This window comes from Pseudoliparis swirei, chromosome 4 (assembly GCF_029220125.1).
Source record: "Pseudoliparis swirei isolate HS2019 ecotype Mariana Trench chromosome 4, NWPU_hadal_v1, whole genome shotgun sequence".
NCBI classification, from domain to species: domain Eukaryota; kingdom Metazoa; phylum Chordata; class Actinopteri; order Perciformes; family Liparidae; genus Pseudoliparis; species Pseudoliparis swirei.
Window position 1 is genome coordinate 29,623,298 of NC_079391.1, and position 109,260 is coordinate 29,732,557.

General features: G+C 44.2%; 1 protein-coding gene across 1 annotated transcript; it reads left to right on the forward strand.

The window, feature by feature from the left end:
* The first annotated feature begins 29,280 nt into the window (after window positions 1-29,280).
* On the forward strand, window positions 29,281-83,436 carry mpped2a (metallophosphoesterase domain containing 2a). Its single transcript, XM_056413526.1, has 7 exons — window positions 29,281-29,660; window positions 31,975-32,235; window positions 49,372-49,553; window positions 53,840-54,065; window positions 81,099-81,214; window positions 82,839-82,952; window positions 83,185-83,436. Exons 2-7 carry the CDS (start codon window positions 32,123-32,125, stop codon window positions 83,301-83,303), a joined length of 870 nt encoding a protein of 289 aa, XP_056269501.1. The 5' UTR covers window positions 29,281-29,660; window positions 31,975-32,122; the 3' UTR covers window positions 83,304-83,436.
* The last annotated feature ends 25,824 nt before the right edge of the window (window positions 83,437-109,260 follow it).

Genomic DNA, 109,260 nt, shown 5'->3' on the forward strand with positions numbered 1-109,260 from the left:
GTGTATTCGCGATCCATCTGCTGATAATTTGATAATGATCATGTTTTGTTGTTTAAACTTGAAGAAAATCAAAATGTATCTCCATAAGGGCGACTGTGGGTCGGTGGTTAGCAGGTCTGTTGTCATGTCTCGTCGGTTGTGTTAAGTTTTAGGTTTAAGTCCTGTTTTTCATGTCCGCTTTTATTTTGTAGTAACTGTCCTCTCTCATTTCAGAAACTTTATTTCCTGCCCCGGTGTTTCCTCGTTAGTGTGATTGTCTGCTCCACCCCTGATTGTGTCCACCTGTTCCCCATTTCCTCGTGTATTTTAAGCCGGTGTCTACCTGTGTCTTGTGTCAGATCGTCTTGTCTCTTGTTTGTAGTCTTTTGTCCTGGTTTACTTTTCCAGCATAGTTGTGATTTTGTTTTGTACTTTGTTCAAGTCTTTTTCCAGCATAGCTGTGATTTTCTGTTTTTATAAATTCTTTTGATTGCCCTGAACTTTGGAGTCGTGCTTTTGGGTCCTGTTTTTGAGTCGTGACATCTGTGTATCAATCAGAGGGTTGGCGGTTCAATCCCCACCCTAGTTGATGCGTCTTTTAGCAAGGCAACCCCAAACTGCTCCCTGTAGCTTGTATGAAATGTAAACGTGTCTTTGACTATCTTAAAAAGTATCTTATAATATTCATTTGTCGTGAATGAAGTTTAATTTGATTCACCGTGGGGTCACCGTCGTCCATCCATCAGAACATTTTAAATAACGCCAACCGAGTCAACGAAGAAGATGAGATAAAGTTAAACTGTCTGAAGGTAAAACATTTGGCTGGAGGACCGGAAAGTGGTGAATTTAAACTAAACCATGTTGCAACTCACCTGTTTAATGTTCTGTGCGCTGACGTCTCGGGCCGTTGCTCGATGAGGCAATAAGTGATTACGCTTGATGAAATATTAATTGACATTTTCATTTGGAGGCATCAGTTGGCGGCCGAGTAAACAGCATATCGCTAAAAATGATTCCGCCTGTTCAACCGCTTAGCCTCACCAAATCTATACTGGCACACACACAAACACACACACACACACACACACACACACACACTTTTAATTGACTTTGCTGTGATTTAATTACCTTCGGTAACAACCTGTCTCAGTTTGAATTTACACCGCCCACCTTCCCATCCCAACTTAACCCCATTATATTCCCCACTTCAAAACACACCAGTACACGTACACCAGTACACATGCACGTGCACACACACACACACACAAACACACACACACAAACACTAGGGAACCTACCTAGGGAAGAGCTCGGATCATACAAGGTACATCTACCTATACACGCACATGCACACACAAACGCACTTGTCCAAAACACACACACCTACACACAGATGGCCACTAACATGCGGGGATCGAAGCAGACAGGGACGACAGGTAGAAGCACAGCAGCCAATCAGAACCAAGCAAGAGTCGATGACCTTGCTGAGCTGCAGCTGATTGGTGGTGTCAGAGCTGTCAGTCATGTCACGAACCCATTGACAAGAGACAGACAAAGGAGTGTGTGTGTGTGCGTGTGTGTGTGTGTTGTGAGGGGAGGTGGATTGATTTATTGAAAAAGAAAAGGAACTGAGATGTACAGAAAAGAACGACGAGTGAAACCAACAATGTGATGAAAGATACATAACGCTGTTGGATTCTTTTCATTATATTCCTCATCGCCACATGTGTTTTGTCTCAATCGCCTCATCACACACACACACACACACACACACATGCACACACGCATACAAGCGGAAAACAAGAGTGTATCTCTCAGGCCAAACGGATCACAATGTAAGCAGGCAATTATTAGTGTGCGTGTCTTTATTCTGCCTGCCATCAGAGAGATTATGGGAATAATCGGCTTAATGAGCTCCGAACTAAAGATGGGATTCACATTCCCCGGGGGGGCGAGGCAATTGTAGGAAGGCCACAGACTACACATGGGTCCAACAGCCCCGCTGCTCCCCTACCATTTACTGCAATACCAATCTAGCTCTCTTTGTTGTGTGTGTGTGTGTGTGTGTGTGTGTGTGTGTGTGTGTGTGTGTGTGTGTGTGTGTGTGTGTGAGATAGGGAGAGAGAAGCATGTAGTTGGTCCTTGGAGCTGATATCCACTGTGACCAAAGAATTCCTGTGGATTCTACGCGTCATAACGGACAAGATTTGTGAATGTGACTATTTTAGGAGTGATGTTAAAGCGTGCATGTTTTGAGATGTGTGTCTGGAATATTCTATTCCTATTCAAAGAGAGAATGGTTTGGGATAAACTGTCAGTTTTTTATTTAATTTTGCAGGAATTGATGCAGAAATTTCCGTTTCTCCAAAAATGATTTTCTCCCACGTGAGACATAAACTGCATTCAATTTAACACGGCTGCAAACTCACAATCTATAAAAGTAGAATAAGATAACAAATCTTGACATTATAACGCTTAAAATTGACATGACATTTTCGCAGAAGCAATCAATGCTTTATCTTTGATTCACAGGAGACGGGGCAAGCGCGTCCTGGACAGACGCAAGTCGGCAGGTGTCTCAAAAAAAACATTGACGTCTGCAATTTAAATCCATAACCGTGGTGCGCTGCTTAAGTCGGCGACATCTGCGGTTACTTTTTTCGCCTCCAGTCTCCCCTTTGTGTTTCCTCCAGACAAACACAGAGCGTCCGTCCGTCTAACCCAGACATGGGCAAACTACGGCCCGCGGGCCACATCCGGCCCGTTAGGCTTTTTAATCCGGCCCGCCGAACTTGTCCAAATCGCAATTTTGTTTACTTCCGGTGTGCGTTGGCGCGGAAAGAACTCGTCACACGAAACCCTTCACCGTGATTTGTCAATCCGTTTGCCTGTCAACATTTTTCGAAAAAAACAACCAATGAGCACAAAGGACCCGCCCACCAAACTGGTGAACAGTGATTTTGGCGAGCAGCGCGGAGCCTGGAGGGGCTGCAGAGCCACGAGGAGGAACACGCAGCCAGAAGAGGTCCACTTGGACCGGGTAAGAGTCTTCACTAAATGTTACGTGTCACGGTGTCCGTCACGGTGTCCGTAACTTGTGCGCGCTGCTGACTAGTCTTGTATTTTACAGAGAGGATTCACAAGCGCCTGCAGCTCCACCTGCCCGGCCAGCAGAGAGGTCTCGTGACACGATGACATGATGTTATTATAGTGAAGCCATATTGTAAATAGTCTGTGTCAATAGTTGTGTTCTGTTTTCTATTTCTCAACATGTATATAATGTAGAATTTTTTTTTTTAATGTACAATACATATTTATTTAAAAAAAAAAATTAATGGTCATGTTTTATTTGCACACACCCCATGAAACTTTATCTGCAATATGAAGTAATTTCTCAGTCCCATCTTTACCATTTTGGTGAATGTGTGACAGACCACATCATTTTTACTCAAAACGGTCATACAAAATGTGGTTTTCTTTATTTAATTCAATTCAATTCAGTTTATTTGTGGAGCCCAATTTCACAAATTACAAATTGGTCTTGGAGTGCTTTACAATCTGTACATATAGACATCCCTGACCTTTGACCTCACATCGGATCAGGAAAAACTCCAAAATAACCCTTCAGGGGGGAAAAGGGAAGAACCCTCAAGGAGAGAACAGAGGAGGATCCCTCTCCAGGATGGACAGGTGCAAGTACATGTATCTAGCATTGTATTCAGATATTTCACTGCTTTTGTGAACCTATGACCTTTGGTACACCAATTTCAAACATCAAAACAGTTTGTCTACATGAGTAAAGGTGTGTTTTCAGAAGAGATATGAAGAATTTTTAAAAATCGAACTTCAATTGTCAGCTTTAGGGTCATATTTTCTCGAGTAAAGCGCTGTCAGTCTGTTTGTGACGGGGTTCATACACATGCTGACCAGATGACGCCGCACATCGCCCTCACTTTAAAGACCACTTTCTGGTTTCTGCTGCAGGCAGGATATTTAATACAGTCTATCTCTCAGGACAATCTGTCCATTATTTTGCGGGGTTTAAAACAATTAAAAATTATTGAGTTTGAGTATTTCGTTGGGTAATACTTTGTTTTGAATGTTGAAAGTGATTCCATTGATCTCTTTCCAGTAAATGTTGATTACTTTAACTTTGCACCTTAAATTGAAATGTATGAAAAACAGACGCAATCTCCAGGTTTAATAAATTACATTGCGTGTCCAAATGCTCCTGGCCCGGCCCCTCTGTCACATTTTAGAACCCAATGTGGCCCGCGAGTCAAAAAGTTTGCCCACCCCTGGTCTAACCCGTCTAACCAGTGTTCTCCCAACACCACCACCACCACCACAGAAGAAGAAAAACACCTACTTCCTCTGCCGCAAAGGGTTTGCAAATTCAGCTATTCAGATCCCAGAGCACGGATGAACATGAGCGCTGCTGGCCGGTGGGGTCTCCACCTTTGCTGACGGAGCTGTCAGGAGCTCAGCGGCTCCACCGGGGCACAGCGCTCCGCAGTCCATTGACATGTTATCACTGCAACAAGGATTACAGTGGACCATTTATTTTCTTTGATAGCGTGACAGCCTTGTGACATTTTCACATCGGAGCCGAACAAGCACTGAAACCTGAGTGTCTCATGGGTACAATATAAAAAAATAAGAAATAAGACTTGCCAGTTATGAGACTGGAAGAGTTGAGAGTTGCCCCTTTACTCTGTTGTCAGCTTAGAAGCTTTTTGGCGGAGCTTTGTCCACCTAAAAGGTGGAGGAAATGCCTGGGTGAAGTTTATGTTAATGAGGCAGGTTGAAGGTAAGTAAAAAAACATGTAATATTTACAGCACTTTTACTGTGAAATAACGTCGAGATCAGACTAAACATCACAGATTTATTCATGGATAAGAATGCAAAAAGGTCTTTTCAACCAATCTTTTAAATAAATCACTTGATCTTAACCCTGAACTTCATATAAAAACAGAGAAATTATTCCTTGTGCAAGTTAATTTTGTTTTAGAATACTTGATTTTAAGTTCCTGAACACATCTTAGGTCTTCCCATACAGACTGGAGGAAACAGATACATCAGGAGTATCGTGGAGTTAAAGAGCATGTGGAGACTATAATTCTATTTTTAGTCTGATTGGAAGCATATGAACCCGGTGAGGGCTGGTCTTGAAAAAGAGGTGTGAGAATATTTAAATAGTGAGACTCTTACAGCCATGAGGTCATCATCTGGAACAGAGAGGGAGAGTAAAAACGTACGTAAAAAACTAACCCCAACATTAATGTTATTATTTCCACGAGTGGATTAAGTCTCTGGTCATGTGAGTTTGTATGTGTCTGTGTGTGTGTGTGTGTGTGTGTGTCTGTGTGTGTCTGTGTATGTGTGTCGGTGTAAGTGTCTGTGTGTGCCTGTGTCTGTGTGTGCACGTGTCTGTGTGTGAGAGTGTGTGTGTGTCTGTGTCTGTTTGTGTCTGTGTGTTTGCAAGTGTCTGTGTGTGAGAGTGTCTGTGCGTGTCTGTGAGTGTGAGTGTGTGCGTCTGTGTGTAAGTGTGTGTGTGTGACTGTGTGTGTGCAAGTGTCTGTGTGTGTCTGTGTCTGTGTGTGTGTTTATTTTCGTGCTCAGCTATGACTGTATATGCTTCAGATTTCTCGTGGTTGCAGTGATTCACAGATTTGTAAAACACGTTTTATTGACGGTTTGGTGCCGTCATCGACCGCTGAGTCCTGCGGTGCAGCTGGGGGTCAACAGCTGCTTCAGGTTGGACGGATGTTTCGGGATTATGAGTTGTTATTTTATAGGGAAGAACATAACAATACGTATTTTCATACAGTCACTTTCTTTGTCAATTTTCCAGTTGTATGTCTTGGTACACATGATGTTCAGGTACAGTAACGCACAACGAACAACAAACATCAAATGCTGCTCAATCCAAGAAAACAGAGGTGAAATAAGATTAATAATGAATAGATTGCATAAAAAATAATTAAATACAAATAATACTAATAAAATGAATAATACTAATAAAATAAATAAATAAATAAAATAAATAAATAATTTAAATAATAATTGTCCACACCTGAGTGCAGTATTTATGTGCTATGCATGCGTTTCAGAGAGGATTGTGTATGTGTGTGTGTGTGCACAGAGAGAGTTAACGAGAGCAGTTCAACCAGAGGGCCGAGCAACACAGTAATAATTATCATTGTGGTAATAATGCTGCGACAGGACCCCATTGTTTAGCTTCTGGAGGCTTCATGAATATGTGATTCGCTCCATGTGATAGATGATATGTGGCTTTTTGATCTTATTATATAAAATCATTGCTTTTACTCCGTTACGTTTTGACGGATTCATCGAGCGACTTTATTCGTCATCTATTTGTATGCATTCGTGATCAGTCGAGAGGAGGCAGGTGGTCAGCTGGCCATGCAAAGCTATAGCTGGTCCCGTGTGCTCCACAAACAGCACAGCAGGTGAGGATGAAAGCGCTGACGCTGGAGTTTTTAGACACAGCATGTGCACGTTAAAGCTAATGCCTCCTAAAGAGTGCTATCAGCAGCTAATAGTTACAGGATAATTAACATACTGGTCGGTTGTGTTAAAGTGCTTAATGTGCTAAAAAGTTTAATAACATTTACACACAAAAATACTATTACGACTACACCTGCTTTCTGTACTAATGTAAATATTAAAATGTAGCAGTGTGCATCTGGAAAAGTAAAGACCAAATTATGCACACACAAAGAAGACAAATTGCATTTATTTTATGTGGACACTTCCTCTTTTGCAAAAAAAACTTTACAATTCTGAATATTTGAATAATACACAAATTGAATAACTCTTCAAACATTATACAATAACGTATTTTGATGAAAGTGCTTCACATGAAAGAGTCTAACATAAGAAATGTGCAGAGAAGATGCATGCACATATATAATACATGTCTACAATCAAGAGGTCTGTCTAATGACAAATACAAGTGGACAATAAGAAGGTTTTAAGCTTATATAATAATAGTAACATCCTCATAGTGAGGTTCCTGGCCACAGATGCAGATCAACAGCATTATGTACTGAGACGTTCATGATCTAGACTAACTAATCACCTGTTTTGTCATGGGTCAAAGGTCAGAGGGACTCCAGTGGAGCTCACTCCAATAGTCGTCTCTTTACATTACACTGATGTGTCCCGGTGATGTCACCTGACCCTCTGACCTGCTCACTGTTTTAGAGCTCTAATTAGCCATTGACCTCGTCTCCTTCCACGTCACCCCCTTACACCCAGCATGACCCCGCCGACCCCGGTGGTGAGGTCACATGCCTGTTGACATCAGTGATCATCACTCTTCCCTCTTTCACTCATTGCACGTCTCTGATTGGTGGACGTCGTCGATACAGTATTTGGGTTTTTTTCTCCTGCGTTGCATGCGACCACATCAGCGTCTCACAAACGTGACTCCAGAAAGACATAGATATGAGGGGGGGGGGGGGGGGACCACATTACTCCCTTGTGTCCAACTTTAACATGTCCACAGTGTACAGTATGAAGGAGCTGGAGAAAAAAGATATAAATTAATATGCAATTTAATATGATGTGACATACATTAGTTCTTCTGTTTTAATTTCTTTGTATAAATTCCCCTATTTATTTACTTTTATATTTAATTTTACCTATGCATTTAGTTGTGTCTGTATTTTGTTCTCCTTTGCATTTCACCCCCCCCCCCCCCTCTTTTATTTCCCCTAACTTATTTATTTATGCAAATTACAAGGCTGTGATTCAGGCTGTGGTTTTTTTTTTTTTTTAGTTTAACAATAATGTATTACAATTGCATATATTTGAATAGTGCAAAGTCTTTGGCAATTGGACTCCATCCTGAATTAGGATAAGCAAGGGGTCGTGATGCTGACATCTGCCCCCCTGTCTGTGGGGGGAAGGAGGGTCTCATCGGAGTTTATCTGAAATGACAACTGACAGCAGCGGAGAGGAGAACATATTTTAAAGGTTTGCCAACAACACTGTGATTGGCTTACAGAACTGCGCCGCCTCCGATTGGTTCATTCATCGTACACGCCCCCAATCCGCTGATGGAGTAGCTGCAATACTGTAAAAGACTGCTTATGAATGAACAAGAGTGTGAAGAGTCTCTTCCTTACGGTCTGATATGTGAGGGCAACTTGATATTCAAATGAGTATGTAAAGATTTAACCACTGATTGTAAATACATTGAATCGCTATTGCGATTGAGAAAATAAGGATAATTTTAATTAGTATGAAAAATGGAATTTCATTTCATGAAAATCTTTCAGGTTACAAGGATTTTTTGTGTGTGCTTTTGGTGCAGACAGCAAACTTTTAAAATGATAAACATCAGGATTGGTATTTGGAAACTATCTCTGGTATAATTTGGGGAAAAAAAGTCAAAAGATATGAACAAGAAGAAGAGGGTAGATTTTAAGAGAAAGGAATTTCTCATGCCGAACAAAAACAAAAAGTTTTTCTCTCAATGATGCCATTACTTCAAACTTTTAAAAGTTATTTTAGCTCTCTTTGTGGCACTCGGTAAAAGAATCCCTTCCCTCTCGTGGCCTCGACTCTTTCTCACAAGTTAATTACATTTTTTATATAGTATCAGATTTTTCAGTTCATCCTGAAACAACAATAATCGCGCAAACACGCAAGCAAAATAACATTTCAGGCCCGATGGGCTGGCGAGTGATGAACATTGTTTTCCCAGAGTCTAGGAAAAGGAAGTAAGCTTAAGCCCACCACGCCCTGCCCCCCCCCCCTCTCCCCCTCCCAGCCAGCGAGATATATAACTTGACAAAGGCGAGTCTGTTTCCAGCTTCGTACTCTTTCAGATAGAAAGATGGAGGCAGACTGACAATGAGCTGTGTGTATGTAAGAGGATAGTCTGGTATTCAGGGAGAGGAGATGGACAGATGGGTCTTCCATCCACACCCTGACATTACAGACACAACGACGGAGGGGAAACGTTGCATTCAGAGGGAATAACTCTATTTTTTGTGACGTACAAGTTTCTCTGTCAAGAGTTTTTATGGACGTAGGATGTAGTGGGAGGTAATAATGTCAACCTAAAAAGGTGCGTAAAGTCATTTGAAAGGAAACTCCCATTCAGCATATTTTGAGAGTATCCTAAATCAATCAGCTTCATATTTTTCCTGATTATCCCACTTGACAGATTTTTGTATTTTTTTCTGTATTTTTTGTCTTTGCTTTGCGAAGTTGTCTACGTTTTTGTTCTTTTTTTTAAGTGAAATGATTGTTTATTATTTCAGAAATGTTAAATATGAAAGATAAGCACTTAGATTAGATAGTAGAGTAGTATATTTTAATCATTTAATCTTTGGTCTTTTCTGAAACCAAAATATACTTTAATAAATATGTTTCATATCAGTTTTGTATCACGCTTGACTAAACGCACAATGACAAGCGATTTAGTAAATCATATTTGATTTAGGTGACCAAAGGTTTATGGTTCGTGTTGAAATAGTAAAGTAAAAACTAATATAACAACCACAATAACCAGAAGTGCCATTCTCAGACTTTCTTACACGACGTTGCATCACGAGCCTCACGATATTAAACATGCAGGCCACTTAAAATGAGCAGGTTTAAGGGGTCGGGGCTGCTGATCAGGATTCCTGTAGACCAGCACCTCGATGGGACTGAATACCCCCTGGAGAATGTTATGCTGCTACCATGTTTATGAGACCTCCTTGATTATTCAGATTCATATTCAAGGTTATACATACGACTGATCATGGAGGCCCAGAATCCGTCATGCTGGAAACATTCACAGGAACAAGGGCATTTAATCTTTGGTGTATAGTTCCCACTGAAAACCGCTCACACACATATAATAAAATAAAAAATAAACCTAAAGTAAGTGGGCTCTTGATCCGACACATCCCATACGGACTTTTTGTCAAGTAGAATTTAAACGTTGTATTCACATGTTACGTTTTAAGTGGACAGAAAGACTCTAATGACTGTGAGGGTTTTAAGTGATACTATTAGCGAGACACTATTACAGAAACTCATTTGTTCAAGTGAAATCACCACACGCAGCGGGTGATAAACACATTGAGGAGACATTACAGCAGCCAATCACAGCAAAGCGTCACGTACAGTGTGTGCAGTGCTTTACTTTACTGCTCATAGTGGGGGTCTCAACGACCTGAAACGTCCCGTTGGAGAAGAAGAAGAAGAAGAAGTAGAAGAAGAAGAAGAAGAACAAGAACATGAAGGAGAAGAAGAAGAACAAGAAAAAGAAGGAGAAGAACAAGAACAAGAAGAAGTAGAAGAAGAAGGAGAAGAACAAGAACAAGAACAAGAAGAAGAAGAAGAAGAACAAGAAGAAGAACAAGAACAAGAACAAAAATAACAAAAAGAAGAAGAAGAAGAAGCATATCAGCAGTTGGCTTTTTTAAACTCTCTCATCCAATTTTCCAATTTTCACAAAGTCCCTGTATTTTCATCCACCAATTTCTGACATTTTCTACAGGCAGAAATCACAAATCTTTTTCACTAATTCAAATCATTTCGTTCAGGTTATTCTAAAGTTGTATAGTCAGCTTCTATGTCGTTCTTGGCGGCAGTGTCGTCATTTAAATGATCCTCACTGCAGACAAAAACGATGAAAAAGCTGAAACTGTTCAGCACTGATTCTGATACGTTCAGTCAGTTGCTGGTCAGTAGTTATTTGATAGTTAGGATTGTTTCAGTGGCTTTATGGGTCTTTTTTAATAAGCTTTTATCTGGGAAGTTTTGCAATGCGGCTCCAAGTCACCAGTGGGTGGAGCTCCATCCTTCAGAGGGCCAGTCCGCGTTGGATCGGCGCTCCCACACGTGGAAACTATTCAAAGACGTGAGCCGGGAGGCTTGCCGGTGCATCGCAGACACATTCCTCCGATCCAGCATGAGAAATATCTGAACGTCGGGGAGTTACAGCCAATGGGAGCGCAAGACACGGGATGAGGGGGGTACGCGGGGAGGGGTGTCGCCTCGGGGCTTAAAAGCGACTGATGCCTTCAGTGACAATCGTGATTCTGGATGGTTAATGTGGTCTGAGCTTTTGGTTACAAGTGTTATCAGAAGAAAGGCGCATGGTTGTCGGTTAATTTTTTTTTTTTTAAAGATGCTTTTCTGGTGGTGAGAAGATTTATTCAAATGTTTCTGCAAAAGTAGAAGTAGATAACTTGGGCACAAGACAAACCCGCTGCTCCCCACCACGGATGTACCCTGTGACCTGAAGCCCGAATAGGGCGGCAAAGTTTGGGAACCATAGACCACATGTGAGTCTGTGTGTGTGTGTGTGTGTGTGTGTGTGTGTGTGTGTGTGTGTGTGTGTGTGTGTGTGTGTGTGTGTGTGTGTGTGTGTGTGAGGGGAGGTGAGACGGGTGCTGAGTTACACTGTCAGGGTCACCTCTGCAGCCCCTTGTGAGAACCCCCCTCACAATACGCCACCTTGAGGTAACAATGACTCCATTGTTCATCCACACAATGCTGTCTGAAGGACAGGGTTAAAGGGGCGGAGGGGAGAGGAGGGGTGACGGTACCAAGGGGACAGTGGAGGCGGGGGGAGGAAGGGAGGGAGGGGGGGGGGGCTCCTCAGCACCTGGTAACAGTGTATGTATGGGAGGTGGAAGTGGAGGGGGGGGGGGCGTTGGGTGGTCACAGTCCATCGGTCAGCAATGGATGTGTTTAGCCTGCAAGGCGAACATGCAGCACTGATGTCGGGCAGGACCACTGACCGGAGGCGAGCTGTGGTCCGAGAGCCAGCAGGGGTCCTCGGGAGGGCGTCGTGAGAGCCACAGCAGGTAGGTTTAAAGGAAATCCGGGGGGACAAACCCCCACCCGCCGCCCCGCCCCCAGTCCTCGATACAGTTGTGGTTTGCGAAACAGGACCCCAGGGTTCATTTCATCATTTGTTGGCTTTTCATTTGTTGGCTTTTTTTTCTGGCCATTTGGTTTCGGTTACTTACGGGATAAATCTGTCTCTTCAGCTGCCGAATGCCAGTGCCATGCCAATGCGTGTCAGTTTTGGAGAGCTTTTTGCTGAAAATGATGCCATGAGAGCTGAAACTGTAACTCTCCGTAGAGCAGAGAGGAGTTCAGGCGAGAATCGGTTCGTCGCTATGGGCGACGACGCTTCTCACTCCGTTTTCATACTGTCATTTTACACATTGTTATTACAAAGAAATATATTGATAGTATCTTCAAGACGTCGATTGTGGTCTTTTCTTAAATCCGACAATTCAGATGTAGATTGAGAGGCAGTTCAAACCCTCCTTCTCCATAGCCTTCATTTGACGGAGGGGTACATACCATAAAGGTCTAAAGATGCAAACATGTTATGCGACACAAACACACACACACACACACACTTATGCATACAAACTCCCTGCCGCTACTCTACACTCAGGGCCACAAAACAAATCTATCCCATTACTGCTTGGAAATAATGGGCCCATTTTTCTCCCACCGAAGGATCTTGATGAATAGTGTATAAACCCGTCGCGGGCACATAATCCTTGGGGGGGGGGGCACACTACCATGGAAGATGCTCAAACACATTTCAGCCTTTTATCCTCCCTGATAAAGCTCTCCCACTTATACAAACATGCAGTGTGGTCGACAAACACACACACACACACATGCAGTGCAGCGAACACAAGACATGAGAGTGCTTAAAAGCCCTGTCTAAACATAGACCCAAGGCCAACAGTGAGTGCTGTGGTCCTGAATGGAGCTCCACCGTCGCTGCACTCTGCCGCCCGCATTGGCAGCGGCATTTTAATAGCATGTGTGTTATATATTTATATATATTTTGTTTTTTTTTTTTTTTTTTTATTTTACTTGTATACTTCTATATCTTGTTTCTTTCTTATATTTTGTTTTTTTTTTTTTTTTTGTGTTGTGCTACTGCTGTCACGACAAATTTCCTTGGGGAATAATAATAATAATATATCATCTCTATATCTATAAGCCACAATGGCTGGTGTGTGTGTGGAGGGGGGGGGGGGGGGGGTGGGCGTGACACACTTCCTTTGAGATAATGGCTGAATATGCCTTGAATTCAACTTATAATTGTGTAAGTTCAAAGAAAATCATAAATTCCATCATGCTTGTATTGCTCCGCTTGGATGTGAGGATTACTGCAGGTGTCAGTGCCTCTCTCCTCGACTTGTCTGTGGTGTTGGAGGAAAAAAAAGGGAAAAAAAGAAACCCTTTGTTATGCTCCGCAGTATAAATCATTTACAGGCTTTGCATACATTTGTTTAATCTCCTTCATGGGGGCAGGGCAGTCTATCTGATTCACTGCGCGCCAGGGAAGAGGAGTTCATGTCGAATGTGTGTGCCAAGCAGGCAGGAAACCCCAAAACCTGAACACAGTTAGTTACAGTTTCACATGCGCAACATGTGGGAGGAAACACAGCCACATGCCATCCCAGTGCATCTACTGTACATCTAGGAAATACAGTGAGCCCCCCCCCCTCCCTAAGGATTTCATACTGCATAAATATCTTCTAATTTAATTCAAATGTAAGATCATCCTTAAAAAGAACTTGGACTATGTCACAGAGTTTTTTTGCCTACATGGATTTGTTCACCCTGTAAATGAAAAACCTCTGTTTTTTTAATGAATTTACAGGAATAAAATACTAAATGAATCCGCCCCTTTTACCGGGACATTTCTTTTGACATTGTGCATTAATTCACGGCAGGGTTTATGTTTAATTTGGACTGTTAGTAAAAGTTAAGTGGGAGAATAATGAGTATGACAAACGGATGATGGGTTGAACAGACACGGGACTTTCACACAGGAGACCGCCGTTTGTGTCGCGTGCGAAGCCAAAAGTAACTTTGCCGCGTGTTACGTAATGTTACGTATGAAAGTCGAGCTGCGGTTGTAATTCATTTATGGAAGTTTACGTTGCCGCAGCTGTTAAAGTTGGTACGTTATTATTTTAAAAACAAACCAAAACGTCATTTCTCACCGAACCAATTATTTCTACATTCTTATAAGAAAGCTGAGATGCATTACTAGCAACAACAAATGTATAAAGTGTGCACGGTGATGGCGTGTTAGCCCTTTACTTATGTTACTGTCTTTGTGTGTTTACAGGTGAGAAAAGTACACAAGCGCCATATATATTAATGTTATGTTCGATTGCATTGGCGGTGCTATATTTTGATAGTTATTAAGTCTGTAGGAGCTAAAGAGAAGACAGTTAATTAAGGCTAGCGCCGTTTAGCTAGCGGATGCTAATCGCGCGCTAGCATTTTAGCACTATTGTAGCATCAGTAACCTGGCTTGAGAATTATATTGTTCCATGAAAGATTAGATAGTTACATGTTGTGTCCCGTGACAGATATAAACAGGAGTGTGTGATGATGTATAGTTTTAGGTTGTCTGTTGACAATTAATGTAATTCTTGTCTTAAACAAGCAAGTTCGACCAGCGTAACACAGACAGTGACGCAGCTATTAATGTGAGACTGTCTTGGTGTGTTTACAGAGCACAATAAAAACATCTGGAATGCTGAATGGACAGTGTCGTCCTTCAGTGTGTAACACTTACCTTCCATCTTTTTTTCTTCTGTTGAACCAGATTTATAATAGTTTATATTTTTTATTCATGCAAATCTAAAAGATTGAAAAAACTAAACATCGTCTTTTTGGGGGGGGGGGGGGGGGGGAATAATCATCTGTTCCTTCGTGAACTCTGGCTGGCCGACACAACCCTCCCCACCAACTGATCTCCTCCGTTCCGTCCAAGTGAGTTTTATTTGAATGGAGGGCTTATTCCCAGTACAAACCACTACGGCTGCTGTCACAGTGTCCTTGCAGTTGTTTCCATTATGCACCGTCCATGAAGGGGTGACATCATCGCTCCAGTCTGTCCCTCCTCCGTCCTTCAGCTTAGAGAAAGATCCGTTCGTAAATTCATTTGTCACACAATAACTGACTTGTGCTATATTGTGCTTTGATAGCGTGAAATCAAATCAAATTGTAAGAGCGTGTCAAGAGAGGGAGCTGACTCTTCCTGGCTTAGAGTCTGGATGGTCACTATGGTGTAGATACTGTGCATATAGGGGGCCGATTCCTTCACTTCTCGGGACATTATTATTTGCTTCGAAACTGATTCTGAGATTCTATAAATCATATATTCTCATACATAGCTCACATGATCAATTTCTATGCAGGTTGTGATACACACATACACGCACACACACACACACACACTTGTCCTCAGTGCAGTGACAAGGCTTCTCCAGGACAGTAAATCACTGAGAGGCGGAGCGCAGCGACAGAAGATAAAACATGCAGCGGCGGGCAGACTCTCTGCTCTGAGCCCTGCACACCTCCGCCAGCTCTCTCCCTCTGCTCCAGAAGACACTCTGACAGTGTGTAGACTCATGAAAACACCATCCACTCCATCCAGAGACTCACAGGGGGAGGGAGGGATGGGATGGGGGGGGGGGGAGCAGACAGTTTCATCCGCACATTAATCACCCCGAGCAAACAGGAGCATGTGGACAGAAGAAAAGGTTTATGTACAGTATATGACCTGGTGGAAAATATAACGCACACACCACTTTTTTTATAGAGGGGCGAAGTCTCGCCGTGTCCGGTGTCCCCCATGGGACCTTTTATTCAGAAAAGATATGTACGGTAGCCACTGATTAAGATGAATATTTGTTCATGTTTGAATTGTGCAAAATAAAATTGCTGTTGTGTTCATTTTTGGGTGTGCATTTACAGTTTTTCTCGATTGATTACACACAAAAACTGGAACTTATAACACAATGACCACAACCTGTAACTCATGTGCCAACTCCCTAAACCAATTCTGCTAAACTATAAGCACAAGTATCTGCTTTAGACACAGATTTCAATTGTTAGCCACACTTTCTTCAAAACACTAAACACCATCCTCTCTACTTTGCACACGTCATCAATGCCAAAACCTCCTTGTGTTCAGACAGAACACACTGCTGTTATAACCCTAACCCTGTTCAATTTGCTATTCAATTGGCAAAACTTCCATTTCCATGGCTGTTGTGCAATTTGGAATCAAACAATATAAGGGCCACAGGTGACCTCCTGATTTGAAGAAGAATGGATGAAAACATGAAAGGTAGAGGAGACTAGAGAGGCAGAGGAGTCTTTTAGTTGTCCTTTTTTATTTACACTTTTCTTTCTTTTTTTGTTGACTGTCGTGGTCTATTTTCTATTGTTTGTTCTGTGAAAAAAATTGAAAAAAGAAAGAAACATTTTTGTTGTATTGTTTTATATTTTGAGTTAAAACATTATACATTTACAATATTTTACAACAGGAGAAAGCGTACAGTACCACTGGACATGAAAAGGCATGCTTCTGATAAGGCCTTCATACTGGTGTTTTCCCATTTCATCGTGTTTTCCATTGAGCACATCAGTGTTCAATCGATGCTCAGAATGTCGACTCATATTATGGGCTGTGTTTGTCATTTGAAAACAAAATACCCTTTTGAGGTGACATAACACTGTTTTGAAAGCAAAGTTGCATTTTGCAGGAGATATAAAGGGTTTTGTATTTTGTGTGAGTGGTTTTGGGATTTGTGTTTAGAGTTTTGAGAAAACGAGGCATGCTTTCAAAAAATTTGTTTAAGCAATCGAGAAAAACTGTATTAGAAATTGATAAACATCATATGTGTCATTCATGGCACACTTAAAATGGGAATATTTATTTATTATTTTATGAATTCTCGACATTGACTTATCGTACATATTTATTCCCTAAATAAGGTCCAAAGTAAGACTTGTCTGGTCAGTAAGACATATTGGTCAAAGCCAGGTTCAAAGTTCTTGTTTTATTTTGTTGACATATCAGAGTCAGAGTATTTCACAGAAGGAATCTCTTTTTATCATTCCATAAATCATAAAAACAAAGAAAAATAGCCATATCAGATCTATTTTCACCAGTGTTTCTGGAATATTATATAGAAAGCAGGCTTGTGAAGACAATATGTAGAAGCCCTCATGCAAACATCTTCGGTATATAGATAATGAGGCATTTTCTAATGTTAACTTTTAGTGGAATTCAGGAGAAAACTACACACGCAAATAGAAAAAGTAGTTTTCTTTCCACACGTCTGAAAGAAGATATCTCTAAATTGACCATGAAAAATAATGTTTTTGCCTGACCAAAAAACATTTTGCGGTGAGGAAAGAGAAGATCATGGTTCGGGTTAAATAAAAGAACAACTTCTTACGCAGCAGACATCCTTATAATAACGTTGACCTTTGGACTTTTGGGTGATAGTTTGCCGGCCTCAAGGTTATTACTGTTTAAACTGTAAATGTGTGCGTCCGCCACAGAAAAAGGATCTTAATAGATTTTCCATTTGCTTCTGCGGTCCCATTTGAACACATTGTGTTCCTGCGCTGTTAGGACCGTTGACTTTTTCTCGTGTTTCTGTGAGATCAGGCTGGAAAATAAATGATTTTTTTTCTACCTCTGCTTTATGTTAATATGCCTTATCCAAAGCTGACATTTTGCCTTGCTGTATATAGTTAAAAAAAGCACAGGTGTTACTAACAACATTAACAAGTGTCCCCGTAAACCATGACCATCTGACAGTGAGCCAAACATGAGCAACACCAGAACCTTGAAACTGAAGCACCGAAATGGAATTCAGCCATCGTTCTTTTTTCTTTCTTTTTCTCACACATCTGGGCTCTTCCTGCTGAGGCATGACAGGAATCAAAGTGTTCTCTTGGCACATCATGCTGTTGGCAGCGTCCCGTGATTTAAATGTCTTTGGGTCCCACTCGGATATAAAAATCTATTTATCTGAGAACAGTAATTCGGGTGAGGGACCTCAACCCTTAAAGCTAATAAAAAGACGTGGAAGTGATATATTGGTATGCCTTTTATATTTTTATATCTTTGTTTTTCAATGTGAATGCAAAACACACACACAGAATAAGTGTGCTAAATGTGGCTATTAAATTGCGACGAGACATGCACGTTCTCTCTGGTGAAGAAAATATGTAAATCATGTAAATATATGTAAATTATGTCAAACTTGGCATTTCCGTAGCGCAATCTCTCCTTCAGTCTCCTTCCTCTCTGCTTCAACTGACACACATGCCATCATAATATACAGAGTATATATCTGCGATTAACTTAATATCAGCAGATAATAAATCCACTAACATTGGAGTTGTGTGCTTTGAATGCAATTGTGAATTACAATGAACAGAGTTCACTCAATTTCCAGCGGCCATGTGCGTCTGTTGGTTTTTAGTGCCTCCCACAAAATGGTATTCATATTTTTTTCATTTTCTTCTCCATTTTACAGGAAGGAGAGTTTAGATAATAGACATTGAAATGAGTCGCACAGCAACAATCAAATGGGTTTCGAGGCAGTTGTGAGGGGAAATGAGAGCCGCAGCGTGAGACTGCGACGCTCGGCTTTTCAATCAGACTCGCTTCGTATCTCACCTGTTCAAGTATAATTGTACTGCACAAACACACATAACACACACACACTCACATGTAACACACACAGAATGTGAGATTACACAGTGAAGTCTACATCTCTACTTCTCTCTCACACACACAAATCACTTGCCAGGATCATTGTGCACGTCCTCGGTGGGGAAGCCCATCAACTTTCACAGCAGGTAGCAGAGCAATGAAACACACACACACACACACACACACACACTGCGGAAACATTTACTAGAGAGGTAGAAGGTTAGTCCAACATGGAGGCCACACTGATGCGAAGCACATGTGGCGGGCTCTTGATACATATGCACAATGCACAAAGAAATAATGCATTGTATTTCATTTATCACCCACAAAATACAATAAATATTTGTCCTTATGTAAGTAATCAATTGGGGAAGTTTCCTGGTGATATCTATTAGTTACCCCTGCTGTTTTCTCAACCACACCAAAATGTTCCAGTTTCCTTCCTATCTATATTCTGAAGAACATTTCATTCAGATTTCCTCCGATAGCAGACACCGGATGGACACTTTGCTTCCCTGAGAGATAAATACTCACAACAGACTTGTATCTCTCTCACGTGATGTTCAGTTTCTTCTGAGGGTAACACATTCAGATAGTGGCTTTGTATCCCCCTGAAGCATAGAATGTGAAATGTGCCGCCTTCCTGAAAACCGTAGATGCAGCCAACCTCCTCGCCCAGCTCGTCAAACTACGAGGCTCCACCACGGTCGGAAACACAAGGTTAACATTGTGAATACAAAATATAAAAAATACACTTAATTAGTCTCATGCTGTCCCATGTCAAAGTGTCGTTGAGCCACTGAACCTCAAGTTGCTGTTCCTACATGGGTTAAACGTATAGAGCTCGGTCAGATGTGATGTACTTGCATCCACTAAAATACATATTATGTATTATTATGTATGTGTTATATGTATGTTCAGTTTAACCGCTTTCTTCTAGCGGTGTCGAATTCAGAGAGTGACTTTCAATCAGATTCAGTTTATTTTGTATAGCCCAGAATCACAAATTACAAATTTGGACCACGATCCATGTCTATTCCAGAGAGGAGGGGCATCAGAAGGGCCATGGCAGGAGGCAGGGCCAATGAGGTGGGAGGCAGGAAGCATGGCAAAGGAGGCGAGAGGCCGAACCCATGAGGCTGGACGCACAAGGAAAGAGGCGGGGCCAATGAGGCAGGAAGCACGGCCAAGGAGGCGGGGCCAAGGAGGCGAGAGGCCGAGCCCATGAGGCAGGAAGCACAAGGAAAGAGGCGGGGCCAATGAGGCAGGAAGCACGGCAAAGGAGGCGGGGCCAATGAGGCGGGAGGCCGAGCCCATGAGGCAGGAAGCACAAGGAAAGAGGCGGGGCCAATGAGGCAGGAAGCACGGCCAAGGAGGCGGGGCCAAGGAGGCGAGAGACCGAGCCCATGAGGCAGGACGCACAAGGAAAGAGGCGGGGCCAATGAGGCAGGAAGCACGGCCAAGGAGGCGGGGCCAAGGAGGCGAGAGGCCGAGCCCATGAGGCAAGAAGCACAAGGAAAGAGGCGCGGCCAATGAGGCAGGAAGCACGGCAAAGGAGGCGGGGCCAATGAGGCGGGAGGCCGAGCCCATGAGGCAGGAAGCATGGCAAAGGAGGCGGGGACATGGAGGCGAGAGGCCGGGCCAATGATGCAGGAAGCGTGGCAAAGGAGGCGGGGCCAATGAGGCGGGAGGCCGAGCCTATGAGGCAGGAAGCATGGCAAAGGAGGCGGGGCCAATGAGGCGGGAGGCCGAGCCCATGAGGCAGGAAGCATGGCAAAGGAGGCGGGGACATGGAGGCGAGAGGCCGGGCCAATGATGCAGGAAGCGTGGCAAAGGAGGCGGGGCCAATGAGGCGGGAGGCCGAGCCTATGAGGCAGGAAGCATGGCAAAGGAGGCGGGGCCAATGAGGCGGGAGGCCGAGCCTATGAGGCAGGAAGCATGGCAAAGGAGGCGGGGACAAGGAGGTGCGGCCAATGAGGCGGGAGGTCAGGCTTTGTATCCAGCAGTAGCTATAAATGGACGTGTCGTGTTAATTGGAACTACTTTTCTGAGGAAATGTTGCTTCTGTGCACCATTTTTTCCTGAAAAGACGACTGATGTCTGTATCAGATGTCGAGGGTGGTGCGAGTGTTAACGACAAAAAAACCATTGCCTCTCACAGTGGTGTATAGTAACGAAGTAGAAGTACTTCGTTACTTTACTTAAGTAGTTTTTCCGGGTATCTGTACTTTATTTTACTACTTATATTTCTATTTACTTTTACTTTTACTTCACTACATTTTGCAATGAAAACTTGTACTTTTACTCCGATACATTTCCCCTGAAACAGTATCGTTACTCGTTACTACGGAAAAAAATAATCATGAGAAACATCGGGGACTGTGGTGGAACACACCGCAGCGCACCTGAACGCAGCACGAACACCAGGTTGGGGATCAGTGGTCCTTGCCGCGTGTTTTCTCTTCCCAGTGATGCCCAGGATGCGAGCGAGCGAGCGGCTACAGATACGACTCATTTCATGTGGAAGCAGCAATGGAAGCTACTCGAACAACCACGGGGACCAAGATCAACGTCCGTGGCCATATTTGGGCGAACTCTTTTCTTTTGTCGGAGTGAAAGTTTCTTCCTACCGGAGATATGGCCTTCAACAACTCACCAACCTCAGGAAACACATTGAGGTAAATTAAGATTAATCCCATGAGCCGCAACGTTAATGTTTAGTCATCATAAACCTGTTAAGATATCTAGCAGTGGATTGTAGTCAATTATATCTTTGGCAGGAGAGGGGGAAGACAGGTGTCTGATTGTCCTACGCATGTTGTATGTTAGGCTAACGTTCGCTAGCTATCGTCAATTAAAGAGACAATTATCGTGAGTGGAGCAGACGGATCTCTAGCGAGTTAATGAGCTGAAGAAGTGTTGACAGTTGAGAATTTGTTGCTTTGAGTCGTCTTAGCTATAATATAATGCTAATCATTACAGCATTATTATAGTTATTTGTATTAATATTATAAGAGTGACGGTCCAGTAATGCCGACGATATTGATTTGGGACTGTTGTTGTGTTTAACTACAGAGATACAAGTACATATTCACAAATCAACTCTGGATGCACGGACAGTGCATTAAACTAAATGTATAAACCTCAAATTAAAACAAACTATTTTGGACAAAACTGTTGGTTGGGGTCATGACATGTTAGGAAGTGTTATTAATTCTATCATGACTATAATACTCTCACTTTATTTCAGGAATGGACTACATCAAGCAGCACATGGAAGAACCCTCCCTGCAGCTAGGTGATGCCACCAGGTCCAGTTCATTTGATGAAGAGGACTTCTTCTTCGTCATCTCAAGCGCATGACAGCAGCAAACAGCTGGATGGAGACGTGGATCACATTGACTTGCTGAAATGCTTCCCAACTGTGTGCTGCTGTCTGTGAAGCTAGACACACTCTACCTGCACCACCAGGGCCTGTGAAGCTAGACACACTCTACCTGCACCAGGGCCTGTGAAGCTAGACACACTCTACCTGCACCAGGGCCTGTGAAGCTAGACACACTCTACCTGCACCAGGGCCTGTGAAGCTAGACACACTCTACCTGCACCATCAGGGTCTGTGAAGCTAGACACACTCTACCTGCACCAGGGCCTGTGAAGCTAGACACACTCTACCTGCACCATCAGGGCCTGTGAAGCTAGACACACTCTACCTGCATCAGGGCCTGTGAAGCTAGACACACTCTACCTGCACCAGGGCCTGTGAAGGTAGACACACTCTACCTGCACCGTCAGGGCCTGTGAAGCTAGACACACTCTACCTGCACCATCAGGGCCTGTGAAGCTAGACACACTCTACCTGCACCATGTGAACGTCTCTTCAGCATCGCAGCACTCGTCTTCAGCCCCAGAAGAGCGACACTGAAATCTGTCCATTTTGAAAATCAACTTCTTTTGAAGATGAACAATACATTTTTCACTTTAAAGTGATGATTCTGGTTGTTACTTTTGGTGCTGCTTTTTTCTGTGTTAATCGTGTTTTTATATTTTAGTAATTTCATAGTATTCATATATTGCTAAGTTCATCCGAGCTCATACTCCTTGTTCATGGCGGCCACAGCACCCAAACAAATAAACTTCATAATTCTCAAAATTCTGACCCTTTGTTTTTTTTATTAACAGCATTTACTTTTACTTTTACTTTCAATACTTAAGTACATTTAATATCAGAAAATTACTTTTGATACTTAAGTACAAAAAAAATCAGATACTTTAATACTTTTACTCAAGTAGTATTCTCATAGGTGACTTTTACTTTTACTTGAGTAATTTTCCAGTCAAGTATCTTTACTTTTACTCAAGTATGACTTTTGGGTACTTTATACACCACTGGCCTCTCAATGAGACTGTGGATGAATGTTGTAGTAGATAAAATCACCTTTTTTTCACCACAGTGCACTAAACTTACTTGCCTCAGTTTCATTGTTCCCTTCTTTGTGTGACACGTACGTGTGCACCGTAGATAAGCTTCAGGCATTCTCACACTGAAATGTTTTAAAAAGCAGTCTCCATAGCATGCTCGTTACTTCCCTGCAACATTTCCCTTTTGTTGGACGTGAAAATTACAGTTATTTGTCGGTGGATCCGTGAGCGTTGATTTCTAAGTGTGCGTAACTGTAAAGGAAAGTATCGAGTTTCTCATACATAGGAAGAATAGTGAAAGAGGAACCATGGGAGAGTGATTTCTGACACAGCGCTCCTCTCGTAATACATCCACGCTCTAGACGAGACCGCGGTCTTTAGCGATCTGAAGGCCGCGTTACATTCATCTCTGGGGAAAAACAGTACAAAGTAAGAGACGCACAGTGCATGCCTTCACTCTGATTTGACGTTGTTTCAGGGTTTCTTCATATTGTATTTTGCCTTTTCTCTTCCTAGTGTCTCCTCAGTCTCTGCTCTCTTGTTGGGTTCATTGTCTTTTATCCAACGCCTTTGAGTTCGACCTTTAATGTCTGACCGGCTGACCTGCTTTGATCCTGTCGTTTTCCTCCCTTCCTCCTTCACTTCCTCCCTGGCCGACTATCAGAAACAAGCGAAATTGTGAACCAAGCACACACACACACACACACACACGCTCGTGTAATAAAAAACTGAATAAGCTGTATCGTTACAAGGAAAAAAATATTGTGCACAATGAATGACTGTTGACATAAAGCTGTATGAATATTCTGGAAATGTTTCAATTCAGTTCAGGCAAGAATTTGTTTAGCATCATCTCCCCAGTTAGGTTGGATGTGTGGACACTACAATATGAGTTTTACAAGTTCCTCTAAATTAGGTATGTAGCTGTGTCCCAATTCCATAGAACTCACTAAAATAGAAGTAAGACAGCAATAAAAGTCACAGTGCAGTGTAATAAATTAGTATATACTCATTTAATGAAAGGCGGCGGCAAACAGAAAAGTCTGCAGTCTAGATTTAAAAGGAGTTTTCTGGGAGTTTGTTCCAGATATATATAGAGTGCATAAAAAACTGGACGTGCATGTTCACATTTCACTCTGGTGACAGACAGCGGACCTGAGAGTTCTGGATGGTTCGTAATGTCGCAGAAGATCAGAAACATATTCAGTGTTTTATCAAACCAGCAGAAGATTTTTTTTAATACATTATGTGACCTCAGAACTGGAGTGATGGGATCCACTTCCTGTCGTTTTCTCATTCAGCTGCAGCTGTTACAGCGGTGGAGCCTACGGAGGATAAATGCTGATCAAAATCTGCTGAGATACTTGATATATTCTTGAGGCGATAGTAGTAGGCTGACGTTGTCGAGATATGAGAATCGCTGTGTTTTTGTTATCTTAGAATTAGCCCTTCACATCTGCCCTTCGTTTCTACAGTAGTACGGAGAAACCAAACACTGGCTCTAGAGAGAGCCTTTTTGCTTCTTCTTCTTTTTTAACGCTACATGAAGGCAACTGTAGGTTCTCTCTGGCAAAACTCGGTTGCAATCTAACCACTAGAGTTCACTACATCCGACACACTGCTACTGTAATCAACAACTCTATATTACCGTCAAAGGAATAAAAAATGAAGCTAAATGTGTTTTGTTTTTATCTTATTTTTTAAAATCTAATACTTTTTTGTTTTGCTTTGAAAAATTGCCCGCAATTTTTTCCTAATAGTTTGTATTTATTTTTTGCATTGCACTTTTGGAAACCAGTGTCCATCCAAAAAAAACAAAGATATCAAAGTCAATTTAGTCCGCAACTCTTAAAACCATGTGTGTGGTATGGCAATGGGAAAAGGCAATTTACAGTGCATACGTATAGCTTCTCGGCACCCCTGCGATCAGTGGATTAATTGCGGCTGTGGGTGTTTCAGGTCGTCACCTGAAACGAGCGAGAGCCACTTCGCCGGAGGACCGAGTGCAGAACGCCGATGTCCTCTTCTGAACTTCAGCTAATCAATTAACGGGATTTAATACACAGGCACCACACGTGGACACCCGCATGGCTCAGTGTTCTCCCAATTTATACTGTATCGACCGTTCCACACACATGCAGAGAGGGAGAGAGAGAGAGAGAAAGAGAGAGAGGAAGAAGAAATCTGAAGGATTCTTGAATGATTGTGGGTAGTAAATCTGGATCTCGAGGCAAAAATGAAATGATTGTTTTATTTTTTTACAGTCACACATTGCTGCGGTTTAGAGGGTCTGTAAAGAAAGAGAGACTGACTCAGAGAGTCCTCTCTCCTGTGAGCCTTCGCCTACCCTTTGGCATAGAAAGTGAGCCTGCATATTACTCAGTCTATCACAACACAGCCGGAGAATGGGAGGAGAATTAATACACTTGGCTTTCATGCCAGCGTGCTCTCTCTCTCTCTCTCTCTCCGCCTTTTTTACTCTCCTGCTCTGGCTCTCTTCTCTTCAAGCGCCACTGGGCAAAAGCACTTTGTGTGCTAATAAAATTAACTTGTGCATTGCTTTAATTTGAGTGTGTTTTTCTTCTTCGTCTTCTTCAGCCGATAACAACCACGCTTTAAAAAGGAAAAGGAAAAAAAAAAAAAAAAAAAAGAAGAAGCATAAAAATCCTTGAATCTTGAGATTGTTTAAAATGTTCTGTTCATTTGTAAACGCACGGCTGCGTGGTGCCGGCGGCAGCTCGGTCTTCAGAGTGTTGCCAAGGCTCAGGGGGAAACATTTATGTCTGTGTGCATCTCAATGACACAAAAAAATTATATATATACATATATGTATATATATATAAATAATCTGTATCCAGCCTGCCATTCCCTCAGCATCCATCTATCTGCCTCCCATAAATCTGAATGACATTAACATTTTTTTTTTTTTTAAGTCCCGTGTGTGGATGGGCCTCTCAGACAGACAGGCCCCTCCATTTTATTTATCCACATGGCGAGCAGGGTAGACAGGCACCACCACAGACAGGCATAAATCTGTGCAGTTTAGAGCCGTTGAACCTCCTCAGCCAGCAGGTTAAGTGAATATCACCCTATGCCTCCTGAAAAAAGCTCACACTCCTATTTCCCATTCCTATTAAATATGTGTTTCATTTCTGCCTCTTTTTTTTTACCCTCTTTTATCGAAAGGTCATAAAATATATAGTGTTTTTTTTCTTTTTTTTCTTTTTTTAAACGCTCTCTGCATAACATTTACATTCTCTATTGTATAAATGTGATCGCCGCGACACGGGGGCTGAATAAAACATTCATGGCAAAAGCCATTTCTTCTGTGACATTTGGTCTCCTATCTATCATCAGTTTTCTATATGCAGCCGGGAGAACAAACGCCGGTCAAATGTTTAAATGTGGCCTCTCCACATAAAATTCAAATGCCCGCTTTCACATTAACACCTGCCGGCTAGTAGATGGAAAATGCATTTTGTGTGTGTGTGTGTGTGCAGATAAGAGAAAAAGTCAAATGGAAATGACTCGCAGGGCTGTTGTGGCAGTGGGGAGCGCGCTGATGGGCCCGGGAAATTGAAGCATGTCAGTACAATTAGAAAAAAGCCATCTCTGCTTTCAATTGGCATACATGTAAATGTGGCAGGGCCGCTCAGACGAGTCCATTATGGACCGTCCCACGCAGCCTTTTCTCATCAGAAATCCCATCAGTATATTAAAAAGGTATAGCCTTGGCACTGACAAATTAATTATTTTTGACTGACCCCCCCTGACTGATTTGAATGGTTGCTGAACTCGGTGATGGGCAGCAATTCAATATTATCATTCATCTTCAGCAGATAAAAAGTGAAAATGATTTATTGGAATAAAATGATCTTTTCAAAATGTTTGATATGAACAATGATAATGTTTGAAAACTATTTTATTAAACTTTATATGTTGAGAATGGGGCCTAGATGTTCGGCCACAGAGTCTTCTGAACAAAGCGCCAGTGTTATTATTTTATTCCAGTTATATTCTATGTAGTAAGTTTAACTCTAAAAACTCTATCTGGCATTATTTGAGGAGGTTTTGTGCATAATAGTCGACCCTTATGGTGAGATATTTCACTTTGTGACACCTCACAAGGGGTCAATTAAGTCATTGTGATTCATAATTTGGGAAACATGTCTCAAAATGTGTGCCAATCCATCTTGTAGATTTTGAGATATTTCCCTGGATAAGTGAAGATGGAGGCACTGAAATGAAAAGTCAGCGATTCGGCAAATTTTTCACGATTCATCATCTAAGAAATTTCACAGCGGTTCATCCAAAACGATGTCAAGACATTTAACTAAACCCAAAAATGTCAATGGAGCTCGAGAGAAAGGAATCAATACGTCCTGTCCGCTTCATCCTCTGGGGACGATGACTTTCTGTACAACAGGTCATGAGATCCATCAGGTTGCCGTTAAGATATTCCAGTGTGAGAACCCACCGACAGACTGACATTACATCATCATCGTGGATACAAGTCAAGGCTGACTTTTATTAAATGCAACCTCAATAGTACAGTGTGGTTTCCACAACAAGTCTCAAGTCAATAAGGTCAAAAGGTCGGACGACTAGCTAACAAGTAACCCTTTTAGCTCAGTCTAACAAGTTCCTTTGTGCTTTGAAGACAGCAAACCTCTTTTTGAATTGAACCGCTGTTGTTATTCGGGTTTGATTTATTTATTCAGCAAAAATGTATTACATTTCAACACATGTGAGACACAATCTTTCTCCCAGACTTCCTGTATACTTTAGTGAATTGACAATCAAGGAGTTAACCCCTTATAGGCTGTTTTTACACCCAAGTTGCAGCTTTTCTTTCCCCAGTTTGGAAACTGTGCTGCCCCATTTCAGGTTGCGTGAAGGACTCCCACAGGTACTCATTAGTATTGTTTACTTGTGAACTCAAAGGGGCCGTGTTGTCTTCTTATCATAGATTTTTACAACATCTTCTACACTCTGGCAACGTTTTCCCACATGACTGATCTTATGAAGAAATATCTCAGATCAACAATTGCACGGAATGAATGTATAGCGTTTTCAGTATGGAAACCTGTCTAGTTAGTTCAAGTTCGAATAAAGAGTAAGTCTGTGGCGCTCAGATGCCTTGATTATTTCAATAAGTCCAATTGAAAAAAAATGCATCTGTTGTATCCGGATCCCGTCATTAGTGTCCATCATGACCAAGACAATCGATTAGTTTCAGCATGCGTGCTGGTTTATAAACGGGGGCAGTGTATGTCGAGTTCAAGGTGCAGCAGCCGCAATATTAAATACTGCATATGATTTCATGGGAGAAGATCAATAACCTTCTTATTATGCCATGTCATGAAGCCTCACAGCCTGAAGTAAACATACCATGATACAACCTTTCTTACGGCCAAGAGAAGACACGCAAATATGAAAGACGTTGAGTTCAAAGAGTCAATTTAGGATGTTCAAGGTCTTGTTTGGGGTTTGAAACCTGATTTTGAGAACTTAAAATTAAAATGTACCTATTTTTTATACAAAGAGAAGGTGCAAATAAGAGTTGTTGAAGATGTTTTAACTGATTTGTCATCACTTTTTTAAAATTATGACACTGGTTTGTACATTGTGACTTCAATAGTCAATTGCAATCAAATCACTTAATAATGCTTTATAGATTCGTTATAAGCCACAAACAAGAAAGCCTTTAATTACCAGGTTGTAGAAGAAAAAAATACTCATTCTATTGTAGCAAATGTTTATTAATCAACCCTTATTATGCTTTTATAATGCCAAAACACGTCTATGTTATTAATTAAGTAAACTATTAATTAATCGAATGAGAAAATACTTTACAAGTGGATAATACATAATCATTATGGCGTTATTAACCAATTTATATTTTGGGCATGACCTTCAAAAAAATATTTCTTAGCCATTTATAAAACCAGAAAACATTCGAATAAGGTATCACCTTTTAAATTGTAGCAATTAGCATATTTTTAAATATTTTTATATGTAATTATGGAAATATGTGTAATGTGTAATTAAGGATTTTCGCCTAATTTAGTCACAAGCCTCTGCTGCCTGTTAAGCGCAACTTAGTAGCAATATCATTTCCGACAGCAAGTGAATGCAGCATGGAGGAAGCGCGGGACTGCGCGACTGCTGCCCGACTTCCCTCCCCTTCCTCCCCTCTCGCGCCTCGGTGCGCGCGAGCCCGCCGGCTAGGGCGCGCGCACAGGAGGTGGCGGGGGGTTGTGCTCGCTCCTGCTCTCTCTCTGCTCTCTGACCCCAGTGGCAGCTCCGACTCACTACACCCCGGCCCCCCTCCGTCACACCGTGGCTGCTCTCTCTCTCTCGCGCGCACTCTCTCTCTCTCTCTCTCTCTCTCTCTCTGTTGTCTGTCAGTGTCTCTCGCCCTCCTCCCCGGCTCTATCTCTCCCCCTTCGCTTTCTTGTCTGGTTTCTTTCCACAGGAGCCAGCCGAGGTCCCGCCGGGTCGAAGGTTCTGCCCTATCCGCCCAGACTGCCGCAACCCCCGGACGGCCGCGTACGACCCTACCCGCTCTCCTGCCGCATGGACCCGCGTCTCTCCACTACCGCCGCTGCTGCCGCCGCGTAGAGGGCGACCCCGACCCGACACTCTTTCTCCGGCCAGCTAAAAAAAAAAACGCCAAAAAAAAAATACTCCACGACGAAGGTACAGCAACCTTTCCGCTTTGCATTGAGTACCGGAGCAGGAGGGAGGGGGGAGAGAGAGAGAGAGAGGTAGACGGGGAGAGAGAAAAAAGAGAAATTCCTGACACAAAGCCGTTGGTTAAAAGGTGGCTTGTCTTTTACGAGGACGAGCAGGAGGTTAGCGCCGCGGTGCCGTGACACTGACAACCTTTGGGTGTTTTTATTATTCCAGGAGCAGAGTTCAGCATTGCACGGACCTCTTTTTCTTTTTGTGTACATTTCTGCAAACAGCAAGGGAGCGCATAGCTCACCTCGTGTGTGTGTGTGTGTGTGTGCGTGCGCGCGCGTGTGTGTATTTATATATAAATATATGTACACATGCATGGTATCAGTAAGGGTCAATTGATTCGCCTTTTACCCTCTCTGCTTTCTTCCCGTGAAGTTAGCTATTTGGCGTGTAGTAGCTGGAGGGGGGTGGGGGGTGTATTCAAAGGGACAGGACTTACAACGTGTGTGTGTGTGTGCACCGCTGTTAAAGAAAAGCAAATCAGGGCGAAGGTACAACCTGCATAATGCATGTATTTTTTTAATTTTAAAATCTAGTGCCAGTGCAGGTTTAGCAAGCTAAGCTACAGAGCTAGTAGCTGCTACTGTAGCCACAAGATAGACACACGCATTCATACATGCAAGCACGGCGAGGAGTCGTGGAGCATGCTGCACACACATCGGCCTGCACTTGCACGCACACACACACACACACAAACATAAAAAAGAGCACATTTTCCGAGCAGCGGGAGTACTTAACGGTTTTAGGTTTAGTCTTGAGAGAAGTGATTGCTGAGGAGCAGGAAGTGTGTACAAAGGATCTGACAGGGTAGCTTTTAATTGAAGTGATTAAAAACATTTTTTTTAAAGGACGAGGAAGATCTCCCAAATTGTTCTTCTACTTGCAGCAGCAAGGATCAAATGGGAGTTGGAATAATGTTATTACAATAAGACTTTTTAATCTCTTTTTTTTGACGCTATCTGCAAGAATTGAGTTTACCCTACTTTTTGTTTTCTAGGCTGGCATGAATCTTTCTGACTTAAATGCATAGCACATATAGGACGTAACATCCAGCTGACCCAGAAAGCATAAATCAATGCTTCTGTGAAAATAGGACAGTTTCTTAAAGATATTCCACAGCTGGAGTTTTTTTTTCTTTTCTCGCCACAGGATTTAATCATCAAATGAACTGGAGCTGCTGGTTACCCTCCAAAAAAGACAAGTTGAATATATATTTTTTTGCTTCTTTCATCTTCAAATGCTCGTGGCTGCATCAGGAGGTCTGGTATAAAAAGCCCACAGTGGCCACTTCACTATCAGTCAGGGAGGTCAGGCAGGAGGGAAGCTCAGGGGTTTGCAAGGAGACGCACACAAGAGAAGCCCGGTGAGTGAGCTCTGACGATGCAAAAACAAAACAACACACTTGTTGTGCATTGTTTTTGCAGCTTTTACCTCCAGAATTTAAATATATATTTCCCCTAGTTTTAATCTTTGGTGTATGGTCTTTACAAAGCTATCAGAGCTGTTCAGATTGCAGATTTATTGTCCCTGCGTTTTTTCAGAATTGAGCATGGAATAAGAAAAGTTGGTCTTATTTGTGCATGTTTTTGGAGTTTGTTATCAAATCTGTTGTGTCTGGGTCGTCGTGCACTGTGGGGGAAAACCATCCTCATTTTACTGGAGGCATATTTGAACATTTGCTTGGTTTAATTTCAATAGGCTAATGCCGTAGAGGCCATGCCTGCAGTCATCTTTTCATATTTGATTATATTAGTTTGCATTAAAACCAGCTGTGTTATGAGCAGAAGCGCAGCAATTAAAAACGTGTCTTCCAGATTGTTAATTGTCTCCCTCAACGGTCCAGTGTTTCTTTTTTTTAAAGAATGTCTATTCCCTTAACAAAATGCCATATTGTTTGAAAAGGTAGAACACGTCTGCTTATTGTATTTATTTTGCCTCCGTGCGTTTCTTTTCTTCTAATGAGAAATGGTTTTTTTCCCCAAATCAAATTGTGACAGGAAAAAAATTGAAATGATTGGAAAACAATCCGCTCTTTACTTCATGTGTGCTCAGTCAATTCAGCTCCTCAAGCCACCTGTTTGTTTGTTAGTTTTTTTGTTGGTGCATTTAGTTTTCGTGACATCAAACACGTGTTTATTTATTCACAGAGGTTTTCTACTGTATTCTTATGTGAAAGACTTTTCTACCAGTGTATTCAGAAGTGTGTGTGTGCGTGCCTTGTGGTCCCGTTTGAAGCAGCTGTGTGTGTGTGTCTCTCCTGTCGGTGCAGACTGCAGCGCGTCGTGGTCGAGTCGGTTGTCCGAGTCGCCGCTGGGAGACTTCCTGGGCTTCTTGACCGGCTCTGAAGGATGACCGCCACACGGCTCGCTGCTGAATCCCGGTGAACGAACGGCGTCTCATGTCCACACGGCGGAAGGATGGCTCATGGCAAAGTGACCATCGCGGTGGACGAGTACAGCTCCAACCCCACGCAGGCCTTCACACACTACAACATCAACCAGAGCCGCTTCCAACCTCCACATGTCCACATGTAAGTGTCTACACACACACACTGTGGATCACCTGCCATGGGAACGTAAATCAGAATGAATCATGTTCTACTTTTCAATCTGCCTGTTTACAATCTTTAATGGAAAAATGTAACTTTTAATCAGGACTTTTTGTCTTTAAAAAAAAAAATTCATTCAATTTCCAATTTTATTTTTTGTTTGGTTTTAGGCTGGTCTTCTTTGACGTGTTAAACACATTTTTAGAAGAAGTAATAATTCCAACTGCAGAAATGTAGATCTTCTTGAGATGCGGCGGGAAGCCAATCGGGTGGCTGTTTGATGCAGAGTCTTTGTTTATACTCTCATTTAATTGGCCAAAGCTCACAGCGTACGGTGGCCATGGAGGACAAACTTTGAGAACAGACGGAGACTGAGAAAAAAAAAAACTTTCTTAAACTGTGCAACTTTTAAAGAGCATTAGATATCCCCGGTCCCCAGGAGAGTGGCGGGTGGACACAGAAGTTACTTTTTTTTTTTAAACACACAACACTGAGAACTAAACGCTTTCTGTGGTTCACTCCGATCCAAGTAAACACTTTTTTTCCCTCCGTGTTCTGCGCTGCATGTTGTCATTGCGGTGCATGAGCGCTTTGTCCGCATTAGGGCGCTCTTTTTATTTTATTTATCAGACAGGTTGCTTGGCGTGGCTCTTGTCCGATGTGGTTATGCTCTGCCTCTCGTTAGTGGGTCAGAGTGCTGTGACCCCCGTCGGCCCCTCGACCACACACACACACACACACACACACAGCTGCATGCTTTGTGTCGTCTCCCAGTTACAGTAGATTTAAGCCTTAAAAACGAGATTCGTGAGTGATTCTTGGTTGTGGTTTCATGCACGGTGCGCTCGAGATATTGTGTCGTGTGTTCACTGGAAGCTGCAGCGCTGACAGGAAGTGATTGAAGGATGGAGCGGCCTATCTGATGTTTTCACAGTGGATTTGTGGGTCGTTTCATTTTTATTTTGCTCGTTTATTGAACTTTATTCTTTGTTGGGTAACTTTGGAGTGATTTGGCTGTTTTTTTTCCACGCACGATTGTTTTCGGAGGGGGGAGAAAAGCCGACGCACAATCCTGTTGCGCTTTCTCTTTTTCTATATTGTAACTGATCAAATAATGATCGATGAAATTAGCTTTTAACGTGAAGCATGTTGGTGGTGATTGTTTCACACGTAAAATGTAGGAAGTCGCACACAGAACATACTGTGAGAAAATAGAGACTGTCTTTGTTATAGTCAGATTTGACTGTTGTGTAAATATGTAAAAACAACACCACCAGGTTCTGACGTGTAATACTATTGTTGAGGGTAAAAACACAACGCTTATTTTCACTCGTGTCCTTAAAGGACGTTGTTGTTTTTTTAATCCTGGTGGCATCTTGATCAAGTAGCATGCCTTCAACCGGCTCACGAAAACTCTTTTTACATGCAAAGCATTTCAGGAATTCACGTATCATGCGTTTCTTATTAAAAAATGGGAGTCATGGCAGTTTTCTGTTGTGGTCCTGATAATATTTATATTATATAAGTGTACTGAAGTCGAGTATCACGTGCCACGGTGAAGCTATGTTTGAGACTGAGACCATGTGACCACAAATACCGTTTTTACTAATTATCTTGTGAAATAATTTCCTCTATTGGCAAAATAATTTGCCGTATACATATTTTCCGATATAATTTATTTTGATGAGTTTACTTCTTAATTTAATTAATTTGCATTGATCACGTTCTGCAGATGTCTGTTTGAACATAGAAAAATAGTTGATAAAATAATACAAAAATACTTTTTATTTCCTTACGAGACGGCGTTGAGGCACACGTGTTCATAAACGTCCGATAGTGCAGGTTGGCCTCCCATGTTCATTACTGAACGTTTGTTTTATTCACCGTCAGAGACGTTAATATCGGAATACACCGGTGGCGACTCGTCGTTTTAAAAACGCGATAACCAATCTCATCACTTGCTCCCTGGTTCACGATAAACCACGTCGACGTAATGCCGTTTAAAATGAAACAAATCCACAAAGTGCAGTGCTTGTAAAACGCCTCCATGAAGACACCGGTGAGACGGTGAGAGCTTGAGGCGGGATGAAATCTGACGCCGGCCACAGATTGTCACGGGAGGTTAAAAAAAACTACTGTTAAAGAAGCATTTCTCTGGCACAAGTTTAAAACTATTTTGCGTGTCTTTGGAGATCCTGAAACACTTTTCCTGATATCTGAAGCAGTTTGTGAATACATCACTTAACCCCCATATCCGCTAAATCTGAAAGGAATAATGTTGGTTCAGCTTCTGCATCTCTTGTTGCATAATCGGGACGATCTCTGATCAGACTTGCATTATTAAAGATTTCATTTAAATTGGAGTTCTCGTGTTCATCGACATTAAAGGTGGTCAGATAAGCGACGCAGTAAAGTCCTCCCTCCACTCGGTCTGCTCTTCATCCTGGCCCGGTCGCTCGGGTCATCGTGTTACGGCGAGCTGGACGTTGAAGCGGCGTCTGCGTCCAGTTAAACCGATGGCTGCCGGTGGGGTTGACACTCGGCACACGAGTTTCTGTTCCGTGACACGGGGAGACGAAGAGTCGTGCAGCGGTGTCAAATCTCCGAAAAGCAAACCAGCCGCTCTCCCCCTCGCGTCGGGGCGCGCCGACATCTGGCAAATAAGTTTATTTTTTTTGATTTGTTTACCTGAAACGCTCAAATTCCCACAATTCTGTCTGAATAATCCTGTTTATGTAAACAGGATTATTTTGGGGGGCAGAAGGTCAAAATGAGCGGCGCAACCGGCTGAACGAGAGTGTGACCTTCCTCCCGCCGGCGTTGGCAGAGTTCACATCGCTGTGCCATTGTGTTGTTTTGGGATTCCTCGGTGGGGCGAGCCGCGGTGCCAGCGCGGCGAGCGTCGGGGGGGGGGGTGGGGGGGGGGGGGTCAGCCAGCAGTTTGTGTTGCGTCCGGTCCATTTTCATGGTTGACAAAGACGACGGTAAATCGGGCCAAATGCTTCAATAGGAATCAAGGTCAACACACACGGCAGACAGAATGCATTCTAGTCTGTGTGATGAGGCTGTCTCTGGTTTTTTGGATTTCATTTTTCATTTCCTTTCAAAAAGGAAAGTAATAAATAATACAAACGATGTTTTCGCGGCTCTAAAACTCTGATTTGCCCCTGCAAGGTTGCATTTTTGTCGAAATTTCACGGCTTATTTTTGGATTTGTTATTTCTGATTGACGGATTGTGCTGAGAGGTCTCAGCCTTTTTATTCTGCAGCGTTGCACCGTTTGACCGTTGAAAAAAAACCCTTCTTTTGTAAGAAAATGGAGAAACAAGCCAAATGGAGGGAAATCCTTAAAACGCTTACGCTTTTTTATCAGCCGACCGGACACGGCATAGTTCTATTAGAAACGACGTCAAGCAGGAACAGATTGTGGACGATACTGTGAAAGAAACGTCTGTGTATTAAGCGCAGTCGGGCGGCAGAAAACGAGACCGTCCAGCTCCTGCATCCCTCCGAAGCACCGCGATGAAAACCGACGCGGTCGCGGTGTGTTTAAAGGAGCAGGAGAGCGGTTTGAATTCCTGGAACTCGGAAGGAATAATCAAAACGCCGATCTAACTAATCGGTATAATCAGTATTGTTTTTGTTTTCTTTGTGTTCATATCGTGCAGCCCTGCTGTTTCTTCCCGTTTTTTCGGAGGTGAAGCCTCAGCCGGAAGGGGATGTGTTGAGGCCGTGGGGCCTCTCGGCTGATATGTGTTTGGATAAATACGTTGGGCTGTTTCCTGGCTGCCACAGAGCTCGCACTGTTTTACTCGGCCATTCTTAAACTCAGACTGGGAACCCCGAGATCACACACACACACACACACACACACACACACTCCTATAAGCCCATCCCCCCGCTATGTCTAAGTGCTTATAGAATAAGCGCTCTGTCCTGGGAAAGTAAAGGCTTGTTTAGATTCGGGAGATAATGATCCGACTCGCTTAGGAGATCTCGCTCGCCGCAACCACGGTATTTGGACATCAATAAAGTTGTTGCTTCTCTTTACAGCGAAGATAGAGAGAGACATACAAGCTCGAGCAAGGGGAGGGGGGGGGTCCGCCATTTGAAATGCAATCCCTGCTCTAATGTCTCCCCCCCCCCCCTCCAGAGTCAGAATATTTAGATTTCCGTGATGGAGTACAGCGGCACCTTTTGTGTGGTGTGGAAAACTTGCTCTCTGAACCGCGTATGAAAACACGCATGGAGAGCATGCACACACTCAGACTGACACACACACACAGACACACACAGACACACACATGCTCAGGAACGTGACCCTGAAGTCAAAGTGGGCTTTCTGCGGAGCACGGGACGTCTCCCTCTGTAAGCGACAGACCCGGGTCCGGCCCCGTTAGGGTTTGGTTTATTTTTCTTCGCCGTCGTATGTTTTCTTTTTTCCCTCTCTTCCTCTTCATCGTCTGGTGAAATGAAACGCTCAGCAACTTGAAACATATGCTTCGAGTTGGGACACTAATGGCCTCAAATCCAATTTGGGCAGGATCTGAGCCAGACTGCAGGACTCGGACGGACAAACGGACCGAGGAGGAACTGAAGGGACTCTGAACTGGAGATCTGGGGGTCCTTTTAAAACCACTTTGTGAGCCTTAAGATAGTCTGGAAAAGTCTTGAATTTAAAGAACCAAAGAAGTCTTGAAGCGTTGGCGGCAAATCACTGCTGACCTTTAAATACGCTCCACGTTGTATTTTTTTCGGGCCCATTTTTCTCAAAGCTTCGTAAAAATCCTTTCTCCTCGGAATGAAATTGTAATTTTCATTAATAATTACTCCTTCAGAATGCGGCCATCATGATTTCTCACAGCCCAATGTGACGTCTTCGAGTCGGCGACCTTATTAATCAATTATCAAAATGGGCGTCAATCGGTGGTCAATTGACTGAGTGCTGAGGCCAAAATCTTAAAGATAAAAGTTATTCTGCATTTTAGCCGTTGAGACAACTGAAAAAAACCTGCAGTTAAACAGAATTTAAAAAGGCGGGAAAACGACTCGGCCCCCACATAACAGTAAATTATTTGCACCACGATAGATCGTCATCACGGGATGACGATGATGTTGATGTTATTTGTGGTTTACACCATTAACGAGTATTACTTTTATTTAATTACAAAACTGTCGGAGGAGAAAGCGACTCCATCCGGAGCGGCAAGTGTCAGCGAAGAGAAGTTTTATTCTGATTACAAGTTTGGGATTTTCTTTTCAGTCATCGGTAAACCCTGAAGAGGAAGCACGGTGGGACCACTGAGGCCGCCGAAGAGGAAGCTACCCGCTCCGCCGAGTTGTTGTCCGCTCCTCGCTTGGAGCTTTTCCAAACAGCACTTAAGACATGACTCTGCTGAGTTAAGAGCTGTCGGAGCGTCTTTGAATCACTCGCGTGTCTCCCTTAGTTTCCCAGACTGCATTGCTTCTGCCACCGGCTTTGTTCTCGTGTTTCCAGGTTCTGAAGCGGTCTTCAGTTCGACCCGATCCGCCCTTGTAAAAGCTGCACAGATTGCGTTTTTTGATGAGGTGATCTACAGCGTCTGGTACCAACCATTCAGACATAAAGTGCACGTGTGGAAGGTCAAAGTGCACGTGTGGAAGGTTAAAGTGCACGTGTGAAAGGGTACCTTATGGCTAGTTCAATTAAGATTAAAAAATACGTCGTCTGCACAGGACTTATGCTAAATTCACATTTTCAAGGGGTACTGAAGGACACTATTTCAAGAAAGAATTCGCTGCATTGACCCAATATCTTTAAACATATGGATTAAATGTTTATGTACAACCTAAATGTTTCTGGAGGGAGACGAAACAAAAATACTTAAAGCTGTCGACTGCAGCGAGTATTTTCCGAGGCTCAAAAGAATTAGAATTAGTAAACCGGGGACGAGATGCTGCATCCTTTCCCCGGTTTTTAGGCTGCTATTTACACTCCATAAAACATAATTCACTCAAGACACCTGAACTCCAATAGGTTCATTTCTGGGGAATGGAAAGTCTCCTACCCCTCTCCCAAATGTTGGAAATCCACATTTAACAAACTCCTTCTCCTCCAGATGCCTTGTTATTTATTCCCGCCCCCTGAATAATTGAGACGCTCGTAAGTATGAATCATTTAATGGCGCCGCCGCCCGCATCCACACACGTGGATATTTATTCCGACTCACGCTGGTGAGGAAACGGCTCCGGAAGATCGCAGGCGTTCACTTTGACATCGTCCCGGTTTCTATGAACGAACTCCTCGAGGAGGTTCTTGGGAGCAGCGCCAGTTTAAAAAAAATATACACGTTTATCTTTTGCCATCTCAAAAGATGTGTAAGAGTGTGTGTGTTTTTGGAAAGGAGGGATGATGATGCTCAGGCTGTTAGACGGATGATAATTGAACATTTCCTCCTCTGCGTTGGTAATTTTGGCTTTTACTGGCTTCATCTGACGCGACACAAAATGGACCTCCAAAGGGAGGAAGGGACCCCGTGTGTTCTGGAGGTGGGACCCGGTTTACTTTAACAGCAGGGAGCGCTTTGAAGAGCAAAATACTCCTACTCTACATCCATGATGACATTACAACGGACAGTTATGACATGGAGAAGATAACGGCGTCTGACATCTTGGGAAAAATGGGTTACTTACATAACACAATTTATTTTCATAAATTGATGAATTCACACGAGAGAATAAATCACCACCTAGTTTATAAGTTGTTTTTTATTTATTTTTGTTCTGTTATACTTTTTTAATTTATCCTATGTTTTGCACTTGTTTCTATAGATATGTATCGATAAGATGGGCATCATCTGAGAATCTTCACATGTGGTATCAATTGTCTGAAAGACGTGTGTAAATATCGAATTGATGCATGCTTTCAATAAATAAATAAAAATTAGGAGGAAAATACTGGCAATTTCAACTATGGAGAAATGTGTGACTTTTCAAAACCCGCCGCGTTGTCTGATTTTTACTGTTGAACACATCAGAAGTGGCACAGTCTCTCTCTCTCTCTCTCCCTCCCTCCCTCCAGCGTTTATAGATCTTAGATGGAAACACAAACAAAGACGCACTAAATGTTCCTCCCTTTTCTAGTGGATGAGTGTTTGCTGGTGTTTCTCGTCCTTTTTTCCCCCCTCCCTAAACATTGTCATCAGAACTGTAAGTAGCAGAATTTGTCTCTGTTTTTAACAATCACAACTGAGCCCAAAGTGTTTTTGTGTATACTCTGTCTGCAGTGTTTTGTTCCAATAGTTATTTTCTTAGCTTGGTGGTGCGGCTCCAACCTGAAGCTGAGCTCCATCCAGTGTCTGCTCTGGTTTGTGGTCGTCTGGTAAAGAAAGTGTCTCCAGATGATGGGGATGCTCTTTCTTTTCCTGTGTTGCTCGTGGCTTTGTGTGTTGGTCCCACGGTTCTGATCGGTCACGAGTAATGGAAACACTTGTTCTTCCCGCCTCGTTCCAGACCTTTTTGAGTGTCTTCATAATTCAGAATCTGCTCCACCGACCTGCGAGAGATTATAGAGATAATAGCTTTAAAAATCATTTCCTTGATCGAAATAAGAAACGGAAAGGGGGTCGTTGAGATGTTTTGAAGTGGGGGTTGTACGAGGTACTCATCCTGTAATTATTCTGCCGCCGTGCTGGTGCTTCCGTCTGTTTCTCACGTGATTATCGCAACACAATGCAACTTTTTTAGGAATGGAAACTGCCCCTGTGGTCTGTAAATCTATGATTTATTAATCAAAAAGCCAGAGTTTCATGATTAATGGTGCAGCCTCCTTTAAAAAAAAAAAAAAAAACTTTTGTTCTATTTTCGGGCTTCAGGTCTCCCGAGAACAAAGAGCCGGTCCCATTTTGTGGCCTTTTTTATTTTATTTTCCTCTGCCTGCCGCTGCTCGCTGGCAGGAGCGGAGGGGCTTTTGTAACTGGAGAACCCTTGATTAAGTTCCCCCTCCACCCCCCTGACCTGCTGCTGGAGCCCGGCAGGACGGTGCTAATGGTGGAGTTGATGGTGTGGGGGGGGAGGAGTTGTTAAGTGACAGTTGACAGAGGACAGGTCTGCTGTTTTTGAGATTGAAGCTCTTTTGATGTCTTTTGGAGATTATTTTTTTCTTCAGTCTCTCAGCCCGCGGAGCCTGGCATCGCAGGGTACGGTCCGCCGGTGATGTCACGTCCCACTTGACATAAGAAATGAGGCGAAGCTGCATGAGCCTGCAACTTCTCAACGTGACAAGTCCTCCGTTCGTGCTTTTACCGGTCGTCGTCGTCATCACTCCGTTTCCCTCGCGATACTTTTCCCCCCGCGAGGCGTTCAGAAATCGGCGGTGGAGACGAGTTGTTTCGATCTGTCCTGCGAGTCAGTGAGAAGGGAAGCAGAGCGCGGCTTTATTTGTTGACGTTGTTGTCGTTCTCCTGCTTTAAGACGAGCAGCAACTTAATGGTTTTATAGGGAGGCGTTACACTCTCACTGAGTCATGTGTTCCTTTCTGTTTTATGATTTACATTTCCTTAATTTCTCCTGATCGTCGTGCTGTAACAGGTAACAGCTGAGTGGACATTTTTAGTTTAAGAAATAAAAACATGCTTTTTTTTTCTTTCAATCGACAAAAGAAACCTCAAATGTTGTTTAAACAAGAGATCTGCTTAAATAAAGTTCCAGTGAAGCCTTTTTTTACAATGTATACTATAAATTAAAAATATTCTAAATCTGAACATCAGTCGCCAGCTGAGATACCGACAAACGGACGTCGTTTTTTTTATAAATCCCAAAACAGTATTGAGGTTCTCACTCTGCTTTGGAGTCGTTAGCTTATGCAAAGATCCGGTTGAGTATCCTGGATGATGAAAAGAGCTCTGTAAAGCGCTTGAATGCTTCCTTTCTTCTTCTTCTTTGTTGTTGTTGTTATCTGTACTTATCTGCTGAGAGCTGTGTCTGTCCAAACTGCTCCACAAGCCTGCTTGTTGTTTTGGCCCCCAAGGGGCCACGTCGTACCCGTCTCCTCGCCGCCCTCCTTCCCATCGCCCCTGCGGCCCGGCGGACTGTCAGCAGCACAATTAAAGGCTGTGTCGTAATGAAAGGGGCATTAGCAGAAGCAATTTATTTCCCAGCGCAGCGCCGCAAGGTTTTTCCGCCGCTGATATTCCAATGCAGGCTTTGTGTGCCGTACTTGGTCATTATGTGTGTGTGTGGGGGGGGGGGGGGGGGGGCGCGCACCCTGCCTAAAGAAGGGGGGGAGGTATTAAGGCAAGAGGCCATCATTCAAATCAATTATCATTTGAATATTTGTGGATATTCCGAGAAATATATTCCCGTGATTTTCCATCATCGTGCGTCTACATTCTGTCCGTGCTTCTTCCTGTTGGCTTTGCTTGTTTCTCTCTCTCTCTCTCCCACCTTTTGCTTCTTTTTCTGCTCCCTTGAACATCTTCCACCCCCCCCCCACAAGCAGCGCCTCCCTCTCCGTTATTCCTGTGTTCATTTTGTTCCTCTGAAGTTTATTGAATTAGCGCAGACAGCTGAAATGCAGAAGATAAGAGAGGCGCTCTCTCTCTCTCTCTCTCTCTCTCTCTCTGCTCCTCTCAGAGAAATGGTATTTCACCGTGGATGAGTGAGCGGTGGGCTTGTGTGTGTGTGTGTGAGTCTGCGATAGGGGGGAAGGGAACTGATGCAGTGGTTATAGACAGAAGAAATGGAGAGCGTCGCGTTTTGATGTTTTCTCCTGAAAGAGCGATAAAGACGGCGTGAAGCTCGGTGGAGGAACGGCGGCTATTTGGTCTCCCGTTCAGCTGTGATTCATCCTTTTAAAAAAATATTTCCTATTACTGTTTTTGCGTAGCGGACCCACGGACATCAAATGTCTTTGTTGTGAAGTTGGACGAAGAGGAAGAGCCGAGGTCCATTTTCCGTCTGCTCTGAGGAGGAGGAATTGTCTTTGTTTCGACACACACGGCTGAGTTTAATAAGATCCATACGAGGTCAATAAAACTAACCTCAAATACTGATTTTGTTTAATGTCGTGCATCGTGGGAAACGCTGAGGTAAAAAGTGTCTTTTCACGGGAACATGGTTCAACCAGAAAAGAGTTCTCAGACAGCATTCCACCACACAATCTTCTCGAGAGCTTCTCCCCCTGATCCCGTTTAATTTTCGAAGTATTTTAAATTCAGGAGGCGAGTGGAAGTCGATGGAAATTCTGTTTGCTCGTGATTTTAAATCTTCGTGACCTGCAGCTCACCCCCAGTCAAACCTGTCCGCACTGCAGTTTCTATTTAGATTAAATCAACATCAAATGTGATCAGCTGACATTTCTTGCAGAAATGCACGATGGTATTTTTTTTTGAGGCACGGTTAATCGTGCATGCGTGTGGTGTGCGGGGATCCAGGACAGGGAGTGCATTCTATTGTGTTGCACACACTACAACAAACAACACCCCCGGCTGTGGAGTCGGGTTAATTGGAGCGTCGTCTTTGCGTTGGCCTTTGAACCAGCCGGTGTGTGAGTCCTGATCTGGTTTGTCTCGTATGAACAGGTCAGCTTTACTTGAGCACAAGTCCATTTTCACACTTCCCCTTGGAGGAGGAGGAGGAGGAGGAGGAGGAGGAGGAGGAGGAGGAGGAGGAGGAGGCGCGTCGGCCAGAACTCTACAGAATAATCAATCTGGCCTTATTATTCTGTGTTACTCTTCAAGTAAAAATGTTTTGATGGACTCGCATACTTCTTCGTTGGCGTATGACATCGTGCGTCAGCCGAGCGAGGCAACGACAAACACGCCCGCTTGTTTGGAGGTATTTCGCGCTCGCCACGGCAACAATGTTTCAAGGCGTGGCAACTTTCACTCAAGTTGTCGGTAAAACTATTCCTGTTTGCATTTCAGAGTAAACGAAGATGCAAAAAAAAGAACAAAAATATGATTGCTTCCTTCTGCATTTCACACGTCGGCCGTATATAGGTGAAGTTATCTCTTGCCGTGATGGATGGATGGGGGGGGAATTGAACTTATTCTAGAAAACGTCCGATAAGAGCTCGGACAGTGTTTTGGCCGCGCAGCAGACAAACCCCTCGGCCGGTTTCTTGGACGGCGTGCGGACTCCAGAGGAAGCGTTGCAATCAATCACGGTGATTATGTGGCGCGCTTAGAGAGCCGGACGACACGGAGCGCGACCTTCTTATCTGCCGCGAGTTAAGTGTCACGTTTGAAGAAGCACAGCTCGGCCTGAACTCTGACCCTGTTTGCTTGTGTGTGTGTTTTTTTCTTTTTCTTTAAAGGCCACAGAGCCAAGTGCGCTCGGTCCAATTGAATATCCTCCTCCAGACACCCGGGAGCACAGCTCCTTCCCTCCGTCTGGCTCTCCCACAGTGACTTGCACTGCGCTCGCCTCCTGGTCGCTTCTAAAATCAGACAATTTTAAAGCAATAATGGGGAGAGAATAAATCCAGTTTCTCCTCTTTAGTTGTTTCACATCTTCCTTTTATGGTTTTATCATCGGCACGCATGTTTAGGGCAAAACACTGCAAGCTAAGTCAGTCTTATTTTTGTATTGATATTAGAAATGTCAATTTGATGTGGATAAAAGAGCACTTTATATTTGAAAGCAAAAAACTTAGGCAAAAACTTTCATTTAAATTTTTTTTTGAAGCATTGGGAAAATGCTTTCATTCTCAAATGTGGAACATCTTCTGTCATCTGTGCATTTTGCAATTAAAAACACGACTGCAACTAACGATTATTTTAATAATCGATAAATCTGTCAATTAATCGATGAATCTGGTACAAAAAACAACATTAATTTCCAACCCTTTATTCAAAAATAGAACTGACGACGCTTTTCTCGAGTGAGTTTACTCTTTGCCCGACTATTTGTGGTTCGTTTGCATTTGAGGGGGCGGGGCTTATCTCTGTTGCTTTGCTCCGTGGAAACGGTTCTCATTTCCTCCATCCACCACGGAAGAATTGACCACTATTTCTACGTTATACTTGCTGTTGAAATCCCGCAAACATCGGAACAGCTAACGCCCTGGTGTCTGGGTTCATAACATTAATATATATATATATATTAGGGCTGTGAAACGATTAAAATTTTTAATCGGGTTAATCACAGGTTTTTGTGGATTAATCATGATTAATCACATATTACCGATATTCTCGGTATATTTTGTGAGAACATAGAGATTTATGACAAAAGACGGATATATACATTTATACATTCTTCTATACAATGGTGCTGCAACTCAGCAGTTATTTAGCAGTTTTCTTCCATATGGAACATGAATACATCTTCATCCTAAACAGAATGTTTAACCCTCCTGTTACCTTTCGGGTCCATTTGACCCCATTCAATGTTTAATGTCGGTGTTCTTTGGGGTCAATTTGACCCCAGGTTGTTTTTCACTGTGTCAAACATATAAGAAATATCAACTTTTTTATTTATTTAAAGGGCTATTTAGGTAGTCAACAAACAAACATAAAGTACCTCACACTTAAACTTGGGAAGCAATATTAATTCTAATAATTTTCTGAGGTTTTAATTGCTGGGGTCAAATTGACCCCGAGGGTAAAATATGTTAGTAAATGTAAAGGTAACAGGAGGGTTAAACAGAACATTTTCCTCTTGTTTGTCAACCATTAACTCCACCATGATACAATCTAAAGGCCTCTAGTCTTCCTCTAGCAGCTGCTGAGGCAAACTGACTGTGTGGGTTTTCTTCATGAACTGGGCCGTGATGAAAGGGACGGCGGGGACACCGCTGCAAAGCTGAAACCTCACCGGCCCGGACAGGTGGACAGATTGACAAGTGACTTTTTTTTTGCTCGGTCCCGATGCGCGCACGGAGCTCTGTGGCGCGCAGGACGGAGATCGATAAGTGTTAACGCAACGCGAAGAGACAGAAATGACATGCTGCTGTGGAGATACGATCAACAACAGACGTTTAGTTTAATAAAAGAACAAAGACGTGCTATAGAGAACATGTCAGGGGCCGGGCCAATCTTTTAATGTCATGCGATCTACCAACACCGATCGACTGGCAGGTCGCGATCGACGTGTTGAGACCCTGATCTACAGGAAGTAAAAGTCGTAACAAGGTTTCCGGAGGTGAACCTGCGGAAGGATCATTACCGATGAACAGACCGTCTGCATGAGAGCGGACAGAGTTCAGATTGAAGTGGTGTATTGGAAGCTCATTTTGCAAGTGACTTTTTTTTCGTCCCGATGACCAACAACAGACGGATTGGAAGCTCATTCTGCGCATGCGTTAAATGCGTTAAAAAAACAAACTAGTTAAACCTGTAATTGAATTAACTGAGTTAACGCGTTATTTTTCACAGCACTAATATATATCTATACATAATATCAACTGTGGGCTCACACCGCTCGGTGAATTTCACCGACGACAGCAGCCAGTTGGATTCACCAACGGCATGACGTTGCAAACTATTCTAATAATCGATTTTTATCGGTTTCATCGATTTCGTTGTTGCAGCCCTAAACGCAAGCATGACGGCTGGAATAGAAACTGTGTGGCGGCTGTTTACAGAGTGCAAATGAATGTTACGTCGTAGAAGTACACTTTGGAGGCTCTCCTGCCACAGCTGTAGGACCAGGTGAGGCGACGTTAACGCGCTGATGGTTTCTCTCGCAGACGTTTCTTCATCCAGCAGATACGTCTGCGGCCGCAGACCTCGGTTTTGTGTCGGCTCCGATGTCATGGAGGATTTGAGAGTGTGCTCCTGCCCTCCTCCAGTGCATTAGCATTTCTGCAGCTCCCCCACTCTCTCTCTCTCTCTCTCTCTCTCTCTCTCTCCTCCTCCGCAGTCTTCCCTCCGATGTCACGCCTAAGCTCAGACATGTTAACACGAACCTTCATGCTCACACAGTTCAGTCTGTCACTGGAGAATATTCTTTTACCTGCTCCCGCAGCGCAACGAGGCTTTTTCATTTGCGCCGTCTCCGTTTACAATAGATCAGAGGCCGCTGCTGCGCTGCCGAACTCCTGAACTCTTGTATACATTACTAATGAACTGGATTGTTATACAGTCATATGTTAACAGGAAAGACAGGGCCCCTCTCTGTGTGTCCGTGTGTGTGTGTGTGAGACGTACGCGGCACTATCATGAAGGTTTCTTGGCCCGGGCCTGCTCTTAATTGATAGGGGCCGCTGGTATGTACTTACATTCTCAGGGTGGATTAAATCTCAAAGGAAAGGGGTTGGAGATGGTGGTTATTTTGCTCCCGGCTTTGTCTTAATATGCTTGTGTGTGTGTATACATTTACATATGTGTGTTTTGTCATCCCATGTGGTTCCGCGTTCGTCCTTCCTCCAAGACGAGAACTGTCGAATCCTGTAAAGCTGCACCGCAGAGCACCAAATCTAATCGCCAGCTATACGCTGCAATGCATAGAGCCGCTCTGCATGGAGCCGCTCTGCATAGAGCCGCTCTGCATAGAGCCGCATATTGGTGTGCGTACGGGAGTATTATTTACAGCATACAGTCGATGGTAAATACCATAATCGCGAGCTGGCTTTTTCATTCGGTCCAATGTGTTTTACGATGAGGCCTGAACTGAAGCTATGAATGTTTAAAGGAGGCACAATGGCAACCGAATAGTGGCTAAAATGAGAGCGATCCACGATGTCCAGTCATCCCGGCAGCAATGAAGTCCCCGTGCGGTTGTTGCAAACCAAAATGAACTTTAGGAATCCAGTGCAGTTCAGATTTTAGATTGTTTTGCCACTGCAACAACAGTCGCCTCATGTTCGAACGAATGAACGATGGCAGTTTTTAAGGCACCTTTGTTATCTGTTAGCATGTCAGAGGAAAGGTTTGGAGCAGCCCCCCCCCCCCCTAGCTTCTAAGTCATCCAGTTTTGCAGAGGCTGAAGCGACGCACGTTGAGTGGAGGACTCGCGATGCAGCGAGTTTGCAGCTGCTGCCTCAGACAGCGGCACAGATGGTGGTTAGACTACAGACAATAATTGTTTGATATGGTAATATAAATATTTATATATATATATGGCGTTACAACAGATTTCCATTTTAATATCTCTTGTGGTTGGCATTTTTGGTCGGTATGCAAATCTTTAAGTTTGACTGCTTTACGACAACACTGGTTGTCGTGAAGACGTCCAGATATTTACTTCACTGGACTGACCTAAAACATTCACACCTGGTCACTTTGTCTATGAACCGTTTCCTAATAAAACTATGAACCACAATGTAGATAACGGGTGAGATGAGCGACAAAATACTAGATAATGAAAGGGTGATAGAAGACTAACAAACCTACGTTACCACCGTTATTAAAACAGCCTGGCAGACGAGTGTTTAAGTCAAAAGCAGAACAACAACAACAGCAACAACAGACTCCATGCTGCTTGTGAAGCGTTTCCATGTCTAATAATCTGCTCAACATGTCAGAGAGTGGAAAACAGGAAAATTGCTTCCCAAATAAGACTCCTCAAATGCAGCGTTGCCTCCCCTTCAGTGAGATTTTTCTTTTGTGCCAAGGTGCCCATTTTCTCCATCTCCGTTAATGACGTCGTCTCCGGTTTGAAACCTTTTGATTTCATCTGCTTCTGCGGGGCTGCCTTCATGCCATGTTTGTGCACAGATGCGAGTAAAATAAGTGTGCGTGTGTGTGTGTGTGTGCGTGCTTGTCAGATTGGAGATTGCAGCGTTGATTATGTGTCTGATGTTTTCGACAGAGTGACATCCCTTCTAATGAAATAATGGTCTGGTGGCAGAGTGCTAGAGGATTGCACATTGTAGACTTCAATTACAGACAAGATGATTCCCCCCCTCCTCCCCCCCCACCCCTTTCCTTTCAGTCGGGAAAAAAAAAAAGTACAGGTTTTTCTTCCATTTTTAACAGACGTACTTGCATCGAACAAAAAGGATGAATAAAAGGCTTTCTCTCCAGCCAGACTTCTGGTCTAAGTGTTGTTTTTTTTCTTTAGATAATGGACAGAAAGAACATGGCATGCTTTAATTTACCGTCTCTTTAGCCAATCTGATGCCACAAAGCAGCCATTGCCCTCCCCGTGAGCACAAATCAAGCCGAGCGCCGGTTGTTTTCCAGCCCAGACGACCACATTTAATGTCTCCTCTTTTCTCCCAGATGCATTTTGCTCCGCCGCGTGCCTTTATTCTGTAGACCGTGTAATTTATTTTTTCCCCCCAAACAAATGATCTTTTTAAGGTCCCCGTTCTCGGCTGTGCCCCTTCTGCTATGAAATTAGCATACACTTCCCAAAAATATGCGTCTGGTTCGGGTAAGCCAGTATTTTTTTTTTTTATATCACACAGGATATAAAATTGCAGCTCTTTTTGCAGAAATAATGTTCAAATGACAAGCAAAGACGGATGTCTCGTAAATAAGTGGAACATTTCATTTCTTGCATTTCTGTCTCTTTAAAAATGTGCACAGCGCCTTTTTAAGGTTGAAAGCGTTCTCAGAGCGCCACGGCTAAAGACATCAACGTCTAAAGATATTCACAAACTGTGTCAACAACGTCTGATGTTGAGGATGAATCATAAATCATTAAAATGCAGCTTTGTTTGTAGACAAAATAATTATAATTTAAAAGGAAAGCACGATTGTTTACAGTTTGAGTTTGTTCAAATCCGTTCTTGTAAACTCGACATGTTCAACAGCATCTTTTTTTTCATATTATTTTGTTTCTAACGTCACTCCAACATAACTTGGAGTTCGTATTGGGCAGCATGTTGTGAAAAGAGACTTCTTGTTGGAGGGAGAGAGCCAAAACAACAACAACAACAAACTGAATTGGGTTCAGTGAAACAGAGTTGCTGCTGAATTTGTAAATGTCAACCCATCGATGCATAATTCACTGTTTTATGACCGTTTTCTCTTTTTTCCAGCGTGTGTTATGCAACTTTTTTTCTCCCTTTCCTTTAAAGCAACATGGGGTGAGAGACGGGGGGCGATGCCGTGCGGCAGAGTTCCCCGCCTGAACTCAAAACAATAATTCAAGGAAAAGAATAATATCAGAGCTGCTGTCTCATCGTGGAGGTAAATGTGACCTTTTATCGTGACTTATCGTCTCTTTTGGTGTCGCGTGTCGTTTCAGGGTGGACCCCATTCCTTATGACAATCCCAAGCCAGCCGGACACACCAGGTTTGTGTGTGTGTCGGACACACACTCGCGTACCGACGGCATCCAGATGCCCTACGGCGACGTGCTGCTGCACACGGGCGACTTCACCGAGCTGGGCCTGCCCTCCGAGGTCAAGAAGTTCAACGACTGGCTAGGTATTAATCTGCTTCCGACACGCACTGGTTTCTCACACTCGCGCGGCGCCGACGTGCGCGCGGCTCGCACGTAACAGGGAGCCGGACCACACAATAAGCCCACTGTTGACCCGAAGCCGCTGTGCGTAAGTGTCCAGTTTAACCTGTCTGACCTAACACCCCGACTCAGTTAACCTTTGACCTCTCCCTCTGGCCCCCCTGCTGGGGGTGGGAGTGCTGGGCTGTCGCAGCAGCAAGTGTTTAATCTGTAGACCCTCCGGGGGGAGAGCTGGGGCATGTTGTCATGTTTCACGCACATAAAAAGAAACGCACACAGACACACAGTCAGATGTTTCCTCTCGCCGAGGGCGTCACGCAAAAAGTTCCACCCAATCACACCGGCCTGGAAAGTTTTAACTCATTTTAATTATTTTGTCTGTGCTTTAGTCATTTGTTTTTTGTCCGGTTGATATATTTGAGGTAGAAGCAGAAGTCTAAAAGACTCAAAACAAATCAAGCTGTAGAGGCGTTCTGATTTCATTGACAGGAAATGAGCACGGTGCATTCAAATTTAGAATTTAAGAAACACAGGCTTGTGTGTAATGAACAGCTCAGCCTGCTGGAAATTAGAAATAATGCAAGTTTCAGGCTCTTCTTTCTGCATTGGCTTCACTTTTCAGAACTGGAGGTTGTTGCCTGGGTTAAACTCCATTTCATGAGCATATGACGAGAGCACAAAGAGTTCCTCGTGAGTTCTGCAATAAGTCCGAAGCAAACAAACTCTCAGAACACAATTGGTAAGCATGCTGCTAGCTAGTTACACCCAAAGATTCTCATTGGCTGTTGGGGAGAGAGAAAATATCCAAAAGTTATGTAGCCAAGGGGGAAATTAACTACTAAATAGTGCACTATGCACTTAAAAATTTTAAAAAGAGGACGAGACGATTCAAGGAAGAAGTGGATGAAAGGAAAGATTTTAGATTGGGCGACGACTTTTACCTCAAAATCCACTCTTGACATACTTGACCTACATTTCCTGTCAAAATGTTTCTCATTCAACCGTGAAGTTTAATTACATTCCTTGACTGACACCAGACGGTGAATAATAATGTCAAAAAGTGCCACCAAAAAAAAAAAATACCGATTCTGATGTCTTTTTCATTACATCAGAGAGTAAGAACCTTTTTAGATGTATTTTATTCATTTCTTTTAAAGTAAACTTTCGATTGCGAGAGCAAGCGCCCCTTTGAGCCATGTTTGGAGTATCAGACGCTCCGACTCCCCTGCAGGGTTGAAAGGTAGCTGTCAAAGTTTTGCCTCTCCGGAGACGACGGCGGCTGCAGTCGGTCGGGCTTCACACTGGATACCAGCGTTGACCCAGATTCCACAGCAGAACTCAGAACTCTCAGAGGTCTGTGGAGAGCCCTCAAAGCGCATGAATCCTCTCCTCCACCGCCCGTCTGCATGCGGCGCGTCTTCAAACAGTCATATTTTCAGCACAATTTTACCCCAAAAACATGGCTTCTAATCTCGACTCTCATGCACATCAACAACTGACACGCCAACCAGAGTTCACACAACGTGTGAGTATTAGACATACACACTCTCCCGTCCTGCTGATGTTGAGATGTGCTCTGAATGTGGCGTTCGGCACCTTTTTACGCTCTTGTTGAAAAGAGTGTGTTTTTGAATATAGCTCTTTCAATGGAGAAGCTCATCTGTGTTTTTTGCCTCCTTCAAATCTTTAGACAAATGTAGATATGCCTGTTTGAGAGGCATCACGGCGCATGCCTATGCACACGTAGCTCTGCAGAGCTCTGCTTTTGATTTAGTCTTTCGTATCTTTTGGTGGGCGACGAATAAGAAATAAATCTGGGTGTATCACTCCACCATCCGTCTGGAAGATGTTTCACGGCAGCAATAAAAAGCAGCCGACATTCCCACTAGAGTAATGGAGGTGGAGTTGTTTGATGGTAATTATGGTTCCCCTCGTGTGTGTGTGTGTGTGGGTGTGGGTGTGTGTGTGTGATTCAGTTAGTGTGCTGGGGGAACTGAGAGACGGCGCTCTCATATAAGGTTAGACTGGAAATGTATGATCCTGAGACGTGACAAGAGCTAATTTAAAGTAGCGGGAATGAAACCTGCGGACCGGGGAACCATGATTCTTTCATTTTCATCATTCGAGAACACACACACACACACACTCTCTCACACACCCTTTTGACGGATGCGGTGGAATCATTTGATCTATTTGTAGTGAACCGGCGTATCCTGATAGGATTTTTATTCTGTTTGGTTTCCATCATCTTTATTTCCAATTGTGTACTTGACCGCCGCGAAGTTGAGCAGTTGCCTTTAAATCGTTTCTTTCGCGAGGTAAAAATATTTATATTCAAATCTGTTTTTATTGGATTCTTTATTAAATTTGCGTTGCTGGTCAGAGCAGAAGAACCAATGGGCCGCAATACTTTTCCTTCAGCCAATCAGCATGGTGTATGTGAAGATATATATTTTTTTACATTTTATGTCCATTGAAAAAATGTAGGTGAACCCGTAAAATCCACAAAACGTTAAATATAACTTCTAAAAATGCCTAAAGTCTAAACCTGTAATACACGTTTAAATCAAACTCAATTCAGCTTTTTGGAAATTTAATTTGTGTGTTTCATTGTTGTGTTTTTTTGGTTAGTTATTATATAATGCTTGTATTCCCACATGTTGTAATTACTATACAATAATTCATTATAAAATGTGGTGTCCTTTTTTTTTAGACTGTTTATTACCAAATGCAGCAGATTATAACTAAATAATAACGTGAACATGTGTGGTGTGTAGTCATGACATAATGATGTGTTGTTACAATCTGCTTTCTAGATTATATGGCCCGGGGTGGGGGATCTGCTGGTTACCTGCAGCCATAAATTAGTGCAAACAGAACCTCCAGAGGCGGCTTTAAAAGGCCGACAAGTCAACGGGGAGTCTAGAAAGCCGAATGAAGGCGAGGGAAAGGATAAATCTACAGAGGAGGAACAGAGGGGTGATGAAGGCCAGGGCCTTTCGCTGAGTGCTCAATCTGCAGGAATAAAGTAGTAAGTCAGTCTCTGGATGGGGAACCGGGACAAATCACCTGGCGGAGGAGAAGCGAAAAGGGCACAGGCGAAGTTGAAAGATGAGGGGATGAGAATTGTAATAGATGTTCTTCTCTATTTAGTTCACACTTTTCTTTTTCGCCCGCCGTATGCAGAGATGGACGGTGGTCTGATGGGGGGGGGGGGGGGAGCAGGTTGTGACCTCTCCAACTGCCTGAATTGAGGGTATTTTTCCCCTCCACTAATTCTCTTTCCGGTTCCTGATCTGTGCTCCCGGTGAGGCGTTCAGGGACCTATTGAGGAGAGTTTATAAGCTGCGAGTTGAACATATGAGGTCAACCTGCTGTGTCTGAAAGCGTATTTTTGAAATACTCTTTCCCGCTGTGGACAACCGTATGCCGTGTGAAAAATGTGTTTTAACTCTAAAGAATTATGAGCGGTTTTAAAAAATCGGAAGAATGTGTTGTCATTTTTTGCGGATTTCCATATTCTATCTAATATTCGACTGATTCAGTGTTCGTGGATAAAATACTTGAACAACAAAAACTTGCAGCAAAACATGTAGAATCAGAAATACTTTTGAAGAATGTCTTTCCTGGCTCAGCCAAAGCCGGATATCTCTCAGGAATGCTGAATTACTGCGAATAATTAGTTCTTTTTTTAATAAAAATAATAGTTTTAACTTGTCTCTGTATGTGTGAACTTGATGGCTATATTTCCAATAATGTCATATACATTTTAATCTTTTTAATTAATTTTTTCTATTTTTGGTTTATTTAAGAAGGGAAAGTGCACATACAAATAAAAACATTTCTCTAAATGTGCCAGTTGGCCAACAGGCTATTTTTCATCTGTACTCCCGAGAGGCAGACGTCACAAAACAAACCTAAAAACTTAAGATTACACGTGCAATGTTTATACAATATTTGCGTTAATAATAAGGCAATGCGTCGTGCATCTGTCTGGAAGTAAAGGACGCTGGATATTACAACTATTGGACAATATTTATGCGGAAAACTAGTGAGCAAGCCGTATTTCTAAATGAATTATCTGGTGGTCCGGGAAGTCCAGCCCGCTCCCACGTGACCGCCACGTTCTCGGTTCTGTTCGAAAAGAAAGAGTTTCCGACGAGAGCTCAACATGCGGCTGCTTCTGTGTATCTGGGACGTCAGCTTACCCACTTCTCTCCCCCCCCCCCCCCCCCATCCTCTCTTCCAGGTGGCCTCCCGTACGAGTTCAAGGTGGTGATCGCCGGCAACCACGAGCTGACCTTCGATAAGGACTTTATGGCCGAGCTGGTCAAGCAGGATTACTACCGATTCCCCTCGGTGTCCAAACTCAAACCGGAGGACTTTGACAATGTCCAGACGCTGCTCACGAACTGCGTGTACCTGAAGGACTCGGACGTCACCGTCAAGGGATTCCGGATATACGGGGCGCCATGGTAGGAACACCGACCGTCCCTCCTCCCGTCCCGCTCTCATCGCTCGTCTTTTTTTCGTCTTTTTTTTCATAACCGCCGAGTCGTCTTTCCGTGTCATTGTGGTTGTGGGTCCCCGAGGTGGAGGTGTGCCTTCCCCTCTCGACCAGGTGGGTTTGGCTGCTCTCCAGCCCCCCCCCCTCCTCTCGCATGCAGGGTGCTATTCCCGGCTCGCACATCCCCCTTTATGAGCTCAAGGACCTCGGATGCTCCCCGAGCTTACGTTACACCTGTGTTTTGACACGGGGTTAAGTGATACGCGTGGTACCGGGACGGTGTTAGTCAATAGGCTCTCGGGCGTGGAAAGAACAGAGATAGAGAGGGGGAAGGGTGGGCGGGAGGGGTCGGGGAATGGTGTAAGCAGCCTGTGTTCAACAAACAGGGGCAGGCGGGAGCTGAGAGGTGATGGTGGAGAGAGAGTAGGACGGAATCCCCTCCTGAGATCCGTGATGCGTTCATGGACGTGTAACTTCTCACGAACGTATCGTTTCAAAACTGACGCCTAACGATGCGCTTGTGTCGGTGGTTAAAGAGCTGTTGGGCAGAAGGTGTTTCCCGGATACATGATCACGTATTCATCTTCTCAAAGCAACAGAAACATCCAGAGTTTGTAGCGGGTTGAGGTTCGTGCAGCCGTCTATTTTACAATAAGTTAAGTATCTTAACGCATGCTACGCTACTTTTGGTAATTAACGTTCAACCCCCGAAGAGATGCAACGTTTTCGTTTGGGAGAGGGAGACGCACCTGGAACGGTTACTTCCATCCATCAATTTAATTAGATTTCTAACGATTTAACACATAAATTGTCGAAAAAAATATCCTCAAGAATATAAATTATCTTAAAAAATGTCTCGATTATTCTGAAGTCCAATATTCTAATGATAAAAGACGCGATGAAACGCAATGAAGCAACAATTTGCTGATATCGCCTTAATAAATCAATAATAATATTTAGAATGGATTTTTTTCCACTCTGATTGGCAAACTAATCTATAAATGTGAGGTACACAGTCGTGTGTGTCTGATGATGCTTTATGCTCATCTTGGGGATCCATTCACCTTCGCTGGTGTGTTTTGTTATGCTGAAACTTGCTATCCAGCTGTCTCTCTCTCTCTCTCTCCCTCTCGCTCTCTCTCTCTGTGCTCAGTGGTTCTCACCAGTCTGCGCCGGACCTAAAATAACTATTTAGGTCACACCTTCCTCCTTTTTAGTGGCTATAATTAGCAGGTTTGCTGCCTGGCTTCAGAAGAGGCAGAGGCACGGTGGCTCCCAGCATTCACAGTGGCAGGAAGAAGAGATTAGCTGTTCTCTTTCCCCCCTCTCCCCCTCCCTCCATCCTTCCTCTCCTCCATCCTACAGTTTTGAAAGAGGAAGGATGCTGCCCCCCCCTCCCCCTCTTCTCCCTGGCGGGTGTTTAGTGTGAGGGCTGGTAAGTGTCTGTTGTGACAGCTGTGGGTCTCGTGAGAGGCGGAGTGGACAGCTCGGCCACCCCCACCTCCTCGGCTTCAGCTTCCTTACCTCCTTCACACCCATATGCCACTGTGGTCTGGCCTGCTTGTCCAGTGTGAGGTCTCACTTGCCCGCCCCCCCCCCCCCGTTGACCCCTCACTTCATCAACAGCTCACCAGCACGCCGCCTGGGTGGCCGAGCCCCTCGGCGGTCTGCTGCTGCAGGACCGGGACGCGGCGGCATCGCTCAGGAAATGTAGCGTGTAACCACCGCCTGATAGACGCCGCCGTTAAGACCCAATCAGATCGCATGTTGGGTTTCCGGCTCGCCGGGTGGTTCATCCCATCACACAGCGGCTTTGGAGGGAACATAAGGATTATGTTTTCCAGCAGATCCGATAACCAATAATCACCTGTTTCTCAATGATAGTTGATAAGCTGCAGTTTATTGTGCACACTTAAGATGTATAAGAGCAAAGACGGAACTCATCAATCAATCTAAATCCCTTTTTGTTATCTCAAACAAAAACAAAAATGTTCTGACTCTTTATTTTCTCTACAGCAAATTGCAATCGTGTTCATTTTCTTCTGTCTGATGCTGAACTTGTGAAGTCAGTTTAAATAATTTGGCTTTGTATTTTCGTCCGATAATTTATGAGACATTTTTTTACTTTTTTTTATCCCAGTCTCTAACGTGTCAACGACAAACAAAACACCATCAAAATGATGTCTCCTTTAACTTGTTTCTGTTAGGAAAATAAGTTTTCTTTCCATCGCCGCTCACACCCTTTATGCTTGTCCATATATTTAAAAAATAATTTAGCAATCAATCATTCTACGCTCTTTATAGATATTTTTGGATATATTTTTGGAGATATTTGGTTGTTTCTGTTCATGTCGGCCGTCCTTTCATCGGACACGAAGCACGCTTTCACATCGCCAAGGAAACATCTATACTTTCCCACACAGATCGTCTTTTTATCTGTTAAAACGTAGAAGTCAAGCCGGTTCTCAACTCTTCGGGGATCGAGATGAATTTTAATGTTTCTCACAGACACGCACACACACACACACACAAATGTGTCCAACACGTTTCCTCAGTTAATTAATCTCACGAGAGTATCTATACAAAAAAAGTAATCTTCAGAGTTGAGGGGAAAATTGCCCCAGATGTTGTAAATCTGAGGACTCCTCTGGCTTTTGGTTTATTGCCAGAAATAAATGTATTCAGACATTTTTTTAAATCATTGAAATAATACAGTGATGGGAATTAGAACTCCTTATATGACTTTGTTGTTGTCGACGGTCGCTTTCAATAAAAGTTTGGAAATGAATCGGCGTCGTGACGCTGCGTTAGTCAACAATGTTCTTCTCATTTTCTCCCAAAACCAAACTAAAACTAATTAGCTACAGATTGCTTTCACAGGAAACGTATTCAGACGCTGTAATGTTTTCGGAATTTTTAACTTATTTCCACTTCCAGAGGAATCGGCGCTGCTTGGTCTGCTCTCATTCAGAAAAAAAATAATTAATGCAAATGTCATGAAATACTTGTAAAATATCCTCACGCTTTTATTATCAGATTATGAATTGAACGATCCGCAGATGTCCTTCTCCGGCTCCAACTGCACATTACTTTAATTATTCAGGAAATACTCGCCCCGTGTTTATTTGAATGCGTGAAGAACTTTTTTTAAATATGTGCATGCCTCAACGGTTAACCTGAGAACCCCCTAAAAAATTGAAATAAAGTAAATTAGTGCCACTTTTAACAAGTCTCTGATATCAATCTTTTCTTAGAGTGTACTATTTAAAACGCTCTGCAAGTGCGTGACTGTTTATGCCGAAGTGTTTCAGATGGGAGCAGTACATTCTTCTCCATCGGACATTTTTATGGTAATAATCGGCACCGTGTTGTAAAAATCTGGAGCGAAACTCTCTTTTGACCCTTTTCACTCCGACTTGGAGTGAAAGCAGCGCAGCGTGAAAGACACACAACTCACGCCGTTTAATGACAGATGCTCAACAGACCGAATACCTAAACCGCCTCTTCTCATACTCACACACACTCCTACGCACAGACACACACACACACACACGCACCGTGAAGGCTTCTGCACCTTGTCAATCAAGCCTCCTTTAGGAGGAGCTGAAGGTCTCTCAGAGCTGCACAGTTTGGGGATTTTATTCACATCGTTAACTCGTTCTGCTCCAGGCAACAACATTTTAGTTGGGGAGTTCTTTTTTTTCTCTGAACTTTAAACCAATTAAATGTCATTATTAATCCGCCGTCTTTAATCTAGCATGTTTCTTGACCTTTTTGCTGTTCCAGTCTGACGCCTTTTGGGTTAACCGCCTAAATTACTTCTCGTTTGTGCTGAATTGTTCGACAATAATACCCCAAAGAGTGATATTTAAATCATTTATCAACCACAATCTCAAATATATCCTTCTGAAACACGAGTGGTTTTTATGTAATGAGTTTTGGTATCCTTGACGATTCTATAATAACATTTTTCTGTTTACTTTCCTCCAGCATTTTAAAATATTCTCGTAAAATAGAGAGTTTTAAATCCTGGTTTTTCTCCCGAATTAATGCACACTTCTGCAGAGGAACTCATTATCCGTCCCAAATATTGTCCCAATCATTTACTTTACAGCTTCTGCAATGGGACCATTTTCTGCTTTTATTTCTCTCCCATCACAGTCAACTGAGCCTCTTAATATGCAATCATGATGACATCATGATGACATCATCTGAATCACTTATTGGCGTCTTAGGAGAAGTTACAAATGGCCGAAATCAATTTCAAAAGAATGCGTCATATATTACACCACTGGTTTGCGAGGCGCGGGTACTGGGGAAATATTGATTTCAGCGATATTCAAATCATGATATACGTCACGTTTATGAAATTAAACCGACTGTGATACGTCGACGAATTTAAATTGAGGGAGCTAAGAACAAAAATAATCTCTCGCACACAGACTGGGCTCAGACATCAATAATAGAAGAAGTGACCCGTCGCTCCGGTGGCAGATATGTGAGGAATCCTGCTGCTGCTGCTGTGGACTCCGATAAGCTCTGAACAGAGGAGCCGACTCTGGAGGGATTAACCTGTGTTGTGATTCTAGACTTGACCGCAATTTAACTCCCGGGTCGGAGGTCAAACTGTTGCTGCCGCTGCCCTCCTCCCTCCTTTGCCGTCTCGTCCACTGGGGGAGTCTCCTCGCTTCCTCCCGGGTTCCTTTTTTTTTCTTTTTCCTTCCTCCTTTTCATTTCTGCTTTCCACTTCTCTCTGTTCGCGTGGACGCAACACCTCGCTTCTCATTTCCTGTCCGTTCTTCCCCTCTTTTCTTCACAGTACCTGGTTTGGTTCCCTTGGTTTATTCAATACCGCGAGTTTGTGTGTGTGTGTGTGTGTGTGCCTGCCAGAAGCGGCAGATTAAATCCGACCGCCCTCATTTGACTCTGAATTCCACCTCGGGGGAAACCTGCGGGGCCAAATGCAAATTTGTCATTTGCAGATTTTAGTTGTATTCATTTCTCGCTGTAAAGGTCAGGTGTGTGAGTGTGTGTGTGACAGAGAGAGGAAGAGGGAGCGAGAGAGGGAGCGATGCACAGTGGTGGTGTTTGAATATCAGCATCATGTTTAGCCTCAGTTGTTTTCATTATGAGGAGGGCAGCGATCTGTGAGGTTTGTTTTCCCTCCTCCTCCTCCTCTTCTTCGTCTCTCTGTCTACCTTGCAAAGCTTTCCGGACACCCCGGTCTGCAGACTTTTACTTCGTTCTAGTCCGGGAGCATCCTAATTCTAGAGCGTACAGTTACATGTTGGGCAATGCTATGCTTCATTTTGGGGGAGATCCTTCCCTGCCTCAGCCGGATGATTCCCCCGAGCTTAAAGAAAGGTCGGTGGTGCCGGTGAGCTCAGTGTTCTGGACCTCAGCCCGACCCGAACACCTTGGGGATGAACCCGAACAAGCCAGACCTTTTAGCCCAACAGCAGTGTTGGAACTCACTAATGCAAATCTCCCCCTCTCTATTCCTCTCTCTCTCTCTCTCTTTGAAAAATGTGCTTTTAATTTGCGGTTTATCTAAATATTGTAAACAACAAAAGTGCCCAATAAATTGGAGTGAAACCAAATAACCTGAAACCGAGAAAAAAACCCTTATTTGGACCTTTTTGATGTGATCCACAGTTTACTGTAACCTTCCAGAAAGTTTCAAATCAAACGGTAACCTTCTTCTAGTAACGTGACTCAAGTTTATTTGTTAACAAGGTTACTAATTAAATATTATTATCTTGAATAGATTTGCATGCGCAAGTGAAATCCCTGTATTTATGCCACCAGTTTCAGCATTGTGTATCCAAATTTCGGTCTTTTTTAAATGTATGTGGCAAAAAATGTCCCCAGACATATGTGTTTCTATTTAAAAGCCAAGTGTATTTGGGTAAAGAATAGACTCCACGACACTCGGGTGGATATGAACACAAACATTTCTATCTGTTGTTTTCATTCGTCCGTGTTGTTGAGATGTGACATTTGTGTCGGCTGCTTTTAGCTTAATCACCCCTAAGTCACCTCTTGGCCGGCGCCAGCCTCTGTCGGTTTGTGTTGGCAGTCTGCCCACACACACACACACACACACACACACTGTTTTCCCTGAGTGTGAGCACATGGCAGCGTTGCCTCCGATGAGGCAATGGGCCCTGACAAATGTCCGTCACCGTGAAGTCAAGGGCTTCGTGGTCGCCCTGCCCTCGCTCGCTCTGCAGAGAGTTGGCGTGGTGAAAGTTTCTGAACTTTTCTAGAAATGTCACATTGGGATCAAAAAGTTGGGTCTTTTTTTTTTTGGGTGCTAATTCTGCATTTACCACTCTCAATAATTTAGATTTTATTCATACTAGCAAATTAAACACTGCAGGCTTATTTGTTGTATTCATTAAAATTGTTTAAAACAACTTGTAGTGTTGACAGTTAGAGACTGGCAGTATAACACATTGTGTGTGTGTGTGTGTGTGTGTGTGTGTGTGTGTGTGTGTCGAATGGCCACTGCTGAATAGTGTGATTGAATGAATTCAACCCTCAAATGGCGGTGCGCTCGGTTGTAGACGTAGTTCCATTAGCAGTTAGCCAAGCACGCCGCCTAAAGCAATAGAAGTGTTGTAGAAACTGCCGGTGTTGCCCCCCCCCCCCCCCCCCACTGTTTCTTTGATTTGCTGCTGGGGGGTCGGAGAAGCTCTCCCTTTATACAGCCTTTCCCTGCTGATAAAGAAAGTCTAATTCCCACTAAAATCCAGGCATGATTTAAATATATAAACGTATCCCATTGATTCAGGAGTTATGAGGCAGATATTTGTCTATCTCTTTCTGAGGATTAAATGTTGCAACGTGTCCCACCTTTTGTAAACACTTTCATAATGTGATCAGATAAACACCTTTAATAAAACTGCGTTTCTAAATGAGCTGCAACAAAGGCAGCAGTTTTTCTCTTTAAAAAAATATATATATATTTGGAAATTAAATGTTTTCGGTCGACATCGATGTCACATTCATTTCAGTAATGCTTCAGAATGAATGAGAAAGTGATTTATTGATGTTAACATGTGACACCTTTACTTAATGGAGCGTAAAATAGAAATCGTCCAGCATCTATTGGCGGGGCCGCATTGTGCTGGACGCTGTGTGTGTGTGTGTGTGTCAGTGTTTGTATTGCTACTGCGGTTGCACCCATGGGTGCTGGTGCAGCTGGTCGTCAGGTTACGGACTGTATGGAGCCTCCTGCAGCTGGTGATGAAGGTGAGGAGGAGGAGGAGAAAGAGGAGCTGTGTGTTTGTTCTTTCAGGCTATCGAGGTCTGCAGGTGTATTGTTTGTGTGTGTGTGTTTGTTTGTGTGTGTGTGTTGAGAGAATGAGAGGGTTAAGTGATGGATTTATGACAGCACGCCTCGCACAGTGCTTCCTGCTAAATGACTGCACACATACACACACACACACACACACACACATACTACATGCAACATTCTGGAAACCAACAAACGCACGTCGTCACATGGGTGTTAATAAAGACTGAGTAAATATCCCTCGCCCCCCCGCCCCCAAGGTGAGCCCCCAATATGTCAGAGGGAGAGCGATGGCTCCTCGCCGTCGTTTAATAAAGCTCTCCCTCGCGGCCCCGCGTGCATCAGTCACCGGCCGGGCAGCCAGAGGTCCTGCCGCGCGGCGGCCAGCGGCGCCATTAAACACTGTCGGTCTGGGAAAGGAGCCGACGCCGGGGAAACGCCGCGCTGCACTCGGGCCACGGCACCAGAGTCCATGCCAAAAGAAAAGCAAAGTCACGACGGTAAAGACCCCCCCTTCAGCCCAAATGTACAAGTATGTGCACAAATGTTCTGGTGCATGTTACAGTGGCTACTTCTTTTTTATTTATATATATATATTACTTATTCAGTCTCTCTGTCAAACACTCAAACCAGAGTTGGTGATTGTTGGAACAACGGGAAAACTAACACGTGGAGTTTTGTTTTAGTTTCTGTCAACTTTCCACGATCGGCTAAATAAAGTGGAGGTTTTTGAGCGTCGCTTTTTAAACGTCCGTTTCTTTTCTCATCCAGGCAGTACGATCGGTAATGAGTTATTTACTCTGATCATTTATTAAAGAGTAAATTGACACACAAACCCTTTTGGAATGTAAATGATTGGCATCAGTCAGTCTGTTTATGGACAGTTGTCTTATGATCAGATGTTATTCTTTCTTATATTTGGCCCCCTTTATTAACGTTCAACAGATGCAAGTTTTCGACCTATGACATCAGAAATCTTATGCAAATAATGCAATTAAGTTTTATTTGATCTAATATGGCAATCACGTGAGTTGTTAATATGTAATCCAATGTTATAAATATGAGTTAAATTATTTGCCTGAGTTCTGGGTTTATTTGGACCGACCCAGACTTGGTGGTTGTTGGCACCGTGGAAAGAATCACAGACGGTTTTGATGTGTTTTTTTTTTGTTTCTGCCGAGATTGATTGAAGTGTTTCGATGGTCAGACTAAATGAAGTAATAGTTTTAGTCCAAATTCCTGATTTTATAGCGGATAAAAAACATCCTGAATTCATATCAAATTAGTATTTGCTATATAAACATTGCAAAGTGTGTCCGATGGCATCGTACTGGCTCCCCAGCCGGGTGTTTCCATCACTGCCGTTCAGAGCGGGAGCCGATGAAAACCCGTCGGTCCCACTGAAGACGAAAGCCAGATGTTAGTGGGTCTTGAGTCCAGTGGGAAAGGGGCTTGACTCTGGTGTTGACAAGTTGTTGTTTTGTTGGAAGAAACATACAAACAATTAGTTTTGAATGCAGTCCAAATCCAGTTTTCTGTTCAGTGAAGGTGTCGTCATTGTGAAAATAAAGCATTTTTACTTGAACGTAAAACTGATTTTCAAGAAGCATATATATCTATATACATACGTAGGATAACAGTGAAAATGTCTTTCTTATATATTGTATATAAACTGTATATATACTTCAACCAGGGGAAAAGCTTTTTGTCCATTTTAAATCCCCTTTTTGTCCATTCCAGTTCAAAACACTTTGAGAATTGTGTCGACACATCCAATGAAAGAATGATTAGTCATTTAGTTCGCTATTGATTTGGGAACATCTCCAGACGTCAGGATATTGGACTGTATTGATTGTTTTTTTTGGATAGTCTATCTTCCGTTGGAGCCATTCGTCTTTTCTTCCTTTTTTTGCAGCGTTTTCTCAGAAATTTAATCAAATAATAATTCAAGAAAATGAATCCTAAAAATCTTATTTCTCAGTATTATTGAAAGATGATGAATAATCTTGAGACTCGTCCACCACACGGCCTCTTGGGAGGTTTTCCCACCTTTTTTAATGAGATGTTAAAAAACTGAGCGCTCTGTGAATAATGGAAGGAGACGTCTGTGTTTCAGCCGCTGGTGTGTTTCTGCTCTCGAGTCGAGGAACAGACTGTTGGCGCTGCTCTGAGGTCAGATCTCTGTTTGTCCCCGACGGTGTGCGGACAGACTGTGGTTACACTACACACACACACACACACACACAGCCTCCGGCTGGAAGGTAATCGGTCCTGTCGGTGTGTGTGTGTGTGTGTTTCAGATAGTTTGAGAGCTTGGTTTACGCCTTCGTCCCTTTGATGAGGAGACCGACTGTCCACATTTATGGAAAGTAATTAATATATAAAAAGTGCACGAAAACATGAAAAACATCTTGGGAAACGGGAACTTCCTTTTATTGAATATTATTTGACTCCGCGGGTCTCTTTTCACATCCGTCTGCGAGACCCTTAAAAGGAAATGCATCTTCGCCTCCGGTCCGACATGTGGAAGAGTTTCCTGCCATTTAAATGTTCACCTTATAATACTTTAGCACCACCGGAGCTAACCGCTAACGTAAGGAGGTCCCATTGAATTACGTTATGATGCGTTCATGCTCTATTCAGTATACAATAATGTATAATACAAAATAAGGCAAATCAGAAAATACGGCATGCCATGCGGCAAATATCTTGGTCGGTGTCATAAATGATACATATACACGTCAATTTGTATTTTTCACACATCGCCACTACTTAAATGTGAGTGTATTCTCCACGCGGGTGCTTTTAAATCGGCACGAGCGTCACGTCTGATCCGAGGCGTCGTCCGTGTGTACCCGCTCTGTTAGCGTCTGCTTGTCTTTGTCAAATAAAGCTCGAGAAAAAGAGCGACCGTGCAGTTTGTCCGGGCCGAGCACGTAAACCCAATCGAGTCCCGGGAAACGACCTCGAGGAAGGTTTCTGGGCAGCCGCAGCAGGAGGTGGAGGAGGAGGTGGAGGAGGTTGACGTCTGACAGCCAGCAGTTCATCGTGTCCAAAAAGCCGAGGAGCAGAAAAACAACCCGTCTGCAGACGAAGCTGCAGTGACCGCGCGGCGCTGTCGACTCGTCTGACCTCCGGGGTCGACGCGCTGCTCTAACAAGAGACCTCTGAGTCCGTGTGACTTCCGTTTACAAGCTCTGGCTCACTTGGATCTGATCAAATATAACGAGGGGCTCTTTTTACACCGTGGTTGACACTTTTTTCTTTCCTCCCTCCTTTTTCTTTTTTCTTTTTTTTCCCAGCCTGATGAATGGCTTTCTCACACACACACACACACACACACACTCACTCAACGCCAACATCCTCGAATACCTGCTTTAAAAGAATGCACACGCAAAGGTCAACAGCGCGCCTTTGTTCTGGTGAACCGATATGATCATTCATATGAGAGAGGTACACGGGGGGAGTTCACCTCTCCCCCCCCCTACAGTATTTATTTTTCCAGTGACATGTTTGGCCCTGGGATGATGGCCTCGCGCCCTCGAAGCGGCGTCTGCGCTCTTTCATCGCGCTGAAAGGGCTCTGGAGTGCCAGCTTCCTATAGATGTTCTGCTGAAAAGCCTTTCCTCTTCCTCCCCTCCCTCTTTCCTCCTTTTCTATTCAGTCTCTATTCTTTCGCTCCCATGTCATTGAGTGGATAAATGTGTGGAGGCGGGTGTTTTTTTCCTTCTTCTTCTCTGAGATGAATTGGGATTGGAGGAAGAAAAAAAAGGGGGAAGCAGGGGGACTCGTGGGGGAGGACAGGTTAAGGAGGGGGGAGGAGGAGGGAGAGGCTGGTGGCAGCGTTGGCTTGCCTTTCAGAGCGCTGCACAATGGCCGGCTACCTGCGTGTGTCGGTAGTAGCGTGGTGACCTTTGACCCAGAGGCTGGCGGGCTTCAGTGGCAGCGTCGGCATTAATTAGAGGGTCACGCGACTTGAAGCTCTGCACAGCCGCTGATCCTCCGGGAAAATGGATGCATGTTAAGACACACGGACACACACACACGGTGAGATCATCGAGAAGTAAAATACAGAAACACACGGCAACACACACCAAAAATGAACTTTTCATGAACTATCAGGTATGCGTGATACATTTTTTGTTTCACTTATCTTTTTTCGAGGGAGAAACGGGTAAGGCGTATAGCCGGGTTCCTCGAGAATAAATTCAAGGATGCGGGAACACGGTATTGTCATTACGCAACACGTGTCAAGCTGTGGGCCCAACCGTCGCCGACCTCCCGCCGCCGCGTTCGCCTCGACATTCCTGCAACCGGACATTAGCCAGGAGCGGACTGGGTGGTGGAGGAGCCTCGGGTCCTAACGAGGATAGCTTAACTTCCATCTGGACTTCAGTGGCGTTTGGTCCGGCTGGGTGGTCGGCCGCGGGCCGCCACCCTCTCGAGGTCTGCTCCCCACCAAATGAATTGCATCCGGCAATAGTGACGAAAAAAAGTTCCAAAATATTTAACCCTCCTGTTACCTTTATATTTACTGACATATTTTACCCTCGGGGTCAATTTGACCCCAGCAATTAAAACCGCCAGAAAATTATTAGAATTAATATTGTTTCCCAAGTTTAAGTGTGAGGTACTTTATGTTTGTTTGTTGACTACCTAAATAGCCCTTTAAATATATGAAAGTTTTTTTTTTCTTAATTTCTTGGGACCTTTTCCAACTCCGATGTGAGGTCAAAGGTCAGGGATGTCACATGTGTACAGATTGTATAGCCCGCTGAGGAAAATTTATAATTTGTGATATTGGGCTGTATAAAATAAACTGAATTGAAAGCGGACCTGTGAGTCTGAGCGGTGGTATCTGACCCCCAAAACGTCTCCCTGTAAGGAACCGTTTGTTTTCCTCCGGCTCGGAGGCAGTCGGGTTCTCTCCAGCGGCTGCAGACGGTCGGCCTTCAAAGTGCGCCACATTCCTACAAGAGGATTAATTTGATTAAACGGAGTGTTTTGCTCCCTCCTTAAAGTGTTTGTGTGTTCTCCTGCATGACTGTGTGGCTGCGTGGGGATTGGTGGGCGGCCGGAGCCCTGTGGGACCAGGCTGCTGTTTGTGTGCTGCGGCCAGAATTTACGCAGTGTTGATTTACAGTGTGTGTGCGTGTTAAATGTGCCCTCCGCCCCAGCCCACCCCACCTGGTCCGTGCACTAAATCGTCCCCCCCCCCTAACCCCCCCAGTCAGGACTGTGTTTAACTGCTTCTGCCCGACGGCAGCATGTTCATGTTTTTGAGGTGTGTGACGGTTGAGATTGATGTTTTTTCTGCTGGAGCACCCGATTAGCGGCAAAGGATAGGAGACCGCAGTATAGAGGTGCCCGACGGCCGAGGGTGGCGATGTTGAAGAGAATAATGACAACGGGGGAAATAAAGGACTTCCATTTCCTTGTCGGCTTACATTAGCGACGCACAGATTGTGAAATTCTGGGCCGATACGTATGTTTTTTTTGTGTTGTTTTCGAGCTTTTTTATTTATGTGTTCTGATTATTTCCTTGTTTAGCGCAAGGGAAGCAATGGCATCATTATCAAAATAAATAATTCAGCATTTCATTAGAGCACAGATTCGAACGTACAGGTTTTTTAAGCAACTTTTATTTCTAAACTTATTTCAAATGGAAATGAACTTTTTAAAGCTTTTTAGCTTCTGCTAAATGAGGAGAATGTTTCAGTATTTACAAATTCCAAAACAAGCATTTAATGCAAGTTCGATTAGAAACATAAGCAGTGTTTCCAACACAGATTCTACCTGGGCGGGCCCGCCCGCGTTTATTAACGACCGGACAACTTTTATGGCCCATTTTAGCAGTTTATTTAATTTAGCTTTTTTTTTTTTTTTTTTTACCCAAGCCAAGGTAACAACGCCATCTGCCATCGATTAACGAGTGGACTGGTGGCTGCAAGGCACCTCTCCACGTCACCCCGTCTGAATCGGCAGCCGGTCACTGTTGTCCTGAGTCCGACCGCAAATAACCAACACAACGTTTAGCCGCCGCAAAAAATCGATGTGACACAGATAAACATTGGCCACGGAAAAAAATGCCGTTGATTAACGATGGAAAGATCTGTCAACAAGGCAAATATCAACAGATAGCGATGTTTGGCCAATAAATCGCTGCATCCCTGATATCTAAACCCCTCCTATTTCCCGCTCTGTGTAAAAAGCCCTTAATGAGTTTTCACATAGTGTCTTTTGTCTTTCATTTTGACCTCCAGAGTCTGTTGGCTCGCCGCACGGTGACTTTGGTTTCGTTCACATCGGAAATGGAATTAGCGTCCGTTAAGCTTCCTCTCGCCGGCGTCGCCGACCAAGGTGAACCGGGCATGAAGATTAGTGCAGCAGCTACACCTTTTTTTGCAGGTGGAAGAACCACACCTGTGAAGGAAGTGTGTGTTCAGAAGCATTAATACTTCATCCGCGGCAACATTTATTTGTCCAGTGCGATTATGCTCTTTCTCTCTTCCTTCCCTCCCCCTTTTTCTTTTTCATTTTTTGCTAGGTGGTCAAATAATTTAGTCGAAACGGGGAGAAAAGAATCGACGCGAGAAACCTGGAATCACTGGCGCAAACCTTTTTAATTAAGCCGGCAACAAAGATTGTTGTCAAGCAAATGGTCACAGATGTGAGAGAGAGAGAAAAGGAGCGAGGGATGAAAAGCGGGCGTTGGGAATACAGCGGGGGATTAAAGACGGTGAGCGAGTGTTACAGACCCCTGGCCAGTTTGCTGCTGTAATGAACATTAGGGCTGCGGCATAAATTTAATGACCTGTGAAACAAACAGCGTGGCTGAGACCAGTGCCTCTGAATGCTAAGTGGCTCTATTATTAATACCAGCTCCGAGACGCCACTGTGCAAACACACTGCGAGTCTCTCTTCCCCCGCGAGGCCCGTTAAGCACGCGGCAGCAGTGTGGCGGTGGCCGCCGCCGCCGCTCTCTGGAAACGGGGGGGACACGCTTTCCCTTTTGTCTTAGAATTAACTCGCCAACCTGCGCGTGCTAACAGGAAATGAATAGCGTTGGCGCTCATGGCTGTGCAGGTTGTTCACCTTGATAAGGAATAGCTTACCGGCGGGGCAGGTGAGCAAGTGGGGGGGGGGGGGATTGGTTCCGTGCCGCTCAGAAATGAACGTGTGGGGGGTGAGCGGAGAGCGAATGAAAAGCAAGAGCTCCTCCCGCGTCTGTTTGGCGGCATGGCGTCGACCGATTCTACCTGAGGCAACGTGTTTTATACCGGAATGTGTTTGCACTCGAATGAGACAAAGGAGCTTAGAAATAACGCGGCAAAAAAAGGTGCAGAGGGAGGGGTAAACAAATCTCCAGACGGGCTGGTTAATTACCTTCTGAGTTAAATAATGTATTCTAGAGCTGCTCCATTGTGGCTACGACAACAAACAAGCGATTGTTGCGGTCTATATAGAGGTTACGATTATTTGACATGATTACGGTAAATGTCGCAGCCCACATTTTAAATACAAATTGGAAGGCAGGCTCTATGAAGAACTTTGTGCTCCAGTAAACAGTTTAATTAAACTCATTGGCGAGGACCAGCCGGCCCCCTCCCCCCTCCGAGCGGGCCAAAAGCGCACTGCGTTCATAAAGCAAGACAAAACGGCACGATAATCAATTCACGTTGACTATCTTGTTTTCGTAATCGTTGGAAGCCAACATTTTTATTGAAATTGATTGATTGATTGATTGATTGATTGATTGATTTGATTGATTGATTGATTGATTGATATATTTATTTGTCGTTTGCCAGAGTACAGGTACAAAAAAGCGAAATTATTACAAGAAAGAATGGATGAAAGATTACAGCATAACATGGAAGAAGAGAAAAGAAAAAAACCAACCCCCCCGATGCGAGAGGAGGTAAAGGAGCAGGCAAAAAAAAACACATACATAACACATAGACATACATTTTTAGACATGGAGAGGGAAGGGGAGGGGGAGGGAGGTAATCCAACTGGGTGGGTGCATTGCCAATCCATTGGCGTATTCACGATATCTTGAATGTGAATTGAAGAAAGAAAACACTCACAAATTCTGTTCAACCCCTTGAAAAACCTTTTATTTATTTATTTTTATTGCCTCACATCTCGCCCAAAACTTTCAGTTTGAACCGACGTGTTAAGTTGGAGGAGCAGCACTCAAAATGCAGGTGTCACGGGACTCTGAGGCAGTAAGGGGGAGCGGGGGGGGTCTGAATCGGGAGCGATGCAGGCTTAATCAAACGATCCGGCACAGCGTGGAGCGCAGGGAAGTCGAGCCCAGAGCTAACCAGATGTCTGCGACGCGAGGAGGGAAACGCGACATGAGGCGGCCGCTCGAGGCGAAGAAATGCAATCACGATCCCCTTGGACGGGCGCCCACGATGGCGCAGCGACCAGCCGGGGAGCAAAAGGAGATCCGTCAGCAGCCGGCCGGTCGCCCGCTCTCCCCCTGAAACCGACCTCAGGCTACCTGCCCATTCAGCAGAGAAGATGAACTCCACAGCAGACGCACAGCAGTGGGTTTCTATCATCACCACCATCATCACCATCATCATCATCAACAACACCGTCGGTCGTGGTTTCTGTGCAAAGGGGGTGCATTTATGTCTCTTGTTTGCTGTCGTGGTCCTAGTGTGTGTGTGTGTGTGTACTGGCAGATCCTGGACCCGGCAGGACTCGTCTTGCTTTCGGTCCCGTGCTGCGTCTCACGCTATGAGAGGATACATATTTGAGAAGCAGAGGAAGCCATGTGTCCCCAGCTGCTGTGGCCTGAGCTGTGGCCACCTGCATTAGCTGCACCTATTTATTTATTTTTATACCTTTTCCTTTCTTTTTTTTTTAAAGCTCAAAGAGTACCTTTCTGTCCGGGCCATTATTCTCTGCAGAGCGTGGTGTGAAAGGTCACCAACCTAAGTGCTGGCGCAGCTGAAGCTCAGATGAATAAGTAATACCTTCAATGACAACAAGCTTGGATGTGGCGGTACAGATGCTAAGTGCTTGAAGGGTTTTGATGGAGGGAGAAAAAAGGAGTGCAAGCTCCACTGAGTTAGCGTGCATGTCTTAAAGGCAACATTGATTTAAGATTGAGTGGAATGGGGGGAGGAAAAGACGAGGAGAAGGCTGTTCACGGTGTTGTTTTTCCTTTTTAAAAGCAGTCCACTCTTCAAGCTTGGTGCTCGACACAGTCCAGCACTAACTATAGTTATGATTATACAGATTGAAACTCATCGAAGGTAATTAAACCATGTGTGTGTAGCTTTGTTTTTCGTGGTTTGGGCCGTTTAGTTCCAGTTCAGGGAGCTGCGTTATCCAATGATGTCGAGATAGTAGTGCTCTTGCATCAGTTTTTGGGGGAAGGCCATTTCCTGTTTCAAGCGTGACAATGTTCTCCGTAAAGAAAAGGTTCTGAAAAGGTTCCCTTACCTGTTCAGGGTTCGTACGGTCATGGAAAACCTGGAAAGGTCATGGAATTTTAAAATGGTCATTTCCAGGCCTGGAAAAGTCATGGAAAAAACTTAAATCATAAAAGTTTTGGAAAAGTCATGGAAATGTGTTAAAATCACATGTTCATTTACGCCGTGAGTTTGAAATAATTAAAAAAAATTTTAAAGAAAGACGCTCAAAATATAAGCCAGCGATAGCTCTCAATACGCAACATTTTCTACAGTTTTCATGTTTATACCGAGATTTCAGTTTGGTCATGGAAATTTGGTTTAAAGTCCTGGAAATCCATTGGTCAAAATGTGTAAGAACCCTGCCTGTTCTTCTACAGGACTGCAGGTATCTCATCGGGGCTCGAGCGACTTACCCTCCTCCGTTCTGGCAAGAATGAAAAATGCTCCTGATGATGCAACGTTGTAAGCGACAACGCTGCTTTGAGATCGTCGGTAGGAGCGCTAGTGACGTTAGCTTTTAGCGGCCAATGAGCAGTGCTGTCCTCCTCGGGTTAAAGACGGCTAACGTTAATGCGGGATGCATTGAGTTTCTGCGTGGTGCGTTCAAGGGGCGATGGCAAATTCTAACGTTGTATGCAGAAATGTTGAAGTACGTGAAATAACTTGATGATATTCAAATTCACCTCACGTGAAGCCGGCAGAGTAATCTGCCACACACCTCTCTGCTTCTGAGATGTGAATGTCTGCAGCGAGCCATCAATCACCGTGGCAACGACGGCTCCATAAACATGAAGGGCAGCCTACCTGCTGGTATCTGCTGGGCGGCGATAGCGTTCGCGTTGTCCCCGCAGCACTTCCCCTTCCTTCCTGCTGACCTCTGCAGAGCTTCGGCGTGTAAGGACGAGACTCTGCTTATCTCCACCCGGTGGATTTAGACGCCCGATGTGGGTGGCAGGAACACCCGGGGGTGTCTGCAGGGAAGGCGGGGTCACGAATTAAGACGGTGGGCAAACCGTGAGCTCGGTGATCCGTGTGAGGCAAAGGAGCAACAATAGGAAGTTATATTTAGGGGATGCATTTAAAGGTGACTGATGAGCTGCGGGGCTGCGGACCAACAAGTCCGACATCTCCGTGGGTTTTAGCGATAAACCGTCAACCGTGTTCCCCAAAAATAATTCAATTTAAAAGTGACTTCGTGCTTTTGGGGGTTTTTTTAGAGTCCGCCCACTTTTTGAACCCTTCCCATTAATTCGGTCCACCGACATCTTTTAAAATCCTCGATAAAACATTTGATTCTGACCCAAAAGAAAAACAAGTCAAAGGCACAGGAGCGTGTGCAGAGTTATTTTTAGGAGTGAAGGAACTGCTGATCCCATAAACCATTGTGAAGAGCGATCGACACCTCTGGAATTTCTAAAAAAAACTTTTAAACTAATCGATGAGAAAAAAAAGAAGAAAAATTTAGACTGATTTAGAAAAGTGAACGCTTTTATTTATTGCCTCGAATGTTTTTGTCAACTATTTTAAAATCAAAAAAGTTTCCAAACAAACTGCCATTTTGGTCCATTTTTAAATTTGGGAGCATACCCTCACAAGCCGTATGCAGGCGCAGTACACATGCATGTACGTGGTAACGGCGAGCTCAACCAATCGGCGACATCGCGATCACACATTAACACTGTGTGGTGTTGTCCACCTCCTCCACGATGAATGACGCCGGTAGATCTCATGCACGTTTCTACAGGAGCACATCTCACAAATCCCCAATCTCGTACCTCGTGTTAAGTTTACGGCTCCTTCTCGCTTCCTGGACCTCCAGCGTTGAGCTCGGCGGGGAGTCGTCTGCCCCCCCCCCCCCGTTCAGCCTTGTGTGCTCTCGTTCGCTCCGTGTTCCGGCTCTTTGTATCCAAAACCCACGAGACTAACAATGCCAGCTTGTGTGCCTTCCTGTGCCCATTGTTTCCGCGGCGTCTCCGCGCCCCGGCTAGCGTCCACTCGTCGTAAAGGTCGAGACAATGACCGCCATCCGAGTGCCCGTGTATCGGCACTGGCTTGACCCTTTGGCCCCTTCCTGTAGCCTTTTTAACACTCCCTCCTCGTCTTCACCCCCCCTGCCCTGACCTTTGCCCTCTCCAGCAATAACTGGTTGGCCTGTCATGTCGGGACAAGGCGGGGTGGGAACCCGCTGCTCTCTTTCTCTTAATCCCCAGGAGGAGAGTTATTCCACGCTGACAAATACCAATATAATCAAAGCGGCGTTGTCAGTTGACGGCCCGCGGCGGGCTTTGTTAATGACGTGAGTTTCCTGTCCATCTTGACTGGGACAAAAGAAGCAGAAAAGCTGCGAGGAGAAACAAACCAGAGCACCTTCATGTTATAAAGTATTCATATAATAAGACCATTCTGAGTAACTAATGGCGCGGTAATTGAGCGTTGAGTGCCGGGTCACGCCGGTGTCTAGGCTTAAAAATGTCTTTTTTTATCTATAATAGCACAGAAACTTCTCAAATGAATGCGTTTCATTGAGGATGAAATCTCCAATTACCAGCCAGCGCCGCGTTCAGGGGTCGCGTTTTAATCGCCGCACGATGTTTGCGAGACGTGGTTTTGGATTGTTATCCCGTCGGCTATCGGACGATTGATTGTCGTAATGGGCTCGTTATTGAGCAATATTTGTTCACCACTTTTTATATTGCATTGTGGGATACGTTGGAGTCTACGATGCTGGAATATGGTCTCATAATTCTTGCTACAAAATGCTCTTCTTCTCTCTTGATTGTGCGTATTTCTTCCCTCTTCGGACCGATCGTTGTCGGTCGCTCTGCGTTCTAAATAGTTTGATCGGTGGTCTTTGTAAAAGGGGATCGGATAAGCTGATCAGGTGACACACCCGTTCTGAGTTTAAACGTTTCCAATGGGCATTCGCCAGCTCTTTAATCTGAAATCTCACGCAGCATTAAACCGCCGTTGTTTGGTGTGACGAGGCAAAGCCGGCTCGGGGATCTTTTGTCCTGCAGTATTGAAGAAGACTCTCGTGCTGATGAAGCTTTAAACTACTCTGTAGAAACCAAGCGGGCGAATATGAAGAGGCCACTGATGCCAGCGGCTCGACCAAAATGTTGAGCGTTCATGATTATGTCATTATTTTTACAACTCTCCTCGCAATTTCTTTTAAAGCTCACCGAACAGTTATTTGACCTGGAATTTATCCCATTTGTTGGGGACTTTGAATTATTTTTGTAAACGTGGACGACATAAACGCAAAGAAAGAGGAGGGGAGCGTAATTGGTTCTTAGCGATGCGTAGAAATGGCTTCAAATGGACCCCCAAAGGTCCCGGTGGAAAGACTTGGTCGAAGTTTGAGTATCAACCAATAGAAATACCACTTCTGCCAATTCCACAGCGAATCTCTGACTGAACTGTTGGTGACCGAGATGAATTGTGGGTAATGTAGGCGCTGGGTTTTGACAAGAAAGAAGAATGAGTAAAGAAAATAATTCTGGATTTTTTATAACTGTCCAACGATGTTATGGGTAAAGTGGTGTTTTAAATGCAGGAAGGTTAACATGACAAAGGCAACAATGCACGGCAGCCTAGAACAAGAATGCGGAGTAGGATGGATGAATGGTGGACAGCGTGTTGAATAGTGAATGATGTCGGACACAGGCCGGATTTTTATTAAAGTAATAATCCTCTGAACACACCAGCTTCTAATGTCACATCTCCAGGCTAGTTTATGTCAAAGCATCTTCTTTTATTATTTTCTTGTCCTCCATGTCTGAAGAGCAGCAGACCGTCAGTCTGTATCGGCAGAGGCCAAAACACACAAAAGGGCTTAAAAAGAAATTAAGTTTTCTTTCATCTCGGTTTTGAATGTCATAAATGGAAGTTTTGAGATGTAAGAAAAAATATATAAAGCTTTTTTCGTTGTTTGTTTTTTCAGTTACCTTGCAGACCTGGAGCTTTTTAGTCTTTGTGCCGAGGGAGGAAAGCCGTAAGTAAACCAGCCTGAAAGACGCACCTGTGTGAACGCAGCGTGTTCATTTAGTCTCCTCGGGTCTCCTCGTCCAGTTTCGGCCCCGGTCCTTAAAGAGCCGGGGAAATGAAACGGTGCCTGTCAGTTATTATCAGTGGGGGAAAGCTCGCTCGTTTCCCAGAGATATTATCCTCCCACCTGCCTCCCTTCACCCCCCCCCCCCCCTCTTCGTACATTGTTCCCCAGGATCAAGTTCACGGAGGTCGGGGCTCGAGGAGGGTAATGGGACCCTGGTCCCGACATCTCGGGGCAGGTTGAATGGGTCTCGGCCCCCTGCCCCCATACAGGCCTCTCGCTATTAGTCCGGTCTCCAGTTTCTCAAGGCCTGCCCGGCCTCCCGACGATCCATATCCATATTTCAAAGTGTTTAGATTCCATGTTGGCATGTAGACGCATCCGTGCACCTCCTGAACCCCACCTCCCCACCTCCCCACCTGCAGCCTCCGCGGGCAGCTTTGCCCCGGCGCGTCTTGAATGTGAAGTAGTTGAAGTATTTGCTGTCGAAGCACTGGAGAATTTTTTTTTGTTGCCGTTTCGAGCAAATAAAACCTGCCACAGCTTCGGGATACTGAGTGCTGTCCTCCAGAACCGGTGCTTCTTTCAAACTGTGAATTTTTCAAATTTATTCTGATTCATGCAATTTTCTTTGGGGGGGGGGGGTAAAAATAAAACTGAAGGAACAAGGCTCAATGTCGAGAAAGTTGGGTTTTTGTATATATATTTTGGTGAATCTTGGTTACAACAAGCTATTAATATAATATACAATTTAAATTGATTAAATTACTGGACAAATTACAATTAAATATATCATACAAATATATATGTCACCTGTTAACAGCCTGTTATTGTACCGCTGTGGTCAAACCGTTTTCTTCACCCGGCGCCACCGTGAACTCTCACTCTGCTGCAGACTCTCATATTATAACAACATATTGTGGTTTAATGTGTTTTTTACTCTCTGCCAGTATAGGTCGGCCTCGGTGCCGAGGCAGGACGTGGGACACACACCGAGTAACACCTCCAGACAGGCAGTTTCAGTTTACTGTAGCTTGAGATGACTTTGATGTCGGTGCTAATCCAGTGTATCTCCCCCTTAAGGGAGAGAGAGAGAGGGAGAGAGAGAGAGAGACTCTTAGATGTAATGATGGCAGAGGATACACTCTGAACACCCCTGCTCACATTTTATATATATATATAGATATATATTGCCTTTCTTCCCATGCACTCAGACCTGCATGTGGCGGCTCGTTGAGAGCAGCTGTGTTTGCTGCGAAGCGTCTGCTGGCTGATGCAGCGGTTGTTTTACATTCGCGGCCTGCAGGTCAAACTGCAGCTGGCTGCATCTCAGCGTGCAGACGAACCCTAGGGTGTGTGTGTGTGTGTGTGGAGAGTGTGTGTGTGGAGTGTGAACCAAACCGTCCCCATGGTTGTAGCCTTTCCTAAGCGGGCTAAGTCTGGTGGCTAACCCTCAGCGCCTCTGAGTTTGGCAGCATGACCGCAGCAAGATTAATCCATTCCACACTCCATCAGTCACCGGGCACAGGTTATTAGTGCCGGGGCCGAGCGGAGCACACAAACACGCACACACTCGTACACACACAGCCCCTTCGCCTGCTACCTCGTCCCCAAAGTTTGCAAAGGTGGCCTTGGTGTTGAGAGGCCATTTGTCAAAGACCCAGCCAGAGTCTCCACTTGGCTCCTTTTAATAAGGCTACCTGGGCTCTGGGATTACACACACACACACACACACACACACAGGACTTTCTGCTTTGCACATACTCATACAGCTGAGTGTCAGGTGGTGCGTCCCGCGGGGCTTATAAAAGTTCCATTAACATGGCCGTCCTCATTGGTTCTGACAGGTTGATCAATTAGACTCCTCCCCCCCCCCCCTGACCCTGGGGCTGCTCTGACTCAGAGGTCAGACACGATGGATTGCTGGACCTGCACACACACACACACAACCACACACACACTCACTCTCCCTCTCTCTCCCGTTAACTCTGGGCTGGTCACGGTGCAGCTTGTTCGTCCCACCCGTGTGTCCAGCACCGGGGCCGATATCCCAGAATGCAGCAGGGATAGAGGTGGAGGATCTTTCCCTGAGACGTGTTTGGATGCAATTCCTCTCGGGAGAGGAGTCGCCATTCATCACTTTCTTTAAAGGTCTCGTTTTTCTCCTTATTTAATCATTTAAACTCAAAATACATTTCATAGATTTGGACATCATTCCCCTCGATGATGAAGATTAATTAAGCACCTTCATCGCTCCGATTTGATTACACCGGGGCATCGCTGGATGGCTTAGTCCAGCAGAGCAGGACCAAGAGCTCTCAGGCGATCAGAGACGGCATCGCCACAGCACTCGGAACAAAAAGTCTTCGTCTTTGGTTACTCTGGTTATTCAAAATGAAGACTAATCCAAATTGTTTGGGGAAATTGTTTCGCTGTGACGATCAGATTATCGTGAGGTTACCGGCCCACATTTATTCTCCTCCGGGTCTGAACTCGTAGCCTCTCGCTCCACCTCGCTACCCACTGGGAAGACTTTAAGGCGGGTGATGTTGACCGTGGTGAACACGGAGTCACTTGATCTTCAATATCTTGCTGAGTCTTTAGGGTAGCGGGGGCACGCTGACATTTTGAGACCTTTTGTTGAACATGATGAGACTAACATCCGAGCAGCATAATCTGGGAAAGCAATAACATGGTTATTATCATATCGGTACAATAACAATACACAGCAACACATATATGTAATTGTTGCGCCGCCCCTTTAAGGAAGCTTCAAGAGGCCTTCAGGGTCCGTGACACAAAAACATCAAAAATATATATATTCAGTCAGCTGGAAGACGATTGATCAAATGATCCCCTCAGTGAGGGAGGAGTCATATTAACAGGCCTAATGGTGTGTGTTTGTGTGTGTGTGTGTGTGTTAGGGGGTAGCATAGTAGTTCGGGGAGGGGGAGGGGTTAAGCGCGGCGTCCCGCCCAGAGAGGCGCTGCGCCGCCGTCCTAATGATGTCCAGCGGCCTAATTGAATATCGACTTTCTGCACACGGAGGCTAAATGGCTTCTGTGTGCCTCACCTTGGCGGGCGGCTCGGGCTGCACGTTTGTTTAACCTGTTTCTACAGTTTAATTCCTTTTTTTTCTCCTTTCTTTTTTTTTTCGTGGGGGAAGGGCTGGTCGTTAAATGTCCCCGTTACCACGGTTACCGACTTTGTGAAGCTGCGTTTCGTCTGGTTTTGGGCACCGCTGCTGGATTTTGAGTATTTTATAGCGACGTTCTAAACGCATCATCTTTCCGACGGCGACGCGCAATCGCTCCACGTCTTTCCCCCGACGTCCGCTCTTCTTTCGTTCTTTTTTTTTTATCTTTTCCATTTTCTCTCCGATCGTCACCTCCTCCGTCCTTTTTCCATTCTCTCTTTTCGCTGACTTCTCCTTCGGTTTCCTTGACGGTGTTTTACTTCCCACTGTGCCCGCCTCCAGACGCTTCTCCTTTGTTGCCACGGCGACGCTCTCCAGATGGCAAGTGTCAAGGCGAGACTGTGCTCCGAATGTAGTCTGATTACAACACACACACACACACACACACTGGTCTACACACATACACACACACAGAGAACAGAATGAGACACTGGCAGCGCACATTCTGTTCAACACTCGCATCCTACTCGGATGCTGGTGGACGTGCACTCCGCTGCCCACTACACACACACACACACACAGCCAGCAGTACAGTGTAATAAAACCTGTGCCACACAGGACACAATCTCTCCTTTATGTGACCGCGATGTCATTAATCTTGGCGGAGGTTAACAAATGCACTTGCATGGAAGGTATATTTCATAGGCGGACAGCCGACAATGGGGCCATTGTGGCGTCGAGCCGCAGCGCCTCGCTCTGCATTCAGTCAGGACCTTGTGGTTGGCTGCGGATCCACGCCTCACGTCTGGGGGGGGGGGGGGGGGTCAGGTTATGTTTCGTCCCCCAGATGAATGAGTTTATGCGCGAGAAAACGTGTGAAACAGAGCGAAAACTCAGCGGCCCGGTTATTTATTTTAGTTATTTGCCGTCTGAAACCAGGATTTATTTTTCTGAACCGGTGGGGGGGGGGGGTGAACGCGTTTGGCCATTTTTCAAAGTTTCGCCTCGTTGCTATTCGTCACAACCAGAGCCAGACGAATCCCCCCCGCCCGTGGGTTTCCGACCGGCCCGACCAACGCGAGCTCCTCCCCGGTAATCCATTAGACTTCCATTAGCTCCGATTTGTGTGATTAGTTCTAATTAATCAGTCGAGTCCGTGGCCTTCGCTCTCCCGTGCGCTCCTCGCATTTCATCTGTAACCTCATTCCTCAGCTCTCCGGCGAGCGAGAGAACGAGGCGGCGACCGAGCGAGCCGATCGGAGAGCGAGCGTCGGGGGGTTCTTTTTGACGGAGAGCGCACAAACGCCTCGACGCCGCGCCGGCGCCGGACCCAAACCGGACCGCGTGATGATGCTCATTCCTCTCGCCGTGCTGAATTAACGGCGTTGTATTCTGGGGGTGGAACAGAGACTGCAGGAGGTTGAACGGGAGTGGAACACTTGGTATTGATTAGCTCTGGAGCTTCCATCCCTCACTGCAACAAAGCCGATTGATGTTTCAGGAGCCCTGATTTCCCCCTCGGTCAAAAACCATTCGCTTAACACACTCGGCCCGTCTTTTTAAAAAAAAAATCACCTTTTCATCATCTCTTCTGCTGCTCTGTGCCCGCGGAAAAACTCCCAAATTCAAGCTCAAAGATGTTCTTTTCCGGGCCCGGTTGCAGTAAGTGGGCTTATATACGGAGGTGCTATGTGGCGATGATCTGTCTTCCTTTCCTCCGTTGTCAGCCTTCTTCTGCCATTACAACTATTGTGATAAATGAAGGCTCAATTTATCAACCCGGCCTTCGACTCGATTTCTTCTCCTTCTCCCCTCGGTTTGTCCCCGCCCCCGCTCCCATAGCTAACCCCTCTGCACAGTGGTTTATTTCTTCATCTGTTTCCACCCCTCCTCCCGCATCCATCCATCCCCCTTTTCCCCACTCCCTTATTTTCTTTGTGTCTGCTGAGGAGGGCTGAGATGCTGCCTGTCACCCGTCCGGGCTGCCGGAGGCGGCCCAGGCTGCCGTCAATCAATCTATCGGGGGGTTGACAGCATGATGTGGCTCCCAAACGCTTAGAAATTCACTTATTTGTATTATTTAAAATATTTTTTATTTTTTCAGAAAGCCTCTGTCGTTTTGGTTTTTGCTTCTCAAATTATTCAAACTCAATTGTGACTCTTTGAATTTAAAGCTCCCGGCTCTGGTGCGTCAAGCATGTTGGTGAACAGCGATAAACTGAAAATGCGTTTCCTTTTTTTTTTAAACATGCATCCTGTCAATATTTTATGTTTCATGTTTTGAGTTTTCTGCATTTTAATGCAGTCGTGCTCACTTCCTACTGCTAAAGAACAGAATATTTGTTTGTGCTTGTCAGTCGAGCATCTGGCCTTCTTTGCTGTCCGATTTTAATTAGAGGAACACGGTATTGAAATTCTCTGACTGACGTGATTGCTTTAAGAAAGAAAACAATATACAATATGATTGTCCAATAAAAGCTGAAGAGAGAAAGCCACATGGATACATGTGTATCTGTGGGCCGGAGACCAACAGTAAAGTGTAGACACTAAGCAGGACTTCAACAAGCATCTGTATATTGTGATCTCTCTTTTTCTAATGTGGTCTATTATAGCCGAGTTAAGCAGTTTTACACAAGCGACTGCTTCACTCACAATAATAATCAGTTCCCTCAAAGCATTCAACCAAAGTTTTTATTGTTAACATTTGAAGAACCTGCTCTCTGACGACTTCTCGCCGTGTGCACAGCCTCTCATTATGTTCATAAAGTATAAACATAACTATTTATTTCCCTCGCCGTGTGTCAGGGACTCAAACGCCCGGCAGGACAGCGGCCCTCCTAAACACGCATCGTCGTCTCAACGCCTAAAAACACTTTCCTCTCTTAATGAACCGTTCTTACAGCCAACGGGAGCGAGGTAATAACAGTCAAACGAGAGTTTCTGCCGCCGCGTGAACTCAGTAATGTATTTTGCTTCCAGATATCAATTTTGGCGTCGGTCTCCGGAGCAACGTTAATGTGCTCTCACTCTCACTCTCACTCTCACTCTCTCTCTCTTCCCTTCCCCCCCCCCCCCCGCAGGACTCCGTGGTTTAACGGCTGGGGGTTCAACCTGCCTCGGGGTCAGTCTCTGCTGGATAAATGGAACCTCGTCCCCGAAGGCATCGACATCCTGATGACCCACGGACCGCCGCTCGGTGAGTCCAATTAACCAATCACAGCCCCCGCACCATCAACACATCTAATAAGGTTGTCCCCTCATTATGCGCAAGCTGTATGGAGTCACAGGAGGCGGCGCAGCAGGGGGGAGGGGGGGGGGGTGTACATTTTCCAGTATCTGGAGAGACCCCCCCCCCCCCCTTTGTGTTTGACTGTATGAAAAAAGAAAATACATCTAGTTTAGTTTTCACTACAGACTGATTTGGTTTTCCTCCGAGTTGTTTTTCCCCCCAGTTTATTTTGTTCTCTCTTGCGCCCTCCATCTGGCTTTATTGAGTGATTTCCTTCCCTCTCTCCTACGAAGAGGAGGAGCTGCTGCTGCTGCTGCGGCGGCGGCCAGTTGATTGCACCAGTGTGACAGACGCTGCAAACGTTTGGAGAGAGACCATTGGAGAGGGGGGGAGAGAGGAAGAGAGAGACCATGGGAGAGGGGGGGAGAGAGGAGGAGAGAGACCATGGGAGATGGGGGAGATAGGAAGAGAGAGACCATGGGAGAGGGGAGAGGAGGAGAGAGACCATGGGAGATGGGGGAGATAGGAAGAGAGAGACCATGGGAGAGGGGGGGAGAGAGGAGGAGAGAGACCATGGGAGATGGGGAGATAGGAAGAGAGAGACCATGGGAGAGGGGGAGAGAGGAGGAGAGAGAGACCATGGGAGAGGGGGAGATAGGAAGAGAGAGACCATGGGAGAGGGGGAGATAGGAAGAGAGAGACCATGGGAGAGGGGGAGATAGGAGAGAGAGACTATGGGAGAGGGGGAGATAGGAAGAGAGAGACCATGGGAGAGGGGAGAGGAGGAGAGAGAGCATGGGGGGGGGGAGATAGGAAGAGAGAGACTATGGGAGAGGGGGGGGGAGAGAGGAGGAGAGAGACCATGGGAGAGGGGGGAGATAGGAAGAGAGAGACTATGGGAGAGGGGGGGGGGAGAAGAGGAGAGAGAGCATGGAGGGGGGAGATAGGAAGAGAGAGACTATGGGAGAGGGGAGAGAGGAGGAGAGAGACCATGGGAGGGGAGATAGGAAGAGAGAGACTATGGGAGAGGGGGAGAGGAGGAGAGAGACCATGGGAGGGGAGATAGGAAGAGAGAGAGTATGGGAGAGGGGGAGGAGAGGAGAGAGACCATGGGAGAGGGGGGAGATAGGAAGAGAGAGACTATGGGAGAGGGGGGGGAGAGAGGAGGAGAGAGACCATGGGAGAGGGGGGAGAGAGAGGAAGAGAGACTATGGGAGAGGGGAGAGAGAAGGAGAGAGACCATGGGAGAGGAAGAGAGAGACTATGGGAGAGGGGGGGGGAGAGAGGAGGAGAGAGACCATGGGAGAGGGGGGGGAGATAGGAAGAGAGAGACCAGAGGAGAGGGGGGGAGAGAGGAGGAGAGAGACCATGGGAGAGGGGGAAGAGAGGAGGAGAAAGACTATGGGAGAGAGGAGGAGAGAGACCATGGGAGAGGGAGGGGCTGAATAATTTTGAATCTGAATTGATGAAATGAAACGGAAGCTGAGGACGGTGACCGTCTGCATGCACACAACATGCACTTCCGACACCTTTGTTGCAGTTGCTCACTGCAGTTCCTCACATGTCCCCAATGTGTTCCCCGTGTGCGTAGGGTTCAGAGACTGGGTCCCGAAGGAGCTGCAGCGGGTCGGCTGTGTGGAGCTGCTCAACACGGTCCAGAAGAGGGTGAGACCCAAACTCCACGCCTTCGGGGGCATACACGAAGGTACGGAGAATCACAGGCCAGGGGTCAGAGGTCAGGAGGGTCCGAGGTGACATGCGGAGGAATCGCCCGAGACCTCCTTGAACTCCTCGTGAGAGATTGAGCGACTGTGGGAGCACCAGTTAGCGATTTGAGGGAACAATTCATCAACATCTTCTTTGGCTGTGAAGTTTTTGAAGTGATTGAATGTGACCTGTGGCTGACGTGTGTTCCTCCTCTTCCTCCTCCTCCTCAGGCTACGGGATCATGACAGACGGCTACACGACGTTCGTCAACGCGTCGACCTGCACCGTCAGCTTCCAGCCCACCAACCCCCCCATCGTGTTCGACCTGCCCAACCCCGCCAGCTCCTGAGGCCAGAAGGTGGGGGTGGAGGTGGAGGTGGAACGATAAACTCCTTCTTTTTTTTCTATAAATATGTCAAGTAAAAAAAAAAAAACTCTAAAAAAAAAGCAAAAAAATAAGTTCTAAGTGTTTCTTTGCAAACTTTTGGTCGTCTCCAAGCTGCCGTTGAGATTTGGAGACGTGGGGGTGGGGGGGCGGGAAGTTTGTCAGGGAGGGTAAAAGGAGGATATCGGGGGTTATTGAGTTATTGCCGTGTTCCCGCTCTACACACAGACTCGTTCAGTCTGAAAAAACATCTTCCAGAAAGAAATGTTGTCCCAATTTTATATTTTTTACATCCAACTCAAAATGCCGCTCCACTTCCTGTTGAACAGCCGCGGGAGGAAATGGAAACCTCACCCAGGAAGTAAGTTTCCACAGTGCAGGTTTCTTCTTCTTTTTTTTGAGGGGTGCGGGATTTGTAATTTCTTGACATCACAAATCAAATATTTTTGTTCAGTTACAGGAAAATGTAACATGAGAAAATCTGTTCATTAGATTTTAATCACAAAAATTACAATTTCATAATCGCGACTAAAGAAAAAACATGAGGAATAGTTAGACTCTCGTCTTGCGCGTTAGTATCGTCACATTTGCGAAACAAAATTATTCAAATCTTCGTACGTATGCAATACAAAATGAATTTGGGGGTTGAAGTGACGCCGGTATTCTCCTTTTTGAGTGGGATTTTGTGGTTAAACAATCTTGCTCTTGATAAATATTGGTCCGATCTGTAAGATAAATGATGCTTTGTGAATTTGTACAATTTCTTTATGTTTAGTTTGCATTGGCCGGACGCTATTGGACGCCATTATGCTGTACCATTTTGTGTTTAGGTCTCTTTTTTTTTCTCTTCTCTTTTCTTATTGGCTGACTGGGACGCTGCCTTAAACTAGCTTTAATGTTCTCAGCTAGAGCCCCGCCCACTCTCTGCGAGCTCAGAGAAAAAGTCCTTATTTATTACCCCGCAAAACAACACCTTGACTAGGGGACGGAAAGCTCTCCAATTACAGCCCCGGGAAAAAATTTTACTTTGTAACATCCTGCTCTGGATTTATGATCTAATTTGGAAAATGTATGTATAAAAAATATATATTATATATTCATGTTGTAAAACATCTGTACTAAAAGTCGTGTTTGACGAAGAAGAAGGAAAAAAAGAATCTGGTGCGTTTAGTTTTTCTGTGTGCGCCTGTATAATTGACTTGTTTAACGCTCCCATCAGACGCTCTTCATACGTTTTCTTTAATGTTTTATTTTTTGTATCGACTCTCCCAGTGGGGTAAACATTCATTTGGGATGAGAGGAAAACTTGTCAGAGTCCCAATCTTACCCGGCAACACGCCTGCCTAAACATGGTAACGTTCTCCTTTTCAAAAAGTGTAACTCTGTATTTGTGTTTTATTGCTTTCTTTTTTTTCTAATTTTGCACTGTGTGTAAATGCAATCTTGCTAGCACAACAAAAAAAATGTTGCCAATAGTTGTCTCAGCTTTGCCGCTGTAAATGCTCTTCTCCGTGCTCTGTTCCTCTCTCGCTCTTGTTTCTCTGATTGTATCCCTCTTCATGGAAATGTTAGTTCTCTCTTTCAGTTCATTGTGATATATTTAGCTGCCTTTATATGCAAATAAAATTGCAAGATTTTTACTTCTCGGTCTGGCTGTTTTTTTATTGAAATTGTTTGCTTATTTTATAACGTGACCAGTCTTCCAATTCCTGGATTTCCTTTTTTAAAATATTTAAACCCACGACTCTGGGTCCTCAATCGAGTTCACGCGTACTCTGTTTCCATCATGGAAAACGTTTAGAAAATTGTCCGTCGCATGACCCCAAAACACGTTAGTCCAATTTTCTGCAGCGCAGAGCTCCTGGAGGAGGAAGAGGAAGAGGAGCCGTTTGCCAGAGGGAGGACAAAGTCACCGAGTTATTACGCGTCCACATCGAACCCCGTTTCCATCACTAATAACACCAGACATAAGGAAAGCGTATTCACGTCTGGTGCTCGGGTCAAAACGGCAAAAGTCCAAGTGATGTCCCGATTCATCAAAATAAATATCGATTGAGACCAGACTCATTCTAAACCTACAGGTGGCTGTACAGGAGGCCGTCATCACTAACGGACAAACACGCGTTACAGGTAGCAGAATATCAAGTTATTGAGACCATGTTGCTCCGTGTAAATGATGATGATGGTGATGGTGGTCATAGTTTGAGGTTCCTTAGACGTCTCGAATATACTCATGTATGCTCCTCAGCAGGTGCTCCGCCTCTACAGGCGGAACACCTGCTGGTCCCGATTGAGCCGAGGCCAGAAGAGCAGCGCGCTCAACGGTCTCGACCCGCGGATGAATATCCCCCCCCACTGCGAGCGTGTAAATCCAAACCTTTAAAGCTGAAATGTAAAACTTCTGGCACACAGTTGACCTCTCCAGCTGTTCGAAACGACGACAGAAGAACTGCAGCGCCAACGGGGGCCGAACGGGACTCTTTTAAACATATCAATCTAATATTAACGAATGATCATTCATATTATTTACATTTTAAAAAAGGCCTCCGACCGATCCGGAGACGGCTCGACGTGCTTGGTTCGGCGGGAGGGAGTAATAGGTTTTTTTAAACGTGCCTTGCGTTTCTCCTCGTTGTTTGTAATCTGAACATTAAGATATTTTTGGCTCCCGATCTGCATCCTCTTCTCGCCGGTTTCATCCGGTTTTCATTCCTTTCCCGAAACGCCGGCCAGCTCTGATCCTCCAGGGGGCGCCTTCGCCAGCCTCTCCTCCACCAACCCCCCTCTTCCTCCTCTTCCTCTCATCGCCCCAACGACATCAAAGCAACCCAACCAATTAACTATTTCCCGGAACGAGAGCAGCAAAACACACACACACACGCACACACACACACAGCCCCCCTCCCTGCACATTACCATAATCCAGTCTAATCATAATAACATAGGCCACAGATGAGCGGGAGGAGACCCGTCTGCTCTGGATCTGTTGCGTTGGTTCAGTGAGAGCGCGTGCGGGTTCTTTAACGATGTATCTCTGTACAGCTGCAGTCCTTTGAATATGTTATATATAAATATATATATATTTATATATATATATAAATATAGACCTACTCCCGAGCTAATATGCTACGATAGCAGCACGACATGCTCATGTCTGGAGTGCTAACATGCTAACAAGCGCGCGCATGTCAACATGCTAATTGACTGATACTAATTGGATCACATCAGCGCGTTAGTAAGTACGTAGCGACGCACATTTAGTCAATAAACACAATATTAAATACAATATGTGGACTTAACTGGAGTATTTTTTTTTTGTAATGCCGCTTTATACTTCTGTTCCATTGCATTTTAGAGGGAAACGTTTTACTTTTAACTCCGTCTGCATGTATTTTATGACTTTACTCACTTTGCCGTTTCGGATTATTAATGCAAAGTATGAATATAATAATGAAATGTGATGTATTGCTATGAATTTTTTTTTTTTATGTTGATTTTCCTTTACCTTTACATTCAGGTGATGAACGCATTAATGTGTCAGTAATTATAATCCAGTAGTAATGGATTCATGTGTACCAGGTCAGATTCATCACCCGCTCCTGACTGAACTGTAACAAGCCTGAACATGAAGGCAAACTGTGTGAAAAGGAGCATAACTAGCTGAATGAATGCCCCTCATCATACCATATAAGGGCATAGCTTCCTGCCCCTTATGACCTCGATACTGAAGTCGTGCTTTTAGGAATCCATCAAGGAAAGTGTGTCGTGTTTAGCATCATCAGCAGAATGCAATTCAAATAATTGAAGTGGTTTTGGCAGTTTTAAATGTTCATAATGATATTGCGGCCTCATACAATAGCATCAATATGAATGGTGATGTAGTTATGCGTTATGAAAACCCGTAGAATGAAGTTAGTCTGTCGTTTGCACCGCGTAACGTCAACGTGGGTTTTGCCGTGGACGTTTTTTCAAACTCAAAATCGCCTCAAAGTGATGAAACTAAATAAATTCCTTAAATGAAAGACGCATATAGAATGCAGATTGTGATGCGTGCAGCTGATTGGCAGGCGGGCGGTCAGGTGACTCGGTCAGCATCCGGTGGACAGTATCCTTTAAACTCCATCTCAAAACGATGTTTCCACTGGCATTTTGGTTAATTTAAACATTCTATGACCTACTTTTTTATCTTCTCTTTTTATTTATTTTCTGCACCATCTTTTACAGTGTATTATATTTTCCTCTTTCAACTGTTGAAAGGTTTTGGCCCGTTATTGCCAAATTGTTTAAATTTACTACTATACTGCACTTTGTGACACTTTGTCTGTGATATGTGCAAAATAGATAAACTTTACTTCCTTACAGGTAGACAAACACGAAGTAGAGGAAGTATGTGGGGGGAAAAAGAGCCATTATTTCAGAATTTCGCTTTCAACGTTAATGATTCAGTAGTAAATATATGTCACAAAATGCCTTTGCATCTATATTCATGACATCACCAGTACAGCTATATTCATATTGTAAAAACATATTTATGTTGAATAATTTCTGTAGAATCTGGAACAACAAAAGGTTAAAATAAAAAACTGTCTCCATCTAATTATCTGTAAATAAACTTATTAATTCTGCCCAGAGCTCCAGCGGGGTGTTCCACCGTGAGGGGATCGTCCAGTCGGGGTCTTGATTCGTGAATAATGGGACAACGGGGCCCGACACCTGTAATCACGTCATTTCCTCGACTCCACGCGCAAAACTAATCAATGAGCGGGCGGCAAAAAGAAAAGAGGGAGACCGGCGAGAGAGAATTAGGAGGGAGGTAAATGATATACCATTAGACAAATGCAGCTATTGTCTATGTGGCGATGTAAAAAAAGAAAGGCAGCGCAGGTACCAATCATCTGCCGTCGTTCAGCCGACCCACTTGTGATAACCACGTATTGTTAGCGGGGTCGCGGGGTCACTTCTCCTTCCACTTCAATCAGATTCCTCTCAAGCGGAATGACATCATCGGTCCACACTGCTGGGAGGGGAGGGGGGATAATGAACTGGAAAATAACAATTAGGAAAGTTCTTCAATTAGCCGATGAACTTTTTTATTTAATTATAGATCCGGTTTTACTCCGGGGTCTGACTACACAAGCCTCGTTTGCATATCTCATCATTGTTTATATCTCTGTGAGAGAAATACTAAATACCAATTTGTCCGTTTTTTGATTTTTAATAAAAGCTCTCAGGACCTCGGTCCTTAAATTGGCACCTAAATAATGTAAACTGTCACGATAAAACATTTACTCGAAAAAAAAAAAATACCTTAAGGGAGAGATGAGCCTGCATGAGTATTATTTCATAATTCATACCCAACTGCACTCGGGCCAAATGAGCTCCAGATTACAATAATACCACCGGCGAGCAATTAGATCCATATAAACACTGCATGCAGAGCGCTGGCATCAGAGTGAGCCACACACACACACACACACACACACACACACACACGCACACACACACACAGGTGGACGTGATGCTGAGCCTCCGTCAGCCTTCACCGCGTCCTGCCCCGTATCCATCAGCAGCAGACGGAGGCGAACCTGACAAACACCCAACACCACCAGCAGCTGCTGCCTGGCCGAGGATAATTAATACAGCCAGCAATTTGGCAGAGCTATAAACGTCCTGACGCTGAGACGTGGACGGGGGAGTGGTGGAGAGACTACCACGAACAGAGAGAGAGAGAGTGACCGATAATCCCGAGAAACGCAACATATTTCTCTGACAGACACATGTACAGCTGGCTTCAGGCTCAGGAGAGTTCATGCCAGAGGGGCGCCCCAAAATAAGGGAGGACAAACATAGAACTTGTACTATCTTTTATGAACGCTATTATTTTGACATATTGCAACAACAACAAAAAGCCCACGACAACATGAGTACACGGCTCTCTTTTCTGGAGTTCTCACACACACAACAATGTGATGAGTGAAGAGTTTATCTGTTGCATAGTATCGCTTGTAGTTTATGTCGGATAATAGCAATATCACAAAAAGTATAAGCATCAATATGTATTTTGAAAGTAACAGTAAACATACTCATTATGCAGAATGGCACATTTTATGATTGAATATTACTACTTATTTATAATCCAGTTGGCCTAGTAATTTAAAGTTAAGATAATAATTTTTTTTAAATGCTCTTGCATGTGAGATGCAATGTGTTTTGGAGCAATAAATGAGAAATACAAAATAAATCCTTCCTGGTTGTTCTGCTGCTTGTCTTGAGGTTTGTTTAATTCAAATGTAGCAGACAGTGTGTCATCATGTTGTAGTTCATTTGAGGTTTACGTTCCAGATGTGGATGATGTGTTCTCACAGATCTGTAGTTTATGTAAACGCTGTAGCGATGGATCATTCATCAAAATGTAAACTCAGAGTTCAAACATCCACAGAAGCAGGAAATTGACCAGAATGCACTGCAGCAGCAAGGAAGGTGAACGGTTGAGATGAAGGTGGAATAATATCCTCTTTTACTAAACTACTAAGTACAATTTTGAAGGTACTGAACTTGAATATTTCCATTTAATTAAATGTCTTTATCTGTACATTATGTCATGTTAATCTGGTCTTTGTCTGTACTGTGCTTATTGTTACTTCTTCCATTACTGTAAGTTTAAATCAAGACATTTTCACTTCCATTCTTTTGTGGTTACTTCAAATTCATCATGCGAAATGTAGGAAACCTCTAGAAGTAAAAAATAAACTACACCAAAACAGATTTTCTTAATAAATTGTAAATATCTAAATATATATTATATATATATATACAGGACTGTCTCAGAAAATTAGAATATTGTGATGAAGTTCTTTATTTTCTGCAATGCAATTAAAAAAACAAAAATGTCATGCATTCTGGATTCATTACAAATCAACTGAAATATTGCAAGCCTTTTATTCTTTTAATATTGCTGATTATGGCTTACATCTTAAGAAAACTCAAATATCCTATCTCTAAATATTAGAATATCATGAAAAAGTATACTAGTAGGGTATTAAACAAATCACTTGAATTGTCTAATTAACTCGAAACACCTGCAAGGGTTTCCTGAGCCTTGACAAACACTCAGCTGTTATAAATCTTTTTTTTACTTGGTCTGAGGAAATATTAAAATTTTATGAGATAGGATTTTAGAGTTTTCTTAAGCTGTAAGCCATAATCAGCAATATTAAAAGAATAAAAGGCTTGCAATATTTCAGTTGATTTGTAATGAATCCAGAATGCATGGCATTTTTGTTTTTTTAATTGCATTACAGAAAATAAAGAACTTCATCACAATATTCTAATTTTCTGAGACAGTCCTGTATATATATATATATATATATATATATATATATATATATATGTGGCAGCGGGGGGGGGGGGGGGGGGTGTAGGCTCGGCTGCAGAGTGGGTGGAGCGGGGGTGTGGTTCAGGGAATGGTGTCTGATTGTCATCAGCTGGACTGATTGGTAATCAGATTGGTAATCAGTCCAGCTGATGACGATCTGTGTTTGTGTATCCGAGTCTGTCTCCATAAAGGAGCTGGACAGAAGGAAGATCGGGAGTGTGGAGAGCAGAGACACAGTCGCGGTCAGAATAAACTTGATTACCAACTATCCCTCTGGCTGCTCAGTCCTTATTGGTGCTTAGGGGGGGAAACCTACTGGTGACGGCTACACACGTGTCACAATATATATATATATCATAGTAATAATAATAAGTTCTAATTTAAAAAAATATATGTATATATTAGATTTTCTTGATAACCAGTTATTAAGAACATATATATACAAAGATATATATATAATAAATATATATATATATATATATATAGATAACTGGTTATTAAGAATATATATATACAAAGATATATATATATAATAAATATATATATAGACTTATTATCAAGAAAACCCACAAAAAAAATCCACTTAATAAATCTGGAGCAACACAGCAATCAGATACGAGGTAAACACAACTCCTCGCCTGGTCCCGCGCGGCGTTTCCTCGCTGCAAATAAAATGGAAAAATGGATGAGCCCCAGCAGCGTAAGAGTATCTGAGGAGGATCTCTCCTTTAATCCTGTGAAACAGTCAGTTGGCGCCAGTGTTTCTTCTTCTACCCCCAATGACGCAAACCCCTGGCACACCAACACACACACACACACACATATATATATATATATATATATGTGTGTGTGTGTGTGTGTGCTCTCAGGCTCACTCAGGCACGCTACAGCTGTTCTAGTTGGCACACGGTGTCGTTATTGTTTTTGCCCTGGGAGTTCACGGCAGCCACCCCTCTCGCCCTCGGCCCCTCAAAAGATCTGCTTCCATCTCGCCGACGGAGGCTCGATGGAGTCTGATCACCTCCGTGTCTCAGTTGTCTCTCCAGCCGCTCTCCTTTTTGAATTTGAAATACCTGTGACCGGAGGGGAGAGTATTTGAGCGCAGGTGAAGCAGGTGAGGGTTTCCTGCAGTGGCGGCTCCTGAAAAAATTCTCAGGGGGGGCAATTTTTTTGATAATGATTAACCCCAAACCACAGACCTTCAGACAGCTGTCTATGTGTAGCATCATCACAATGCCATCAAGTCATGTGACTCCAGTCAGTGTGACGGCTGTGACTGAACTCTGCCTGTGAGCTTGTAGTTAGTTCATAAGCACAGACAGTCTGAGGCCGTCTGTTAGCTGCTGTCAGTAATCCAGCTCCTGGTCTTTGATTTGGTGATTTTTTTCAACAAGATTTAAATAATTATAATAATAATAAATATCAGATCCCCATTTGTGACTCCTGCATCTGAGCTTTTTCAAATAATAGAATAAATGCAATTGTAATTACTTTCAAGTAAACCAGATTGCTCCACCAGACAAGAAAAAAGCTCAATGTTGAGCTTTTGTTTTGAAGGGCAACACCAGAAAAGCCGAACTCACGGAGGTAAAACCTGGCAAGTCGCCAATAATCTCGGCTGTCGCGCATGCGCAGGCGCAACTTGTTAATGCCGTAACGTCAACATTTACACTAAGGTACAGGCATCTCAACATTTATTTATTGATGACTTAGTTTTATGTCTTTGTACTTTGACCTTGTGTAATATGTGGAGTTGTCAATAAAGGTCTTTCTGCATTTCCCCTGCGCCTCACCTGTCGTCCTACGTTCCTCTTTCAGGAGCACAGCTGACAACACGGCTGTCAGAGAACCCGTTTACAGGCGTTCATTCAAATCAGGCGGAGATCTTTTCTGACGTCGATCGTCAGGAAGAAAACGTTTCAGAAGACACTTTAGAAAATGTTCGAGAATGAGGAACAATGTGTTTCTGATTTTATTTTCATTTTACTTTGGAGAGTGACAGCGAACGTCTCCGAGATCTACCGGTCGATCGCGATCGACGTGTTGGCGACCGCTGCTCTAGGAGGTCCTACTTCTATTGTTGCCAATGTGTCTTCATTGTTACGCCGACCGAAAGGAGTCTCTTTCAAAGAAAGAATTGAATCGCTGCTGTTGCCCTGAGCACCTGACATCTCGACTGAATACGCCTCTGTCGAAGCTGTATGACGTACTGAGACGCTTTTACGTCGATTACTGATGACAAGACCTGGAGGGGCGACTCCTCCCGGAATCCATAGAGAATGCATTGAGAGCTCTGTTTTGTGAAAAAAATGGGTTTAACATTGGAGTCAATGGGAGAGGTCTGGGGCGATTTTCATTTCGCCCAAAGTCGCCCCAGAAGGGGCGGGGCCATTTGAAGCACGACTTTAGGCTGGCTGAATGACTGTTACCTGATTGGACAATGACATACAGAGGCAGATCAGACGTCTAGTGGTAGAATGCGACTTTTTTCTTTTCTTTTTTCTTTTCCCCCTAGGCAGTGCGTCGCCCCAATCGCCCTTATGGACAAGCCGCCCCTGGTTTCCTCAAGTAGCTCTTTACTTCGCAGTGTCAGGAACCAGGACTTGAGAGATGCACGCGGCAATATTAACGGACTTGACCTTGTCCACGTTATCGATACGCTTCAAAATGTGACTCCTCTGGCAAAGCAATGAAATATTTGAAATATTCAGTCATTTGTTTTTCACACGCTCGCTTCATTGAGATCGGAGACGGAATCATCTCCTCTCGTTTTGCGCGAGCTCATGGAGGAAGGCCAAACCCTGAATTCCACTTGACCTCAGCTTCAGCCAATCAGAGGGATGAAATGTGAGTAAAGCAAGCAAATGAGTAAATAAACATCTTTTAAGTATTTTCCTAACTATATGGCCTTCTCAGCTAAATATTGAGTGAGAAAATTGGCGGCAGCCGTTATCCTCCGGGTCCGAAAAGTGTCTTAAACTTCTCTTCTCTCTAATGGCCAGCAGGGGGCGACAACAAGAAGTCTGATTGTATCGAAGTCTAAGAGAAAGTGACTCTACTTCTCTCTTGTACACATTTGTGGTCTTAATCTCTAGTTTCAAGTCTTCTTCAATACAGCGTGATGTTCATTCACTAAATTATGCTCCCATTTTGAATATAATACATGATGAGCAAGGAGTGCTTTAAGGCGGGCTTACTGTGATTGACAGGTAGCTGTATCGCTCTCACTCAGATTTATTCAGATTTATTCAAAGATGGCGTCGGCCGAAAGACATACCGAACTCTTGTGCTGCTTTTGTTTTTTAATGATTGTAACAGTGAATAAAGACCAACCCGGCTTTATAGGAAATGTGTTGTTCCTTAATTTAATCGTCTCCAATTTATAATACACTAGGATCTGTAGCTTTCACTTTTGTCTTTATCTTTTTCTCCTGTTTTTTGGCTGCTTGACATCCTGGATATATCCTTCCGTCGCATATTGTAGACACTTCAAATTCAGCTAGAAAAGAAAACTTTCTACACCCTAAAAATAATGAAACCCAGTCCTGTTTTAATGTAATCATCCACGACTGTTCTTTCTTTCCGTTGTTGTGACGAGGCATGTAGGGGCACGGCCTCCTTTAATTGAATGACCTTCTGCGTAATTAATGTCTTTGTGAGCGCGAGGGACACAGCGAGGACACCCCCCCCCCCCACCCCCCGTCTCAGAAGTAAGTTTGTAATCAGGTATCTGGTCCGTGTGTCCAGTGTATAATTATTAAAGGGCAGCTCCGTCAAAGGGAAACGCCCACTCGGCTGAAGCAAAAAAGCCTTGACGTGGGTTATCAAAGTCCTACGAGCCGTCCTAAGAAACAACAGCAACGGTTGTATATATAGTCCTGTGTTCTGGCAGTTATTTTTCTTTTTTAAATGACTGGTTTTATCAATGGAGTCTTGTGGATTGGATGAGAGTCCGAGAATTGCTCCAGGTCCACAGCGCAAAGGGCTGATGTCAAGATGAGACGGCTCAGCACGAAGAAATACTGCAACCACCTAAAGACCAAGCCGTGCCTGCTATAGATTATAGACGAGCCTTTTGATGGGGATCTGACGCCGTTATCGATTATCTCTTTTAAAGACGAGAACCAATGTTGCCTCATTGTGTGATTTTTTTAATGCAAACTATAACGTAGTATTTACACAAGCATATCGGTTCTATGCCATTACTCCTAATTGCTGTACATAACGCTGACTATAAATAAATAAACATATATATGCTGTTTATGTGTTCGGGGAAATAGCATTTTGACCCTAAAAAGAGAATATGTACTTCAACATTTCATTGAAATGTTCAGATTTGAAAACGTAAGGAACACCGATGGGAAGCTTCAGAATGACATGAAAACCGTAAAAATAATAAAATAAACCAGCACTTAAAAGGTTCCTGTGTGTTTCATTTAGGATAATAAATTGGCAGAAATATAATATCATATTCATAACCTTGTTTTTATTTGGTGTATAATCACCTGAAAGTAAGAATTCACGTGTTTCCGTGACCTCGGAATGAGCCCTTCACTGATTTTCTTCACGCAGTCCGTCACCTTGCACCGCCATGGTTTTTTTTACAGGAGCCCAGAGCGGACAAAACAAACACCGGCTCTGGAGGGCCTTTCACATTTTCATGTCGCCTGAAGGCACCGTAGTTCCCCGAGAAGAAAGGGAGGAGTGAGCGGAGGGGTATTCAGTCGGTTGCAATCTGCAACCTCACCACTAGATGTCACTAAATCACACACACACACACACTGGACCTTTAACCGCGTTAGTTTATGTGAGGGGAAAAAATACATGCTGGCTGGAAAATATTAAGCATCTGCTTCCTGTCTGCATGACGTACACAAGTCTCCTGAACCGGCAGAGAAGGTCAAGCTGTCTTTGTTCTCTGACTAATTAAATCTCCAGTAATGATGGCACTGCAGAGGATGTCAGGGGATAACACAGATGAGGAGAGGTGCAGGAGCAGAGTTGATCTGTATGAACGGAGGCAACATGTATCACATACTTCACGAAGCCGTAATGAGGCGACGGAGCCTCGTTCACAAAGATCCACGCGAGGTTCACTGGCAACCGGGAGAGCGGGAGCTTGAAGGGTTAAAGAAGCGTTCATCATTGTTCTTGTTGCTATGCAACGCGCTAATTATCCATGACTAAAGTATTTGCTCTTCTTGCTCCTGGTTGAGAGGTTGAGAAGCTCCTCCAGAGGACAAATCAAAAGATGGTTGTTGGGATTTTTCTTGCATCTGCATTCAAATTTGATCTGCTAACAAATTAATTTTGTTCTGTTTCCTCCTTTTTTTTCTGTAGGATGTTTTCTTCTGAGCTCAACTCTGCTTTTGATTGGTCAGCTGACTTTGATTCTTTTGATGTCAAACAAAACATAATTTAGTTATTTTGTGACACAAGATTTCACACATACCTAAGAGAATTGGCCTCGTTCTACTTGGCCTACTTTTCACAATCAAATCAATACTTTCAAAACAACCACACCCCTCATCTTTCTGTGCACAAACAATATGCTGTCCGTCAAAAAGATGGCAATAATCTGATTTTGGAGAGTTAAAGTTCCCTCTCCGGGTCGAGGAAACACTCAACTCCTCCAAGCTAACTCGATAACATGATAGCGTCACATAGATGACGGATGGGGTGGATTTATTCTTATATACTTCATCATGACAAATACTCTTCACCCGGAAGACACGGGCTCTATTCATCTTCATTTGACTTAATCTGCAGTTTAAACCTCTTCGGGCGACAGCAAACCTGTGATGAATGAGCGCGTTGTGGGAGATAAGGGGAGGAGCTTGCGGGAGGAAAAACCTGAGACAAGCAGCGCTGCACTTTCCCTCCAATGGGATGCCACCGGGTCGAGGTTCTGTCTCCAGACGCGGAGGAAGGATGAAGATCTCACCCGACGCCCGGATGCCCGTCCAGCGTCATAGTGTTCGCTCTCAGTGGAATCACGAGACCGACGCTCATGTATCTCGAGTCTCGTGGATTTGTGCAGGTGACATTGTTTGTCCTTGTCAGAATTTCTCTGACTTCATAAATCCTTTTAGAAGAGCAGTTACCATCATCAAAAAAACTTTTTCTACCTCGTTCACATTTTTTTCTTCTTTTATTCTAAATACTTAAAGAACGAGCGCAGAGATTTAAAAAAAAAGACCTGCTGAATGTAAAACAATGGACGGCGACATAGAATTATTGTGCGTGACTCGGGTGTTTTCATTTGAGTCTTCTTAACTGTCCCAGTCACATGACCTGTTTCCACCCTGATGTGTAAAACCAGCCTATTTCCACTCAGTCCCGTCCCATGTTGTGTTGTGTGTGGCTTTCTAGCAAGTTGTACCTACACCTGAGTCTTTTTCTGAACACCTGGACCTTGATGTTCTCAATAAACTGCTCTACACCTGTTCCATCCTGCCTGGACTCTGTAATGGGAATTTTAAATATTCTTCATTGTATTCTCTTTGACACTATGTGAAAGAAACAATCATCTTGTGGAGACAAATTATAACAGAGGACAGGATGAAGACTGATTGATAGGTGTTATAATTCACAGGATCTTTCCTTTGAGTATCCTCATAAAAGGGACCTGATCACTTGATTGATCATCGGGTGATTGGATCATTTGGTTACTCATCAAATGACCTGAAGACAAAAGTCTCTTTCTGGATTTTCCTTCTTCTTGTTTCCCTTAAATACATGCTGTCTCATTGACTCTTCAGTTCACCCGTGGCAGACTCCTGAGGGACTCTGTGTAACGGTGACTCTTATGGCAAGAATAAATTATTTCTTAGACGAGTTCTAGAGATTTGATCTTCATTATTTCAGTTTCAAGAGACTCGTCGTAATAAATAATAATGGATTTCAAAGTCATTTATGGGGGATATTTGCACGTGAGCACATGGGAACGCTCCAACACAAATCTATTCTCGGTGTTAGCTCACAGTCCTTCTGTGGTGCTACAATAAGCTAACTGTTCCTTTGGCAGCTGACTATAGCTAAAGCTTGATTATTTAAAGAAATGAATAAATAATGACGTACTAATAATAATAATAATAATAACGTAAATCTGAAAAGAACTAGTAGTTTGCGATTTTAATCCGAGATTCCGTGATACATTTTTCTCTAAAGAAAAGAGAACATTTTGAAAATGTTATGAATAATTCCAATTCGGTGTCGGCTTGATTCAACCAATTTGTTTTCCTTTTTTTGCATTTTGATCCCCCTCTCGCCTCTCAAAAAAATTAAAGGAGGGGGCGGCCTCCTTCGCCTCGATGGACCAGCCTCCTCTGATCACAAGCTATCCCCCAAAAAAATCAATTTCAGGTTCTGCTATGTCATTAAGAATGTGGCTCACATAGCCGAGGCCACTCAGCTCCATCTCTGATTGGTCGGCGGTCTTTGTTTCCCGCAGCGGTCCTTTCCAAGGGCGCAAAGGTCAGACTTGAAAGCTCTCGTTGGAAGGAGGGGGGGGGGGGGGAGAGAAGAAAAAAACTGAAATGATGAAAGAAGGGCAACAGGGAGGAGAGGCTGCAGATTGATGGTCCCCAGTAAGCAGACAGCGAAGAGGATTCGTGTCCTGGGGGAGAAAGAGACAAACGTTGAAAGAGTTGTTTGTTGCACTGATTGAAAGGATTGTGGAGTTGACAGAACATTTGGTGCATGAGGCCTGCAACTGGTTAGTTGTGTGTGTGTGTGTGTGTGTGTATTGATTCAAATGATGTGCAAACACAAGAATATGCACACACACACAACACACACACACTGGCAAATGCAAAATATATCCCTGAATTGGACGACGTGTGCTTTTATTAAAGTAAGCAGCTGCTCGATAGTGCTCAGGAGTAACGGGGATTGACTCTGGCATAATTATACAAACTCCTGCATGAATTGGGTCCAAATGGAAGCTGAACACTTAACCCGAGCTAAATGCAAAGGCCAGATCAATGCTGAGGGGCGTTTGTGTTTTTGTGTGTGTGTTTTTTTCTTCTTCTCTCCCTCACTTGAGCAGCAGCCAGCTCAGCTCTCCCAAACAGGACATTTACATATGCAATGCATCTCCTTTACGATAGTCTCGGCGAGGCGATAGCCCCCCCCCCCCCCCTGGCGCCTTGGGAGTCAGGTGGTGATACGTTACAGGGATTAAGAAATGAAGATGCATGTCTGAAATACCCTCTTGTGAAGGAAAGTGAACACACGCTCCCGCGCGCTTGAGCGCCGCCCCGTCTCCGGTTATTTCTCATATGAACACGCGCGACAACGACGCCACGAGGACGCCGTGAAGTCACACATCGTGAGGCCGGAAAGCACGGCAAACCCCTCTCATGTTTTAAGCTGCAGGAACACAGCTCACCACCCCCGCCTCATCTTCATCCAGCAATCAACAGCTTTAATCCCCACCCCGCCTCGCCCCCACATCACCCATAAAGCGCCCCGCAGGTATCGGGTGGATTTTATTCAGCCTCGTGTTTATTTTTCTTACGATTCTACATGCTGTAAATGGAATTAAACGGAATTTATTTGATCTCCAGTTGGGAATGATTGAATCCCTCCCCACTGACGAACATCGTCGTGATGCGTGGGAGGAAGGAGGCCGCTCGCCGCCGTACAAGTCGGCGGGAATGTTGAATTGTTCCCCACGTCGTTGATGTTTCGCTAATTGTGGGATTACCGGCATTACGACACATGGGAATACCCATTGGGAAATCTTGACGGTGCTTCATCGTTAGCAGAGTGATGTGGCATTGTCGGCCAGTGTGACTCTTTATATGTTAATAATCCTTTCAGTAATCAAAAGACGCGGCGCACTAAGATTCTTCGTCAGCGCAGGAGCCACAAACTCAGTGTTACAGCCACGGCGTTCAGGGCGCGGCGGCCGGCACATGCCGCCTCTCTTTTGTCTGGCCCATTGACATGTAAATGTCCCCCTGCTATAAGGAATCAGCCGAGAGCAGCGAGGGGGGGGGGCGACTAAATTGAAATGTCAATAGTAATTTTTGCCATGCGACGGACATCTGAGAGTCAAGGGCGGCCTCTCGGAAGAAATGTTAAAAAAAAAAAAAAAGGAAGAGAGTGAGGGAAGTACTGAGAATGTGGAGGCCGAATAGTGAGTGTGTGTGTGTGAGAGAGAGAGAGAGAGAGAGAGAGAGAGAGAGAGATGGAAGATGTAATAGAGGGGGCAGATAAAGTGGAAGACAGTGTGATGGAGGAGAGGAAGAAGGGGGAGTAATAGCAGTCAGAAGGTGAGCTGTCAGAGGAGAAGAAGGGCAGGGACGTCCGGGGCGGGGGGGGGGGGGGGGGGAGGAAGGAGTGGGAGAAAAGCAAGTGAGGGGGGGGGAGATGGACGAAGGACGGACGAGCGTCTGTCCTCCTCTGGGAATCTCTGCCCATCCTCCTCCTCCTCCTCCTCCACTGATGGACAGGCTGAAATACCACAGGAGCCACCTCCCGTAATGACTTGATGAATGAGCTTCTCCAACCGGGCCCCCTCACCCCCCTCCCCTCCCCCCACACCCACCGCCTCCACCAATACCACCTTCAAACTTCGCCCTCTCTCTCCCTCCCCCATAACAACATCACACACCAGGAAGCGGGGGGGGGGGGGGGGGGCAGTATCTGCATTTACACTAAAAGGTATTTACATATGTGATTCTCCTCAGCAGCTATTTTATTCTCAACCAAGTGAGTGATGCTGTGTGTCCTCTATTTCATCATAAATGTATATATATAGTAATGCATTTATTGACATTGAAAGTCACTGAAACCAAAGTGTGTTTGCTCTTGCCTGATTTGATTCCTCTTGTAATTCTGCAGCAATAACATCGTGTACTGTGCCGGGCAAAGTCATTAATAGTGGATTTCCTAATCCATGGCCCCGGCTCCGTCTTGTTTGTCAAATCAATGTTGTGCTCTGATGCTGCTTTTATTAGATCTGACATGTCCCTCTGTGTCCCCTCGTTCACTTTTTCTCCTCAGACGAAGCACGTTTCACATTTTTAGAAATATCTTGCGTCGCTTTATTTTGGCGGCGTTTGATGAAAAAAACATAAATTATTCTGTCCCCAGAAAAAGGAATCCTCCAGTATCTGAATAAATGCCCAAAAGATGATTTCATCAATGACCCAGAAACTCGGGTTCATTGCCAGCATAGAATATTCATGCTCTTGGAGGAGAATATGGAAAATACTTTCCATTACGTCATTAGAAGAAAAGGTCGAGCTGTATTCGCATAAGAAAATGAATCATAAATTCAGTTTGTCATAAAAAAGAAAAGAATCTTTGAATCCTTATGTCTATATTTTTAAAGGGTCAGAATGATATAATATATATAATCTTCCTGCACGGATACTCAGATGTTTGCACACAAAAAAAATTATATGGAGATAATAATAAAAACAAGATGTTTTTGATTAAAAAGCACATTTATATTATTATTAAATATGGTTCTGAACTGTCTAAACATGATGATGCAATAACTACAGACTTTAATGTGCAAGCACATTTAATAAATAAATACATACATGCATCTATTAGTTTGACTTTCACTTCTACTTTATTTATTCATCACAATCAGATTTAGAGAATTATCGGCTTTTTCTTCCCCGTAAAGATATCTGAGTTGAAATATTGTCAGACGGTGGAACGCGAGGTGAATCCAGGTTAACAAAAAGCGTATTGATTCCCCCTCTTTAATCTACACTGAACACAAAAGCAGGAAAAGAGGTATTTTGGTGTAAAAATGGCGAGCGCGCTGCTGCTTCGCATCAAGAGGAAGTCGGTGACACTTCTCGTGAGCTCGATAGTAAATGTGTCTGCGGCTCCGGAGGATTTATTACAGCTGCCGTGTTGTGCTAGTTGTCTCTGTGAATTAGAAGGCGACCAGAGACCAACGTGGTTTACCTGATTACTAGATGATACACATTCTACACATGCTGCAAGAGCGGCTCGGTGATAACTCATGTGGGGATTCTCCAAGAGGGACGTTTCTTTTTCTTTTTGGGGGTTGCATTTTTATTTTTATTGCCCCGTTGTGTCTTTTATTTATTGTTGCACTGCAGTATTGTTAAAAGATGAAATAGGAGAGGATGCAGCAATGAAACAAATCATCTCAGTTATGAGACTCTTCACCCTGCAAAGCATAAAATGACATGAGGTTGCACAAATGTCTCAAGGACACGTCGGCTTGTTTCCCCCGATGCCATTATTCTGTAATTGGATGGATTTTTCGCTGCTTTTATTTGATTTTTTTTAAACAATTTTGTGAAAAACAAACAAAAAAATACATATAAATACTGCAATGACAACCACTGTATCCACGTCTGAGGAGCATACATTAACTCCCCAGATATAAAATCCTAAAACTGCTGTTACGGTTGAGAGTTCCACGACGTTGATACAGCCGTGCACGTGATGTGGATGAAGAGGAAACACAGTGTCATGACTAATAGGGTTTGTTCAGCTCATATAGTTCTCAGTTTAGCTCGCTGGTCACATGCTTTTGTTTCAGTAATGTTAAAACACACAAAATGTGTTTACCAAAATAAGAGCTTATATGGGAAATATTGGGAAAACACGCTGGATTGTGTACCTTTCTGGATTTCTTTTCTTGTTGTGTGTCCCGTTCGACATCCGCTGCTCATAAACAGTGAATATATTACAGAAGATACTTATAAAATCACATCATTTACATATTCAGTTTTTCCTGTAAACGCTGGTGATTGTTGGAACAGTCGAGAGACGAACATAGACGGTTTAAATGGTTTTTTTTTAGCTTCTGTCGATGTTGATGTGTGTTTCAAGGACCAGCGTTCTCATGTTAGTGAATAGAGTTGCTGATTGTTGGAACAATGGAAAGACGATGTTGTTCCTGTCGAGTGTGAAGTGTGTTTTTCGATGATTAGCCAGATAAAAAGACTGTTCCTGTCTATGGAGCCTCGTAGTCTTTGAGGAGAGACTCTTAATTGTATGTTGTATACATCTATAATCATTTTACAAATCCCTGTTGATTGTATTTATTATGAATTAAACACAAGTCACGTAGCATTGAGCAGGAAAAGGGGCCGAAATTAGTGCATCCAGCCGGGTGTCCATCACCGAGCTGCAGCTGAAACATGTCATTTGTCCTGGGAATGAATGGTGATTGTAACCTTTCCCACTGAAGACAGATGCCAGATGTAAGAGGGTGCTGGTGTATAAAAAAAAGGATAAATCCTGTGTTATTTCAAGTCTTTCCTAAATTCAATGTGCTGTTCATTTACCAAGTTATAGCGTCTTATATTGTCGTTTATAGCAAAAAGAAACTTCTAGAAATGATAATATTTCACCCAGCGAGTTGAGCAACAGCAGGGCGGCTTCATCTGTGGCATTTATCTGGACGCCCTCAGGCAAACACACACATACACGTAGACACACACACACACACACACACACACACACTCGACCCATGGGGCTAGCGGTCTAATCCTAGAGGCTGCACCCTGACAGAGGGCAGAGTAATGCAGTACAGGCCACTTCAGGAGAGACAACACACGCGTTATAACACAGTTATAACTACGCCGGTGTGCACCAGCTGGTGCCGGGGCCCGCTTGAGAAAAATACACTCAGGGACGAAAGAGAAAAGAAAACCCAGAGCAAACAGCGAGGAAAAATGTGCAGCGAGGACGGAGGACGGAGGGGGGGGGGGGGGCAGTAGCAGGAGGGAATTACAGAAATAGATACGAATGAGGAGGAGAGGCGGGGAGGCAGGGAAAGGTAAAGAGGAGAGCGGACGTGTGAGTGAAGGGAGCCGCGTGAGCGTATGCACGGTGTTATCTCCCGGTAAAGCAGATGTGCTTTATCTGCCAGGAAACAGGAGGCAGCTTCCACAAAAGGCTCTGTTCACAGGTGAAGCCCAAATCTTTACTTACAAGACTTTTACTGCCAGTTTGGCCTTTTTCAGATTGAACCTGAAATGGAGATTCCACACACACACACACACACACACACATAGGAGCCGGCTGGAGGCCCTCTGTTTCCCACCGATGGACACCGTGTCCACTCTGGTTATTTTTGCACGCATCCCGACAGGCCGCCGACGCCGAGGTGTGACACACGCGGTGATGCAAGGCTGGGAATTTGTCATTTTAAAAGCGCGGGTCAAGCGGGCCCCTCTTGCTATTGATTGGCTTGTCCCCCTCTATTACTCCTGTGTTATGTATTGCGCCCTTTATCAGAGCCGCGACAGCCACAAACACATTAAACTTGAGCAGCTTCGATCTGCCAACAAAGTGCCGGTGTGCTAGCGGTGTGGGAGGATTGGGGGAGTGGTGTGAGCTACCGATCAAGGACGCGGGGCTCAATGTTCTCGCTGCTTCGTTTTCTGGAGTTACGACCCAAAGTCACAGAGTCGTGGCCAGAGTGAGAATCTACAGCTCCCTCCCACTCACCCCATCACACAAGGTCACCCCCCCCCCCCCCCCCACGAGACAACCCCAGAGCTGTGTTTCATATCTTTAATACAGTGTGTGCCGAATATATGAATATTTAATGAGTGGTTTACAGGACTAAGCTGCTTATTTTCTTTTAGCATTTCATTAAGTTAACGTAAAAAAAACAACAACAACATACGTTCTCATTAGCAAGAGTTAGCAAAGCGGTCTGGTAATATAATTATTCTTTGTTGCGACCAGTTCACTGTGGACAGACCCAGAACCGGTTTAGCCGTCGCCATCAACCGGCTATCAGACTCTTCCTCCTCCTCCTCCTCCTCCTCCTCCTCCTCCTCCTCAAACACCGAGGCAAAGGCCGTATTGCTGGGCCCGTCAAACCCAGCTGCAGTCAAACGAACGGCTTTCCAAAGGGAGTCTTGTGCTGGGAAACAATACCACGTTCATCCACAGGAGGCGCCAACATCAACACGAAGGTTCCTCACGGTATCTTTAATACTAATTCATAAACACACTTTATTGGTGCTTCATTCTCACACCGCCTCACGGCTTCCCTTTGTGATTGTGAGATTTAATCGGACTATTAGAGGCTCATGTGATACAACTTTCATATATACAGCGCATGAAAGCTCATGACATTCATAAAAGTAAAAACAAGTCCACACTTTTACCTGCAAATGTAACCGAACAGGTGCTTCATTCTAAATGATGACAAACCGAGTACCGTGCCACGTGAATCCAGCTGTGATCAACAGAAGGAGGTCGAAGGCTCTTATTCATAAAAGCATGTGTTTTCTCTGCATCGTGATTTTCAGTGATACGTTAAATTAAAAGCGTTTGGCCCAGATTCTTTTCTTCTTTCCCAAAAGAAATCCTTCCATGTTCGTGTCGGCGAGGGAACCCACTCGAAATTTTCCGCGAAATAACTGATGTGAGAATTGTAAATAATTCACTTCTCGGCAATGTCTGCGAGCAGATGGCCGCAGACACGAACGGCGTCCAGTGAAGGCAGTTGCCAACCCCTTCAGTCAGATCCCTCAGATAACAACTTCTTTATCTCACAGAAGGCGTTTAAAGCCCTCGAGCTCAAGCTATTTGGGTCTTATATTCCTTGCTGCCGCGCACTCACCCCTGTGACAAAGAATGTGTATTTAGCTTTTAAAGAGGTCTCCGGGGACCCAGTAAAGACCGTCAGGGTGAGAGTGTTCAAGGGAGGAAGAAAAGAAATTCCCTCGCATTCACGTGAGAGTAATACGGCTGCAGGTAGATGAAGACATGCATGGAGACGGATAGCCTCAAGCTAAAAGGGTCAATAATTCTGCAGCCTGGACTCCAGCTTCACCCCCGACTCGCCCCGAGAGTGTCAACCCAGTCAGCGAACGGTTCTCGTCCAGTCGGCACCGGGGGCCTGTTGCATAACGCATGACCACCGGCGGCGCGGCGGGCCCGAGATCTGCTGAATCAGAGGCAGAAGCAAAAAACGGAACTTGGGGGGGGGGGCCGGAGCGGCCTGTCCTGCCCCCCCCCCTGAGAGGAACGCTTGATCGGCCAATTAGCCTTTCGCATGAGCGCACTCAATCTGCCACTGTCCAGAGAGCCGCTGTAGACACGGGGCAGACAGGGGGCATTAGGTGGGATTATCGCCCCCGCTGTCCTTTGTTGTTCTCACGTCCGTCCCGCGCCAACTCACCCACCTCCCCTCCTCCACCACACCCCCCTCTCCCTTTCCTACCCTCCACCCTGTCCGGCCCTGGCACTGCTGCATAGAGGCTGGAACCAACCGAACCTCCCCCTCAGTAGCCCACTGCACACACAGAGACACACACACACACACACACCGGCTGTGAGAAATAATGTGGGCGCTTTCTCCCTTTAATGAAGGACATGATGAGGTGGATCCAGGTTAAAGCCATTAACGCCCATTGATTTCCCTTCCCAAATCGAAAAATTTAATCACAGAGGTGAGATGTTCATAAAGCGAGGCGGAGGTAGTTTCCAAGCTCTCCGGCGAGTGTTTGTGAAAAAACGCCAAGTCAGAAGTTTGAGAATGCCAGATTCACTTCTGACGACAGCGTTTCTTTTTTTCTTCTTCCATTTGCAGAAGTGGAATATTTATGGGAAACGTAATTGAAAGAAAGACCTTGAAGAGCATAAACCTCCACAAACTTCAGCTTCCTGCGACACCCACATCAAAACCTCTCACTTTAAGTAAAGAAATTACAATAATTGCTTACAAATCTGCAGACGTCCTCCCAGGAGTCCACGTTACTTTCATAATCACAGAAAAAAACACACGTCCAATATCAAATCACTTGTTTGCTGGCAGGATTCCGATCGGCCTGCCAACATTTCCTGGAAATGTTGAGATGTTTGACGCATCGTGCTGCCAGAGAGGTTCAATAACACCTCAACAGTGGAGGGGGAACAAAAGAAACCCTCGATGAGTTCACACATTTATTATGTTTTTTTCCTTTTTTTAAATCACAGATGGTACGACTACATATCACCAAATATATTTTAGAATGCAAATATTTCTTTTGGGAAAGCAGATAAACACCGAAAATAATCTCATCATCGGGGTCTGTTAAGCAGCTGCTCCGATTATTTCACACGAGCTTCATCGGCAGATGGAGTCGGATGAATCCGGTGTGGGCAAGGTGGGGAGGAAAAGGACATTTGAACAAGTGATCAATCTCCTTCTCTGAAGAATGTTTCAATGTGATGTGACCCTGACCTTGACCTTGACCTTGTGGTGGGTTTGTTTCCCAAACTGTTGTTTCAAGAACGTTGAAGCTCTGAATACAGTGACAGTATTTTATACAGTGAGGACACACAGTGAGGATGAACAGCAGCGTACGGTGGATACGACACACACACACACATCTACACACATGTATATTTACCAACAATGTTACTTTGTCAACTGCATCAGGAAAGTAGAGGTCAAAGTGAAAGGTAGAAATTTGACATTGAATAACATCAACATACATATTACCCAACAATCCTCATTGAATATATGACAAAATACCAAAGAAAGATTAAATAATAAACAGCCTTATGAAATAATACATTATACATTTAAGTGAGTAGATTTGTTAATTTAAACTTATGTAGAATAAGCGTATGCTTTTGCAGGAGATTGCTCGTGAATTTCCCTACAAAAATAAACGCATTCTCAAATACAGCTTTGGAAGTTTTAAAATAGAATAAACCTCTGTCTTCACAGGAAGTTTGCTAAAGGAATCAAAACCGGTCAGTTAGGGGTTAAGTTCACGAGAACTAACAGACCAACAACTTATGTGATAACGATGGAAGTGAATACATGTCAGTGTTTATCTTTAAGCTTTACACGGGACACCAGTAGTAGAGTAGAGTAGAGTAGAATAGCAGAAGTAGAGTAGAGTAGAGTAGTAGGAGAAGAAGTAGAAGTGAAAGTAGAGTAGAGTAGAGTAGTACGGACCAAGCTGTGATTGTCTTCGTCTATTCAGGATCATTTATAGCAGATGGTAGTTTTATTGTTCCGTTTTCTTTGAAAGTGTCCGAGGTGTCGTCCTGAATCACTCGCAAGGTTTAATTCTCTGTCCAACACATTGTTGTTGTCCCCCCCCCCCCCCACCACCCAAACCCCACCCACCCCCACCCCCACGGGGTGGGTGCAACTGCCGCCCTGCCTCTATAATGGCCTCTGAGCCCGTTCCCCTGCATGTCCTCATGCCCCGTTGGTGTTGACCTCTGCATGCCGGCCGCGTGTCAGCGGTAAGTGCAACGCTCTTTGTTTCGAATGGCTCCCTCTCTCTCGAACGCCCCTGTCTCCTCCCGCCCTTCTGCGCCACGTCCCTGAACTCTGGGAGCGAGCCGGCAAAACGAAGCCCTCGTGCGCCCTGAACTCCGACCGACACCCCCGGGTGTCTTTCACCCCGTGTCACCCTTAAGCGCCCCGTGTTCCCGGCTCCCGGCTCTCGACTCCAGCCTTGGACGCGTTCCCCTCCGCACACAAGACATAACTGTCCCGCCGCGCTCGCGCTGATTTACTCCCGCGAGTGTCGAACCGTCTCGTGAGACAGACTCATTTCAAACACTCCCCTGATCGGGGCCGACCTTTGACCCCTGACTACCGCTGGTCTCTCCTCGGGTTCAAATGCAGACCGTGACCCAGCCGTTGAACTCCCAGAGGGGGGAGTGGCAGGAGAGGGGGGCAAAGACTACAGTACCTCCTGCTTCTATTGAGGCAGAGTCGATCTGGTTATGCCGCATTAGTCTGATTATTTGAGAGATGTTGATGGATGCGATGCGCGGAATTGTGTCTTAATTCTGTGTGTTAGTCGGTGTTGGAGCTATTTATTTTAAATGTGTGCTTATTTAGGTTATATTTTGATATGTTAGAAGAGTTTTTTCTTACCATAGATTCAGTTTAGTTTAATACATTGTGATTGTTGTTTAAATATATTTAGTTTTAGGATTGCTTCACTGATTGGGTAACACTGGGCACTGTGGTTATATGTGGGTGTGTCTGGCTTCAGGACCAGCATGCACCAGGGTGGGCGATGTTTTTTTTATCAGCACACGGAAGGCAGTGTCAACATTTTGTTTGTTCTCTTTGTTTGTTTAGTAAATAAATTATAAGAATAATGACATCCGGAAATGGACATTACTTTCTTTTGACTGCGTTAACTCAAAGACCGTCAGTTGCAATTTGATTTATAGTTTTATTTGATTTAATTCGACAAATGGCTACTTCACTGCTTTTTGTGTGTGTGTTTGTGTGCGTTTGTGTGTGTCCTCAGTACGACTAGTCTTCCTCTTAGTGGCAGACAATTAAAAAAAATCCTTCCTATAAAATGGAAATCCAATTAGTTTCCGTCTTAACTTCTTCTATTTCTCTTTATTTCATTTACAACCAACAGCTGTCTTTCTTCCCCTTTAAGATAAGACGGGATACACTTCAGCCAATCATTCTGGTCCAGATTTGCTGACATTCAATCTTCCATCATCTCATATTCTCCAACCACTAAATAATGTCTCACATTCTTTTCCTCTTTTTGTTTTATGAAGCCACCAGCAGAGAGTCCATTGTTCGGTCCC

What these genes read in the sequence shown, in the direction of transcription:
- mpped2a (XM_056413526.1), top strand. Translation starts at nt 32,123, where the DNA reads ATGGCTCATGGCAAAGTGACCATCGCGGTGGACGAGTACAGCTCCAAC. An exon ending in CGGATATACGGGGCGCCATG is followed by an intron (nt 54,066 to 81,098) that starts GTAGGAACACCG and finishes CCCCCCCCGCAG; the next exon opens with GACTCCGTGGTTTAACGGCT. An exon ending in GACCCACGGACCGCCGCTCG is followed by an intron (nt 81,215 to 82,838) that starts GTGAGTCCAATT and finishes CCGTGTGCGTAG; the next exon opens with GGTTCAGAGACTGGGTCCCG.